Source organism: Strigops habroptila, chromosome Z (genome assembly GCF_004027225.2).
Source record: "Strigops habroptila isolate Jane chromosome Z, bStrHab1.2.pri, whole genome shotgun sequence".
Taxonomy (NCBI): Eukaryota; Metazoa; Chordata; class Aves; order Psittaciformes; family Psittacidae; genus Strigops; species Strigops habroptila.
In genome coordinates, this window is record NC_044302.2 from 53,387,874 (window position 1) to 53,524,395 (window position 136,522).

At 38.3% G+C, this 136,522-nt stretch overlaps 1 protein-coding gene across 6 annotated transcripts; it reads left to right on the top strand.

Moving 5' to 3' along the window:
• Positions 1 to 57,863: 57,863 nt before the first annotated feature.
• On the top strand, positions 57,864 to 121,428 carry SLC12A2 (solute carrier family 12 member 2). 6 transcript variants are annotated; one of them, XM_030471265.1, is made up of 27 exons: positions 57,864 to 58,563; positions 77,695 to 77,814; positions 79,805 to 79,880; positions 80,555 to 80,650; positions 82,460 to 82,599; positions 84,397 to 84,507; positions 87,494 to 87,602; positions 88,051 to 88,178; positions 88,266 to 88,350; positions 92,915 to 93,063; positions 97,657 to 97,764; positions 98,747 to 98,870; positions 100,249 to 100,350; positions 101,587 to 101,742; positions 103,024 to 103,123; positions 104,044 to 104,155; positions 106,750 to 106,890; positions 107,063 to 107,169; positions 109,129 to 109,208; positions 110,649 to 110,783; positions 111,447 to 111,494; positions 112,934 to 113,056; positions 113,232 to 113,343; positions 113,864 to 113,950; positions 116,069 to 116,204; positions 117,546 to 117,613; positions 118,533 to 121,428. In XM_030471265.1, the coding sequence occupies exons 1-27, from the start codon at positions 57,994 to 57,996 to the stop codon at positions 118,666 to 118,668; spliced, it is 3,459 nt and encodes a 1,152-aa protein (XP_030327125.1). In that variant the 5' UTR covers positions 57,864 to 57,993; the 3' UTR covers positions 118,669 to 121,428. The 6 variants fall into 6 exon arrangements, with proteins under 6 accessions (XP_030327125.1, XP_030327127.1, XP_030327128.1 ...); XM_030471267.1 differs by having other exon boundaries at positions 110,652 to 110,783; XM_030471270.1 differs by lacking the exon at positions 57,864 to 58,563 and adding an exon at positions 63,010 to 63,155.
• The last annotated feature ends 15,094 nt before the right edge of the window (positions 121,429 to 136,522 follow it).

A 136,522-nucleotide genomic window follows, 5' to 3' on the forward strand; every position in this document is an offset into this window, starting at 1 on the left:
ATTGGATAATCTATCTGCTGTTAAGGAAATGAGTCCTAATTTTCTGAAAATAAAGCACAAAAGTAAAAGGTAGCTGTTGAGTAGACTGGATTAACAGTCCGCTACCATCTAGTTCAAGCAGGTTTTCAGTACTGCATTTGCATTTCATGCATATGTTACATGAACAAATTAGTAATACTGAGATGTGTTTACTTATGCATGCCTGTAGCAAGTTACTGTGCAATTTGCTCATACATCTGCATATACAATCACTACAATTATATTTGCAAATTAAGTAAGTATTCATATACACATGTGGGATAACTGTATACACAATTTTTTTACTATTTGAATTATAAATTTTTTTCAAGTGAATATTTGTCTTATTCATTTATCCACCAATTTGCATAAGTCTTCCTTCTGGGGTGAGAGCTATTGTAGCCTGCAAATTACTTTGTTCTTATCTACAGTAGAAAATATGTTTGCTGGCACTTGTATAGCTCTATCTATACACCAAGTTGTATAATCTGGCAATGTCAAAACACTCATACCTTCTTTTCATTACACTTTCTATTCCTGATGGTTAGAGTGCAAAGCTCTCCACAGTTGAGATATTCCCTCTAGCAGTTTAGCTATGGCAGCATATTCTAACCAATCAACCATTTTCTCAGTTTTGGGGTACTTTTCTCATTGACACTGAATTCTGTTTTACTGTAAGTGATTTACAATACTTAACATTACTAGTTCAAAGCTAGCTCAGTTTTTTCTACTCTATGCTAATCAAGATCCTGAAGACACATGTGGAGACAGCAAGGGAATTAAAAAAAAAAAAAAAGAAGAATTTGATGCCACTAGGGCAGCTGGGGACTTATGGTTAGGGTGTTTGGTTTTTTTTCCTTTTCTTCTTTTATGAGAAATCAATTTCTTGGTGTAAGATGCTGTGTCAAAGGCAAGGAGAGAAGAGTAAAAATGATAGCTGAGGTGAATATTGAACTAACATTAAATTCTTTCTTTTGCTGTGTCAGAGTGCAAGAACCTGTTACTTGTAGATCCATTACATGGCAGCAAGTGGTGGCAGGTTGCAGCTGCAGGTATGCAGCCTTGAACTGTGCGGTAAACCCTTCTGTACAAGCACCTACTGTTGATGGGTCACGTGCCACAATAGCTCCTGTTTCCCCTACCAGCTCCTTTTAGTGTCTGTTCCATATACAGTCTCACTATTTAACTTTTTCTGCTCAGGGAGCAGAAGACAGACCAAGACAGGATGAAGTAGGGAGCACAAGCTCAGCAGAACAGGAAAAGTTATCATGATAGTTGTGTACCAAGAAGATGACTGAGAGTTATGAAACACATCCCAAATTTGGTGAAGCTAGAAAGAGACAAGAGGTTGAGTGTAAGAGAATTATGACAAGCAGGCATGGTACTGGAGCTGGGAAATCAAGGTTGCCTGAAAAATGGATACAAGGAAAGAAAATTAACATATATGCCTTTCTGTGCTCTTGTGTTAACTAGTATATTTTGAGAGATTTCAGGTGCATGACCACCACTTATAGCATATAATCTAAGTATGCTGTGGAAGCCCTGCTATAATACTCCTTGAAGTTCTTTAATTGAAGGAAATTTGGTAAAGAACTTGGGAAATACTTGTTCACAGTAACCAAATTCTCAGACAGCAGTAAATACTTTAAAGTCCACAGCCTTTCAGAATCAGACTTGGGAAACAGGATATGGGATTTAGCATGCTATGTGAGTAGGGAAAAACACAACATTTATGTACACAACATGGAAAATAACAGGAAAGTAAATTTCTCATAGTGCTGAGAATCCCTAAGGATTTAAAACAGGGATCGTCTTTCCGCAATAACATGTCTGCAGATGCAGGTGGAAAGGTCTTTGAGTAGGATTCACAGAGTAGATTTTTCCTAACCATGGACAATGCAAGAATATGTGTTTTAAAAGTAAGAGGGGCTTCCATATGATTTTAGGGTAGTCCTGGTTTGGATTACATTGGATAGGCTGCTACCATCAACTCCTATTTTAGCAGGATTCATTTAACTGTTTATTCCTGAAAAGCTAGGCTTCAAATCTACTGCTTATGTCTCATGTGGGGCCGAGGGGCTATGTGGAACACAAAATCAGCTTAACTTGCTTTTGTAGATGTGTACTGATATGTTGCAGGTCGGCATGCTGATGATGTTTGAGCAGAGAAAGCAGCTGCTCCAAGCTGTACTTCAAGCCTGAAGCTACACAAGGACAGTGCTGCCCAGAGATGAGATGCATGCAGTTTCACCATCTTCCCTTTTGCTGTGGAAAAGAGGGAGTGCCATAGAAAATACTTTGTTGTCTCTCCTACTTTCTGTTCATTCTTTGTCTGAGCTTCAGAACAATGTTGTTCAAAGAAAAAGGTAGGGTGTAGCCCAATGTAATTCCAAAAATTTACTTCATATAGCGCCTTTCAAAAATCTTGAAATATTGAGGTTCTCCCTGCTCACACTGCACAGATTTCAGAGGACTTTTCTGAAGAAGGAGATTTCCTTTTGAACCCTTGCCATAATATTTTCTTGTGTGCATTACTGCTGTTGATTCCCAAAGTAGCTGAGTTACAGTGGTCCTGTTTGAAAAAATTTAAAACTCTTTTGGGATAAAGTAGGCACACCAATATTAAAATATTTTTAACATATATTAACATATTAACATATTTAACAATATTAACATATTTTTAAAAATCTGAAATCCTATAGCTTTACGATGGTAATAGACCCATTAAACTTGACTTTGCTTGCAGCGCCTACTGAGGAAGCAAACTGAGAAATGCACAGGCAGGGCAATTCAGAGAGCATGAGTCTTTTCTGAAAGGCAGAATGGAGTTGATTACATTTGGCAAGGTTGGAGATTCTTTATTTTCTGACTGAAGAGTTAATCCTTGGGAGACTAGAGGAGCTGGATTTAGGCTATGCATTCCTACAACAGCCTGTCTGACAGCTTGTTTTTTAACATCATCTTATCTTTTTTTAATTAACAAGGAGTAATGAGAAAGACAAAACCAGAGTAACAGGTCTGAGAACTCAGGCATTAAAGGATCTGAAGGAAGAGAATTTATCTGGTGAGGAGATAGTGATGCTGTGGTTTTCTGATGTTGTATCTTTTCATCAGGCAGCTCCTCCTTTCTCACCTTCATGATGTCCTTGGAAATACAGTCCCTGTTCTGTAATGGTTGGGTTGCTTTCATATCTTGCTTCTCTTTCATTGCTCTTCTCTTCTGTGAATCACTATTACCATAACTTTGTTCTGAGCATAATTGTGTGGGGAAAAAAGGTATCTGGAACTAAAGGTCAGAAGAATGTGGAGCATTATGGTGCTGGGTTAGGTCAATACCACTGTGAGCTGTTTGATGAAATATTTTCATTGGTTTCAGTGGAAGTTTAAGTGAGGCACTAAGAACAATTCCTAAAAAATCCTCAGTATGAGTTCTGTCTGATTTTCTTTTCACTTTCAGAGTACTTGCTAAATGTTCAGAACCTAAATCGATTTGCACTGTAACTCCTGGTCTTAAGAAGAGTAAAATACATTCTTGCCTCTCAGTATGCAACATTATGTTTTGAGTCATTTTTAGGAAAGTGATACATCTAGCTATGTCTCTCTATTTGTAGCTTCTCTGGCAGAGGAGACTCTTTAAGCCAGTGTGTAGCCTCTCAAAGTCTTTTCTAGCACCAAATTTTGAGGGAGCAAGAGCTAACAAAGAAACATGTGTTTTGAAACATACAGTAACTTCAATGCAGCCAAGATATTTCATGCATCTTAATATATATCATATATCCAATATGGCAGTATTATAAAACCATTAAATGCTGTGTGTGGAAACAGTAGTGATTATAAATGGTTTTCCTTAGTTTTTAATTTTAAAAGTTTACTTTCACAAATTAGCACTCTACGCCTTTTTTCTTTTTTTTTTTTTTTTTTTGCTTTGAGAGAGAACTGCATCAGGACATTGTAATTTAGCTTTCTAGCAGTTTGATGCTATAGGAGTACTGCTATCAGAACAGTTATTCATTAATTATTCCTCTGCATTAGTATGCGTTTGTGTAATAAAATAAAATTTTATTACATAGTAAAATACACAATAAAATGAAATTTTGAAATGTGTAACATGTAAAAAATTACTCAAGTATGTGCATAGACTCATAAGACACAACTGTTTCTTACATGGAAGATAAAAAATAATATTAAAAAAGCCAAAAAATCCTCATGCATGTTCCATTATTTCTCTTTCCTGTAGAAATTTTTATGTAGATCTATTCATACTGAGGCATTCTAAGGAATTGGATTGTTTTGCTTTTATAGGTAAGCAAAATTGAAACATATTAAGAATTTCATTTATGATTATAATGTTAGTGCACTTTGTGAATTACCCATATATCCGAATAGCTTACAGTTAAGGGGTTCACAATGTGATCAGCTGAAAAAATGTAAGCTTTCATTAAAAAGAAATTCTGCACTATAGAAATTAGTTATTTTATCAAAAGGAACCAGCAGGAATACTAGACCGTTAAGGCTAGTCTTTTAAGAGGTGAAGTGGGAATATCAGTAATTTACCTTAGAGTTGCCTACAGTACTGAAATTTTTAGTCTTTATTACAAATTTGATGTTGAGAGACTGCAGAGGTTAGGCATGAATTAATCTAGAAGAAATACAAAAGATCTCTGTGTGCACCTTAAGTTGCCTTATTGAGCAAGATGTGATGGGGGACTGAACACTTGCCTGGCACTGTCAGCAACCTAAATGAAACACCACATATTGATTTATCATCAACATGCAAGGGTTTGTTCACACACTGCTACATTTCTTTAGTACAAAATGCCACAGGAAGTTACCTGCTTTCAAATCTGGAACACACAGTAACACCGACAGAAAACCACTGATGTGGCTTCACTGCAAAACTAAAAAAGGCTAAAGCAGTAGAAGCAATACTGCTTAAATATTTGATTAGTGAGGATGCTAGTTTTCAAAGTTTCTTGCCAGTGTACAAGGCAAGCTACTGAGAAATGTAGAGCCCAGCAGCAGTGACTACTTGGTCTTCTGAATAGCAACTTGTTTTAAACATTGGGTGGAAATATTTTTCATACTACTCTGTCTGCAGCGTTAACTGCTTGATGTGTCACAAGGAAGGATTCCTATCTTATATTATTGCTATCTTCTTCTGAAGAATATGCAGACTGATAATATTAGAGAACAAATAATGTTTCTATAATATCCATACACAGCAAGACACCAAATCTACCACAGCAAGACACCAAATCTACCACAGCATCAGGAAGAACATTCTTTATATTGCCCTTTCATTTGGACTCAGATCTCTTTTTGCTCATGTTTGCACAATAATATCCTCATTGAAAATTTGCTTCATATCTTGGAATTCCCATATATTCTAACAATGCAAGTAACAATATTATGAATGAATATCCACAGTAATAATTATCTAATTTTCCTTAAAAAAGGGGAAAACAGCTCAGCGGCTGTTAAACAACTTTATCAGACAAAAAAGACACTCAAGATGTAGGAAGACTTGACAATACTGTTAGACGAAATTATTGGACATGACCCAGCAGTGTGCACTTGCAGCCCAGAAAGCCAACTGTATGCTGGGCTGCATCAACAGGAGTGTGGCCAGCAGGCCAAGGGAGGCGGTTCTACCCATCTACTCCACTCTGGCGAGACCCCACCTGGAGCTCTGCATCCAGCTCTGGGGCCCCCCATATAGCAAAGACATGGACTTGTTGAAGCAAGTCCAGAGGAGGGCCATGAAGATGATCAGAGGAATGGAGCACCTCTCCTATAAAGACAGGCTGAGAGAGAGAGCTGGGGCTGTTGAGCCTGGAGGAGTGTGGCCTTTCTATATGTAAATGGAGCTTATAAAAAAGGCGGAAAAAGACATTTTACTGATGTCTGCAGTGACAGAACAAGGGGCAATGGTTTTAAATTGAAAGAGGGTAGATTGAGAGTGGACAGAAGGAAGACATTTTTTATGATGAGGGTAGTGAGACACTGGAGCAGCTTGCCCAGAGAAGCTGTGCCCAGAGAACCACTGGATGCATTCAGTGTTAGTTTGGAGGGGCCTTTGAGCAACCTGGTCTACTGAAAAACGTACCTGCCCATGGTCTTCTGAAAAACGTACCTGCCTAATCCATGGAGGCTGGACTAGATGATTTCTAAAAGTCTCTTCCAAACCAAACCATGCAATAGTTCTATTCTATGGTACTTGTCTCCTCCATTCACAAGATTACAACCTGCCTCAGTTGTGATTTCCTGTTTGTACCCCCATAACTTTGAACTGAGAAATTGATTCGACCTGGAAGGTGTCAGAAGAGTTACTGCTGTCGAGTAACAAGATGACTTGCCAGATTGTGCTGGGAGGGAGGGGAGAGGTGGGGGGGGGGAGGCAAAAGATTGTTTTACTCCCATTAGTTTAGCTGTTTAAATCCTTTTAAAAATCTGGCCTTCAGTCATGTCTACTGTATGTAACTATTAGAACACTTGCAGCAATTATTTTTCAATCTATATTGTTTTCTGAACTTCTTTAGGATTAGTATAGGATTTCTATGAATCCTGTACTTACCACATTTCATATATTTTCCTTCCACTGTCTTCCCCATTTTGTTCTGCATAATTTTCAGGAACTGGGGAAAGGGGTGATTCTCAACAGCATGGAAAGAAGTTGGATACTCAACTTGAAGATATTAGAATTTTTCTTTGTTAAAGAAACTAATAAATCATCAGATATTCAAACTCATTCTTTGGTAAGCCCCAGAAATTCTTGAAGCTCTATTCCAAATTCCTCTCTGTAAGTGTCATCATAGCTGTTAGCTGTTTGAAGTAGTGATAGCAATCTGTCTTCACATACTTGGTATAAAAATATTCAGTAGTAAAAAAATTCAGATAAAAGGGAGTTAGAACTCTTCAGATAGTTAGTATAAGTTTAAATTCAGAGTTTTTCCAGCAGGGACCTACACATGTCAGCATTGGTTGAGGTTCTTTAACCTGTTTTTTCACTTTTCTGAGAATACAAGTAACCAATGAGTAGAGAGAAAGGAAATTTCTCACTTCTGCCAAGTGAAATTAAAATTGAACAGTCCTTTTTTAAAGTTTATTTTAAAGTATAGCATGACAGAACAGCTCTGTAGACATCTCAGACCAGCGGGAGAGAGAGACATTAGGCTTTGTTTTATTCTGGTGTCATCTGCTCAAGTTTTGCTGTAGCATGAGAAGATAAAGCAACTGGAAGAAGCTTCAGAGAAGGGTGAAAAGCAGCTGGCAGCAGATGTTAAGTCCAAGGCTATTTTGGTTGTTAAAATCTTTTAAAACTATTTATCAAAAGTACCAAACGGCAATAATGTCAGGACAAATCTCATGGAAGCTTCTAAGAACTTGGACTCTCTTAACTGAAATTACCGACTTTACAATGTGATGGCATTGTAAACTAATCGGCTAATGTCCACACAGTTCTCAGAAGCAAAAGGTACAATAGTATGTTTCCCAGCAATAAATACAACTTCTTCCTGCTTCGTTATACCATTTAGTAATAGAAAACCAACACATTTCAAAGCCAAATCAGAAAATGGAGCCTTAATAATAAGTTTAATCATATAATTAGCAAAGTATGAATAACCTTGGATGAGGGAGACACACGGTATCGGTTAAACTGGAAAGAATGCAGCAGCCACACTCATTAGAGAAAGTACTGAAAAATAAACAGAAATACTAGAGTTCAAAGTTACTAAGCAACTGCATTTAAAGGAGGAAACATTAAACTACATGTTTCTCTTTGGGAGTCCTAGTTATTGAACTGACTTCAAAATTATTGCCAAGCAATAAATTAGCCTGGAAAGTTTCTTTAAATATTCTCTCAATTTTGTTGCTATTGCTTTTTATTTTTGTCTGGAACACATTTTGTTAATACTTTGTAAATGTTTATAAACTAAAAAAGACAATCTAGGCAAACCATGGCAGGATAAATCCAGTCAAGTGGGCAAATTCCCTAAGGATGTTAAGATTACGAAACTACATGAGAAAGCATAAGATCCATACTTTCTCTTATGTCTGTAGGTGGCTAAAAAAGTAAATGGAAACACCGATTAACGTTCCACCTTGCTCAGACAGCATGATGGGAATAATCCTTGGGGAGAGAAGATTTTTTAAAAAGGAAAGAAAAATATCAAGAAATCTAGAACCACACTGTGACTGATCCCTGTACAGAATGCCGATGAGCTGACCAACGGCCTTACAAATGTTATGGGTCAGTCAGAGTTGCAGTCTAAGCACTTTTCTTCTCCTTCCTCAGAAGATTAAATCCCACAAGCTGGGCAGAGGTATGGTCCTGATCACAGTTTGTCAGCAGCTCAAGGCAGAGGAAAGGGGAGGCATGTTACCCCTTGCAAAGCAAGCTCTTTTTGCATGTGCCAGTGGGCTCAGGGAATACTTTTGATTCTTATATGATCTATTGCTTAGTGGTACACTATAAAACATACTAAAACACGAAATCATGTTCATACTTTGTAAGGATAGCTTTTATCTTGACAGATAGTAATTCTTTTTCACAACAATATAATGTATTTTTTCTACTATAAAGACTCTAGATGATGAACAGTTTCTCCTGCAGACCCTACAGTCTCTCCTAGAGACATATGTGCAGTCTCTCCCAATTGCCACTTACTATAATATTTAAGTCTTTTTCCCAGGTCTATAGCTTCATTAAGAACCGTAACTTTTTTCATTTAATGGGCCATTTAATCACAGTACAATGAAGAATGTTTAGATAGATTCTGCCTATCTAAACTTTAGGGCACAGAAAGTGAGCTGTATGAAGAAAGACATTAAGAGATATCAAACCACTGAATGGATCCCATTCATGTGACAATTTAATTTTGTCACGTGCCATGAGATGATATATCCATAATGCCCATTGGCCCTTCTGGACTTTGAGGCTGCTGATACTGTACAGAATCAAAGTCAGAGTTGGTAGAAAAAATACATAATTGATTTTCCACTAGAGAAATCTGCTATGACAGAAACTTCTTTGTTAAACCAGTTATAGCAACTTCAATATAATATTTTTTGTAAAAATAAAAAATGAAAAATGTTTTAAAAATTATCCAATATTTTAAATGTAAGTTTTATTGATAATTTCAAAGTAGTTATTTGCTGTTGAAATTTCTTACAGTGTTTCAAAGGGATTTGAAGTCCAAATGACATATTTCACATTTATTGAAGTAAAATACTTATGTTGATCCAGTTTGATCATGTGAAATTATTAATGAGCTTGAAAACCTACCTTCTGAGAAGCCGTAACTAAGCTTGTTATAGAAAATATGAATTCATAAACTATAATAATTAGCAAGATTTATAATCTTGCATAAAACAATAAGTAACTTCAGTTAGTCACAGAACAAACACCTTGTAGTCATGTAGGAATTTAGTAAATTCACAGGAAAGTAAAAGCTATTACAGAGTCAGCAAGCTTCCTTCTGGAGTGATAAAGCATTATTTCCAAAACCACTTTAATCATCTTATATGCATATACTCATACTAATAAAAGGCTATAACCTCCAACTTAATTTAATGGATCTTGTATTGGTTGTCTTGAATAACTATGACCCCAAGTAAGTGAAATGTACAGAGCAAGCAGATCATTACATTTCTACATAATTTACAAAGACAAATGAGCATTAATATTCTTCCTTGACAGATAAAAAAGATTATGACTTGAGTAAGGTTACACGGGCAGACGGTCACTTATGAAGCTGGGAAAGAGCCCCATTCTTACATGCTCTGAAAGCCCTGTCTTCCATGTTTCCCATGAGAAATAATCCAACTGTAGGAGAGCTGAGGAACTGCCCAGAACAGCCTCTGTCTGCTTTTCATACAGCATACCTATAAAAATACTGAACTGTAATATCTAAATTTTTTTAAATGACTGGATTATTGCTAGTTGTCACCTAGATCTGGATAAAACAAAGAGTTTAAGCATCATTGTTAAACCCTCTGACTTCAATGAGCTTTGAGTCAGTTGCTTTTTTGTATGCATACCCTTTATTGTAAGTGTTTTCTGATGCAAAATAGTCTAAACTGGTTGCATTGCCTACTTGCATACAAATTCTGTAGCTGTTTTTTCCTTATGGTTAGTTACCAAATCCACCAGCATGGTACTTTTTCAAAGTATCCAAACCAGCATCATATCACACTGCTTATTAGGTAGCACCCCATACACACAATATAATATATGTGATGACATGATCCTGCGAGGAATGTGATATCCTTACACATCACTCCTTTGGAGCTAAAGACATTGAAATCTCTTTGGAGTAGTTATATGAAAGAAACTTTCTACTTAAATGGAAAAATGGTTCTGTTAAAGTTTTTCCTTTGATTGAGAAACAAAATGCAGGAGTTCGTGAGTTGTGAATTTTTTCTGCAATAGAGTTTAGTGCACTATCTGCTTTCTTTAAGAAAAATTCAGCAAGGCAAGCTAAATGTTTAGTGAACATATACAGTTAGAAAATCCCACAAAATAAACCACTCCAGTTGTACAGTTCCTGTAGAAAACACAAATTTCAAACAAGAAAGATGTTTAGAAGATATCTTTAAAAAGTGTTCACAAGGAACTCAGCTTAAAAGTTAAGCTCAGCATTTCTGCAGATCTACCACTATCTTATTTCACAGGCATAAATAGCTGAACACATGATTGGAGATTTTCTCTAATTTAGGCCAAGGAATCATTCTGATTGCACTCTACTCTTAATCATTTATTATATTATATATAATATATATATTCCTTTTTTACATTTTTTTTCTCAGAAATGTTTAGTGTGAGATGAGATCATCCCATACATACAGATATGCTAATGACTAGTTTCAGCACTTGAAGAAAGAAAATCTCAAATGGAAACATTGCACAGAAAAGGCTTTGGCAGTAGGTCTAAACTACAGCAACATAACTATGATTGTTTTGGGCAAAAAACCTCTTTTCATCAATATTTGGCTTGTGATTGGAATGTTTATCACATTACTTTCATTCCAAGTTATTGCAAGTGACTGAAAGAGAGAGTGAAAATGAGTGTGTTTTATCAGTGACCTGGGAAAGAAGTTACTCATGACAACTATTTATCTTGAGTTAAACGTAACAATAAAGCCCCATTTTCCAAAGATATAACCAAATAAATGGCATGTGGAGGGGATATGTGGGAAAAGCAGTTAAGACATACAAGTGAGTAAAAGAAATAGAGATGGTCTATGACTCCCTGAAACTTTGAAGCTGTTGTCTGAGTTTTAAAAAATGACTGTTGTCATTAATACTAAAGTTGTAAAACAGGTTGTCAGATATGTGTGAGGACTATGGAGAAAGTAAATGATTAAACTTTTCCTAAGCCTTGAATAAAAAAATTGTTCATTTTAAAAGAATATGTCATTGAAAGGCAATGTTTGTACAAGGATGCAACTAACTTTGCACTTTACTATGTTTTTGTTCCTTCTAAAGACAAGTATAATGAGTCAGTTGTGAGAAAACAGAACAAAAGCAACTTAGAAAGGAAGAGGAGACCTAATAACTGCTTTGATGTGTGTAAAATGGACTGCTTGTATACAAAACACCAGAGTCATATTGGTGGATTTCTGCTCACCACTGATTGTATGGATTATTTTACTACACTATTTATTCAATTTTATGTATTTATCATAAGGAAACAGGTCCTGATCCTGGGACTTTTGAAACCGATAGAAAATTTTCCCTTTTTCTAATACACTTTCTATACTCATGAAGTAGAGAAGAGCAAATACTTGTATACATGGTATATAGTAACAATTATTGGGAGGTTTATATGCCTTTTTTGGGTGGTGGTGGGGTTCAGTTTGCTGCACAGAGGACACAGGGCTTCAGAATGAGTTCTCATAAATCTGTCTAGAACAACGAAGTGTCTCGAAGCCTTAATTGCCCTGACCAGCCTCAGCAGGCATCCAGCCTCCAAACTGCAACCATTGTCCCAGAAGCCCCATTTAAGCTTAGCCCAGCTGACATGCTCCTTTCCTGACCTGCGTTCAGGTCCTTCCTCAACCTGCAGACTGGACTTGCCAGGTAAATGTTGCCTTCCATTTGTCTGACGATTTCTAGATTCTTGGTGGGCCCTGTTGTTGTCACTAGCTCACCCTGCTCAGCTATGCTCAGACTGCAGCTTTTTTGGATGGGCGTGTGTGGCTCCCATCTCACTGTCTCCTGTTGCTGTTTCATGACAGGAATGTCAGTCTGTAAATCTAGGGTGCTGGACAATTGACTATAAATCTTTACAGCATACCTTACCACAAGTAATTGCAGTAATTTTCTGTAAGTGCAGTTTCCTCACTGTTATATGTTCAAAAGTAGGTGTCTCTTGTAGAACTGTCAGTGGAATAGCCAACATGGTGGCTTAAACCACCTGTGCTTTAGCCAGCTATATTGCTGGGTTTTCTTCAAGGCAATTATCACCCAAAGTTGTTAGTTTTGTTTTTAAGTCACTGAAATGACTCAAGATGTGGATAGAAGTCTCAGTGGGGCTTTCAAAAGCTGACATTTATCTTTAAATGAATTAGATATGCTGAGGTTTTTGCAAGTTTGCTTAGTCATGTAATCTTTAGACACACTAATACCTTAAATACCAGCACCTAGATAAATATCAATATAGGCTTTCAATAAATAATAAGTCCTTTCTATAGAACAAAACTGATTTTTTTCTGCTCTTTCTTTTATAGCACATGCTCACTAATTTAAAAAACAAATGGGTCATTTCAAGCTACAGAATGGGGAAAACAAAGAAGTTGGTATGAGTGCTACAACCTCTAGAAGATTATTGTAGAAAATAAAAGGCAGTTTAACATTTAAATACTTAAGCATTGCTATCAAATACAAATGATTGAAATGTCTATGCTACAATTTCTTCAAATTAAAACAATGTGACTATATATGGAAAATATACAGAATGATATTTAAGTTTTATTTTCTAACTCTGGCAAGAAGAAAAGCTCAGACTGACATTTTTGACCAATTTTTTTTATAATTGGAAGGTGGAATGCTAACTAAACCAACAGCTCTCATGAAGTGAGAACCTTATTCCTGCTTGTCTTTGTGGGTCTGCAACAATCTTGCAATTTGCAGGGCATGTCTCTCTGTAAACTTTTCCCTACATGAAGTTCATAAAGTTATGGTTTTGCTGTATTTTGTGTTTTAAACCTGAAAGTACTAATAGAATATTAACAGCACTTGGAATGAATGATCATTTCCCAGTTTACCCCTAATACACTTGAAATTATTTCCACTTCAGTCACCAGTGTCATGCAGTTCAACCGCACACAGCAGTCAGTACAGGCACTCCCCTCTTGGCCACGTCTTATAAGGCAATAGGTCTCTCTTCCTTCTTTTCCTTCTTTGCCCCAAACATGGGAGTTTCCATGCAGCTTCCATTCTCTGGAGACCACCCACCCCCAAGTGCTGACAACAGTTACTACAGGCTCACTGCACATTTCCCAATAAGGAATTAAGCCAAATTCTTTGACCTTTCATTAGCTTTCACAGTAGTTTTGTTCCACTGACAATGCATAGTCCTGCCTAGCTAGGTTCTGCAAGACTGGCTGTAAAACCAACTTTAAAGGGAGAATGTTTACAAGTGGCATTGTTTACTCACTCATTAACCTCTCAGCCAGTTAGAATCCAGGAACTGGGTATCCTAGAAATGAGTTTAAGAATAAACAATTAGGATTATTAGCCTTCTCCTCCCATCCTCCTCCCTTTCACCCCTGCTTTCACAAAAAGCATCATGGTGGCACCATGTGAAGCCAGCAGCTGCCATACACTGAATTCTGTACATAACTCTGAGTGCTTCATGTTGAAAAGCGCTAGGACAAGAAAAGGATTCATGCAATCCAAGAAAAGCAGATGATCCACTGGCAGGAGTGGCACGGAGGTGAGAACATATATGCTGGAGCTCCTCACTTTGGAAAAGGCGGAAAGGGACCCAGACAGTGGTCCATAAAATCACTAGGGAGAGGAAAAAGGCAACTAGGCAATGACTGTTCATTGCCTCTGCAAGACTTAGGAAATGTCTAACAAAACTACAATCTGGCAGGTTCAGCTAAAATAAAAGGGAGGTAGGTTAGGTAACTTCTTGCTACAGGAAATGGGGAAAGATGAAAATTTTCATGTATTCAAAAAGTGACCATACAAACTTAATGGAAGAAAAATCCATCAAGGGCTATTAAATATACCAGAGGAGTCCTTGGAGTGGCAGTTACTGGAAGTTGTGACTTTCCTGGGAAAGTATTATTACTAAGTGATGTTAGTGTTCTCTGTTCTTATTTTAGGCATACGATGTTGTTTTTGTGCTTCTCTGTAGAGTTTGAAAAGACAACACTGACACTGCTTGTTCCTGCTTTGTTGGGTTTTTTTATTTTTTTTATTTCTGCAAGTATCACTGCATTTTTCATGGTGATTGCAGTGCTCTGTCACTGAAGGTACACTAAATGTCAAACTCTTTTCCAAACAGGAGGGATCCTCGACAGTGCAGGTTTGATTCACTCTATGCTTCACTCCATATTTCACTCTATGCCCTTATCCTTCAGGATAACAGGGAAGTCCCTGTTTCTCTCCTCCATTTTGCTACACTGCACCAATACTCTGGCTGCTTTATGCTTATGTGGCAAAATCAGTGAGGCAAGCCTCGCAGACAAGAACTTTCAGCTTCCCTTTACAATAAATGGAGCTGAATTTCTTTAGCATATTTATTCCTACATATTTTAAGGATTATTTAAAAGATTCCGTGCAAGTAGCCATTTCTTTGTACATATCACACAGTGGATTTTCTCCCATTTTCAGGTAGAGTTCAGCCAGAACCTGGCTCCTTGTTTCTTGCTGGCAGCTTCCCTCCTCACAGGCTGGAGGACCGCAGTTTGAGAAGCTGCCATGGAATTCAGTCCAATTAAATCTGGTATTTATTGTGGCCCTACCAATTTATTCTGCCAAGAAGGATAAGTGAGAAGCTTTACAATGAGCTAGGAGGAGGGCTGTGTGACAGAGCAACTGTAAGTAGAAAATTCTACCTATTGCTGGTACTGACTTCAGCCAAGTGCTTACATGGAGCCCTGCATCCAATGGAAAGAGGAAGGCCCCAGAGGTGGATTAAATAGGGCAGCAGCTGACAAAATAAGGAAGTCAGGTAGTTTACATGATGGAGCCTTGAGGCACTTCCCATATACACACATGAAGGACTAGTGAGAATAAAGCCAGAGAGGAGACACATAGATTCCTTCTGAGCTTACCTGCAAAAGGCTAAGAGGAGGTTTCTGAAGCTACGTCTGAGGTGACTGGAGAGGGTCCAGGCATTTTGAGCAGACCATGTGCATCACAGTACGTATGTTAACCTGTGGAATATGCAGTATTGTAACCTAACTATATTAGACCTGGCCTAAAGATAGGTGCTTTGATCTTTTGAAACAGAAGTGAACCCTACATTTAATGTTATGTAACTTCTGTGCAACTCCCAGTTGCTATTTTCCCATTTTTCTAATTTTCTTTGCCATCTATGAACACTGTAATCAAGCAGATCACATCATATTTGTGCTTTCTGCATCTCCTAAAGATCTGAGGAAAAAGTGCAGCAGCTAACTGATTTAAAAGACTTAAAAGAATAAGCCATTCACTTTACCTGCCAGGGAAAAAGTCAGAAAAGCCTCTTCAAACTTTTTTTGTTTTGAAAGGGATGAATTATTTTTTCCACATTCCTGTAAGTAGAGAGTAGTAGCACTCCTGTTACACATGCAATGAAAAGAGTACAAAGAAATTTCCAAAAGTCAGAATGAGAATACACTCCAGAATTTTGACTTTGATTTGGTAACCCGGCTCAAACTAACAGTTAACACTGAAAAACCTTCTCACATATAGATGATTCTGTTCCTTTGTAAATACAAATATAAATATAGATTAAATACAAATATAAATATAAATAATTATAAACTTCACCATCATTTACAGGTGTAATTTTATGATTCCAAAAGTAGCTGCAAGCAGAGCCTCTAGAGTAGCCATATTCCCTACAGGACTGACACAAAATTCCCATAGTGTGATCACACTTCATCTTGTGCCTCAGAATAACCTCCTTTACTATGAACTCTTTTTTGCAGCCTTGCTTCGTTGTTGAGGCATCCAGTCATGGGAAACAGTGATTAAAACCCTCCTCCTAACACACTGTGGGAAGAATCCTTTCAGTTGCTACCATGGCTACGAGATATAAGACAAGGTCATTGTTTGTTATGATTGTAGCTGTGCTGAGCCTGTTTTTGGTCTTGTTTTTGGTTTTTTAATTGACAGCTGTTGCATTTTAGTAAAATTCAATCATGTTTGAGGCAGATCTAAATTGTAGGATTTTTCTAATTCAGGTGAGACATGCTGGTATTTCTATATTCTTTGTGGTCCAGTCTCTGATCTTTGTTATCATCATACTTTAAATACAGAGTAACATCCCTAATTGTCCTTCACCACTCAATAGGATATCAGAATGTGTAATTTCATATGGATAATTTAAAATAAGCTGGTAGTTACAGAGGTGAGTTAAGTCTGCATGCTTTCAAACTCTGCCATGTTTTAGAGATGCATTTTCTAAAACTAATGACACTGCTGACTGTTCTTGTGCTTTATTTAAGTCCTGTTATCCTCTGAATTAATCAGATTTATCAGACTTATTCTGGATGGATTTGGTATCAGCCATTCACGAGCAATTTCCAAAATAAGATCAACAGAGTTGTAGTAAAAAATAAGGTCCCTTCTCTTTTTAACTGTAAGGTTGATTTGGCTGCCTTTGTTGATATTTCTAATTTAAAGAAGTTACTTTTAAGAACCTGGACTGTAAGAAAATATGTCATGTCTTTTAAATGAGGCCTCTATACTAAGGACTACTTGCATATATCTGGTTAAACTATAGCATAGGATGCAAGGAGCTGGTCCAAAGCTACCTTCTTGTTTTTCAGCTCCATTCGGGCAATAAGAGAGGCAAAACCAAGTCCTAGGGTAAATTAAAGCAGATCCAGCATTGCTTTATCATATATGAACTGGGATTATTTCCTCTAGTAGCTCTGAAGGGTCTTTATGCTTATACTGGTTCATATTTCTGCAGCAATCTTGCAAGGGTTTTGATACAGAGCAGAAGACAAGGCAGTAAATGTGATATGGTGTGATACTGAATAAGATACTAACTTCTTTGGGGTAGTTTTTCCTAAATATAACACAGAGAACTGAAATATAAAAAGCACAGAAGGTAATATTTTGCATTTTATTCACTTTCTATTTCTAAAAGCTGCTTTTCATGTGTAATTTTCCAAAACACATAATTATAGTTCTGACAGGTATTTGTCACAAAAGAGAAATATTGCGAACATTTGTATTCCTCTGCAGGAAATTTTCCATACTTTGCATTTTCCTTTAAAATGGTGTAAAAAAACATACTTGGTGTCCCTAGATCAAATATGATCAGTCTCTTAACATCCACTTCCTTAAAAAAAAATTGTACCTATACACACATATAATCAAAACTGTGCTTATCTTCCATTTCATTGTGGACACTCATGGAATATATGTTCTTAAATGCACCCACAACCTTAGTTAAACCTTACAATTTAGGCTTTTATTTTCCATCATTTCCTTTCTGACAGTGTTGGCAGTAAGCCAAGTGAGCAGACATAATCCCTATCTTAGTATATACCAAAAGGTTCATTAAGTACATCACATTTCAAGGACTGAATTATTCAGTTTCAGAAAAGCATATGGAATAGAATACTTCAGAAAGAATCTCTAAATATTAATTACCTCTTTACACTCAAGCCTTAGCATAGTGTAATGTTCCAAATGTAAACAAACTGAAGAATGCTGGATGACAAATTCTTGGGTAAAATTATTTACAGGAAGATAGGAAATGAGTCAGGAATCTCAGGGAAAAAAATAGCTATCTTATGGGCATCTAAAAAAATGTCCAAAACATTTTTTTCCCCCCAGGTGGAGAAAGGAAGGGGAAATGTATCAATAGGAGTTACAAATCACAAATTCCTAACTTCTTTCTTAGCTGCATATCAGCTTTGTCTTAAACTTTTAGTGCTAGGCACCAATGGGTAAAATAAGAAAAGGAGAGAAATTGTTTGGCTTTATTCTGTATATTAAAGACTCCTTGATCCAGACACTGAATAAAACTTGAATAAGTAATTTGCTTTGCTTCTGAAATTCTTTGGAAATATCAATAGCACTGCACAGAAAAGATTTCTGAAAGCTGCTTCAGGAGCTTTTGATATGCTATGCAGACGCATTTTCATATGCTAAGCAGAATAACAGAATCGTTGGTATGTAGTGACTACAGTCTTACATGTTAGGAGGAATCCAAAGGTTCATGAAAAGAATATTTACTTATTTCCAGGCTTTTTCTTGGTAAATAAAATGCAGAAAATAAGGAGAGTTAAAAGTGTAGCAGCAAGTTTGAAGACTAGAAAAAAACCCCAACTTTATACTCTTCCATTTGCTCTAAGGAAGGTATCGGGGCACAGAATAACTAAGTAACATTGTTTAAACTTACATATTTCAAAGAAATGGCTTCTGAGTTGAGGGAACGGAGATTTCAACAGCATCATCCGGTTCATTCTTTTCAGATGACTTGCCATTCACATGTGGCAGTACATGAGATGGATGTCTTCCTGTATTCTCAACTCTCTCCCCCTCCTTGGTATCCAAGCGACATTAAAGAGTCTGTGAGACTCGTGCTAAGCTCAAGTGAGAAAAGTTGCTCTTTAGTCAGCAGTTTCAGGTGCATGGAGGTCAAAGGAACACTGGGATACCTTTGATGATGCATTTTTGTTTTGCTAAACAAATGAAAGGAACTCTCAGTTCTAAGATGTAAATTTGCAGATGACACCAAATTGGGAGCCAGCTTGTGCCCAAGTGATCAAGAAAGCCAACAGCATCTTGGCTTGTATCAGAAATAGTGTGGCCAGCAGGGCCAGGGCAGTGATCATCCCCCTGTACTCGACACTAGTGAGGCTGCACCTCAAATACTCTGTTCAGCTTTGGGCACCTCACTACAAAGAAGACATTGAGGTGCTGGAGTGTGTCCAAAGAAGGGCAGTGAAGCTGGTGAAGGGTCTAGAGAACAAGTCCCATGAGGAGCATTTGAGGAAACTAGGCTTGTTAAGCCTGAAGAGGAGGGTGAGGTGAGACCTTATTGCTCTGCAACTACCTGAAAGGAGGTTGTAGTGAGCTGAGTGTTGGTCTCTTCTCCCAAGTAATAAGCAATAGGACAAGAGGAAATGGCCTCAAGTTGTGTCAGGGGTGGCTTAGATTGGATGTTAGGAAAAATTTCTTCCCTGGCAGGGTTGTCAAACATTGGAACAGGCTGCCCAGCGAAGTGGTAAAGTCACTGTCCCTGGAAGTATTTAAAAGATGTGTATATGTGGTGCTTAGGGACATGGTTTAATGGTGGACTTGGCAGTGTTAGGTTTATGGTTAGACTTGATGATCTTAAGGGTATTTTCCAACCTAAATGATTGTATTATTTGATGATTCCAGGAATATGAAAACAGAAAGAATGGACTTGGTTTTCCAGATAGTATAATTAAGTAAAAAACAAACAAACAAACAAACAAACAGAAAAAAAAAACCCCACAACAAACCAAACAACAAAACCACATTTGTTCATGCAGCAAATTTTACTGGAATAGTGGCAGCAGAGCCATTATTGCCCTACAGAAAAGTTGGTCAGTTCCTCTGTGTAGATTAGTGTCGATGCTGCAGACAGCAGCTGGTTTTAAAGCCTTTTCCCAGATTTGGAAGATAGAAGGAGTATGGATCTTTTTCAATTAAAGTATTGTAATTCACTTTAAAAATCAGCCCTTTAGCAGTAACCATAACCAGTCTGACATCTTTATTTCCATTTTACAGGTCAGCTTATAGCTCCACAATCTACAAATCCTTTCAATTAAATCAATTGGGGAACATCTCTTTCTATTAGCCCCAAGAGAGCACCTACATACACAGCTCTAAACCATCATTCTCGACAAAGCAAGCTCTTTGAAAAGGCGATAATTCCCTGACCACTCCATTATCACAAGAAATGGAGGAAGACAGCCTGACTGTAAATTATTCCACACAGATTGAGAATGGATTGAGATATATTTTGAAAAAGTACATGTCAATCAAATCTCACTTATAGAAGCTTTTTTCCCCAGAGTATCTACAATTTATTTTTATTGTAATCCTCAGGTACACATATGTCAGCACCAAAAAGCTCAGTCCAACTGGCAGTCCAGGCTTTAAGAAACAATACATACCTATAATCTAAGAGAAAGATTACACAGATGAATAATGATGGTTTGGTTTTGTTTTATTTTGTTTTTTGACATGGGCCTGCTTAAGTTAAACTACTAAATTATATTTGCTGCTGCTCCCCAAAAGCAGCATCAATAATTGAGTTACATGCATATTTAAATCCAGAGCTGCTCTTGCCTAAAAATATCTCCAACTTTGACTGTGACAGAATAACTATCTTCCATTGTTATGGCTGCAGATTGTGATTTGGCAAAACAAGAAGAAAATTACCCTAATTGGTTCTTTGTACCCTTCTTAGTTTACCTCAGTCTTTCTAAAACTGCAGAAAGTATTTTATGTATGCAAACTGTACTGCAGGTAGTCTGTGAAAGTTACTCATTGAAGAATATTAGAATAAGAAAATTAATAAGAAATAATAAGAAAATTATTCATTGAAAATAAGTAGAGTGTTTTCATATCAGGACAGCTCAATCCCTTCTTTCACAGTTCCCAGAATGGCTGATGATTGCAAAATGAATTGCCAGCCAGTATGGTTATGTGATTATTTGGTGTGAGATCTTCTGCATTATTTTCTGCTCACCTCTGAAATTATACTGTACATACAGAAAGATTGATTTCCTCCTAGATTTTCCTTTAATAGTCTCATGATTTTAGGACTTATTTTAATGTGATTTAATCACCATCCAAGGTCCTGTGTCCATCTGCTCTTGCAAGTTTTTAATATGACTAGTTCATCTTTAGTTACTTATTACCATTAATGATCTGCCATTTGGTTGTTTATAAATGTTGCTTAATACTATCTTCCTCCTAATTGCGGAGGGTGAGGAGGGTAGGAAAACAGTAAACTTAAAATTAATTCAGAATTGACAGGTTTATAACACTTAACAGGTAATTTTTATTTTTTTTCTTTTCAGAATGTTTAACATCTAATAAATCATTAAAAAGTCTAACTCTTGACTTCAACTGCAACAATCATTGCTCGTTTACTGCAGATCAGACCCCATGTGTTTTAGATTTAGCCCCAGAATGCCTGAAAAGCATAGCATCTGTGAAAACGTGACTTGTCCAGCATTGATTACATACTGTCATATTATCCAAGGTGACATTCAGGTTCCATGAATATAAAACTGTGGTTTTTCCCCCATTTTTTTTGCTTGATTTTTCACCCCCCTTCGACTAGTTGCAGTAACTTATACAGCACGACTAGCTTTCTTATAGCTTGAAAGACTAATTCTGTACTCTATGTATACTCTATGTATATGACACTAGCAATGTAAAGTATTTTGGTGCATATTTACTATTCGTTAAATAAACATTTCAGATGTTGGACTTTTTAGTTTGGATAATATTTATAAATTAGTTCTGCTTTTAGGCTTGTTATTCATCACTGGAATGCAGTTGAAAACTTTGACAATCTAATGACTGAATATGGATTACTAGAAATGCATATTATCTTGATAACTGAGTTTGAATACACTTACTTAAGCTAGCACCTCTATTTCTGTGATCTATGACTCCTAAATACTGAAAATTATTTAATGTACACTTGTATGTACATTTGGACACAAATGCAATTGTACAGAGCCTAAGTCCAGGTCTCCAAAATACCTGTTTAGGTATTTCACAAACTCTCCTCCTAAAATTAATGTCATTGATAATGCTAGTGCTTCAGCCATGTAGCTGAAACAATAGAAGGCCAATTTAATTAATTAATTAATGAGACAGAAAAGAAAGAAAAGAATCAGCTTTTCAACAAATACATTTACGAGTTTAGTCATAAACTCTTAGTGCTCCTACTACCATGTGAACTTTCAGGACACAGGATTGAGCAAAATGGGTACAGCTTTCATTTTAAAGGTCAGGTACTATTCATACTTACTTCCATGGAGAACAGAATTTATTTTATCCTCTGAAGTCTCACCAGCCTGAATCTTGTCAGCCAAATCCAGTTCACATCTCTGATTTTCAGGGCACATTGGTCCCATATGTATGCTTTCTTAGGTGTTGATTGGTGAAAACCTACAGTTTTAGAACCATTTCTCTAAGGCTCCTTTGAAATTGGATAATTTACATTTATAAACATTTCTGAGTCTTAATTGCCATAGGTGCCAGGCTTCTCTTTTCACCTTTGAATTTCCATCTTCACAAGTTTAATTTAAAAGTCAGAAAGCCATTTTACCCAGCTGATCATCCCAACAATTGTATACAGCTTAAAAAGGGTGGTGAGGAGGGAGGGAGGAAGAAAGCCATATTGTAGTTTAAATTATCTTAATAAGCACTGGTAGTTTGTTGATTCATCTTTGCTTATAGTAGTGTTTGGTTTTTTTTAAATATTATAGTAGCATTTGAGGACTTCAAGCAGGACTGAGATCTTACTCTGTTAAACATTGCGCAAACATAGTAAGAAACAGTCTGTCCACTGGTCTAACCTGAGACAATAAAGAATCATGAAAAGAAGATACAAAGTCATAGCAAAAATGTGATACCTAATTGCTATATAGACAGCTGTAGATTACCTTAATGTATTTATATCATAAAGTCATAGAATGGCTTGGGTTGGAAAGGACCTTAAAGATCATCTAGTTCTCACCACCCTCCCATGGGCAGGGACACTAACCGTGCCCTTCCACTAGACCAGGTTGCTCTGATTAGGTTCATTTTTACTTACTGCACCTTCTTGTTGATATATAATAATCATGTCTGTGTGGACTTTGCAAAAATGGTAACACACAGAAGCTCAGAATGTCCCATCTAAATTACAGAGCTGTTACAGACCATCTTGTGTCGGCAATGACTCAGACACTGAGCTGTTTTATAGATAACTAATTAAAAGATGCTTACCCATGCTTGTTACAAAAAAGACAGAAAAAACTGAGGGCAGGTTCAAAAGCTTATGTTGGTAGGAGTAGTATTGTATGAGTTCTACAACATGTGTTAGCAGTTAACTCTCAAATTACTGCAGCTTGTTGACTAGAGCATAATAGTCACATTTCTCATACAAGATAAACCAGGCAAATCTGTGCAGCTGGCAAAAACAGTAAAAAATGTAAGTGAAAATCCCTTAGGTTTTCTTTGGCCTTCTGTCAGTTTAAGGAGAAAGTAAGTGTGGCAACATGAATTTTCCACAAAATTAAGACAGAAAAATAAAGAGAATCTCTGAGTCACAATAGATGAAGTTTCGTGGTTTATTATGCTTTCATTTTCTCTCAGGACTACAATGCATTGTGGTTCTGGAATTAAGGCACTCCTGACTCGAAAAAAGAAAATGCGCTATTCTTCTTGACCCCCTGCACAGGATGTTATTAGAATGGTATTTATTTTCACTGGCTAAGCACTAGGTTAACCGTGTCCCAGATTAGCAGCGCAAATCATCTGTTCTGTTGAAAGTGTTTCGCTTTAGCCTGTAAATAACAAAGCATGTTTTCAACACACAAGAATCTTTAATTGCATTAATTAATTCATGAGACATCACAGTTGAAGAAAATGTGTCCTGTTGATTAAGTTCTTGGATGGGAATTAATGACTTCATTGCTTGGATGTATTAACTTTCCAAATATCATCACTGCAGGTTTCATTACAGGGAACACAATAGACTGCACATGGCTGAGTGAGGTATACCCAGAAAGCCAGCCACTTAGAATTAATATACAGTCCTCCATGAATCAAGCTGTCCTGTTGCTATTCTGCAGAAAGGAAGAGAAGGACATACTTGAAGGCCTTGATTCACAGCTGACATTCAATCTGACCTCTCTTCCACATAGCATGAAACGGATATGGCAGGCTGGGTGTTTGTTTGGTTTTAGAATACCTGCTACTGTGATAAATTGACAGGCAAGATGATCAAACCCAGGGGAGGAAATAAGGACTTCTGGTTTTGGTAGTTTTAGGGAAATGAGATGATTTGACAAAAACTTTTTTTAACTGACAAATGGGAGATTTTTGAAACTTAACTAGAAATGAGTTGTCAGATATATTTTCCTTCTCTCTTTTTTTCTTTTTGTCTCATCTCATTATTCTTTTCCCCTGAGGGCAATGTAATGTCATATTCAGGTATCTTTATAGCTTGGGAGTTACCTATTCTGTCACACTCAGCTGCAAAAGAGAAAGGAAAAAGGAGAAAACTTAATTTGCATTAAAATTATCATAGTATCCTGGAATAAAAGTCAGAAAATGTTTCTACAAAGATCCTTCTCTTTCTTTCTTCTTTTTTTTTTTTTTTTAACCACTGCAGTTATAGGTGTGGAGTTTCTAGAATATAACATAATTATGAATTGTGCAAAATCTTGAGACACTCAACACGAACCAAACGTTGCCTTAATTTTCAAAGCGGAGGGCTCTTCAGTGGTGTCTCTATATAAAGTGATAACACTGACACCCGTCAAGTGGGTGGTTATTGTGGAATTGCAGTGTGTTTGGGATGCTCAAAATCGACAGTGTTAGCATAGCACACTGTTGTTTTGTTTTGTTTTAATCAGTTCCTCAGTTCTGCTTTTTTTCCCCCCCCTACCTCTTCTGTATCAAATTCATAATTGCCTCACATTTATTCCTGTTTCAGTACATATCTTCTAAATTTCTGTTCTGTAAGGAGAAAAAAAAAAAAGTATCATCTTTCTGAAATAAAGCTGAAATGGCTGGCAGTTACCATTCAGAAAATACACCTGACTCACTGTACAAATCACCTCTATAGAAGCTACTGCCATCCCATTTAGTATAAACTCACTGACAGAAAAGCAATGTATTTTATTCTGGCAATAGCTTCAACTGATCTTGCAGAAACCTGCAGGCTCAAGAACTGTTCTTCACAATGTCCTCTCTTTGTGCTCAGGTGGGTTAAAGTACAGCCTCCCTTGGAGCTGAGCAGCAGACTACCTCCATCAGATCTTCCTTCACCCCATGGTGGTACAGTACGGAGAGCACTAGTGTTATCTTTAAAATGCAAGCATTGCAGGCAGATTCTCTGCAAGTCTAGTGTACCTTTTTTGATGTTTTTTGTGTCAAGAGTAAAAGTAAGAATAGCAAGGATAACATTTCCTAATGTGTAAATAATGTGTAATTTCCTAATGTATTCAAAATTTCTCTCCAAACACTGCCATTTCTCCAGCATCCTACATAGCTTTCCATTTCCAGAGTTAGAGACAGTTCTTTTACTTGAATTATTTCGTAGCTTGAATGGACACATGGTTAAAAAAGGGTTTTGTCCGACTAACTGGGAGCTGGATTCCTGATGTTCAGAATACGCAGAGTGTTGAAAAGATAAATAGCACTGCTCTATTAACATCTTAATGAACTTGCTGAAAAGCCCATCTGATGTCTTAAATTCACATTTCACATGTGCTGAACAGTTTTCTTTTACATTCCTTTGAAGTCCTTACACGCAAAAGATCATCACAGATCTTTTTTTTTTAATCTCAAATATTAAAGGCAGTTGCATGTCTGACTTAAGGCATGTTACTGTCTGCTGCTATATGGCATACCAGGCCTTTATCATAAACACCACCTGTTTCAGAAACTGTCAGTCACCAGCCTTTTGAGCTTCTTGTTTCATTGCAGACAGGACATTGAGAAAGAGGAAAAAGAGCTAGGGAAGGACAGAAAAATGTCAAGGCAAAAGCTCCAAAAACAACCTTTGGTTTCCTTCCAACCCAGGGAGTACAGCAGAAATGTCCTTGCCTGAAACAAAGCAGAGGGAGGAAGGGTGAGGTTGAATTTTGTGTTTTAAAGTCTATCTCAATTCCACATGAGTGTTTATTATAGACGAGGCCTGAAACGTAGTTATTTCTGCATCAGCACAGATGAGACCAACCTGTTTCAACATTTGCTTCAACAAATTGTTTCGCAGTTTCATAGGTACACCCTCAGAAGGACCATTTCCATGGTCCGTTTAATATGTGAGACTTACGACAATTAGAAAGGAAAACAATTTTCCACCTTTTGCCCTTTTAAGCCCTTTTGACAGGGATTTTAGTGACATCTTAAAAGACTGAGTGGGAATTCAGTATTTAACTCAACTTCTTTGAAAATTCTGTCCTTACATTGTAATTTCAGGAACTGAATTCCAAACTCTGTAACTCCGTCAGACTCACTGTTGAATAAAGTGAGATGAAGGCATTTAATTTTTCATAGTCAATGTTCAGATGGGGTAATTATCTGTCAGAGGATGGTAAATAAATAGCTCCTTCATGATGTCAGTGTTTGTATCACTGTAGAAGGGTAAGAACACTTTATGGAAATTTATCTCATAACACCAAGTCATGGATCCTGGAAATATTAACAGAATCATAGAATCATAGAATAGATAGGGTTGGAAAGGACCTTAAGATCATCTAGCTCCAACCCCCCTGCCACAAACAAGGACACCACACACTAAACCATGTCACCCAAGACTCTGTACAACCTGGCCTTGAACACTGCCAGGGATGGAGCATTCGCAGCATCCTTGGGCAACCTGTTCTAGTGCCTCACCACCCTCACTGTAAAGAACTTCTTCCTTATATCTAACCTAAACTTCCCCTCTTTAAGTTTAAACCCATAAATACTGTGGATAAATACTGTGGATAATACTGTGGATGGACATTTTTGTTCAGAGAACTTCCACCTTGAGAGTCATAAGCAATATTACTACTTACTCTTGATTTTTTCTGAGCAAGTTAAGACGTGTATGTGGGTTGGAACACTCCTCAGATGGTTTTTTGCCCTCTTATTCTGGTTGTATGGATGGAGAGGCATTTACTGAAGAATTGGTTTGGTTTTTTTTATAAAAGGTCCTTATGAGCTGAGAGCAACCTATGCACCTTCAGAAAGATCAGTGAACTGGGGTCTAAGATTCTATGATAAGAAATTGGATTGATTTAACAGCTTGCATTGCTGTTCTCCATGTGCAAACAAGATTTCTGACTGAAGACTGTCATATCAGTCAGCTTTTTAATGAAAGAAGAAAAAGTATCTTAAAGACGCTTGTGCTGCTTAAGGGAAAATAAGTGTTGCAAGGCACATCGGAGACCTTAAAAAGCAGCACTGGCTTGTTATGATCATAATTCATATTTACGTCACTTCAGATGTCACAAACTCAGAAAAGCCAGACAAACTGAGTCACCCTGGATAATATCCAAAACCACCCACATACAACCTGGAAAAAACTGTCCTTTATAAATATATATCTATATCTGAAATATCTTAAGCATTTTCTGGAGTTCCTGTTTGATATCCTTTGCCTTCATGTTGCCAGATCCTTGTTATGCATGGCATATAATATACCATTTACTACTGTTTTTCTAGTAAGAGCTTCAAATCCTTAAAAGAGGTAGGAGACACTTTCGTAATAACATATACATTACTGAGAAAACCAAGAAATTCATAGAAAATCACTACTATTCTGGTACATGGTGCATTACTCGTATGTTTCTGCAGACTGTAATTCAAATTCGGATATGAGCCCTAAGTGAATATGAATGAAATATTCTCAAACTACTTAAAACATCACTGCCACTGAGCTACAGGACCTGCTTGGCAATTTCCCATCAGTAACTCCCCATGAACAGGGGAGACAGGTACACAGAATCAAGCCGAACTCTGAGAACCCTATATTCAGTATAAATACAGACTTGCAGCTGTAGCAGATACTGAATCATACTAAAAAAAGCACCATTTAGTTTTTCGGATGAAAGCTGGAGAACCCTATACTCTGCTACATCTTTACTGTTCTTGGGAACTTTGCTTGAGACAGTTTTCATAGAATCAGGAGTAGATGCTTTCTTTGTATGTTTCCCCTTTGCATACCATGGGCGATAAACCTTTCACTTGAAATTATGTTAGCTGATCTGTATAGTACCACAGAGGGCCAGCTTTATAGCTATACCACTTATTGCTCCCTCACTGTGTACTATTGACTGCCAGCATAGCTTGTCACTAAAGGATCTTGAGTTGGTTAAACGTCATTATGTTTGGATTTATTTTGTTGATAATCAGAGGGTACTGTGTGTTCAAATGAAATATTAGGACTTTGGTAAAATAGTAAAATCTAACCTTATCACCACTCTACCAATTCTCACGTTGTTTCTGGCTTTGAACTCTCAATAAAATGTGCTTTTATGGTATCTAACAGACAATGGAGCCTCACTGCACTTTATGAACTGATGGATTCTTCTAAAAATTATGCTGGCAAATATTTAAGTGTGGAAAGTGCCCTTTTCAGAAAGTTGTTTGCCCGCCTACTAGATTCTCATAATCTCTCTTTTAATTGCTCTATATTTATTGGATTCTGACAGAAAGTTGCAAAACATGCCTCTGACTGCATACATAAAAACACATTTAGATAGCACTTGCTTTAAGCAATCAGTGCTGTGAAAGCAATCCTTATGTAAAAGAGGCAAAAAACCTCCCCGTAAACTAAAAAAGAGACAATGTTCTGTCATCTTCAGAAACACACAGTCAGTCCACCACTAATGCCAAGCATGCTAAAACAGTGGAAAAACCCCAAGCATTATACGTCAGCATTCCAGTAGCTTTCACAAACGGTTCTTGCAGTTTTGGACTTGTGTGACAAGAAGACAGAAGACAACAATCTTCTCCCTAACTGCAACACTAAAATTATATGCCACTTGGAACATGTAATTTATTTTCTCTGGTTTATATGCAGGATAAATATTTCCTCACGCACTAAAATGCTCCGAAATATATGTGCAGCAGTGCTGTGGCAGTGAAAAAATTATCGGAATAGTATTATAATCATACTGGTCTGAAGATAAGTGAGAAGTAAGGCACGTAAGGGTAGTTTCCTCACTTATATGTTAATCAGCTAACTGGAAAAGGATTTGCACAGAATGTTCTGTCATCTAAACAGTTGACTTGATTGGCTTAACAGGCCATCCTTTCCTTTTTCTACAAGATCATCAGCATTCATATATCACCATGCTGTAATAATTAGTATTGGCACCTCATTCCCTTTAGCAGTAGAAGGCATGAAAGAGATGCCAGTTATGCCAAGAGGAAAAGATAGAGGGGAAGGCATGTAAGAAAAATAATTTTAGGGAAAAGGGGGTGGAATGATTAAACAAAGGAATTCTTTAACAAAAGGAAGTTCAGTGACCTATTTCTATTGTAAGTATTAATTATGACACTGTCTCAAACAATATGAGAAAGTGTGTGACTGGCTACCCACTAATTTGAACATGTGTGTCTTCTCTCTGCATGCTGGCACTGCCTCTTGCTCAAATTTAGTAATGCAGAAGATTAAAGCTGTCAGTTACATATAAGGGTTAAGAACTCCAAAAAGATTTATGTATGATCTCTGTGCAGTCTCCAGGGAGAATAAGCAGACTGTTCCCTGCCAAAACACTCCTAAGCTGCCCTGCAGTGCGGAGCGTTACAGGAAAAGTATCAGAGTTAGACAGGGGGAGAGGGAATAGTGAAGGCATAGGGAAATGCAGCTGTCAGCATCTTACCTGCTATGTCTATTCTTCATTCTTACTTCAGTGCACTTCCCCTTCTTTCAAGAAATGTATTACAAAATTGACTTAAAGTTTACTTAATTCAAGTTAGAGAGTATTAGTATATTTTCTGCTGCATATAGAAGCTTCCTTAGAAAAATAAAGAACTTAGAAATAATGAACTAACAAGAATAGTGAACTAATGAAGATTGATCCTCTCTCAATTTGTGTGTTCCTTGCTGGGAATCTAGCCTGAGCTAATACTCATACCTTACAACTCCACTGATGTCTGAGACAAGTATTTGTTGCCCTAGCGCTCTCCTGGAGAATAGTGCTTATCAGACTGTAATTAAAGACTACTGTCTTTCAGTATCTGAAAATCTGGGAGTATGATTTTGTTTCAGCTCCTGTCACTTAGGGATTAACTAAAAGAAAAGCTTCTGGAATTATCACAGTCCAGTCTCTTGTCAAAACATAATCATATCTTGTGCCTCCCTATTCACCCCAGTACCTTTTCCACAAATTCACCAGTCAATAGCGGTCTTTCAATTGCTAATTACTCAAAGGCTTTGCAAAAGGGTTATTGAGAGGACAGAAACTCCAGCTGAGGGAAAAAACCTGTGATTTCACTACAGATCTGCAGCTGAGACAAACTGCTTATGTGCCACAGCTGTGTGAAGTGTCCAACTGGAAGACTATGTATCTTTTTAAACATCAAGCCCCAAGCACCAGCCATAGTTCATTCACCCTATTACTTGCTGAGCAGTTTGCTTTCCTACAGCTGCATTCAGATCCTGGCAAAGGTGAGGGTGATGATAAAGGTTTACAAGAGCTTAAGCCAACCCATATGCTTATTCATGTGATTCATGTCATTTGGGTTAGCTCTTTAAAAACTGTCCAGTTGACACCAAATCTGCTGCACAAGAGTACATTCCGTAGGGGTCAGCGCAACCTTGAACATGAAAGGGGTGCTGTTTTCAACTGTACAGTTTTCCCCATTAGTGATGAAGAAGCAGTGTTTTGTCAGTCCCAGAAAGAGAGGAAAACAAGCCAAAGGGAAGGTTTCACTGTCTGGCACAGAGAAGGGCCATGACGACTTCACCTGCATAGCCTTCTCAAGCATAACGTTGCCTGTCCTCACTTGTCTAGCAATTTATATCTTGTTTGCATAAGGTGTGTGAATGAGATGCATCTTTCCTGTGAATCAGGAGCATTTCTGAACAGTTATGTAATAAATGTATTAGTGTGCCTGTCTGCATGCATAATGCCGAAGGAAACTGAGAATAGTGTCTGAAACTGGAGGAAACATGAAAAGGCGTAAAACTCCTCTACAACCCCGCATCAGGTTTCTGTGCATCTTTGATCAGTACCATTCCACATTATAAAACATTGGCAATAGCAAACGCAGTCTGGTGCAAGTTATGCACAAACAACCCAACTGTGACTTTGAATATGCTATGCAGCCACAAGTACTGCTAAAAGGAGATAAACAGGGAAAGAATTCAATAGCGAGGTGTGTCCAAAACACACCTTAGTATATCTGTGAAGTAATTTTCTTATAATTTCATACGGTACTTTAAGCAAATGTTCATCATGTGCAATAATTCATAAACAAGAAAAAAACAACCAACCACAGATTACCTTAAACTTCAGCTCTACCTGAACTCTGTAATTTGGTACAGATTGGGTTAAAGTGGCTGTCCGAATGACTCATTGAACCTGGATCATTATATTGGAAAAGAACTAGTCTGGAAGGAAATTAATGAGTTGAAGCTGCAGTCTAGCAAGACCCAGGGTACTGGTATCAGTTCCAGGCAAATAGGTGCTTTCTTTATGGAACACGTGTATTTTTGGATAGCACTGAGACAGTGCCATAAGGAACTGTGGGAGGATAGCAGATTACAAGCCAGGATCTCAGAGAAAGTCAAAAGCAGGAAACAAGCAGTAGAAGTCGTGGGGAGTCTGTCTAGATCCAAAAGCCTCTTCGGAACATCTCTGAAGTTAGGAACTGAGAAGGTACAGAAAAAATGAGACAAGCTAATATATTTTCAAATTATATGATGCTTTTATTGCTCTCCCCATCCCTTCCGTGCCAGCGGTAACAGCTTCAAAAATTTCATGACTGTTTTTGTCAAGAAATGAACTGAGGCAATACTGCAGCATTCCCTTTTTCTTTTAGTTCCAGTGCTGAGCCCTGGTGTCAGTCATATTGCCCTTCAACACCTGACTTGGCCCCTCTTCCAGGCAATGCAGGATTTTTTAGCTTTGTCCAGCATGGTTCTTCCTCCACATGGTCCAGAAGTCCAAGGCAGAAGGCTGATAGCAGTTGACTGCATTGTGTCTTTAGCCACTGACTGAATATGCATAAAATTCAGTCTAATAATAAATATATGAAATACAGTAAAGCAATCACGGTATTATGATGAATAGAGTTCCTTCCAGCACTTCACTGTTGGACACTGAAATCAGGGTATTTATTAAAGCAAGCTGTAAAAGAATGTTTCTTCTTTCCTCAAGGACAGTCTCAGGATCTGTTTTTTTAATTTATTGCTTTAGTTTTGTAGTCCCATAATCAGGTGACATTAATTTCCCTGCATTCCCTGCCAAATTCTTCTACGGTTTTCCTGTTCTGGAGTATGTTGTTTCAACTAATTTTACTGGTTTGAAAGTTATATGTCTTGTATAAAAATCTAGGTGACTTCTCTAGTGGAAAGATGGGCACTTCCTATCTATCTTAGATTTCTATCTTAAAATGGCATTGGAGATGCTTCTCTCTCTCGATTAGCATAGTGTGAGAATAGACAAGTAATTTAAACTTGATATTCAAATCTGGATGGCTAAAGTTAGGGGTGATAACCCCCACCCTTAGAGTCTTCAACAGCAGCTTAAGTTCTCCTTCTTTCTCTGTCATTTCCAAATGAGAACCGTTTAGGAGTATTTCTAACTGCTGATGCCATACATTTCTTGTAGATGATCCCAAAGCAATCAGATGTGAAACTAGTTCATACGTAATTGCTGAGAATAGAAAAAGAAAGCCAAATCTTTTTTGTTCCCTGGAAGATTTAAATGGCCTTCATGGACAGAAGGGAAATTTGTTATCAACTTATAACAAAGGAAGATAATTTAATCTTTATCAGTATTGTTTTGTGGATTGAGTCTTTCAACAAAATTTAGCACACCCGATTGCTGTCTTACAGAAGAGGCCATGTTTTCAAGCTGCAGATACTAAATCTGTATTAGCTTACTGTTGAAGAAGTATGGCATTAGAGCTTTGGTTAGAACTCAGTTTTCCTGAAGTTAATTATGGGAGGGTAAACCTAATTTATAAACATTATAATACTGCATTACCAGCAATTCAAATAAATCAATCTGTAAATTAATAGCTTTTGTAACCTCTCATAAAATATTGTGGCCAAACACCATTTCTTAAAGGTATTTATCATTAATTAATGTCCAGAAGATGCTCAGAGCACAATGACCTGACAATTACTTTTTTTTTTTTTTTTTGTTTTCTGGTCAGTATTAGGACCATTCTGCCTATATCAGCAAGAGTTGGAAAGGGGAATATAACCATTTTTTAATCAAAGGTCTATTTAATGCTAGTGCTCAGTTTAGGATGCATGCCATTTAACCTTGCTGTGTTGAGTTCTGATACTCCCACAGAAATGCAGAGGAGCCTCAATTATCACAGGAAAATAAGTTCCTACATTTCTTTGACTTTGCAGGATCAGGGGATGCTTTTGAAAGCTCTGATATGAATGGTTATTCGATGTTACCCTCAAATACAGCAAGTATAGGAACAAAGCCTACTTATTCTCAGTCTGCTGTTTCAAATATTTGTCTGGTTTCTAGGATTAGCTTTCAACCACAAAACTGGAGCAATTATAATTACAAAACACCAACATCTTGTGCCTTAAACACAGTGTGTATTCGAGGAAGTCCTGGATGCACAGATGAAATTTCCAGAGACATCCACAAATCAGTGTAATGCTTGGTTTTGTTTACCTCCATAGTTCACACATTTTTTTGTAAATCATTAACTGAAAGAATTAATTTCTTACCAATAATGAAAAAAAGCAAATGTTAATTGATCGTGATTTTGACTCATGACCTTGCTGAGGCAACAATGCAAAGCTGAGGGCTACGTAACTAAAACATGTACATAGACTCAAAGAGAAGAAAGCTTTGCAGAGTTATGTCCCTTTAGAAAGTGGGTGGCAGATAAAATGAATAAGGAAGAGCCTCACCAGTGAGTTCTGCAATATGGCCTTTCAGCCTATGAAAAAGGATGTGCTTGACAGAGGTTCCCCTGCTTTTCATACGGCAAGAACAAGAGAAAGGCTAATTCCTCGGGCTCAGCTGATCCAGAGAGTGCAGCAATGTTTTTTTTCTTGCAGTTTGGAGCATGCTACTATCACTTGATCCCAAAAAGTGCACTGAGAAACAGTATAACATTTCGAATATAACATTTCTTTTGGAGTTTTGATTGTTTGTATTACTTTGGAGCTATCTGCCATCTTGCTAAAAAGTGACCTCATCTGAGAAACTTTTAATGAGTTGCAGCCAAGTGTCAAAGAATGCAAACAATAAGACACAGAATGTAGAAGTTTAATATTTACTTAGTGTTTTAAAATAGAACATCCATTCCAACATGAGTAGGGTTTAGATGTCATGGAAAAGACAGAGCACTCATCAGTGCACTATGCAGCCGTTCTTACCCTTTACCTTTCCTCCTCCTGCTTTTCAGCCTTAAGAGGATTTCACAAGCATGTTGTCAGGTTAATTTACACATTGCTTTATGCCTGCCAGAGAAATTTTTTGTCTGGGACATTATTGAGAGAAGAGATAACTGGAGGATGTGTGTAACATTAAACACTTGCAGATTTGTATAAATGGATTCTTGTTTATGTTTCCCATGACTTTCAAAATTTGGAAATGAGCCCAAATCAATACAGTTAAATATATGCATTGTGTAAATATGGCCACATCCCAAAGAGAAACATTAAGTGGGAGGGTGCTGGATACTACACAGGTTTTTGCTGATGTTTTGCACATTCGTACGACCTGTGAAAAGATAATTACATAGGTGGACACTTTTTACTCTGTTTTTCAGAGATTAGAACACTAACATCTAGTATGTTTCTAGTTAATCTACTTGAGTACAGGTTCAGACCTCTGCTTTAATTATTTACTATTCAAAACCTTGGACACAGATATTCAGACACTGTTTTGTAAATCCATGTAAATCCATGCCTTTATGTTCCAGGCTGCAGCTGGGACTAAGGATAGCCCAAGCCTGCACCACAAACTCCAGGCAGTCCCACAGGCTCTGCATTTTGGTATTTCACTGGGAGCTGAGGTTCCCTACACGCTACATGGAAGAGCTGGTTCTCAAAAGAATGGCCTTTCAGAAGTGAGCACAAGTTTAAAAGAGAAGCTTAAGAGGGGAGCTTATGACTAATCTGATTCATCCAGCTGATAGGCATGTCTCTTTCCCAAGATAATCAGCCCTCAATCCTTTCCTGGTGGTAGCAATCATTCAAGAGGCTTAGTCTGGACCTGCCAAACCCCTGTACCTATCATTCACTCATGCTGGCTTCCTTCCATGTATTCCTTGAGTTCCAAGTGTTTTCTGCATGTGTCCTCTGCTGTCTCTCACCTTTAAGGGATCTATCTTCCTCACGATATTGTTAAGTAATATTTATCAGGCATGTTATAAGAGTGCCAATGATAAGAAAAGCCTGCCTGGGGCTCATGTTGTGAATAGTTCAACTGTGGCACCCATAACAGTCTATCTCGCATGGCCATATATGCTCCTGGGAAGTCCTAATCCTTAGCTGTGCCAGGAATTAGGTTATCGTGACACCCAGCTGCACAGTCAGCCACATCCAGTCCAGCCAACATCCAAACAAAATCCATTGGGAGCTCATGTTATCTGGCTTTAAACTCCCACAGCCCATTCCTTCTGGCCCCTCCATGTGTCTTCCAGGTTTCAGCATTTGTGAACAGTTTGGCAGATGGTTCATAACATCAGGAAGACTGGCTTAAGGAATTGTACATTTCAGCCTCTAAATAATCCACTTCCGGGCCTTGGGACTTTTTGAAGTTGGGTTCTGCATAACGTTTTAGACCTGGGAAGGCACATGGTGGTTTCTAAATATGAAAGGGTATACATAGATATATATATATATTAAAAAAAAATTAAAAAAAAAAAAAAGTAGCAGACAGTCATCTGAGCAATTCTGAGGTTTTGTGCTGGATTGAGATGGGAATGAATCCTGAAATTGCCATAACTTGCATGTCAGCCTCTCTTCATCTTTTTATTAATTGTGTTTGTTCCAGTAATAACAAAAGAGTAAACATGAACAGTGCCTCACTTATCATTGTACGAAGTTAAATACACAGAAATGTATATTGTTGCTTTTTTAGTGCTTTGTATCTCAAATACATTTGGAAGCTCTCTGAGGTACGTGTTGTCCCGCTTGCAGCCAGCCAGCCAGCCAGCCAGTAAGACAAACAAGCACTCTGTGCTATGCAAAACTGAGATCCTGGTAACACTGCACCTCCTAAACATTAGGCTGAAAACTATTCACCAGTGTACAAACCTGCATATCCTCAAACAAGAAAGATCTTGTTAATGTGGAAGCAAAATGATATGACAAACTCTAAATAACTAGAATCATCCAATTTAACAGAGGCCCACATGATCCAAGTGAACTTTAAAAATCCTCAGCAACACCGTGTGTGATGTGATTCTCCAGATCCCCCTTGTTCATATTAACACTTGACTGATCCTTCTAGGAAGGGTCCCTGCAATGGGAATAAGAAAGCTGCTCACTTCTGCTGAGGCAAATTTTCAGAATACTTGCTTCTACTTCTGCTTCACCTATTAGTTTGCAGGGCTATCATAAGCATTTGGAAGTCCCTGTTCATGCACATATAGTGAGAATGGACTCATAGTGCTTGAAAAGCACAGATGGTAGTTGCACAGGTATAGAAATGTTGATACTGGCAACTGGCTGCCAGAGAACCATCTGACCTTTGGTGCACGGCTCTAAGACTGTTTTATTGTCAATATCACTATCAAAATATGACTGTTGTTTCCAACTCCCTTACTATTGATTGTCTTTTGAATAGTTTAGCACCCTCAATATTACTACACATGCAACTTCAGAAGATCTCAGCCTAAAGTACATTCCTTTGTCTCCCACTGTAAGTGTTTAATTGGTTGCTCGCAGCATAACATCAGTTGACACAAGCATGAACACATCTTGGTGTCTACAGTTCCATTACCTTATAGTCACACAATATTTTATGAATGCTGTGTTAGAAGACATTTAAACATTTTAAGTGAGAGGAAAATCACTGCGCAGCACATTGGATATTTTCATAAAGATATGCAAAAATCCACACGATTATCACAATCTTTTACTGTGTGATAATTAAAATACAATCTAATGTTCCTATAAATATATTGATATGCATATGAAACATGTAAAAAAATTACTCTCAAAATTCAGTGATCTGCTTTATAGAAATGGGACATACAGAAAAGATACTCCTGCACTATAAAATGGAACAATGCATAGAGATATTTATACTGCATTTACCTTAGACAATGTAACGCTAAGCTCTGCTTAGAAGTATGTGAGATTTTATCAAGATATATCAAATAAATTGTTCATATTTGGACCACAGCAATACAGCAAATCTAACCAAATATTCGAAACACAGCAGAATGCATACAAAATCTTAACAATTCTGCCTGACAGACATTTGTAAGTGGTTTGTTTAGACGTGTGATAGCTTGCTCCATTTTTAACGTTTTCAGTAAAAACCAAGTAAACTCAGCACTCCAGAGGTGAAATGAAATGTGAAATTGTTTATCATTTCATGAACATGTGGAAGAGATGGCACTGTCTCTGGCTTTGTTATTTTTAAAATCAGTATTTCTGTAGAAAGTCACTTAGCCTCCTGTACAATGAAGTGCTTTAGCATATGTTAGCATTTTAGCACCACTAATTCTTTTCCTCTTCACCAAAACATCCAGTCACTTTTAACAGAATTTGAATATGTATAATAATTATAAGTTTAAATGGTTTGCTCAAAGCAACTCTTCTTCTGACACAGAATTTTACATCACCCGAAGGCAAATGCCCTTAAAATTAAACAGAATTAAACAAATTAAACAGTAGGAGACTTCTTCTATCACTCTGGGAATTTTTTTGATAGATCACTTTAAATTAACTTAACTTTACTTATACAGCACTTAATTTGATGTTACTCTACTGAAATTAATTAGTTTTGCTACCAATCCCTCATGAGGGTTACACTTACTTGTATTTTAAATTTAAAAAAACACTAAAAATCATATTTTAGTCCACAGTGACTGCTACACTAAAAAAACAGGTTTTGCCTGATGCAGATTTCTAACTTTTAGCAATGTAGATGATAATGTTTTAATCTAATTTCCACCAAAACTTAATAAGAAGCGTATTTCAAACTCCATGGAAAATTTTGTATTCCCAAAAGCACAAGTTATTGAAGTACTTCATAGCACTAACAATAGCCTTCTGGCATCAGTAATCTAAATCACAAATGACATCCGCTGGCTATTTGTTAATTATGTTTTTGAATTGCCTATGGCTACACTAGAGGATATATTTCAGGCTCTGATTTCTATTAATAGCTACCTGCTTTGGAACGCACAAAAAAACCCCTCTGTCCTATCCAGCCTCTTTATACCTAAGACAGCAAGTCCCCTTCTTTTAGGCTATCTACTCTCAAAATACAACAAACTGCTGCTCTCCTGTAATACGCATGGAATATCAATGTGAATGTACAATATGTAGTCCTCTAAGTTTCGTGAAACCATTCGTAAGCACTCAAGAAGTGCAGAAGACTAATTATTTTGAGACAGCATTTGCATTTAATGCTTTCACAGACTTCAGTGTTCTGTAATCCTTCAGGAATAGGTTCAGTTCAAAGGTATGTTTATCACAGCTATCTAAACATCTTGAGATTAGACTAGACTGTAAATAACATAAAGTGAGCTTTCTTATTAGGCATCTATTAATTTCTCTTTTGATCACTCGGAAACAATTCAAGTGCAATGAGAGGCTGAGCCAAAGCCTGGAACTGTGGAGCTATAATGTTTACACAATGTTTTGATAACAGCTATAGAATTTCAGAAAGTCCTGACAAAAGCTCATGTCTGCTTTTGTTTTACCTCTTCAGCTTTATTCAACTGGCTGAACAAAAAAGGCCATGTCAGTTTTCTCCCCTGTTTTAGGACCACTAAGAATGTAACAGCTAGCCCATATCAAAGGACCTCAAATACTCTGTCCCACCATCACTGTTAAGTCCCCATCTCTTTCTATACCCAGAAGGAAAAGCGACAATGAAATACTTCCCCATGAGTGCTTCCAATAGACAAAGTAAGATAAATTTTGAAAAGTAAGAAGATGTAAATGAGAGCAACAAAGATTTAATCCTGCAAATGCTGTGGGATGATCTCTTCAAGAGAGGGAATATTGCTACAACAAAACAAGATATTCTAAAAACTACATATTCACACTTACTCATAAACTATTATAATTATGGTGTTAGTAACACTATTATATTGTTCTTTTTGTGTAACCAGGAGATAGTCTCTTGAGGAGTCTTATAATGTTTTTTCCAAAAATGTCCTTGAAAAGTATATGCTCACTGCGGACACAAGCATTTAAATGTTGCAACTCGTGGTACAAAAAAAAAAAAAGAAAAAAAAGGGGGGGGGGGGGAATCCATGAAAACGTATTACATACATATGGACAAGTTGGATAAGAATGTAAAGACTGATCCAAGAATATGTATCTGCTAATTTTGGCATGGAGTAAGTCCAACATTGCACCTGCCCTGGCTAGGTGAAAGATTGTTTAGATATAAAAAGGCAGAACAAACACTAACAATGCAGCTTTCACGTGAGGAGCTGGTGTGAACGATGTGGTGTGAGGGTAGGGCAGAGAGAAACACCTGCTCAAATGAGCTCTCCAAGGGCAGAGCACCAAAGCTAGTTAAACACCAGAAAAGAGGGACACTGTGGGAAACCTACTGTTGCAGGTTTTATTAGCAGGTTAGACAAACATACACCATGAATGTCACTGGTGCAGTTGATTTGTCTTAACTCCACGGCAACAATTACACACCTTCTCAAACCCTATTCTCCTTCCTCCCCACGCCCGTTATTGTTCTCATGATCTTAGTCCACTGCATGTTCTCCTTGGTCAAATTTACCTCTCTAGGTCATCTTCAGCCACTGGAACTCAGGGCTGCTGTAATTACTGTTTCTCAGAAGAGAAAAAGAATCAAGAAGAAACCTGGACACAATAAATCCAGAGGCAAAGGTTTTATTCTTCAGGGGTAGAATTCTGTGTAAAGCAGCTCTCTACTCACAAACTGGGTGACAAAAACCTGCCTGACAGTCTCTGAAATCCTGAGTCTCGATGCAAGCATCAATACACCTCTTGGGTTTGTGTGCCAGCTACCACATTTTACAAACTAAGAACTCAGCTGGCCTATCTGCTCTCCACACCAAGTACAAGGAGTTAGGACCCTCCTGGGAGAGATTAGACCTTGGTTAGGCAAACTGCCTTCTAGAAATACTCTTTCCACAAATTTCAGGATGACTCTGGGAGAACAAGGCACCTCAGCTGAATGGAGTCATTCACTTCATGTGAATTGAGGCTTCTGTGCAGTAAAATAAACTAATATCCTCAGAGAACGGGATTGCAAAACTAAAGGGCTCTTGGAGTTAACCTTTAACTTGAATGGCTAATCCAGTGTTTTGCACACCAAGGATAGGCAAGTTCCCATAAGAAGAGGAGGAGAAGGTGCTTTGGCACAGACAGGATGTAGGATGTTGGCACTGGCAGGCAGATCAGATGGCAGTGCTGGAAGAGGCTGTTCTGTTGCTGTCTTTGGGCAATTCCCACTCAGAATAGTCCTGCAATACACAAGGAGAAATGAGGAATAAAAGCAGTAAATTTATACACAGAGAATGGCTTTTTCCCTTCTAAAAGTTCTGTTTATGCTAGTGGCTATGTAAGCCTGGTGGTGGGGAGCAAAAGAAAGACCTGGCTCAGACTGACTGTGGGGAGGGAGGGAGAGGAAGCAAAGGAAGAAAAGGAACAACCTTATCCTGGCAGGAAGCGTGGGGACAGGGATGGGAAAGAATTTTCTCTGTGTCTTTTCCCAAGCCAGAATACCACGGAGGAAGTGTCTGTTTGATTTAGTTCTCTAAAGGTCATTTGCACCCTGGAATCCTTGGCAATAAGTCGACACACAAGGTAGTTATACCTGTATTTACCAGGCATGAAAAACCAAAGTACAGCATTTCTTTTGTGAAATTAAGAAAATAACAAATGACTGAAGCCCCATCAGCCACACAGCTTATAACAGTTTGGGCAAACATATATGTGCACTTGTGTAATTTTCTAATACTGTACTGCCTAAATCAGAGTAACTGTCATAATGAATGCATATTTAAGTAAAGAATCCCTACTTTCCTGCATAATTTTTTTTTTCCTTTTTTTTTTTTTTTTCAGTCTGGATTTCCAGCAAAGTTTTAATGCAAAAGTGCTGATATTTTATCTTGCTTATTTATCCATACTGACTATGAGTTACTAGGATATGTTTCAGTTACCATAGTGTTATGATGAACCTCTAGAGCTACTTCTGAAAAATCATTATTTTGAAGAAATGATAGTTTATATTTAGAAAATAAATCTTAGGAAAATAAAGCCTGCATAAAGATAACAACTTACAGACCCATTAGCCAGATTCAGAACAAGGCAAAAGGGTATCTACTACCAAACCCGTCTCCAAACCTGACAAAAATTTGAACAGAGGTTATAATATTTCACAGAGAGGGCAGGACTACAATAAACAGAATGATAATAAATTTTGTTGCCTTTTTTTTTTTAATATAATAAATTACCCAAGGTTTTCAGCGTTATTCATTTATATCAATTAGATTAGGAAAAGCAGCACAACATAAATGTAACTTAGAACTGAACCAATCTCACTACAGAATAATCAAAACATTAGCCAGCAGAATCTACGTTTTTTCTGTGTTTTTCCCAGTATCTGCAGAACGACTGCACTGTTGAAAAACAGTTCTGAAATTTGATCCATGTCCAAGTCAGAATGCAGGTGAAGAAATCAAAAGTGCTTCAACTGTGTGTGTCAAATGTTTAACGTTCAATATGACATTAGCCAGATTTAAAAAATGAATTTTGGTACATCTGGATAGTACAGAAAAAGGAATGGCAACAGCTGCAAAAATTTAAAACATATTATGTACTGTAACTTTTTGTCCTGGATTTCTAAACTTTCTGCCTTTGGCCCTGACCTTTCCTTCCTGTGCATATTGGATAAACAAAAAACAAAATTTGTACTGCAGAACTCTCAGTGAATCCTACTTGTATTTATTAGCAAGTTGTCTTGAAGGAATCTTCATGCATCCACCAAAAGAATATTATTTTTCAAAAGAGTGGGTTGTTTTGGTTTTTTTCTTTTTTTCCCAAAAATGTAAGGACTATGCTATGCAAAGTATTCATAGCTAACACAGCAGTTTTAATGTAAAGTTGTTCTCTAATATAATTGTTCTCAGTGGTAAAATCATTACATTATATAATGTTTAAAAGTCACCCTGGTTTCTTTGAGAGGAGTCATCCCTTTTTTTTCAGGAACAAAATGAGGTATTCGTTCTTTTTTGAATTGAAAAAGAAAAAGAAAAAAAAAAGTAGTATCATCAGAAATCTGGCTAAAGATGTGAATATATCCAAAATTATTGGAACTGGATGATCTTAAGGTCCTTTCCAACCCTAACTATTCTATAATTCCATGATTCTATGATTCTATTCACAGAGTACTGCTAAGTATAAGTTTTCAGATAATCTTATGATGGAAGGCCTGTATAGCGTCTTCTATATATTTAATAATGCCTACGCTTTAGTTCCAAGATACCAAGACAATCTTCGATAAATTGACAAGACCATTTATTTGTATACAGTTGCCAAATGCCTGAGATGTCTACGCTTCATCAACCTATTCACAGGGAATCAAGGAATGAGTGGAGTGATATGCACTGCCTTCCAAAATGCCATACTCAGCATTCACCTATTTGATTTGGTAAAACAAGAAAACACCTGCTCAAATGTTAGACATTAAGTTGGTAGAATATTCTACCTAAACAGAAATAACTGTCAAATTAGCAAAGTAATTGTGGCATCCACGTTCAAACAGAAGTAGGATATTTTTTTTTTTGAGGGGAAAAAAAAAAGGACTAATATTGTATTTCTGAAGTGTACATTCCCCTTCACACAAAATACACTGTTATTTCCTGCAATAGCTGTAATTAGAATTTAAAATTCACCATGAGTTTTGCTCAAATAATACACAGTATATTTCCTTATATTTCATACAAGAACAAACTACAATGCCTATGGCTGGACAATTCTGTTGCACATGACAGTATATGCTCATCTGAGGAGTAGGAATTGTAAGGTCAAACAGAAAAACCCTGTATGAATCTTAAAAGAATCTTTTATTAAGTTCACTGTCTGTGGCTCATAATTAGATGCAGTTGCTAAAAAAATAAATCCAGGGTAAATCAGTGTGTCATGACTCAGCTCCAAAATACATATCTATACAAAAAAAGAGCAACTAAACAAATAACATCCGTGAAAATATTTAAACATGTCTGGTGAGAGGTGACATATTTCAATCCAGAACTTTAAACCTCCTTTCTAACTTCCATTTTTTTAAACTTTTTTTTTCTTCCCCCCATGTACCAAACTGCAAAGTAACATTTAATGAGGGATTTCTTTTAGCAATCTACCTCTGTTTGGCATGGCTCTTAAACAAGCTGCTTGACCCTAGTGGACCTGGACAAGTTTAATGCTAAATATACTCTTCAGTGCCTTGCTGAATAGCAAAGGAGATAATCACATACTTGCATAATTTGCTCAATTGGGTGTCTCACTATTCAGTTGAATAGCTATATTATACTTCCATTTATTTCAATACAGTACAGGTCATTAAGCAGTTTTAGGTAGTGGCCTAGGGAAGCACTGAAAACTATCATCTGGAAACTGATACCTTTCAGCCTGCTAAGACCCCAGCTGTACTACTGGACAAAGGCCAAGAGGAAAGACAGAAGTAAAACAAGATAAGAAATATAAACCAGAATCCTAGCAATAGCTTTAGGAGAAACAATGAGATAGGGATTCAAAGTTTCGCTTGTAAATGAGCCAAGACAGTGACAGAATGGAAGCAAATTCTCTCCTAAGAAGGAATTTGCTATGGGAGGTAGCTGGTCACACAAAGAACGTTGTGAGTATTGTCATTACAGGACCAACCAGGGGGACAAAAGTAATGAATACTCAGTTACCATTTCCACTACATACAAACCAAAAATATTCTTCTAAGAGATCATACCATACAGGGATAGGAGGAAAAACTACTGCTTACTGACAGAGTAAAGAGGTAACAAGAAATACTGACCAATGCAAAAAGACAAATTTAGATATTTTTGCCTTTTGATGTTCTAGTTGAGAAGGATAACCAGATCTCACAATTAGAGGATGTGCAGAGACAGCTGCAGGAAAGTGTTTCTACTGCATTTCCTTCCAGCCCATTCTGAAAGATTAAGGAGTGCCTATGACATTAATTCCCTTTGACATAAACGAGTGATGACAATAGACTGTGATGTGTGGGGGTGATGTTTGCCATATGTTTTTGACACAGTTGAAGTAGCTATTTTTGAAACTAGATAAAACAAATTTTACAGTATGACGTGGGATAGAAACAAGCTATAGTTACACGAGTTCTACTTGGTCTAAATGAACTGTTTACACGATATTTTTAAAATACAAACCAGTTAACCAATCAAAGCAGGAGCAGAGCAGTATCTGTTTTGATTGAATTTTATGTACTTTTCATCAAGGGGGAAGAAAATCAAATGAGAAGATTCTCTACTGACCATTCCTGCCAGAATTTACATCAGATCTGTGCCATCAGTCTAGTTATACAGAATTTAGAAAGGTACCTGATGAGCACTTTTACCACCAACTGCCTCTGAATAGGTGTGTTTTCCTAGGAGCAAAAGCTCTATATAAAGTGAGATAATACAGACATCATCTGGAAATGTAGTCTTCAACAGTGACCAGTGCCAGAAGCATAAGGAAATTCAGAGTAGCAATTAATACACTTTTAATTTTAATATAATTACTACATTTGGGGAGAAATTCTTTCTAATCCTTGTTAAGAGTTCAATTATACTTTGATAGAAACAGATTAAGATCTCTAAAATTTTCTTCTGCCTGGAAACTGTGGATGTTTTTGTAGCCATTTGAATGGCTAGTTCTTTCTTCCCATCTATCTAAGTCTATGGCATCTGCATCAACAACTTAATTATGCTGTGTGTCATTAGTTTTCAACTTAATTGATCGTTCCATTCTAATAGAAAGGCAGACTGCAGCTCCCTATTTTCTCTTTCATTGCTGTCCAGCATTTTGCACAAATATACTAAGCCCCATTCTATCAGATCCCTCTAAAGAACCATAGCCATTTCAGTCTCTCATTTCCCTACTTTTGAGTACTTTTATTCCTCTAAAACTGGAAACCTTTGTCTATTGTCTATTGCTGGATTTGTGTTTAGTTTTTTTTTTTTTTTTTGGTTGGTTGGTTGGTTGGTTTGGTTTTTTACACAGATTGATCAATCAGAAATGTCTGTATGATACCAACTGGAGATAAGTGATTGTATATTATTATTACAATTTACTATGGTTTTATCCCTTTTTTAACTGCTGCAGCAGGGTTTTCATTAAGCTATGTTAACATAATACAGATTTTTTTTTTCTTTGAGTCATTCATGCTTACTTTGAGGTACCAGGTACATGCTATCTTTTCTAGTAAATTTTTCATCTACAATAAATTTCCTTATATCTCCCAGGGACCCTGAATTTATCCTAGGAAAAAAGTTAAAAAGTATTTTAAGAGTAAGAAGAAAAATGTTTGGATTCTACCCTATATAAAGACATGGGGCTACATTTTTTTATAAAACTTGGGTGTAATGATTTTCAGAGGTTAGTGATAAACTCCTTGAAAGGATGCAGGTGAGTCACTACCTAAGCATTTAAAGACTTCTGGAGCACATACAAAAATGCCCCTAGAAAAAAAAAACACTTGACCACAATATTTACCATTGTTCAGGAATACAATAAATTATACAGCAACTTATCCTGACAATGTATCATAAAAAGCTACACAAAAGGCCTACAACTAATATCTGTAATCCAATCTGTAGTTCTAAGATAAGTTCTAAGACTGAAAGAAAGGGGAAAACAAGTGCATTACTACAAACCTGTGTTTTTAGCTCCCACCACTCATAAGATTATAATGGATTTGACTGCCTTTGGTATTAGTAATTTCCCCAATGAATTTGTGGGTGGAACAAAAATGTGGAAATGAAAACTGGGAGGGTATTGTATGTTCAAAATATCCACCTCCACTCACACACTTCCATTCACACAGTAGATTAGATTCAAGTCATCATCTTTCCATGCCTCAGTTTTCCCGATTGTTCAAGTCAGAATATGCTCTTTTACGGCCATTAAACTTCTTCTCCCACCTTAGTTCCCTTATGTTCCCACATTAACTTCCTGTTCTGGAGATGAAAGGAGGAAAATTATTATTAAAACTGCTTACCAGCAAGCTTACTTGATTCCTTCCTAGTGGCTGTGCTCCTAGGTGCTACCACTCTGAAGGTTGTACACATGCTGGGACACAAGTCCCCTGTGTAGCCATCCTCAGCGGTGTGGTAAAGGCCTATCTTCCTTGACCAGTCACCCAGGATCTTATCCTCCGATGCCTAGCAATCATAAGCATCACAATTATATACCATACCTCCCCATGAGTAAGAGAATATTGGTGACATATGATAAAAGTAGCAGTCTTCCTTTCCCATAACCTTAACTTCCTGAATGTGTAAACTCTAAACTCATAAAACAACATGAAAAAAGTATAATGAGTGGATAAAGAATATGTTAGTTATGCTGCTAGCATGTGGGAGATGCTTAGTTTATTATATCAGAAGAGGGTATAAAGACTTTCATTCAAACAATTAGACTTCTGCCTCCAGTCTGAACTGATCAATTTTAAGTGGTTATTTTACCCTACTTTGTCAAATAACTTTATGGCACCTACCAGGGAGAACCTGGAGCAAAATTCTGCTTAGATTCTAACCATCTTAAATAGCATCCTAGAATTAATTAGTATCCATCTTCCTGGCATAAATCTGGTAATAGAAAGGAATGAAAAATCCTTGCATTGCAGGAACACGTAGCACACATGAATCTCTGGCAGTGCCTGCTCAGGTTTTCACCCTTGTTAAAACGCATGTTAGAACTTCTGTTGAGGAGCGGCAGATCTCAAATATAACTGAAATTGACTTAAATTCTATAAGGTCAGCATACAAGACTTGACAAGTTTAAGCTGCTGGAGTACTACATATAAGGAGTCCACTGATTGCACATGAATATAATACAAAGAAAGTACTATTAAGATACGACTGGGATCAAGTAACATCAGTAACCATGGCAGTAACCATGAAAAACTCCTTAAGAAACACTCAAGCTAGTAGTTACACTTAACAGGCAAATCATGACAGTTTGGAACATGAGAGGTAGAAAAATTTTTTGAACAGGCATGGTTAAAAACCAGTAAAATAATTCTACACAAATCTGCCAGCATCACTTGGACTACAGAGGTTGTGAATGCAAAACATCATCCTGTAAATTTCTGCACTTTCCACTAATTCTGGATTATTGTTTACAAGTAGAACATTACTTTGGAATACTAGGATTTTCCTGGTTTGGATTATGTTTTTTTTTTTTTTTTGAGAAAACTGTGTTATAAACATCCAGATGTACAACAGTTAATCAATATTTATGTATGTGATCCAGTTTTGATTTGACAAAACAAAAATCAAATCATTTTGGATTGAGAGCAGTTGCTGCCAAGGGCTGGGGACATGTTGGGGGAGCAGGGGAGAACTAGCTTGGGATTCTTTAGGATTTATTATGGGATGTCTGGCGGAGGGGCAAGGTGGCAGCAAGGGCCAGTGGCAGGTAGTAGCTGGCTGGTGGGAACGCTCGTCAGCTGTGGCCTGTGCCTGGCCAGCACAGCCTGTCCCAGCGGCTCGCCACAGCCCTTCCTCACTCCGTCACTGATGTCTCTGTGTGTTTGTGTGTGTCTGGGCACGTGTGTCTGTGCACACACATGTGGGGACCGAGTGCAGTGGCTGGGGTCAGAGGGTGGGCAGGAGCCCCATGTCCATGGTGCAGTGACCACAGTGGGTGTAGGTGTGCGAGTGAGTGTGCAAGAGCCATCGAAGATCATGCCGGATGGGGCGCTGGGCTGGTGACGTGAGTGGGAGCCAGTGGGGGTCTCTAAGGATGAACACAAGGGGTTTAGCTATGGGGACAGGGGAGTCCCAGCCTGCTCTGTGTGCACGTGCATCTGCATGCTCATGTGTGCATGCGTGTCTGTGCGTGCATGTGTGTGTCCATGTGCACCATGGTCTGCCCCATCAGCTGCGATGGGGCTGCAGCCTCAGGGGCTGTATGTCCTGGTGCCACAAACTGGGAAGTCTGGGATTAAGGGGAAGCTGCTGGTCCGGCTGAGGGTCTGCCAGAGGGACCCACTGCATTCACTCGTGTGTGCATGGAGTCACTTGTGGATCCCCACCCTGACCTGCTGGAGAGAGGAGCAGGCTCAGGCCCTCCATGCTGCCTGTGTCTCTGTGAGTGCTCTGGGTGTCTGCCTGATCTGTGTGTCCAGAAATGTGTACTGGTACCTGTGCGGTGTGTACATGTGCTCTGTGTGTGTCTGCCTAACGGGAACACACCTCCAGCCTCACCGCTGGTTGGACCTGGCAATGTGCAGCTGAGCAGCCTTGCCTCTCCCAGGCTCTTGGATCCAGAAGAAGGTTATCTGCTCACATTCTTTGTTTCCTACACTTTTGTTTCCTGCGCTTTTTTTAACTGCTGTCACTTCACCAACCAGTTGCTAAACAGTAAGTACAAACAGTTCTGGGATATTTCTTGGAAATGTTAGATGGTTTCCCATGGGAAAAACTCAGGAAAAACCCCAAAATCTAAAATAACATAATTAGGCAAAACAAACCTAAGAGTTTTTCAAATGCTGAACGAAGTAGGCAAGGTAAGGGAAAAAACCCCAAAAGGATGACTGCAGCATAAATGATTGGTAACTTCCATTCAATTTCGATAATGAGGGTTTATAGAACATGAAAGGAAAAAATCTAAAACCAATTTAATGGACTCTCATAATACAAGGAAACATAAAAGGACTGAAAATTAATTGTATGAGTAGAATGGGATGCCATCCAGGGGGACCCTGACATGTTTGTGAGGTGGGCCGATGCCAACCTTATGAAGTTTAACCAAGCCAAGTGTAAGGTCCTACACCTGGGTCGGGGCAATCCCAGGCACAGCTACAGGTTGGGCGGAGAACAGATTCAGAGCAGCCCTGCGGAGAAAGACTTGGGGTGTTGGTTGATGAGAAGCTTAACATGAGCCGGCAGTGTGCGCTTGCAGCCCAGAAAGCCAACCGTATCCTGGGCTGCATCAAAAGAAGCGTGACCAGCAGGTCGAAGGAGGTGATCCTGCCCCTCTGCTCTGCTCTCGTGAGACGTCACTTGGAGTACAGCGTACAGTTCTGGTGTCCTCAACATAAAAAGGACATGGAGCTGCTGGAGCGAGTCCAGACAAGGGCTACGAGGATGATAAGAGGGCTGGAGCACCTCCCATATGAAGACAGGCTGAGAAAGTTGGGGCTGTTCAGCCTGGAAAAGAGAAGGCTGTGTGGAGACCTCATAGCAGCCTTCCAGTATCTGAAGGGGGTCTATAAGGATGCTGGGCAGGGACTCTTCCTTAGGGACTGTACTGGTAGGACAAGGGGTAACGGCTTCAAACTTCAACAGGGGAAGTTTAGATTAGATATAAGGAAGAAGTTCTTTACAGTGAGGGTGGTGAAGCACTGGAATGGGTTGCCCAGGGAGGTTGTGGATGCTCCATCCCTGGCGGTGTTCAAGGCCAGGCTGGACAGAGCCTTGGGCCACATGGTTTATTGCGAGGTGTCCCTGCCCATGGCAGGGGGGTTGGAACTAGATGATCTTAAGGTCCTTTCCAACCCTTACTATTCTATGATTCTATGATTCTATAATGTGGTTTGCTGATACAGAATCTTGATACAGACATCTTGCGTGTGGGCACTGGTGGGCTGTGTGCCAACCCACTCATTTCCTTAGGCTTCTTTATATAGAGGGTGTCTGCTCCAAAGGACATACATTTCAGAAGCTACTGAATGGGATACAAAGATGTGGAAGTTATTTTATCCTCACATCCCCTCACCCCCCCACGCCATGATTAAGTAACCAAATAAACAAACAAAAAAATACCACTTTGAAAAGGAAAAATGAGAGATATCACTATCACTTAGCTACACCCCTGAAGGGTAAAGCAGTTCCTCATCTCTGTATTCTGGCTATCTCATGTCTCTATATGGAGAATGATGTCCTTAAGTCTAGTGTTTGAGACAACTTCCTGCACGTAATTCTAGAGAGCAAAGAGATGAACTGAAGAAGGAACTGAATCATCCAAAATGGACTTAGCTCATGCAGGAGTGTCCGGAAGAAAGTATCAGAACAGGTTGCTAGCTCATGCATTTATTAAATAGGAGGATCTCTGGTAAGGGAGATTATGTGAGCTCTGTCCAGACCTACCTGGCTGCAATCTGCATGCAAGGATTGGAATAAAAATTAGTACTTAGTGGTCTGGTCTGAGCAGTTACTGAGCGTTCAGGCTGTCCACATTTCAGCAGCACCTCAGTGCTACTCTGCAACTTTGTCTACTATAAAATTCCTTAGAGACTGAGACACGTAAAAATGACTAAAACTAGGACCAAAAAAAAAACCAAAATAACATGAAGAGTATCATTTTGCCTTGAAGATACACTGTACTGCATAAAAAGCGTGTTTGTTTGCTTTCTTATTTGTTTACAATTTCAAAGTTGCTGCAATATAGTCACCTATTTCTCAAGTTATTCTTCATGTAACTGTCTATAACCATAGCAGTTTAAGATAACAAGCCCCATTTCCCCTTTGAATTTCTTCTTCCTAGTACATAAACACTGCAATTTTCAAACTCTAGGCAAAAAAAGGTATGAGTCAGACGTTAAGTGCTCTGGATAATATGTGATAATTAAAGTCCCTAATTATCTGGTCTTCACTCTTAATCTCACTTTGTCACATGTAGACCTTGGCAATGGTCTCTAGAGCCTGTAGGGCTTCACTGGTCTCGACTGGACTGAAGCAGGCACACGATGAAAGGCAGTCTCGTGGATACTAAGAAAACCAGGACTGTGAAGATAAACCAGCAGCCTAAAACTAAACATGGAAACTCACAAACTCAGGGCAGGGAGTAGATGCTGAACATCCTTTCTTCAGCTACCAAAAAAGCACAGCACCTTGCAAAAACTTCCATTTCTGTATGGACATGAGATATACCCTCCACCTCACTCCTAAGTAAAATAAATTGGTAACAGAATATCAAAACCTGAAGTCCGTTGAAGAAGTTACGCAAAACCTATATTGCATGCCAGTTTTGAAACAGAAAATGTTAGAAATACTCAATTATCAGAAGTAATTTGAGCCATCAATGGAGGTAGGTACTCGTTACCACCAGGTCAATAAAAACAAGGCAGTGTTGCATTAGGACAGTGGAATATTAAGGACACACAGAGACACATCAAAAGTATGGTTGGAACAAGAAAGGTCCTCGAAACACATTGTTACACTAGCACATCTGGCTGCCAGCAAATGGGTTTAATTTCTGAGTGTCTTAATCACAGAATTTATCTGGCAGCCTTTCAGAAGTGTTGCTGCAATTACCTTTTTTTCTTGTAAGCTAGGATTAGTACACTACAAATAAAGGTAAGTTGCCACATGACAATACACTGTTTGTTAGGACTTCATTCAGATTTCTGGGAAAAGACAGTATTACTTAAACACTTATTTGGATGAACCCTAATTATAAAGGACACAATAAACAGTACAGTAGTAGAATACAAATATTAACTGTGTTTGTTGTGGAACAGAAAAGAAAAAAGAAGGAAGGAAAGAATATAACAAAGGAAAAAAAAAGAATAATAATCAGGCTGTGTACTGACTGAAAAAATGTGACATTGGATCATGATGAAGAAATAACATTTTTAGATGCTAACAAAGACTTTCAAGGAGCAACTAGGTAGGTGATTACGAGAGGGGAAATAACCTTCATTATGTTTAAAGCAGCGCATATACACGACCTGTTCAAAAATTTTAGCACTAAAGAACTGCACTGCAATAGTGACTACAGCCTGCCCTGCAGAAACAAAAAAGTATGCAAAACCCCCAAATCCCTCAGACCTATGCTCAGCAGAAAAAAAACAAGAACAAAACCAAAACAGAACGAGGAAGCTGGTCAAAGACAAAGCTGGAGAGAAGACCAAAAAGAGTTAGGTTCTTTAGAGGTGCTGATTGCTGAAAAATCATTTTGGACAAGCAAAGCAAATTTAAAAAAACAATCAAGAATGACTTGAGAAAGGTTGAAAGGATGCTGACATAACCGAACATCAGAAACAAGGCAAGTTACTAGAAGAAAGAATCCTTTGAAAATCTGAAGTTGTGTCCAAGTATATGAAACCCAAACCAAAACAGATGATACGCATGAGATGACTGCCCAAACAGAATATGCAGAAAAAAATCAAAATGAGTAAGAAATCATCCCTTACATGTATTTGGAACAGCAAGTTTATCAAGAGTCTGAGGCCAATGGATGATGAAGATATAAAAAGAGCACTCAGAGAAGATAAGGCCCTATCAGGGAGACAGAATAAGTTCTTGTTATCTGCCTGCACTGTGGAAGAGGTAGATGCGTGAATAGGAGGGATCTGCCTGAACAGTAACAATGCAACCAGTCCAAAGGGCACTGTGCAATAAGGTCTAGAGGAACTCAAGGGCAAAACCGCTGAATTACTAACTCTGACGCACAGCATCTTAAAACCAGCTTTTGGAACTTTGGAAATTAGATGCCTATTTTTTATTATTTGAGGGGAGATCTGTGGATCTACAAGCTTCCAAGTCTGGTGCCTATCATTAGACAAATCATGAGAAACTATAATAAAGCGTAGAATCTAGAGACACACGGGCAAGTATGATTTGTGGAGTGTCAGCACAGCTCTTGTACATTGGGAGTATACCACAGTTTTCTGATGGCGTTCACAAGCAAGTAGATATGACTTAGCATGATCTTCTGAAAAACTTTCGACAAGATCCCTTGCCAAGGACACATAAGAAAACTAAGGATCAATGAAACAAGAGGGAAGGTCCATGTTTGGATAAATACCCGATTTAAACACAGGAAATAGAATAGACTAAGTGGTCTGTTCAGAACCAGCGAGGAGCAAGAATGTGTAGAACAGTGTCCACAGGAGCAAGGACGTAAGAGTTCTGCTTGGAAAAGAGGCAAACAGGAGAGGGAATGAGTCTAAACAGCCACAATAGTCATAATGTCATAAAATGGTTGCATTTTTCAGTATTTCATATTGGGTATCAAATGAGTTCTATGGAGTATCCCATGAAGCCAGCAAATGGCAAGCTGAAAGTAAAAAAAGGAAGCAGTTACTTACACCATGTTTACAGGTGGAAGTCCCTGCCACAGACCACCAAGGAAGCTGCATAATGTCAGGGGGAAAACTGACAAGTGGATGGGAGAGAAAGACCCCCTGGCTTGCTTAGCCATGCCCTAGCTGCAAAGCGTTGGAGGCTGGGAAAGTACCCGAAAGACCTGTGCTTGCCCTGTTCTTAGGCAGTCTTTCCTTGGTAGCCACTGCCGCAGGGTGCTTACCAGACTAAACAAATTCTACATCTAATCCAGCACAGTTGTTCTGTTCTGATCTTCTTATGTGGAGGTTCATATGGACTTTAAACTCCTTTTGCCAACTCTGACAGCCATTCTCATAGACCTTTCTGATGCCCTCCAGTGCCAAAAGGGTGTCTGGTGATGAAAGGTACCTCTGATAATGGTAAGCCATTGAGCCAACTGCATCTGGTATTTTCTCCAGTAAGTGTATGTATTTATTATACATGTGTAAGTATTAATTCAATGTTCCCATGCTTTTTAACTACCAAAACCAAATTTTGGATTTTCAGCAGTGCTTTTGCATCTCTGACAAACACTGAAACCCTCCAGAGCTCCTCACTCCACACTTTGTAAACAAGAAAAAAAAAAAAAGATTCTGTGGTCAATAATCTTAGGTAGAATTAGAGTAATTTATTGCTTACATTTATTTAATGTGTTACACTTTTGTTCACCAATGACACCCAGACTCTATTGTGTTAATGTTTTAAGCAGTGGTATGCAATAAACAATGTAAGTGTTTAAAGTAAATATTCCTTTTTTTTTCCTTCAAAGTGTATTTTTTAGTATCAATGGCATTTTATTTGGCTGTTAATGGGAGTATGTGTTCTGTTCATTCTCCTTTAAAGTTACAGATTCTCTCACCCTTCTCAGAGGTCATATAAAGTCCCAGGACCTTTATGAAGGCTTGGCCCATTTTCCTCTGACTCTTGTCAGTTTCCCATACAGTAGTATTTCTGAACTTCCTTGATCCTTTCTGTTTTGAGAGGACAGCATTTTCCTCATCCATGTTCTTATTGTTGAGTCCTCTATTTCCTTGTTTTTCATGGAGACTGTGGTAGCATCCTCAATTCTTTGCTCTCCTCAAAGACAATATATAGCATTATTTCACATCAGATGGATGCACATCACAAAATTTATTTGCTATTAACGATACACCTTGGGGTTTTTCTTTCATTTCCATAAGGTTCTCCCTCACACAGAATCATGTGCTCCTCCTCTTCTTCCACTATGATGATGTACTCTTCCCTCCTGGGACTTTTCTGTGCCACATCTTCTTCCCATTAGCATACTCTTCTCACACAGTTCCCTCTTCCTTCTTCTAAGAAGGAATCTCTTCTTGATGCCAGAAGTGAGAGGGCTCCATTGGTCACCTGTTTCACTCAGACCGCTGCCCTGGCTTCCCTCAGCATGAGTGAGCCCAACCTGATCATGGCTTCTGGGAACACAGAACTGTGGGTTAAATGTTTGAGCATTGTGTTGCAATAATATAAATAAAGGTGAAAGAGGAACTGACATCAGGCAGGCTGTGGGCCTCGCACGTGTGACTAATACCTATCTAGCCGTACATACAGAATGATGTTTGATTTAAAATAGCTTAACATCATAATACAATCCCATCACCACCAACTATATCATGAATATGGGATTTCACAAGCTGCTTCCCCGCTCTTTCCTTTTATTGCTTATTTAATACAGGAAACTGACAGAAATCATCATTTTCCAAATCTAAATTGCTTCCACCTTACCTGACAGCCTATGCAGGTGTTGATCATGCAGTGTTTATGTCTGCCTATGCAAAAGATATAGCGGAGAATTTTCTTTGAACATCCTTTATTCTGATCTGTTCTGTTTATCATCCACTGCTTTTCAAGTCCTTGCTCCCTGACAAAAAGCACTTCACCATATTTTAATCTTTTATTTTCCAGTTCATTCACAGATTTTTGTTTATTCTTTACACTCTGAAAATTTGGCAAATCCAGTCTTTTTTAATCTGTTACTCTTGGGAGTTTATAAAAGAATTTCTCAAACAATTTTGAAGTATATTATTTTTGTTCTTTTTCTAGAACAGTGTTCGAACAGGAAAGGATGAGTGTGCTCATCTTTTCAGCCTACTGAAGTGTCCTCAGCCCTTTTACGCATGTATACACATCCCTAAAATTGAAATATTTTTTCCTCTAAGTAACTGTAAAGAAAAAAGCAAGCTTTGTTTTATAACTCCAGTCCTTTTCTGTTGATTATGTCACCAAGCTTGTTGTTAATTTAAATAAGACAGTAGAGATGTGGTGAGCTAGAAAATGGATGTTGGCACTCAGGAGTTTGCTAGACAAAGGGGAAAAAAGAGCTGGAACCAAGAAGTACTGACCAAGATGCTTTTGAAATAAGTAAGTGGCATTGCTTGAAAGGATTAACTTAAGTGAACGTTTGCTTGATGACTTTTAGCAACTGAACAAGGTAAAATTGTTTCGGCAACTGATGCCCAACTCTCTTGCTGTTCTGTGACCTTCAAGTATAATGACAATAAAATACATGATGCAAAATTGTTGGTGGATCCTTTCTAATTTCTTACTGTGGAAGCAGAAGATTTTTCTTACATCCAAGATTTCTTTTTCACATTAGCCTCAAGCTAACCTCCTATGCTTTAATGGATTATCCAGATGTTTATGCTCCACTAAGAGGGGGGGGAGGGGGGACGGAGGAAGAGAGAAAGACGATGCAGAACAGCTGCACGGTTTAAATTAAGTAACTAAAACCATACGTACTTTTGGAGAAAGAATACAATTTAAGAGAATAGGACAACACAGGACACAGAAAAATACTTATTACTGACATTAGACCTATTATGTGAGAAGAAAATGACTTCTACAGAATACTAGGAAGAGATCTGGAGGCTGAAACTGAAAGCAGCGCTCAAACGACCGCCTACTATTACTCTCATCGTTTATTTCTCCCTCAAGGTACCCGTGGGCAAACTTTCCTGTGCTTCCCCGGCGTTTTCTGGTCCTGAGTTACCCGCAGGCACACACCTCATCTTTGCACTTACTCACCCCAGCCGTACATCCGGACGCTTTACACCCGGACAACGCCAAGGAGCAGCTAGGTGGCGTACGGCAAAGATCCAAGATGAGGCGACTCAAAGCGGGGCTGGGGATTTTGCAGGGCTGTGAGCTGGCGAGTGGCCGCCGGGCGGAACGGAGCGAGCACCAGGGCGGCGGCTGCCCGACCGGGCCTCGCAGCCCCACTGCCGCCTAGCCTCCATCCCGCGGGCCGACCCTGCCCGCGGAGCGCTACGGGCAGCGGCCGGGGGCGAGAGGGACCGCGGCAGGCCGCTCCTCCGGCCGCGCCCGGGGTCTGCTAGGCTCCCGCCGGGGGCTTGGGACAGGGCAGTGGCGCACCAGCATTCGCGCCGCCCGCGAAGCCACCACGGCCCGCGCATCCCCCGCCGCCGGCGCTTCTCTCGCGAGAGGTGGCGGCGGCCGGCGGGCTGACAGGCGCTGACAGGCTTTGACAGGCGGGCGAATGGTGGGGCCCCCTGCCCCGGGCCAGGCGCTGCGTGTCCCCGTCTCCCCCCGCCCAGACCTTCCCCCCTTGCTCCGTCCTTCCCTGGGCCGCCGCGGGACGGATGCGGCTACGGCCATACTTTTGGGCCGGGAGGAACCGCCGCCGCCGCCCTCCCCGCGAGCGCTGCCGGCGGGTCTGGAAGCCGCTCCCGCGGCCGCTGCCAGGAGCGGGCGGGGCCTAGGGAGCAGGCAGCGCCGGCAGCCCCCTGCATCTCGCCTTCGCCCGAGCAGGGAAGCGAGCGGGCGCGGCGAGGCAGCGGTGGCCGTTTCGCATCCAAGTTTCTGCCTCCACCAAGCGGGGATCAGGTGGAGGGGCTAGACAGCGGAGGCCAGGAGGCGGAGGGCAGCGCGGCCCGTTTCCTTCCGCGGCTCCACCGCCCCCCACCGCCGCGGGCCCCGCGCAGCTCCCTCCTGCTGAAGCCCCGGTGGGCTCGCCCGGCGCGGCCGCTCCTCCCCGCGCGGCGCTGTCAGGGCGCCGGGCGGCTCTTCAGCGTAGCGGGCGCGCTCGGGGGAAGGCGAGCGGGAGCAGGAAGGCGGCGGGGGCCGGTGCGGGGCAGCAGGGCGGCGGTGGGGACGGGTCCCGCTGAGGCGGCGCGCGGCTGGGGCACGGGCGGAGGGAGTGGGCGGGGCGGTAGCCGCACCGGCAGCATCATCACCTGGCGCTGCAGCGGGGGGCGGAGCGTGCGCGGCGCCTGGCGTTGTGTGCGGCGCGCTGCAGCCCCGGGCGCTGGTTGGTGGTTTAAAGCAGCGGAGCCGCCGCCGGGAGGGGCGGTCAGATTGCTGGAGCTGCAGCGGCGCGCAGTGCTCGGACGGTCAGGAGGAGAGAGGAAAAAAGAGAAAAGAGGAGAGGGCTGGGTATGGAGGGCAAGCAGCAGCTGCCGCCGGCCGGCCCCGCTGTGCTGGGGGCCGCAAGCGATGAGCGGCGCTCGGAGGACAGCAAGGATGGGGCGGGTGGCGGAGCTCTGGGCAGACCACTGGGTCCCACGCCGAGCCAGAGCCGCTTCCAGGTGGACCTGGTGGCCGAGGGCGCCGGTCGCCCGGCCGAGGAGCTCCGCAAGGCGAGCGGGGAAGGCAGCGCGGCGGGGAAAGGCAGTGAGGAAGCCAAGGGCAGGTTTCGGGTGAACTTCGTGGACCCGTCGGCTGGTGACGAGAGCCCTGGCGAGCCGGGGGGAGGCAGTTCGGAGGGCGGCAATGTCAGTTTCCAGAACGGCGGCGACACTGTGATGAGCGAGGGCAGCCTGCACTCCGGGGGGCACCACCACCACTACTACTATGATACCCACACCAACACCTACTACTTGCGCACCTTCGGCCACAACACCATGGACGCTGTGCCCCGCATCGACTACTACCGCCACACGGCCGCCGACCTGGGCGAGAAGCTCATCCGGCCCAGTCTGGCCGAGCTGCACGATGAGCTGGATAAGGTGAGCGCTCAATGCGTACCCCCGGGTACTCCACACCCCTCTCTCGGCCGTCCCCGTGCCGGGAGGTCGCGGCCCCGGACCCCGCGTTGTGCCCCCGGCGGGGCCGCGCTCGGCGTCGCTGCTGTTCGGGCCGTGCGGGTCCTCAGTGCGCGCCGGCAGCGGGGGGAGAAAAAAGCGAAAAGCGCCGTGAGCCTCGAGGAGGCGCAAACAGTGCGAATGCATCGGATCGCCTGCGCCTGCATCGTGTTTTTTTCTTTTTTTTCATGACGCAGTGAGGTTCTCCCTCCTTCTCCCCCTTCTCCCCCCCCCCTCCCCCCCCCGTTATGTTTTTGTGATATGGGCCCGGTGGTGAGAGGTAGCTACAGCTGCGGGGCAAATGTTTTCTCCATAACCGAGAGAGGATGTGTTGTAGACGCAGCGGTTTTCCACTGCTGGTCCATATCGCTTTCGGATAGGGAATTAAGAGGTCTGCGAGAGGTATTAGTCAGGGAAGGGGAATGAAATGTTTGGACGAGATGCTAAAAACCCCCAAGCAATAAAGGAGGATTCGGTCGGTTTTACTAGTGACAAGAGGTTTGTCCTCCAACCAGCTGAAAACGCTTGCCTCTCCCTGCACAGGCAGTGCTGAACCAAAGCGCCTTCTGGCGTGATGCTGAAAGGCTGCACAGATACAGCCGATGCTGCTTCTCCCCCTTAAGATCTTTAAGGAGTCTTTTCTGCCGTGCTTAGTAGCCCTGCATGTGAGGGCGTCAGGAGCAGGGCTTCAGAAATTTTGAATCTGCGCGTGTCAAGGTTATCCTATTTTGGACTAGCCAGTATGTTACGGGAGACGCTACAGTGAAAGCTTATTTGCATTGTAGGCTGCCTTTATTAAAAGGCAAGCTTTAGCTGAACCTGAAAGTAATTGGATGTATTTTTTAGATCATTGTTAAACTACCATGACTAAACAAAAGCCAGATCAAGCTGTAGCAATGCTGCTTTCTTACAGTCTCAAAATTGCCTCTTGGTATCTGGCTGTGCTCAAAGAAGCCTGTGTCCTAGTGGGTTTTTCTGCTGGGTTTTGGGAAATGAACAAACATGTAGGCCTCATCCTAAAGAAGTGTTTACAGAACTTTTTTCATCCTGCCTTTCACTCCTTGTAGGTGGCATTCCATTAGAAATAGTGTATTCCTTTGGGACTGTCCAGTTTCACACCATTTTTACACAGATCAGTACGTTTGCACTGCTCTGGGGGGGGTTTTGTATGGCGATTCTTTAAATGTGTTTTTTCAAACTCTTCATGTGTTCTGATAGAAATAACTGGTGTGCTATAAAGATACTTCCTTGCAACATCTGAAATTAAATATGAAAATACCTACTGTGACAGCAAATTACTCTTGCCTTTCAGGTCCCCTCCTGGTGGAGTTAAATGATGTTCTGTAGTCTGTTTTTAAGTTAGCATGGAATGGAAGTTGGCAATTACCATCTTGTGCATGAAGTTAGATACGCTATAAATAAACCATGTAATATATGTGAAAACACACTTCCTGCCCAATTTCTGATGCCTGGCCAATAATGGGATGATCAGGTTGTTAGATACTGTGTTCTGTAAGCAGAACATGACTTGAATTTCTAAGCTTGGCAGATGGGTTTTTGGTGTGTTTATATTGCAGCAGTCAAGAAAACTCTTTATGACACCATTAAGACATTTCAGTGTGGAATCTAACTTAATCTGGGACTGTAGTTTCTAAAACGGCAATGTCTTCATAAAGAAGAAAAGCATGACAAGCAATTTTCTCTGTACATTGTGGCATAGAGGAGCTGTAGATGACCTAATTGCAAGATCATTATCAGGACAGTTTCACTATAAGGATTAATTAACTCAAATTATTAATTTCTCAAATGTAGTGAATTAAAGAATCTGCACTGTGGATCAGTGTCTATGTGAAGATTTTTTCTTTTTTGATTTTCTTAGAAAACAGTTATGTCCTGTCTGCCTGGCCGCACCCCCCCTCCGCCCCCCCCAAGATGGGGGATGTCATATGCAATTTCAGTTACATTGTATATTATACTTAAGCGTTAATTTTGAAAAACTATCATGGTATAAACTTCAGAAATTAAGCTGAAATTCTGCATAGTAACTCAGTTGTTCTGTTGCAGGATGTTTCATTTCCAAGGCAGTTAATGTGTTAGCAAGCATTTAGGCTCATATGAAGAAAGGAAGCAATTTTTTTACTTCGGACTTAGTAAAACAGCTTGCAAGATGAAGTTGAGAACACAAAAGCTTTTAATAAGGGTGTGTCATGCATACTGATAGCATTGGATACATACATTTTTCCCAGTCTCTGGAGTATAAAATATACCAGATCTGTGATTATGTGTTTGATCTCTGGCCACAGAGTGCTGATAGCTTCTAAATCGTGATGGAGCCATACTTTCATATGAAAATTGTTCACAAAGCTATTGTGCTTTTTTTTTTTCCACTGTGTTTCAGGGGGCTTATTGTCTCCATTCCCAAAGTGACGTTCAGTTCCTGCTGACTAACAGTAGTGGTCTTTACTGTGGAATAATACTATGCGTTAAAGAAGATATTTCAGTGACTTTTAAGAATTTGAAAAAATAAGCTCATTCTTTGGCTGTGTTTTTTGTACTAACTTAATTTGTACAGCATGTATGTCGAAGACTTTGTAAGGCAGCTGGTGTAAACATCCAAGTACAATTACATAAAATCTGCACTATGTAAAGGCCTATTGTTATGTTCCTGTTTCTTGACTCAGTACATCAAGGTTGGCAGTTAGTTTATGTTAAGACTGATCAAAAAATATGTTCACCAGCAGTGTGGTTCAGTGCTTTGAATGCAGCAATTTCTTCTTGGAGTTAAAGTTTGCACTATTTGCAAACTGGTCACAGCCCAGAAAGCCAACTGTGTCCTGGGCCGTGTCAAAAGGAGTGTGACCAGCAGGTCAAAGGAGGTGATCCTGACCCTCTATGTTGCTTTCGCGAGATCCCACTTGGAGTATTGTGTACAGTTCTGGTGTCCTCAAAATAAGAAGGACATGGAACTGTTGGAGCAAGTCCAGAGGAGGGCCGCAAGGATAATAAGGGGGCTGAAGCACCTCCCGTATGAAGACAGGCTGAGAGAGTTGGGGCTGTTCAGCCTGGAGAAGAGAAGGCTGCGTGGAGACCTCATAGCAGCCTTTCAGTATCTGGAGGGGCCTACAAGAATCCTGGAGAGGGACTCTTTATCAGGGACTGTAGTGATAGGATAAGGGGTAATGGGTTTAAACTTAAACAGGGGAAGTTCAGGTTAGATATGAGGAATTTCTTTACAGTGAGGGTGGTGAAGCACTGGAACAAGTTGCCCAGGGAAGTGGTAAATGCTCCATCCCTGGCAGTGTCCAAGGCCAGATTGGACAGAGCCTTAGGCAACATGGTCTAGTGTGGGGGCATCCCTGTTTGTGGCAGGGGGATTGGAACTAGATGATCTTAAGGTCCTTTCCAACCCAACCCAGTCTGTGATTCTATTCCCCCCCCCGCCCCCTTTTAAAATGTTGTGAGGCAGTGTTACAGTAATGTTGATGCTGGTGCCAATTTTAGAACAGAGGTTTGTTGTTTTTTTTTCCCCCTTAGTTTTATTTACAAGCCTCAGATGTTTAACTCTTCTACTGATTCTGTTCTCACAGAAGAGTACTTGTTGGAAGAAGATGCACTTACATGTACAGAAGAGGTGTATTTTGGCAAGGGTTTGTCTTGCTGCCTTAGTAGAATAGGTGTCTAACCACCTCAAGTTTCATGTGGTTGTTCCAAGAGAAGCTTTCATAGTAGAAAAGCGGTTGTTCTTGAAGCTGGGTGTGGAAGCATAGCTGGGTGATACTCCAGTACAAGTGGCTGAATTGCATCCTACTGGTTGTGGTCTATCATGTTAAGTTTCAAGAGAGGGGTCTTGTCTTCATATATCATTGGCTGCATATAGCCAGGTGGTCCATCTGTCGCTTACCCAATAGGTGTGCATTAATCTTGCTTTGTTTTAGGGAGATGATAGAGGGAATTTGGTAATGCTGTTACAGTTGCTAATTCATTAGATAAGGTGATGCTTTGCAGGAGCATTAGTCTCCAGAGATGGAGAGGTGAGAGGGTGGTTACTATCAAAGAAGTGGGAGGGAAACTACATACCATGGTACGTAGGCTTTTATTGTAGCGGTGTCCTCTCCCCTCCTACGGGATCTACCTTCATTCAGACAATAGGAAGATTAAAAGTGTCCTAGCCTTCCTTAAATTTTTCTATCTTAGTTTAGGAATATCTGTTTTACTTAGGTCACCTACCTGTCTAAGTAAAGCCATAGCTGGTAGAAGGCATTCCATCTGCCTTTGTCTTCCTCAGTGCAAAAAATTATCATGCCATGTCATCATAGACCTTATGGTTCTGGAAGGTGAATATTTTTAAAAAGTATTCAGAATTGGACAGTGTTTTAGTAATCCACTGCTATGCATTAATGTATTTTTTTTTTAGTATAGCATTGCCTTCATTGGGGAGCTTACTTTTTGAAGAATAAACTTCAATAAGTGAGTGATTCTGATTTGGTATGTCTTTTGTGCAGTCATTTGCAGCTGTGGTAAGTAGATGTTACGTGAATGAAGCCCTCTGCTGGTAGCGTTGTTCTGTTTGTTAAATACTGGGAGCTCTAGTTGGTTCTCTCAGCAGGCTAGAAGGTAGTAATCTTGGAGGAAGATCTTAACACCACCCCCATCCAGCCCAAATTAAAAACAAAAAAAAACAACAACAAAAAAAACCCTAACCAAAAACCAAACAAAAAGCCCTCTCCCCTCCCCCCGCCGAAAAAAACAACAAAAAAAATCCCAAACCAAAACCCCCAAAAACCAAAACAAAACCCAAAGGCATTTAGAAACATTGCTTCCTCCGACATAGAAATCCATGCACCTGTCCTCTGAATTTGGAGATAGAAGTAAGAAAGAAGACATTACTGATAGTTTTGATGCAGAGTTGAGGGTGGTTTTGTTTGTTTTTATTGAAGTTGGATGGCTGTTATTATTTATTTATTTTTTAGCTATCTGGCTTTGATTCATATTTTCTTGAGCACTGCAGTTTTTCCTCTTATGTAATAACTTTAAATGTTTAACTTAAGCACAGTGAAAAGGCTGCATATGGCACTGCTTTTTAACAAAGAATGTATTCTCTTGAAAATGTTAAATGACTGCTGCACCTCTAACATTTGTTTATATCCCCTTTCACGCCCATTCTTAGTTTGTATCTGCTTAGCTTGTTAAGAAAACAAGTTAGCTGACCATCGTATGTAAGGTCTATCTTTAAAAACTCCTTCCTCCTCTCTCCCTCACTGGAAGACTGAGACCCACTTGCAGATAGTTTTTATTTTACTACCTTGCTGATCTTGTTTACAATCAGAGGTCTCTTAGTTCTTGAATCAGTGTGATTTTAATTCAGATAGCTTTTTTTCTCTTGCTCTCCTTAATGTTTGTAAGCAGAACTTCAATATTCTTTCTGAATTTTATTATATTTAAATAAACCAAGAAGAATTCTTTTAGTCTTGATCTCTGTGGTCTTGGACATCCTACAAGCCTTCAATCATGAAGCATTCTTCTCCATCACTCTTGAAAAACAGTGAGCTTAATGCAGTGGTACTCAGGTGAGGCTTTACTAACATCATGTATAGTGATGTTTTTATGCTTTTTCAGTTTGTGTGGAGAATCCTAAATTTGTTTATCCTGATACCCCACCTAATTACTGACATCCTCAGCAAGGGGAAAAAAATAATGCACCGCTCAACTTGCAGCAGTAAGTTGTATTAGTCTTCCAGGGTTTGTATTTTATAAGGACCAAATCGGTAATTTTGTATTGTTTGATGCTTGAATCTCTCTTACCTGATCTTTGCAATAAGTCTTTAGTCCAAAACACGTATGGAATACTGAAATCCTTGAACTGTCTTCAACAAACTGCTAATACTGTTCTCTCTGCTTTGTTTTTTGTCTTGTTCTAGAAAAGCTGGAAATAAGAGTGTTATTACAGATTGTAGTTTGGCAGCAGAAGTGTGGGCTGATGCTTAAAGAAGTAAACTTTTGTGCTCTCTCTAGTGGCGATGTTTGTATTTTTGAGTTGGATCTGGGAACTGATCTGGTTTACAAGCAGAACCACCACTACTCCCCAACTGCAAAGTCTTGTGCTGGATGTGCTGAGTCAGTTCCCTGATCAAATACACCAGCGTGTTTTGACTGCACAGTCATATCAATAATGAAATTGAGCATGCACCCTTAATATATGTGTATTTACTTTAAAGTAATTACATGTATTACTCTGTTAATATTGCATATGGTACAAAAAAAAAGGATGAGATAAAGATGAAATAAACTCTTTCAGAAATCTTTGTACTTTATTAACATTACATAAAGGTTTTTCTTCCCATACTCCCAATGGACTGTCTTCTGTGCTGCTTGGAGACTGCTGCAATGCACTATGAGTGCCTTGAGTGCTCATGTCAGAAGAAAAGGCATTGTGATTTGCCAGAAGAGTGGAACCAAGGAAGAAAGGAGGGAGTGCCTGTTCAGAGGTGGTTTGTTGTTGGTTTTTTTTGTTGTGGGTTTTTTTTGTTTGTTTGTTTTTGTTTTGGTGTGTTTTGTTGTGGGGTTTTTTTGTTTGTTTGTTTTTGTTTTGGTGTGTGTTTTTTTTTTTTTTTTTTTTTTAATAAAGCAGTCTTAGCTAACATACTATTAGTGTCAGTGACTAGTTAAAGGCCAGAAACTGGAAGCATAGTAATAACTTCTCTCAGGAACTGATTAAAGAGGAAGGTGCAGTGGAATTTATCTTCAGATTAACTTTTTTCCCTTTTGATACTGCATTTGATTGGATCTCAGATGATTCTCATTCTTGACGAACATTCTTGCAGAGGAGGAGGTTGGCAAGATTAGTATCTTGGAGTAATTCAAAACAGTGTACTACATCTTCTGTTGCATCCTTCAGATTTTTTTCCTAAAGCCCCATATAATATTCATTCATGGGCAGCCACGAATGTGTTTTCCTCCCCTTCTTGGTATAGGTAACAGCAATCACAATATGGTCATTTGTTCACTACTAAAATTTTTTCAAACGATTTAGAATTGTTTGCCTTTCAGTTTTTTGGAAGCTATCCAGTTCTTGCAGCTTGAGTGCATGGAATGTCTTTGATTTATTTCTATGCTTCAGCATGCCGATTAGGCCTAAGAAACTTACTGAAATTTTTTTGTATGCATTAAAAACTGAGATGCATTGTCTGTGCCTGTTAAAGTTAACTGACTTAAAGGTGCAGTGATTAAAAAAAAAAAAAAAAAGGTAAAAATTTACTAAAATTCCTTTTTTTAACAAGGAAACTTCTCTTGCATCTTCATTTTGCTAGTTAACTTTCTTAAAATAAGCTGCTTCTATTTCAGATTGTTCAGTTGTTTTCTTTTTAATTCAAAGAAAATAGCAATGTCTGTTTCAGCTCTAAAGAAACTGTTACGCTAGGTTTATTTCAGCTTGTTCTGAGGGTTTAAATGGTAAAGAGACTTCTAAGACTATTACGAGTAATACTGCTGTTGAGCTGTAAGCAGTTTGGCAACTTTGGCTTGAATGTAGTGGTGTACCAGTGCAAGTGCCAACAGACGTACCAGCTCTGCTCAGTGATGGCTCAGGGGTTGTGCCTGTAGCTGTATACATCACTTCATGGCATGATGTTAAAAATTTCAGTTCTACTTAATTGATTTTTAAGATTATTTCAGTGGGCTGTTTAGTCTGTTGTAAGACAGTAGGTTAAATAATAGTTTTCATGAATTTACTACATATAGAACTAGACTTCTACATGAAGTTCTGTGAAGGTTACTGCTGCATAGTGTGGTAGGCTTGCTCTACATCCCCACATCTCTTGAATGAAAAGTGCATAACTCTTCTGCAGAAGTGAATGAAAACTGAAAGGTGTCGAGCAAAAGTGCTTCAAATTAACCTTTTTTTGGGGTGGGGTGAGAGAGTATGAAGATGATGTGGGAATTTGCTGTGTTGAAAACAAGTTCTTCAGCAAGACTGAAATGGATTCTCTTTTGAAGTTAGTTACAGAACATTGTATTGAGAATCATAGAATGGTTTGGGTTGGAAAAGGCGTTAAAGATCGTCTAGTTCTACACCTTCCACTAGACCAGGTTGCTCAAAGCCCCATCCAGCCTGACTTTGAGCACGTCCAGGGATGGGGCAGCCACAACTTTGCTGGGCAACCTGTGCCAGTGTCTCACCACCCTTGCTTTCTCAGGCCACACTAGAATAAGCACAACTCCTAGGCAGGAGGCTTGTTAATACAATTTAATTCAGTTCTTACGTTACAAAATGCTTCATCTCCTCTCTGGAGAACAAAAAATTCTATGAAACACTTAGACGGTCTCTAACCATTACACATGTATCAAGGTTATGTTTTTCAGATAATCAAGTGAAAACTACCTGTGTTCAGAGCCTGGATCTGTTTTCCTGAGAAGTGTGATTTCTCTTCATGTCAATGAATATCAAAAGGAATATGACTATCCATGGACAGTAATGAATAATTACTGTAATAATCATTCACAGTACAGTGGTTCTTCTGAAAAGGATCAAATAGAGTGGTGCAGTAGGAAAATTAAAATTTGATTCTGGAGAGGGCAGGAAAAGAACAGAACATCAAAAGCAGAACTGAGGTGTGGTTTTGAAGTGTGGAGTAGGCTAGAGGTGTTTCTTCCATTCAAGCTGAATGGATTGGTTCCCCCTTTTTTGTGACTAGATGTAAATAGTGCAATTTTCTGTTAACTAGAAAAAGTGGAGGGACTGTCAAGGTCTTGGGTGGTTTTTTTTTGTAAAGTGTTCTGTTTTTTGGTTTTGGTTTTTTTTTGGTTTTTTTGGTTTTTTTGTGGGGGTTTTGTTGTTCTTTTTTTTGGTGGGTGTTCTGTGTGGCTTTTTTTTTTTGTGGTGGGGTTTTTTTGTTTGTTATTTTGGGTTTGGTTTTTGTTTGGTGATTTTTTTTTTTTTTTTTTTTTTTTTTTTTTTTTTTTTTGGTGGCAGAACATGTTGACTATTCCTTCACAGGAAGGCCTGACTTTGTCTACAGTATTTCTGGGAGTACAGGGCATAAGTATTGTTGGTCTGCCATGGAGTAGCTACAGTGTATAGCTGTTGAACAGAGGTCTTTTTTCATTTGTTTCCAGTTCTCATGATCAGCTTGCCCAGAGTATTCGTATAATCCTGTGCTTATGGAGGGATGTATGAATCAAGGTGTGAAGATGTAATTTATCTTGATGCTTTTGCAAGTTGCTCGTGTTTTTTAGGTAACATTTTTGTTATGGAGGGGAAAAAAGTAGTATTTATGTTTCAGATACGATACTGTTCTTGCGTACCTGCAGACGTCAACAAAACTTTGCTACTGTGTCATGAGTAAAAACTGCTTGAAAGGATTCCATCCTGTCACGCCTTCCTGGTTGCAGGCTTTCAAATTTCAGCATTTGCGTAGCTATCTAGACTTCAGTGCTTTCCTCTGGAACTTTTCTTCTGTAAGTATTGCTAGTCCTTCTCTGTTAGGGATGCTAAGACTTGATTCTAAACTTTCTATGCTGATGTTATGACGAGATCAAATGGTGGTGACGCTGTCACTGTTTCCAGAGGCACCGATTAGTAATTACCTTGAGAAAAGCTTTATTTTGCTATGATGCTTAGGAAAGCATTGAAACTTTTATTTTTTGCTTATTAAAGGGCTGAAACCCCAGAATTCCTGGTGATGCCATAGAGAAAGCAGGTAGAAGAACAGATGAGATCACCCTTGGAATATTATGCAATGTTCTAATGCCTGGATTACTTAAGTGACATGGCAAGTTAGTGGCTGTGGGATACTGCTATGACAATCAAGTTAATTAAGATCACTCAAAGACCAGATGATGTCAATTTTCACCGGTTAAAGTGTGCCTAAGTGTGGGCAGTTTTGCTGTTGCTTCATTTCTGAATTAATGCTAAATCTTTTCCTTCAAGCAAGTCCACCAGATTGGAGTTTGTTACCCATCCCATATTAGGAAGGGGAGAATCATAATCGCCTCCTTAAAGAGAAAAGTTCATAGACTTCATGTGTTTAGTTGGCTTAGAGATCAGTCAGAAAAATTGTATGCATAGTTGGCTTAGAGATAAGTCAGAAAAATTGTATGCATGTAAGATGTTAAGTGATGGTGCGCTTTATAAACAAACTGCTATCTGTCCTTTGTAAATATACTACCTTGAAAGAACAGTGATTTACTCCTAAGCTGAAATCAATTTCCTGAGTAAGTTTCTTGATCAACAGTCTTGTTAGCCTGGATAATGCATCATATGACTTGTAAGAGTTGGGAGGAAGAATGAGTGATTCTTTATTCCTTTAAAAAGATTAAAGTAAAAATGGCTTTTAAAATCAGAATATATATATATACACGCACACATACACACACAAATATTGTTTAATTTTTCTCTGTTAAAAGCATTATTGAGTTGCAAGACACCGAAATACAAGATGATGGCAGAGACCTGTAGCTGGCTAATTCTTCAGTTGACATGTTAATTGTAACTATAAATTTCTTCTGCTTAAAATTACTCTGCTGTAATCAAAGTACAAAACACTTTAATTTTAGTGTAAGATAACAGTAATGTTCTGTGTTTGATGCAGTCTCACTGCAAGTGGATGCCAAAAGCATTTGCTGCTATATTTTGAATTTGTAATTGTAGACAAGGTAATATAGCCAAAGCACTAAAGTTTTTGTCTCTTGGCTATAAACGTGAGGTGAGTAACCAATGGTTGAAGCTCTTCAGGTTTGATTCCAAGGAATCCCAAGTCTTAAAACCAGATCTGAGTAATTTTATCTCCTGTTGCTGTAAGTAAGTGCTGGGTGCCATTTAATTGGGTTAGTAGGCTTTTTTAGATTATGATTGTAAAGATACTGGAACCAGAGTATAGTAGAAGCATTTTACATGTGCTTCAAACAAGAAGTGGGAATTAGAAATTCTATTAGCAAGTTTGCTATAATTCCTGTTTTAAAACCAATCAGTAAGGTACCTAATATGACTGGTGAATTTTCTAAACTGCTATCAACAACTAATCATTGCACAATGACCAGCAATATTTCCTGGGTTTTGTGTGGGTTTTGAGTTTGTTCTTTAAAGAAAACACTAAGAAGGTGTTTAGGCAGAGTGAAATGTCTTGAACGTGTCTTCTGTCGTGTTTTCTTCTGCTGCCTGACTGGGTTTTTCCCGTTGGTGCAAGATTTCCCATCTAACTGCTGAAAACCATCTAACACACCTGAATCTGTGTTACTAACTTAGCAAGTTTATTTTTAAATAACAAATTATCAGGAATTTGTGAAGTGTTCTAGGTGTCTGTGGAAGCTACTCCCTTTATGAGTAACAGTCTTGAAGTGAAAGGTAACTGTGTTCGTTTGGATTATCACCCTGTTTGAGGTAGCAGAGATTCAGACTATTACATCTGCTGTAAGATGTAAATTAGTGATGTAATTAGGACATAGAAATTGATAACCTAATTTCAGTTTTAGAATTTGCTCTTTCAGTGCTCTTTCATCACAGTGAGGGCTATTACAAAGCATTCATTGCGAGTTGGGCATGCTAGTTCTCAGTTTCCATACTAACTCATGATAACCTTATTGCCATCCTTACTCCAGCAGAGGATTCATGAGGAGGAACTAGAATGACATGCAATATTTAAAGGTCATGTTTACTACAGATGATAATTTATTTTTTTTTTAACTCAAAGAATTATTTTTCTGGTTTTATAATCTTTTCAACTGTTACTGTGTAACAAGGTGATAGTTTTCTGAAAACCTTTAGAATAGGCCTGAAAAAGTTCTTTCAAAACTAGTGAGAGATGTAGAAGGCATGTGGATTTTTTTCTTATTATTTTGTGGTTGAGTTTCAGTTGTGTTAGTTTCCACTTCCTAGGTCTAACGCGATACACCTGTATCATTTGATAGGTCTAAATAGCAAATTGCCTTTCTTAAGAAGTAACTGTTTCAGTCAGGTAAATATCAATGTCCAAACTGCATAGTTCTGGGGTTCTGATGGGAAGCTTAAGTAAATGGTTGGCATAAATGAAATCAGTGAGGATATCTAAAAAAGCTTTAGGGTTAGCACTTCTGAAACAGATCAGTATAGAGAAGAAAGTAGCTGCCTGTCAATGGCAGTATTGGCTAGTGTTAGTAATTTACAAATTGTAAATTCCATGCCAGTACTGACTGTTCTTTGAGAGTGTTATGTAGACTAAGATACTCGAAAAGTTATTACTTACAATAGTAACTCTGTCTTAGAGCTGTTTATTTCCCTTAAACCAAAACTCAAAACATACAAACCCCACTTGAAAACTCAGACCTGGCAGATTTTTTTCAAACTTGGTATTAAAAACTTGCTTTGATTTGATATTAGTCTACAGGGCAAAGTTAACAACAGCATCTCAGTCATTTTCAACAGTGGTTGGTTAAAAAAATGGTTACGAACAATAATGTCGCCAGATCAAGTCAAAGTCTGGTGAGAACTTCTTTTTCTTCTCACATATATAAGTACTGAAATACTTCATATTCTCAGTCAGACAATCAAAGTGGAGACTTTTCTGGATAAAAGTGTTAATCACAGGACTCTCTTATGTCCTGGACAACAATATGCTTAAAACTATCCCATAGAGATTTAGATATTTTGGAAAGGAAACTCTGTGCTCTTGGTTTCTTTCACCACTGGTTAGATAAAAGCATTAAAACATAAAATAACCAGCTTATCAAAGCTGACTCTTAGGCACAAACTGGGCATTTTATGACTGCAAATATTAGCATGCTGCAAAAGCAGTGTTCAAAGAACAGATGTATTTGATAGAGTTTAGTGTCCTACAGTCAACATTTAAGAGCTGGTTTATTCTTGGGTAGTACAGGATCACACTTAAATATATTTATACCAGTGCAAATTGTTTGCAAAAGTTGTCTCCATTCATCAGAGGTAAACACCTATGTCAGCAAGATTATTCTGTGCGGTTATTCTATGCATGTGATACATAGCACTTTTTTAGCCTTCTCTTGAGATAATTAGAAATGTCAGGTGAGGTGGAAAGAAGAATCCAGACGTTCATTAGAGGAGGGAAAGCAGAAGGCTTGTTCATCCAAGAAAAGATTTGCAGCCTTTAAAAATCAAGGGAAGTGTTGGTGTCTTCTGGGGTAAAAAATATGTTCACCAGCAGCGTGGTTCAGTGCTTTGAATGCAGCAATTTCTTCTTGGAGTTAAAGTTTGCACTATTTGCAAACTGGTCACAGCCCAGAAAGCCAACTGTGTCCTGAGCCGTGTCAAAAGGAGTGTGACCAGCAGGTCAAAGGAGGTGATCCTGACCCTCTATGTTGCTTTCGCGAGATCCCACTTGGAGTATTGTGTACAGTTCTGGTGTCCTCAAAATAAGAAGGACATGGAACTGTTGGAGCAAGTCCAGAGGAGGGCCGCAAGGATAATAAGGGGGCTGGAGCACCTCCCGTATGAAGACAGGCTGAGAGAGTTGGGGCTGTTCAGCCTGGAGAAGAGAAGGCTGCGTGGAGACCTCATAGCAGCCTTTCAGTATCTGGAGGGGCCTACAAGAATCCTGGAGAGGGACTCTTTATCAGGGACTGTAGTGATAGGATAAGGGGTAATGGGTTTAAACTTAAACAGGGGAAGTTCAGGTTAGATATATGGAAGTTCTTTACAGTGAGGGTGGTGAAGCACTGGAACAAGTTGCCCAGGGAAGTGGTAAATGCTCCATCCCTGGCAGTGTCCAAGGCCAGATTGGACAGAGCCTTAGGCAACATGGTCTAGTGTGGGGGCATCCCTGTTTGTGGCAGGGGGATTGGAACTAGGTGATCTTAAGGTCCTTTCCAACCCAGTCTGTGATTCTGTGATTCTGTGAAAATGCTCACTAATTCTGCTGTTGTTTAATCTGTCACGTTTATTTTATCCACACTCTGACTAAAGTATGTTTGAGTTAGAAAAGCAAAAAACGTGGAAGAAGAGCTTTTGACATTGATATTTTGAGCTGTGTTAACTCTGAGCATCTTCTGTACTGTCAAGTTTTGTACTTCAGTAGCCATAGTCTTAACTCTGTGCAGCTATAGAGTTGCTGCACAGTGTGAGTATTAATCTAAGTAATGATTCTTCCACTGTTGAGGCAGCTGGCATGCTACATCTGGATCAGTACATGTTAATGGCTGCTTCCTTCCACAAAAAGGAATTTCTTAAAAATAGCAATGCCTGTAAAGTTAACCTTTGGAAAATGGAAACAAGAAATTATATGGTAAAGTATTAGTGCACAGCTTGGCAGTAATGCTGTAAGATACAGTGAAGGAGTGCAGAAGATGTGTCAGGTCTCTCGCCCTTGTGAAGAAGGGTTCCACTGTCCGTGATGATTACCGCAAACTTCTCTAACCTCAAAGCTTCTAGCCGGCAAAAACATGATCCTGTTGAGGCTTTGACTGTAAGTGGTAAGGACAGAGACCCATTGCTGTACAGAAGTGTTCTGTAGGTACATCTGTTGGTGAAAGACAGTTCTCGGGTGGCTTCTCTTTTCTCCTGTCCTCACTAAGCGTGTTAAATAATGGGATCACCATGCTTAGTATCAGAATACGCAAGTACAAAGCAGTTTTAAATGTAAGCAGCTGTTCTCTTTATTAAATGTAGTGGAATGCCATTTTTATATTTCCGTGCAGAAACTGGAGGTTGAAAAGATGAGCGTCTTGATTCGCTTTAACATTTTGATGGTACTAGCTACTTAAAACAGCTTCAGTACTATATCCCACTGAGACAAGAAAAAGCTACTGTTTTGAACCCTTTCTAAGGAATTTTACAAGGAGAAGCCGTCATACTATATGGCACATACTAAACCTGTAACTGGTCAAACTTGAGAGGTGGAAAAAGACCAGTTAAATGCTCAAGTGCTTTTTTTAGCCTGCTCTCTTTGCACATGAGTAATGACAATTGGAAGGATTAGCTAAAGAAGTTACTACTTGGGACATGCCAAATCAGGCAAACGGCAAAGAAAGCAGTCTGCCTGAAGAACCACCACATAATCTTAGATACAGACTTGCTGCTTGTCCTGCCCCTTTACTTGGGGCTTCCATGTTGTAATACTTGAAAAGAAGCAAGAGCAGAGGAGTTCATATGTTTTTGTTCTGGTACTACCTCATACGGTTCAATGTAGCTTAAGTATGTTGCCTTTAAGATGGGCTTTAGGTAAGTTCACCACAAATAAACGTTCTGCATGGCATATACTACTATCAAGAATTCTCAATAAAACTAAATAGCCATTTTTACCCATGAGAAACTTCCATGTGTGAGTGTATTTCTAGCTGTGTGTGAAAAATCTCAGATCTCTTCTGGCTAACAAGTCTTTTCTTATTACTAATCCAATTCTAATAAATGTGGAGGCTATTCACAATTGGCACAAATAACTTACTGTTATGATGCAGTACTGGAGATGAAATAGTAGATTATCTGTACTGTTCAGTGCACTGTGATACAGCAATGGAAATTTCTGTGTCGGAACAGAGTTTAACTGTTTCTTGGCTAAATTCCTGTCAGTGTATGATAGAATTGTCAGCATGTTAATATGTCTTATTTTTCCTTTAACAGTGCAAGTAAACACCATAACTCTAAGTGTTCTTTGGAGTGATTGGATAAAAGACACTATTTTGGTAAAAAGTTGTGTTGACAAGAACATTTTTGATCTGAATGCTAAAACCTTTCCTTTCCCCTTTTGTTACACCCCCTCCAAATCCACAGTGCGTTAGTGTTTTTTACTGCTTATGAAGATCTTATCATACATGTATTGCAGTTCTAAAATAGTGCTAGTGCAGTTTTTTCCATTCAGTATGTGACTTGAGTAGAAGCATTGTTTCCTCATGAGTACAAGCATGAAAAATACTACGCCTGCTTGATTTGCAGCTGAGACCACAGTGGTGCTTTCTTAATCTCGCATTAAAGGGATGAACTTGGAGTCTTGTGTAGTGGAATTCTTTTGTGCCCACACTGTAATATCTGTTCTGACTGGTGTTTTATCGGGCACCCACTGACACAGATAACCAGCACTAACCTTTCAGTTATTACATTTTGCATGTGCTTCAAAATATTTTTCTAGGAAGTATTGCATAGTGTGGAGAGACAAGACATTCAGAACAAAACTTTCTTGTGTTCATAGTGTGCATATCTTGGAGCTGATCTGGTAACTGATAACTCAAAATATCAGTTGCAAGCCATTATGTCCTTTCCAGAATACAGCAGGCTGAGCTAAGGGCTTGTTTGATCACTACAGTAAAATGCGTAGCTGTCACATGATGGTTGAGGTTGAAAGTGACCTCTGGAGGTCAATGTGTGCAGGTCCTGTCAGTACTTGGCCAGTCATGGTGATGTGCTGAAAAATGTAATTGTCTCTTACACTAGATGGTAGGATATTCTCCACCTTCTCGTAAAACCTAAGGGCGCAGGTTTCTTCTAGCCCTTCCTTGATTACCTGACCAGTCTTTTCAAAGAACAATTTTATTGTTTCTTATTAAAGACATGGCATGCCTTTTTGTTGGCAGGTTTTTGGGCCAAAGCATAAAATCTGCTTAGATAATATAAATGTGAATCCCTTTATGTAACGCTTTAAAATTGAATTTGTTCCAGGTGTAATGTAGTGCTTTTGTGTGAGAAGTAGAGATAGATTTTATATGAAGGAATAATAACACACAGTTACACTGTTGCATGCTTGGTTGGAGGATGTGTTGTCATGGTTGTGAACATCTTTGTTAACCTATTTTTTGTTTTAATGTATCTTTTTTCTTCCTGACTACTGATGGTGGGTAGGGAGAAGTGAGGAGACACTTATCATCAGTGCTGCTGGAAATGGCAGAACCTTGATAAGGGAGATGTTAATACCTAGAAGGAGTTTAAAGGTTTATTCCTGCATTTCTGGGAAAGTCATCTGAAGGATGAGTACTCAAGGGTATCAGAGTATAGCAGTATGTAGGCTTACTCATTTTTGCTGTGAGTTTCAGGTGTGTCTGAATTGGGTGAGGAGCCTCATTAGAGGGTTTTCCGTTTCCTCAGTTCTTGTTTACGCAGGTTAGCATAGGCTCAACAAATGAGCAGCTTGTGGCTGTATCTGTTAAATTAAAACTAGTTAATTAGTATTACACTTCTTGAAATAGAGGTGCTAGAGTTCATTCTGTGTAAAATGTTAAATGTAGCAGCAAGATAATTCTCTATTTTGGTCCTCATTTTTGTTCTTGCCACTCTACATGGATCACACACCACTTCTTTCTTGATTTAAGTTTGTGTGTCTGAATACAAGTAATCAGCAAATCAGTATATTCATTGATCAAAGGCTGCGCAAATGTCTCGAGGTTACAACCATTAGTTCTCCTCTATCCCAAAGAGCTGCAGTTCAGCAAACTGGATAATTCCATGTTATGTTTCTTTTTGTCCTCTGTTTAATGTATGTAAGGTGTAATATATGTGTATATATATACACATATGCATATAAAAATATACATATGTATACAACACAATGTATTTAATCCCTTTGGGAGACAAGAAACCTACTATTTAAGAAACCTCTGTCATAATGGTAAGGATCTGGAAACTGATCGTGATTCTGCCTACTGGTGTAAAGCTTATTCCATACAGGAGCTCCAGATGTGTTGCAGGTACATATGTTTTGAAGAGAATGTCATGATGCAGAGTCATTGAAAAGCACTGACATGAATCTGTGCTAATGACCTTTGGATAAGGTTGACATAATCAGATTATTTTTTTTCAATCTGTTTTGTATGTTTACTGCTGATTGTGGGGGGATATGGATGACACCCTTCATAAGTGACTGTAAATACTTCCTCTGGACTCTATGCTGAAGGTATATTTGGTGTTAATTTCAGGAAGAGGAGCAATTTAATAAAGTAACTCACATTAAACTTTCTTACTGCGTCCATTCAACATGAAGCATACTTCTTGAAAGCGTAATTTGGGTCCAGACTACTTGTGCCTTATTTAGTGAATGGGAGTTTTGCCATTGACCTCATTGGGATTGAACCTCTAATTGCTTAAGTGTTTTCTAAGACCTCTGGGATGCAGGCTGCTTCACAAATACTGCTTGAGCTGGTTTATTGAATAGTATTCTTTGAATGGTATTCAGGGTCTTTCTAGTATGTTCACTCTTTATACTTGTTGCCTTGGATAACTAACATACTTAGAGCGTTGCCTGTTGTGTTACAGCAAGTGTAGGAAACTGAGTTTGTATGTTCAGGTGTTCGCCTGGCTTGGCAAAAAACCCCTGCTTCTTCAAAAGTAAGCGTCCGACATTATGTATAAGCACACACTTCTATTGCATGCAAATTGTATTGTTTGCACACACACACGTTTATTTTTAATATACATCGAACAGTTAAGATTTCTGCATTGTAAGGCTAAGAGTTCAATTGTAAAGAAAATCCACGAGTTGGTCTTCATCCATGAGACTGATGGTTACTGCATCTGTCATCCTTCATTTTAAACAAGAGTGTTTGGGAAGAGACTTACCTGCCCTGCTTCTCCCTGAAATGCCACCCTCCTTTCTAGTAGCATCACCTTACAATGAATAGTAGAATAGTTTGCCAGGAAGTGAATAATTTATTTCCTGAAAAATCGATCAAATGACAGCAAAGTCTGAACTACAGCAAATGCTGTAGCTGAGACCAGTAACTTGTGGTAGAACAGTATACACTTTCAGATTAAGAAGGAAAACCTCCTGTGCTGTGCAAGTCAGTTCATTTGAAATTTTGTAGCTTTTTTTCTAAAAGACCATGTGTTTGCTTCTTAGTGCTGTAGAACCGATTCTTAAAAATATTTTTCTGTCTGCTAACGGATTGCCCTAACTGAAGCAGAATACCTAAATTTTCTGTGTAAGTTTGTTTTGTATACCTTGAAATCTGTGAGATGTCTCATGCAAGGAATGTAAAAGAAAAGCTTAAAACTTCTGCTGTGTCATTCTTTAATTTTTCTGTTTGTACAAGTAGATGAGGTTTTTTTTACAGTGTGAGTATTAAATGCCTTCTTTACTCTGTTAATCACATAAAAGATTTTTTTTTTTTTTTTTTTTTCCTTCCCCCCCCAAGGAGCCCTTTGAAGATGGCTATGCAAATGGTGATGAAGGCACACCAGCTGGGGAAGCTACTGCCTCTTACACACCTGATAGCAAAGGAGTGGTCAAGTTTGGCTGGATAAAAGGTGTATTGGTAAGTTTGGTTATTGTACTTCAGTTTCTACAGATTTGATCTTTCTATTAGCCTTCTTTTTTTGAGAGGGATTGTGATAGTACTGTATAAAGAAAAGATTATACGTTTGAGAGAAGTGAAAAATGCCATAATTTTGGGTAAGGTTTCTCTTACTTCTACTGAATTTTAAGGAAATGAATACTTCAGGACTTAAGTTTTCAAGGGATAATGGTTTCTTAGCACTGGTTTTGTGGTTTTGAAGTTGCATAATTTCCAAGAAGGAAAAAGATTATCTAAGTATTTATATGAAGTAGAAAAACTCCATATGACTCTTAAGTGACAAAGACAAAAGCAAATGGAATGAATACACTTCATATGTGTTCACCTTGGATCTATAGGAGTTTGAAGTGTTAGAAAACTTGACTTCTATTTGTTTTACTTCACAGAAACAAAAATAATGTGTTGAGGAGAGTACCTACCAGTATATGGCAAAACTTGGCCCCAATTAAGTATTTAAATTTTGTTGAACCTCTTACAAAAAGTAATCTCCTAAGCTCTGGAAGTCTTAATACTTAACGGTCTAGTCATGGTGGAAAAAAAACGGAGTCTGCCCCCATCTGGAATAGTGCAAAATTAAAGGTGACATGGAGGATCTTACTACAAATACATATTAACTTATTTTTAATATTTTGGCAAGGAGAAACCATGATTAATATGTACTCTCCAAAGCTGATAGAATTTATAGTGATGGTTGCAAGTGCAACAGTTAGTTAAAATATACTGAACTTGAGCATTCAGAATATCTAACTTTAGTTCAGCAGTCTTCCACTATGTAATAGCAACTTCCTTACAAATCTCGAAGCAGCCATATTCATTCATATGGGAGAAGGAGAGTGCCTGTAGTAGCTGTGAAATGGGTATTACAGGCTTTTACTGAGGTACCCCAACCAAGGACAGAGTTGGTAATTTTGAAGCAGGTATGAAGCTGACTTTGTCTGCAAACCCAAATCCTCTGTTGGGCTATTTTTGTAAGCAACGACTCTAAGTATTAAAAAGAATTATGGGATAAAAGTTGCTGGCCATTTTATTCTGAAGTATATTTAAAAGTTTCAAGGAGGATGATATCTTTCTCAGTGGTTTGAAAGTTGCAGTTAGTATTTCCTAGTAGGTATAAGCTGCCTAGGTGAATGTTTCCAGCTCAGGTGATGTACATTTTGTGAAAACTTCTTAAATTTCTGAGAACTTTTTCCTTTTATGCTTTGGAGAGGTCCTTGTCTCATTTCTAGTCCTAATGACCATCTAAAATTTTTGTGGGATTGATATCATACTCTTCAGGTAAAAGGGAGACCTAAGGTGTGTCATTAGTCTTCTGTCTAAATTCTGTATATTGTAAACTCTAATTTTAATGAGGACTAAGAGTTTAAAATACAAAGATAAAAAATACACACCACCACCACCATTCTGTTAGTGTGCAGTTGTGTTGTAAGATTAAAAAAAAAAAAAATGTAAGACTGGAAGTTGTGGTAGGTGCTTGTTTTATAAAAAAAAAAAAAAAAAGAATAAATTATTTAGTAGGGTATATTGTTTTAGTGCAATTTGAGGGGGGGAGTATTTTTGGGAGAGCTGAAGTGGGTTGTAGACCTCATGATTTCTAGATTTTGCAATCTTTCTTTTAGTCATGTATTCTGCAGTATAAATTTTGTATCCTGAAGTTTGGGGTCGAAATTATTGTTTGGTACAAGTGTCAAATACTGAAGAACTGTAAATTATCTGTGTTCAAGGTAATATATTTTTGTTCATCTTCAGGTTCCCTTTTTTTTTTTTTTTTTTTAACCAAACCATGTCTAATTAAAAAAAAAAAAACCAACAAACAAACCCAAACCAACTATTCTTGTGAAAAGTGGTGAAGAAAAGACTGCAAAATAATTTCAACAACATTAAAAACTGAAATTAAGAACTAGTGGAAGTGACTGTAAGACCTAACCTATGTAAAATTTCTGTTTTACCTTAGGTACGATGTATGTTAAACATTTGGGGTGTGATGCTTTTCATCAGACTTTCGTGGATTGTAGGACAAGCTGGCATAGGTATGTGTACTAATGCTGTAATTTTATTTTAGTCACTTTTAAATGTGATCCAAAAGAAGTGTTGATCCTGAGCTTACACTTTATAGACGGGTAGAAAATGTCCTTAATATCGCCAGATTTAAGGATAATTTACCCTTATCTAAACTGAGCTTACACTTTATAGACGGGTAGAAAATGTCCTTAATATCTCCAGATTTAAGGATAATTTACCCTTATCTAAACTTAGCAGTATGAAGTTACATGGACTTTTCCATCTAGTTGTAAGTTATGTAATTTAAAATTGACAGTTGTAAGTCTTCAGTGAACTTTAATCATAAAATTTGAATTTCCTGTTATGAAAATATGTGTATAGACTGTGTATAAACAATTTTCTTTGGAGGCTTAAGTTAGTTTTGGACTGCAGAAAATACCTCATCTGCAAAAGGCATATGTTTCCTTGGAGCTCTAAGATACAGCTTTTACCCTGCTGCTTCAAGAGAACGTTTATCCAGTTTTGGTTGTATCCTGCAAATTTCTCTATACAAAAGGGGAGTGAAGAAGCCTTTTGCTTGAATGTGTGGGACCACACAGAGTAAATTTGTGTTGTGTTTGCAAGACTAATTCTTTAAACCAAGTTTAGCTGAAGACTTGTACACTTCAATACTGCTGGACTTACACCCTCTTTTTTCCAAAAGGTCTGTCTGTCGTTGTTATTGGAATGGCCACTGTAGTGACGACTATTACAGGACTGTCTACTTCAGCAATAGCCACAAATGGGTTTGTAAGAGGAGGTAAACCTACTTTCATAAAGCTTATAAAACTTCCATCACTCTGAAGTGTACACCTTAAAGATGAAAACTGTGTGGATGAAATACAAGGAAGAGTTAGTTTTCTGAGGAGCCGAGTCTTCCCTATGTTCTGTATTTGATTAATAGCCTACTAATTTGATTTTAATGTTGGCTGGCTTTTCCACTGCGGAAGAAACATTATCTATCTATTATGAATTTTTGGAGCAAATGTTTTGAGATGCCCCTATCCAGGAATGAATAGGTTCTTGATATTCTCCTGCATCTGCACTGGTGGTTTAAAGGGTATGCATGTGTGCTTGTGTATGTTCATGCCCTGAAATAAAATTTAGTAATGAAAAAATACATCCTATAGAAGGATAAGCTATAATAACTATATGAGAGCATACATGGACGTGTTCTTCTTCTATTGGATTTTTTTTTTTATACACAATAGAACTTCTTGAAACTCTTGATCTCTAGCTTTCCTGAGGATAATGGGTTTCATTCTCTTTCATGGTTTATGTGCGGTTGTCAACAATTCCTACAAAATAGGTTTGTAAAAGGTTGGTGCCTTTGACATGCTCAAACTGCTTCATGACATTACAAAATTGCTACTACTAGAAAATATGGTGGAATTAAAGTAGAAGTTTATAAAATTCTCTTGATGAAGAATGAACAGAAAAACCTCACTATCATAAATAGACCCAGCAGAAATCTTAGTATTATGTTAAAGTTAGTATCTAAATGTCCTTATTTATTTATTTATTTATTTAATTTTCTAAATTGCATTGTACATACCAGATTTTCCTGTTCATCTGAGAGCCATTTTTCTTTTAGAGTCACTCTTGCAAAATAATAATTCATTAGAAAATTTGAAGTGCTGAACTGGAAAAACTGTAGAGTAAAATCACAGCTGTTCCTGTGAAAATCTTGCGTTACAGTAATATTTTTCTTATGTTAGCATTCTCATCTGCAAAGTATGTCAGACGTGGGTGCCTACATATGTTTTGCACAACAACTGTAATGCAGTGAAATTGAGAATTTCCTGTTGCAAATTTTTAATGTGCACTCAGTTACTTCAGACTGAAGCTGGAGGATTTTGTGGCTTCTAGAAAGCTTAACCTTAAATCAGAGGAATGTGCATTTGTTACTTTTTTTGTTTTAATTTTCACTCTCATGCTGTGGATACTCAAGATTTCCATTTGTCATATGTCGGGTTTGAGATGTTGTATTTGACAAGCTCAAAAGTACAAAGAATAAGTTCTGAAAAATAGAGTGGCAATGTGATTTGTTTAGAGAGTCCTATTGAGGGGCAGAAAACTCCCTTAACAACAGAGCTTTAAAAAAACCAGTTGTGGAGGTTTGGAAGTTGAGCGGGTTTATTACAGTCTACTTTGCCTGTTTCTTGAGCTATAGCTAATGAAAATGTGTAATGGTAGAACTATGCAGAAATGCTTTGAGTGTTTTGAAATAAAAAGCCCAGTAATACTGCTGCTTGTGTTTTACAATTTGTTTTTTAACCATAGAACTCGTTGCATAGCTGAACGATATGATGTGGTGCATGAGTCAGGTGATTATTTCCAACTGATGTCTTGAGAACTTTAAATGTTCCTGAAACTTCAGCGTGCCTGTCCCAGAAGTACTGAGTTTTGGGTTATTTTCCAATACATCAGGGAAGATGCAAGCATAAATAGCATCTTGTTTGTGTAAACTTTAAATTGCTAATGACTGCCTGTTCTCAGCTTTATCACATAGAGAGTTTTTTGTCTCTCTTTTTTTTTTTTTTTTTTTTTTTTTTTTTTTTTCTTTCAGGAGGAGCGTATTACTTAATTTCAAGAAGTTTGGGGCCGGAGTTTGGTGGTGCCATAGGTCTGATTTTTGCATTTGCCAATGCTGTTGCAGTAGCAATGTATGTTGTTGGATTTGCAGAGACTGTTGTGGAGCTGCTCAAGGTATATGGATTATAGATTACACTGTCCTGTATGCAAGTTTTAGGTGTCATCTAATAATAAAATCATAGGATGGTTTGGGTTAGAAGGGACCTTTAAAGGCCATGTAGTCCAACTCCCCTGCCATGGGCAGGGACACCTTCCACTAGACCAGGTTGCTCAGAGTTCTGTGCAACCTGACCTTGAATGTTTCCAGGGATGGGGAATCTACTATCTCCCTGGGCAAGCTGTTAAGTGCCTCACCACGCTTATAATAAAAAAATTTATCCTTGTATCTAGTCTAAATCAATCCTCTTTTAGTTTAAAATTTACCCTTTATCCTATCGCTACAAGCCCTGTTAAAAAGTCTGTCCCCATCTGTCTTGTAAGCTCCCTTTGAGTATTGATAGGCCGCAGTAAGGCTTCCCTGGAGCCTTCTCTTCTCCACGCTGAACAACTCTCTCAGCATTGCCTCGTGGAGAGGTCTTCCAGCCCTCTGATCATTTCTGTGTCCCTCCTCTGCACCCATTCCAGGAGGTCCATACCTTTCTCTTACTGGCGTCCCCAGAGCTGAATGCAATACTTCAGGTGGGGTCACACAAGAGTGTTGTAGAGGGGCGGAGTCACTTCCCTCCTGGCCACACTCCTTTTAATGCATCCCAGTGTACGGCTGGCTTTCTGGGCTGCAAGCGCACATTACCGGCTCATGTTTAGCTTTCTGTCCACCAGTATCCAGAAGTCCTCCTCAGCAGAGCTGCTCTCAATCCCTTTATCCCCCAGCCTTTATTGATACATCACAATTGTCCTGACCAGTTCAAAGACATGAAATGAGGTACAAGGCTGATACATCAGTACAGTACTTGTACCTTGATGGATCAGTAAAATACTACTGCAATTCAGTAGCTTTTTGGTAAAAAAAAAAAAAAAACCCCAAAAAACAAAAACAAAAACCAAAAACCACAAACAAACAAAAAAACCCGCCAAAAAACCCCGAAAAAACAGAAACAAAAAAAAAAAAGAAAAACCAACAACAAATTATCAAAGGTGTCAAATGGAAACTTCCCACACTATCTCCTTGAAAAAATAAAATGTGCAATTTGTGTTAAAGTCCAACCTGGCTGTTGAGGAAAAGGTTGTCAGTACAGACACGTGATGCAGAATCATGGAATCATAGAATCAGCTAGGTTGGAAAGGACCTTTAAGATCATCAAGTCCAGCCATTACCCCAGGACTGCCAAGACCACCATTAAACCATATCATCAATGCTGAAATTCTTGTTACTGAATTGTTTCTTTTGAGTGATAGTAATTTATATTACACTCATTTTCAAAGGAGTTCTGCATATTAAAAACTGTGTCGTAACTTAAACACAAGTATTATTTTTTTTGTTGAATGTTTTGATTAAATGTAATACTGAGAAGAACTCAACTGTACTTTTTGTAGATGGAAAGATACATTACAAGAATTAAGAGTAATAGTGAACAACAAGTAAAATATATGTGCAGTTGTCTTGCTGATTAATCTGATTCTCTGGCAGCTGAAGACAGGCCATTCTACCTGGGGGTGGGCTATGAATGGGAGTTATTATTTCCACTTAGAAGATTCAGTGATGTAAAACAAGGCAAAACCTAAATTATTGTGTCTGTACAGGGAATTTAAAATGAGCAAATTTGTGGTATAGAGTTTAAGTCTATTAATGAATTTCAGTCAATAAAATGCTATTCTGCAGTAGGGAGGGTAAGTACTTGATATAAGTGTATGACTGGTTTATTTTGTCTGTGTGTGTGTTTTGTTTTTGTTTGGTTTTTTTTTTTTTGTTAGGAAAATGGAGCACTGATGGTTGATGAAATGAATGATATCAGAATCATAGGGGCTATAACAGTGGTTATATTGCTGGGTATATCTGTTGCCGGTATGGAATGGGAATCAAAGGTAAGGAACTTTTCTTCTCTGCTTCAGAATTTTGATTCCATTTGCTACCTCAGCTGTTTCATTTATTTTTAATATATTTAGTGACTCAGTATTGCATGCATGATATGTTAGAAGTCAGCAGGCAGCTTTTACATAATAGCTCTCTGATCTGGGCGGAATTTGGTCTTAGACCACCTTACTCCACTGGAAGTTTGAGCATCTGTGAGAACTTAAAACCCACACAATCAACTCATAACGACACTGTCAAGTAGGGTAATGGTATTACTTGTTAGCCCATAGTTACCCAGAAGAGGGGAAGAGTAGTAGCATGGGAATTTTCCCTCATTGGGAACTTCAAATAAGCTCTATAGAGGGAAAATACAGGGCTGAAGCTGAAGCCCATCTGAAGTTATGTAGTTTCTGCTAACTCAAACCCAGTGTTTTTATTTTCCCGTTCACTTTCTTTTGGTTTGTTTTCACTTGGAAACAGCCAGACAGCGGTGATGCGGTTCCTAGGCCCAGCATTGAGGACAGTTGTGAACATTGGCGGTGATGAATGTGTAGGAGGGGGAACCCACTTTTCTCATCTTATGGTTGCACAGTCTTAGGTCAACTCAGATCATGAAGACAAACAGATATAGATCCTAGGGTATCTTAATATGGGGGTTGTCTTATTAGTTTTCTGCTCTGCATCACTAGGCAGAGTAGCTTGCTCTTTGTTTCCTGCACCTGCTTGACTTTTACAGAATATTTGTCTATAGTGTGCTCAAAAACAATTGAGAAGAACCTCAGTTGGTCTCCCTTCCCATTTGATACTTGGTTCACGATAGTTCCTATTTTGTGCAGTGACAGCCAACTAAAGGAGCTTTTTCATTTAAGTGTTACAACAGTTTCTTATGCTCCTGCATGAAGATGATGATGATACTCGTAATTAAAATGAGAGAGGGGTTTTTCTCATTGTTGCATCTAGCCCTTGTAATGGAGATTGGAAAAAAAGGAAGTAAAGATTAAATGCATTACTTAGATCTACCACAGGGAGAAAAGAATCTACAGAAGTTGAGTTTGGCATATACTTGTAAAACAGTACACTTGTGTACAAATTATTTACCTTTTTCAGATAGTCCTTCACTGTCTGTAACTTCAGTTTGTAATGGTGATTTTATGCACCTGGCTTCGAGCAAGACTGTCCTCCTTGGTCTTGACCATTCAGTTCTTCTTTTGAATTAATTAGTTGTTATTAACCCTCTAGCTACTATCACTTGAAGTCACAAGAAGTGTCTTGCCTTTGTTCTGTAGCATGAGCAATTCTATAGCAATAGCTTGCACAGAATACCCTGTTTAATGTTTCTCTATCAAACGTGAACTGTGGTATTGTTGCGGTGGCATCCGTATTAGGAAGTAGGTAGCTTTCAAAAATCCTGTGCTCAATGCAAAAACCAAGGCTTGTTGGCTTGGTTTCTGTGTCATGGAAGAAGGCAGGTAGGAGGGATGCTAAGCAACTGAACCTATCAAACAAGCACTTCATGTGGGTTAACATACAGCTTAGCATAGCAAAGCACTACTTCGCTCTTGATTAAAGTATATATGTTGTTATATGTATATATGTTCCCCATGACTTAGAGTATACCTTGCAAACTGGGACAAGGAGAATCTATAATGATGCCTTTGAAGTAGATCTAAAAGCTAAGAGAGAGAGGGATTCCAGGGAAGCCTGCTTAAAAAGCGACTTTTCAGAGTTTGTGATCGCTTACCACTTAACTCCTTGTGTTGAAGTCTTAGAAGCCCCTTCTTTCTCTGAGAATTTTGAATGTAAAGATATTCAGAAAATGCTCTTAGGTTCAGGGAGAAGATCAGGTTTGTTACTGGGTAAATCCGCTTGCGGCAATTACTCTGTGGTAACTTCATGATGAATTCTCTGGGCTTACTGAAAACTTCTGTAAGCATCCAGCTGTATCCTTTACACCTCTCATCTGTTCTTTAGGCTTGGCAAAGGAGAGCTGTAAATATGATGCACTAACTGGTTTCTTCTGGTGGTCTTCTAACTCTGCTCTTGGTTATCATGCTCTGTTTATCACTGTACTACCCTGTTTTCTTATGAGTTTGTGTGAACTGAAAACTTTGTTTTGTATCATCAGCAATGCCATGGTGCTCTTGCGTATTAAGTTCTCATCCTAGACCAGAAAAAACAGTCAAACTACAAATAGCTTCCCCTGAGCCACTGGCATGTGTGCCTTCATAAGGAATTAAATACACAAAAGATAACATGAATGGTTAGGATAGTTAAAATGGTTGCTCATTTAAATGTAAAACCTGAACCACCTCTTCAATGCCTAGATTTATCTTGACTCACGCTTTTGAAGCATTGTATGGTTTAAAGTACTTGTTGTTCCAGGTATAAGGTTTATAATGGTTTTATTGAACAGTGGCTAAAAATCTAGGTTGTAATGAAAAATCTTTAAGAAAACTAGAAATTAACAAACAATTGTGGTAATATGCAGTTTAATTTCATAAATAAGGATTGAGAACATGATAATAACTAGTCCATTGCATAAAATAGCAAACAAAAGTTGTTTGATTCCGGATTTAGTAAAATTCCTAGTAATATAAATATCGGATACTAAGGTATGAGGCTAAGTATTGTAATCACGGTTAATAAGGCAATATTCCTAGGATTTGTGTGCATTTACCTCTAGTGAATATCTTCAATCTACTCAAATCCATTTCTTCTGGAAGGTTGACAGAGAAAAAAAGTTCTTTTAAGTAAGTTGTGTTTAAAAGTATAACTTGAGGGTATGGTTGTTAAACTTACAAATTATTTTTATTTCTTTATTAAAAATCCGAGTACATGCTCTCTCCAGCTTGCGTTATTTATTTGTGGGAAAACAAACAGTGAGAAGACTAAGCTGAATTTGGAATCAAATAAATATTTAAATTTTAGAATACAACACTGAAGCTTGAAACTGTGAAGAAGAGCAAATTCTGTCTGACTGCAATCATTATGTTTCAGGCGCAGATAGTCTTACTGGTGATCCTCATACTTGCTATTGGAGACTTTGTCATTGGAACGTTTATTCCTTTGGATAGCAAGAAGCCTAAAGGTTTCTTTGGTTATAAAGGTATGTTGGAACAGTTAGTATTGTAAATGATATCTTTGCAAAGAGTAGATATGCTGTCATAATAAAATTAAAACTATAAAATAGCTTATAGTCCTATTTAAGTATAGAGATACTTTTTATTTTTTTTGCCCCCGATTCTTCCAAACTTCTGCAGTTTTGTTCCTTAAAGCTGTTGGGCCAAAAATTGGTCCTGTCTACTTAATATTGATTATATTAAATCTAAAAAAGCTGGATGATACCACGAGTATTTTTTCTGGTTTTAAAAGCTGTTTAAGTACTGTGTTGACTGAGTTGAAGTGATGAACTAGGACCTAAATGTTCTACGTTTAGTTTTAAGAAGGTCGTACAGCTGTGACTTTCAGCTTTTTCGTGGAGCTAATAATGGCTGGAATGGGCTAATACTGTAGCTTCTGTACAAATATTGATATACTTAAATCTCTTTCTACAGCTGAAATATTTATGGAGAATTTTGGTCCAGATTTCCGACATGAGGAAACTTTCTTTTCTGTATTTGCTATTTTCTTCCCTGCTGCAACTGGCATACTTGCTGGTGCAAATATCTCAGGTGATCTTGCGGTGAGTAGTGAATTAGAAAATACTGTTCACAAACACTGAGTGTTCATTTATCTCTGTCATCACTGTCCACTGACATTTTTCTTTCAGGATCCTCAGTCAGCCATACCTAAAGGAACGCTGTTGGCCATCTTAATTACTACATTGGTTTACGTAGGAATTGCAGTATCTGTAGGTAAATAGAGAATGTTTTTAACTTTATCCTTTTGCATTCTTTCTGAGGGTGTGTTTTGATACGGTTTATGTAATTCATTATTTAAGATCATTATGTGGTTGACTTTCATGCATGGGAAAGTAATAGCCAGAGGTTTCTGATTTTTATTGTTGGAGGTTCAATATTCAGCTGGTTTTATAATTTACTAAGATGAGTGATTTTTAATTTTTTTTTTTTTTTTCCTTAAAACTAGTGACCGCTTCAGACTAAAGCACAAAAGACTTCATATGGTTGTTTCCTCATTTGTTGCAGTTACTTTTGTTAAAAGATTCACAATTTAGCAGTGGGATAATCTGTGAATTAGAAAAATGAGTTTTCAGAAAATACTTTCTGAACAAACACCTATATTGATTTGAAGATGATGATGGTCAGATTGGATGGAGTCTTGGGTGACATGGTTTAGTGCAAGGTGTTGCTGCCCATGGCCAGGGGGGTTGGAACTAGATGATCTTAAGGTCCTTTCCAGCCGTAACTATTCTATGATTCTATGGTCAGCTAGTCGAAATGAATTGTGGGATGATCAAACAGCATTTTGGTAAGGATGCAGGAGCAGTAATTCCCCAGTAAAGGGAGTGGAGAGAGTAGTGACTTCATCTGGGCAGCCCCCTTTTGGAGTGTTGTCATGTTCGGAAGTGTTATAATTTCCTAAAGTTTGTTTTTATGTGGAAAGAGGAGAGCAATCATAGACTGACCTGAGTCTTGTATAACCCCTCTTCCTGCTCTTCCCCACCCCCCAGTGGTTTCAAATTCTTTGTAGAATTTGCCTTGGGTTTTGATACTCCCTATATCAGTGTTGCTCCAAAGCATCAGTGGCCAACCAAGATTTTTTCCCACTGATAGAATAATTCTGTTCTAGTAACCTTAAGAACTTCTTATTGCTCAGCAAAAAGTGGGTTGAGCGGAGACCTTACTGCTCTCTACAATTCCCTGAAAGGAGGTTGTAGTAGTGGGTGTTGGTCTCTTTTTCCCAAGTAACAAGCAATAGGACAAGAGGAAATGGCCTCAAGTTGTACCAGGGGTGGTTTAGATTGGATATTAGGAAAAAATTCTACCCTGAAGGTGTTGTCAAGCATTGGAGCAGGCTGCCCAGGGAAGTGGTGGAGTCACTGTCCTTAGAGGTAGTTAAAAGATGTTAAAGATGTGTGGGTGTGTGTACCATCTAAACAACGTGGTTTAGTGGTGGACTTGCCAGTGTTGGGTTTGCCCTTGGCCTTGATGATCTTAAAGGTCTTTTCTAACCTAAGTGATTCTATAAGATAAGATTGCAATAGTCTCTCATGTATTTCTTGCCTATGATTTGGAAATGTTTTTATTAGTGTAATACAGGTTCTGGCAGCAGGAATCAGTTTTCACCTTTCCTTATCTTAGCTGTGCTGTCTTCTGAATGAAATTCTCATTTATAAGAGTACCATTGATCTTACTACTAATGATACTTCCTTTCCGAAGATACCAATCTTGCTAATGTGCCTCTGGCTAGCGTTGTACTGTAGCTCTGCCAAATAGTTGCTCTGTAGAGAATGTGCTTTATGCAGCATAATGACCTACACTTATTTCCTAAATAGATTGACCACATAGACCTCTGCTACCAAATTTGAATACTTTAGAACTTGAACCCACATGAGAGCAAAGTGCTCATTAAAATTCATTTGATAATGGAATACTTTGATCATCTTTCAAACACGAAAAACCTAATTTTTCATACTGCAAAAGGAACAGCTTGCAAAGCCAACTGAACATGAAATTGTTTGATGCATCAGACATGTCCTGCCGTAGTTGCCTTCTATAACTTACACTTAGAATTCTTGTAGTTAGAAAAGCCCAGTGCTGTTTTAGAAGATTATGATGTGAGTGAAATTTAGGTTTTTTGAGCTGTTGGATCAGGAATCAGACAAATACAAATACTTCTGTTCCTTTCCCCACACACTATTTCCCACTGAAAGTTTCCAGAGTAGTGATAAGCATGTCAATAAAACTTAGAAGAGTCTAGTAAATGTCACTGAGTAGTCATCTTTGAAGGGGAAGATGATGTTCTGAATTTAGATCAGTATCTGCATGCTCTGTACTAAGTAAGAGGGTTAAACTGCATAGAGAAGTCTTAGAAGAGGAAAACTACCAGTCCTACTTCTAGAGCTAGGCAGCCTATTTCAAAAAGATAACAGCTGTGAGGAAAAAGTATGCGGTTTCATGTTTTAGCAAGAGACTAATGCAGATATGCAAGTGGCAGCATGAAGATTGCACAACCAACTTTTATATCCAAATTCTTGAAAGATGTATTGCAAAGAAAAACATTTACTTCTTTAAAAACTGCTTTAAAAAAAACCCCAAACTCTGAGGAGGGTTGAGTCATGCTTTTTGTACACAGGGAAATAAAACTAATTAATGAAAGCCTAACTGTAGCTGTTTGTAGCACCTGACACTCTCAACTGCAGTCCAAAGGACTCAGTGTAGCATGTCTGGAATCCTTGCTGGTTGTATGGAATTAGGAGGTAACTTGATAGAGGTGGTCTGTTCACCAGAGGCTTATAGCATGGCAAAACTTTACTTTGGCAGGAACATGTTTATAAATGCCTTTCCTGTTTTTACAGGAAAGAAGACATAAAGATTCTTAATGAAAATGTTGCCAGAATCTTATAAATAAATAAAACTTTTCTGAATGAGGGTTAAGTAAAACATCTGGACTTTTACTTATATCTAAATATCTTCTCCTGAGAGTGGAGCCTGCCCAGCTGGCTTCTGTTCTGCATTCTCTCATAGCAAGGCTCACATTAAGTTTGTTCATAGTATGATTGTCCCTGTCGGTCATACTTTGATTCCATGTGTGAAAGACCTGCCAGTGAGCTGGATCTGAACTCTGAAAAACGAAATGAGGAAAAGGAGGGCTGTGATAGTGCATTGTAGCTATTTAATGGGTTGCTTAACTTAATGGGCCTGCCACTGCAATCTATTACCAACAAAATGTTACCTACAAATAGTTCTACTAGTAAGTGTACTGTCACATCCATTATATATTGCTTGAATGCTGAGGCAAATACTTGTGTAGTAGAAAAGAAGAAACTTTCTCATACAGAGCTTTTACTCTCATTTAAAACAGAACAACCACCAAAAAACCCCCAGCCTGTCTACCTACTCACAAGAAAAGCATGACAGATGATCAGTATAGGAAACTTACTGAAATTGAAGCAATTTGGCCTAATAAGTAACTGAAAAATAAATCTAAGAAGCAGGAAGATTAAGTAATGTCCACCTACCAGGTATCACTGTGGACTGTATTAACAGCTCAGAAGCAATCTAATATGCTGTGTAGGTATTTAGGAGTTCATTTTCCTGATGAAAGACAAAATACATAGGTAACAGGGGTTGTTAGAGGAGAAGCTTAAGCGTGCAGCACATCCGTGCCCTTGTTTTTATTTTGCAAGTAAGTAATCTAGGTCATCAGTAGCCACATGGTTCTATTCCCAGGACCTCCGTGTCATTCAAGTTCCTGAAAGACCAAATTAAGGGAATTCTATTGAATACCGCTCTGTAAACGTCTCTCTTCCCCACTCCTTACTTAATTCCTGTTCCTGGAAACATTTGTTGGTGTCCAAACAATCTGACTACCGCAACTATTAAACCATAGAATGTTACTAATATTTAGTCTGCTCTAGTTTGTGGTGTTCTTTGAGACAAAAAACCTTGAAACAGAGGAGTTGTGGGCTTTCTGGTATTTCTGTTTTTTTTGTGGTTTTGTGGGGGTTTTTTTTTGGTTTTTTTTGGTTTTTTTTTTTCTTTTTAGTATGTAAGAGGTAAAATGCTATGTCTTCAGCATTTTCTTGAGCAGTCAAATTACAAATAATCATAGATGAATTAAAGACAGAAGTTTAAGTGATAAAATTAATTATAAAAAACGTGGTAGCAGTGGGATTGTCCAGCTTTGTCTTTCACCAAGAAACCAAAATAAAATACCACACAGGAGGTGGTTTGTTTTAGTGTTGGGAAATGGCTTGCAAGAGGCTTTCATGATAAACTACTTTATTTTTTGACTGTCTGAGTGTAAGAGTGGAAAAGAAATAATTGCAACACTATGCACACTTGTCTACGTGCATTTGTACATACATTACTAAAATGTATTCCTCTAGGAAAACTGACAAAAAAAGAAACTATAAAATCAAGTGAGGATGAATAATACTAACTTCAGTTAAAGTGCTATGTGGAAACTCATTATTCAGAAGTAATATGTTGAACTAAAATTGTGCAGTTAACTTTTGCAAGTCTATTGACATTATTTTCCTCTGTGCTAAAACTTTCCTTTCTTTCTAGATTCATATTTATTCAAGGCAAGAGAGCAATTAGTTTGCTTTTTGTATTTGTTCCTCACAGTGAAGATGTGCTTAGTACTGAAATGTATTAAAAAAGTAAATGGTGTATTTTAATGTTGCTCTGTGAGAATATGTATACATAAAAAGGGAATTGAGCTTGACACGTGCTGAAGTTCAGGTTCAGCCTATTCATACGTTTTTTTTTGTTGTTACTGTGTTCACTCTAGGTTCCTGTGTTGTGCGAGATGCCACAGGGAATGTTAATGACACCATTGTCACAGAGCTGATGAATTGCACTGCTGCAGCTTGCAAATTAAACTATGATTTCTCATCCTGTCAGACAGAATGTCCGTATGGGCTGATGAACAATTTCCAGGTATAAAACTTTCTCCTAAATCTGTTCACTGGCTTTTGTGTTGTTCTTTTTTTGAATTGCATACCAAGGAAAAACAGGCTAAAAATATAAGGTTTATCTGGAATAGTTAAGCAGTGTACTCTAGCTAGTATGCAGAAAAACAATGTATGTTAACATTTTCTGGGTGTTGTGCACAGGTGATAGAAATATTTACTCTTCTTCTGAGTAAGCTGCTTAGGTTAGGTGGTGGGAATCTGTCACAGTATCCTCTTTAATGGTGAAACTGTTGCCAGTTTTCATAAAGCCAGATCTTGCTGAATTAAATCCTCTACAAGTCATGGGGTAATTCATAGTCTTCAACTTACATTTCACAGGTAATTGAGTGTCCATGAACTGTTGGTCAGGGTTTGAAAGAAACTAAGGAAAACATACTTGTTGCTGTTTAATTTAAATTTCTTTTGCCCTATATTTTTCCAGTAGGTGCACAAAAAATTGCCTAGAGACTAAGATGAAATCCGCTAATGAGAAAGGTGTCTGTCTCATGGGTTTTGGTTAGAATTATGTGGTACATGTACTCCTAAACTGCAAAGCTGAGTGGAAAACCTGTTTGGTACAGGCTGAAATAATGTTGCAGTGCAGACCGTTCTATTAGAGTAAAATTAGAGTACATTTTACTTTGTTCTAGTTTAGAAAAAGTCTGTATTTAGAAACGTTTCAGAACTGCTGTTGTGGGAGTAATTCTGCAAAATCGGATGACTCCCCTCATTTGTTTAAGCTCAGAAGAACCCAGTATGTTGTCAAATGTACAGCTGAGAATAGTGTGGAACTGATTTAATTTGTATCTTTTTCTGTAAGTAATAAATGCCATAAATGTTGCTTGTATTTCTAATAAGTTAGTCATTAGTGTCCTAGTTTCTTAACATTGGTCTAAAGAATACTTCTGTCTCCCAAGTTATTCTTGCTTCTCTCTGTGGCAAAACTAGTGGGTTCTGAATAGGAAAAGGCACTTCCAAGGCCAGGCACTGCACAGAGGATGCACTGCCCTTTATAGCCCCTTTTTTGGGGGGTGGTTTGAAAACTTCATTACGGAGACTACACAGCATCTCTGGACAAGCTGTTGCAGCACTTTGCCACCTCATCTGTGGAATTTTGTTTTTGTAGGGCCTAGCTGGACTTTTCTTTGCTGTTTGTTTTCTCTCTTATCCTCACAGCTTTTGCTGTACATCTCTGATAAGAGTCCGAGATTCTGTTTTCTCAGATGGTAGAAGGAAATTGTTTGCATGAGATGCTACCTAGACATAAATTGTTGTCTGTTTTCTGACTGAACTGCCCTCGACTTAGTAGCTCTGAATGGTAGCTGTAAGGAGATGCTTTTTGGTTTGTTTTTTTTTACATGCAGGTCACAGGGAGGGTGCTCCAAAGTTGTGTACCTCTCCAGCTCATCATACAAATGTAAATTCTTTCTGAAGGTTAAATAACTGACAATTACTTCACAAACTTAAATTAATCCATAAAGTGAGTGAAGATGGTTGTATTTACCTTACGGTTTGTAAGCATGTAGGTTCTGAGGTTGAAAGCATCAGCTTACTTGTATGCACAGCCTGATGACTTCATCAATTCAGTACGCTTCCTGCTGCATTCAGTTATTTTGGCAAAGAATTAATTTGAAATTAGTGCTTAGACAGCTGGTGTTCTGAATGTGTTTGGGCAGCAAATAGATGACTTACAGTATGATTTACCTGTGAAAAGCTTAGATGATTCTGAGAAACTTAAACTGAGAACAGATGGTGAAACAGGCTTAGTCAGACTGTCATAGAAAGACCATCTTTAGTTTCTGTTGTAGTCATTGCAAATGAATGAAATCCTCACAGGCTTCAGACATTCTCTGCTCAGTGTCAGTGGTATTTCTGTGCCCAGGCTGTCACCTGGTAAAAGAGTAACTTCAGAAACTTGTTTTGGGCTCTATAGTCTCAGCCTGGAACTGCCCCAGAATAAGGTACAGCTTTGGGCAATCTAAATGCAGGATTTGGTCAACTTTGGATGAAAGTTGAAAGTACATGAAATTACAGTCCAGAAGCAATGTAAAAGTTCTCCTAAAACATTCTTCCTACAAAGCAAGGCAGTTGTGAAACATTCGAAAAAAGTTAGGGGGAGAGGGAGTTTAACAGTGCTTTGTCCATACTCATTATAAAAATACAACTTTAAAGAAGCTGCTGCTTGTTTTCATGTGGCATTTATTTCTGCTCCACAATGACTAGACCAAAGAACAGAAACTGTAGTCAAAATATTTTATTATCTCAAATGTTAGAAATTTAGGGAACTGTCTGAACAGTAAATGCCAGGCAAACATAATAAGTCTCTTATCAGTAGTAGCTATGACTATCTAATAGCTATATCTCACTCAGCAGTATCTGTCTCGACATACCAGTGGTAACAAGGCAATTTTAACAAGATACCTGTCCTTCCAATTCTGTGTGTTCTTTCAAGGATGAAAATTTCAGTGCTATAACTAACACCATATGTGGTCTCCTTGTTTTTTGTGGTCAATTGTGGATTGTGGTGTGTATGCTGGGGGAGAGGGGAGGGTGTTGCATGCTCGTTCTGCTGGAACTGGTTTCTCTTTTGTTCCCTTAGTTTAAATGGAGCTTCCTGATGTCTCTTACATTTACAGCTTTTAAAATGGGCAAACATCATCTGCTTACATCTTACATCCGTTTTATAAATTTGAGAGAAATCTGAGTAATACTTAAAAGCAGTGTAAAGAAATGGAAGTAATGAAGAAAAGGTATAAAGAGAATGTAAAATCTGAGTAGATCGTAAGAACTAAATTGCAAGAAATTGATGCAAATGTAGTAAAGTGAAAGCCTCAAAATAACAATGTTTTAAATTGGATGGGAAGAAAAGCAATGGTGACGTGCACACAGATTCTGTCCATACAAAGTCCTTCCGGGGAAGATTGATTGAGCCATCCATGCAGGGAAGAAAATTTTCATACTGCTTCTACAAAGATTATTCTATGCTGGTTTATTATGTTGCTATAGGAAAGGTTTCTTTCTAAAATATTTCAGCACAGCATTTACACCCTGAACTTCTCTTTTAGAAATACAGTGTAGGGTTATTACAAACTGGCATTTACACCGGTAGCTTTTTCTGTTGATTATAAAACTAACTTAAACCTGGGTGCAAGAGAGGTAACTTTAATGTATGTGTCATTAGTTTTATTCATCTATGAACAAATGCCTCTTCTAACTTTGTTATCAGCTACAGATATGCTTCAAGAAATTCTCTCCATTCATTATGGTTCTGTGACAGCTATTTCACTCTCTTCTTATGCACCTGCAATTATTTAATTCCAATTTTTAGGCAAAGCATGCCTTGAACTAAGCAGTGAAACCTGATGTAGTTTAGAGGTTCAGTTGATTGAGAAACCCAGCGGTCTTTGTCAGTCTGTTCTGAAGAAAAACACTGAATTTTATTGTTTGTTTAGCCCTAGGAATATGAATAAAACTTCATCAGTTACCTGTATATTGTTTCTGAGAGCATGTTCTACCTAGTTAAGATTGCTCTAGACAGCTAGATTTTACATCTTCAGGTGACAGTAACTTAACAGTAACATGCAGGTTCTGCATGATCATTCTTGCCTTCCTTCAGTCTCTTTCCTGCTATTGTAGATGAGGTTGACGGGATGAAAGAGGCAAGTGGTCAGTGTAAATGGTGCAGAACCTCATGCTTGAAAGGCACCATTCTGGGTTTGATCCATTAACTCAAACCATAAGCTTTTTCAAGATAAAATTCTTTAATAGTGGCTGTCTGCAAGCGGCTTAGGCTTTTGTTTCGTAAAGAAAATAACTGTATTAAACCACGATTGTATTTTAAATACATAGTTCTGTATCTTCACTTGAAATATGCAAAGCTGGATGCAGCTATGGTATGGAAGTAATCAGTAGAATGGTAAACATGGTCTTTAGGCTATATGGCAATTAGACAGAAACTGCTTTTGTTCTAATTTGGGAAATTTTTTAGTCGTAACATTGTTCTTTTACATTTAGCTTACTAAGCATCTCTACTAAGAATTGTATGTTGTATTTCACTCACTGGCATTACAAAGATGTCCTAGGATGTGATCCGAGGGAGACAGGAAACAAGTTTGTCCTGTCCTTTTGGTTTTGAATGGGAAGCAAGTCTAACTTGCAGTGATGGAGATGTTAAGAAAGACAGTCACCCTTCCCAAAATTCAGTTGTTGTGTCATTTGTTATCCAGTGGTAGGCTAGTCAAAATATGTAATAAATTTCAATGTAGTTTTCTTCCATTACTTATTTGTAATCCTTTTACGAGCCCATGGGAGACTTATGCTGTGGATTATTCTGACCCGAGAATTACATGGTAGCACTGTATTTTGTGTGAAAAGCCACCTTCTCTTGTTCTGAAATTAGGATCTGTTTGTATACCTTGATTTGTCTATAGTTCATTTGTTGATATGAATGCGTGATATTCAAATAGCTTTTAAGCGAAGAGTGCGTAGTATTTTATTCTGTTTGTGTAGTTAATGTTTTCATCCATATGTACAGTATACTTTTTCATATTATTAAAAGAAATAATTATATTGCTTTCAGGTAATGAGCATGGTATCAGGATTTGCACCACTGATTTCTGCAGGTATTTTTTCAGCCACCCTGTCTTCCGCATTAGCATCTCTAGTGAGTGCACCCAAGATCTTCCAGGTAAGGATGGAATCAAACCCATCATCTTTTAAAGAATAACTACAGTCAACTTTTGAATCGGAATTTTTGGAAGGGGACTCTGACAAACTGCCATCGTGGTTCATACCAGTTGACATCAGTACAGTGATCTGATATTTACCTCTTGCTTAGAATGCGAAAACAGTGTTTAACTTTTACTAAATGTTAGCTAGACCATAATTTGTTCCAGATCCGATGTGTTTCTGGTTAGTTCAGAAATTAGTTGGGGTGTAACTAACATTACAGCAATCTACAAACCTCTTTAAGATGTTTTTCATTGTAAGTAACAGTGGAGCACATACAAAGAGAACAGACTAGTTCATTTCTCAGAGTAATCACAGAAGGACACAGCATGAAGTAGAACCTGTAGCTGTGGAATCTTAATCCTTAGGGATTGCATTATGAAAATAATTGTGTACCAGTTCTCATGTAAATAATTTACATTGATTATCTTGTGTCTCTGAATGTATTTTGCTTTTACTTCTTTTTAGCCATTTAATCTTTCCCTTTTGTCTTAAAAATTCTCTTTAATTGGGTACAACTGTAGTGTCTTCTAATGTCTTATTTCGCAGCAGTTCAGTAGGGAGTCAAACATAGATGAGATTTTGTTGCAGAACAGAAGCACAAGTATTGATGCAGAGAACTAGTATATACATTGGGCAAACTTCCACTTTTTGAGAAAACATTGTCTCTAAAGAAGGATTCTTTTGTGACTGTAAGACACCAGTTAGGTAAAATAGGCAATTGCTTACAGAAGAACAAAATTTGTTGTTCTAGGTAGAAATTACTGAAGGATAAAATACTGGAAACGCAAGGGGTCAAGATGCAAAGACAATTGAAAATAAAATTATTACATGGTGGTAATAAACCTTTCAGAAAGATAATATGCAGTGGAAGATAGCATTAGTAAGGATACAGTTTGAACAAAATGCGTGCTGACTCTTGGAATTTTATTTTTTCTTAGGCTTTGTGCAAGGACAACATTTATCCAGGATTTCAGATGTTTGCTAAAGGCTATGGGAAGAACAACGAACCATTAAGAGGATATCTTCTAACATTTTTAATTGCTCTTGGATTCATACTAATTGGTTAGTTTGAAATTATGATAAATCTCAGTATCCTTTTGTCCTTTACAAGGCATTCTATTTCATATCACGACTTGCTGACTGTCCTTAAGTCTAATGCACAGCTTGATTCCAAGCCAGCATTCAAAAATCTTATTTTGAGAGTTACTTTTCTCCTCTCTTCTAGTTATAACTCTGTCTAGAACTGCAATAAATATGAATTGAACTGTAGCAATCTGTACTTTTCTTGATAATGGTAGGTATCTGTCTCTGGATACTGTCAATAAAAATACATCTTTTGCTTGAGGTAGAGAGATGTTACATCTTGTAAATATAATAGTTTGTTTCCTATTTTTAATAATTACAAACGGCTCAGTAAATAACAACCTTGCATGAGCAATACCTTTTAAAGTGTGTTTTTCTGTTAAGTTACAAACATTAGAGATGAGTGCTGATGCTGCTATGCTAAAGGTAAAGATAGTCTAGGTAGAATTACATGTGTTCTATCTAGATGGCAAACTAATTGTGCTGTGTCCATCCATGAGTCCTATACCAGTGCTCTTAAACTTTTTTTTCCCAGTTTGCTCTTTGATCCTTCCCCCCAAGTCTGCTTAAGGCACAGGTATACACATGATGTCCCTATGCAGCATGCTGACTGGAAACTTGCTTACAAGTAGAAACTTGCAGACTAACATGGCACATTCTGCATTTTGATCACTTTTTTGATGGTGAGAGTACACACGTTTTCTACCATGCTCCTCAAGGAAAGGAGAGCATCAGGTTCTTCCGTCTCTTTCACTAAAGAGGGTGTGCTCATCACTGCTACAATGGTAGTGGACTGTAATAATGCACTGTATTAGTGCCATTGATGAAACTTTTCATTTAAAATGCAGGTAGAGTAACATGTTTGTCACATTGCTCACTAACTTTGTCTGCTGCTACCATTCACCATAGTTGATTGTCTCTTAAACTTATTAGTGTCTCATTCTTTGCTGTTTGAAAATTGAGCTAGAGATGTACTGTATATGTATTAATGCTCTGTCTACTGTTTCTGACATTCTTCAGAACCCAGTATGTTAGTGCACTGTTTGATCAAGCCATGCTGGGAAAGAAATCCTTTCAATTAATTGTTTTAAGGAAGTAAGTAGTGCTTCAGAAGTGGCGGTCCTGGAACACTTAATAGTGTGGAATAATGTTTATTTTTTAAATTGAAAGTTACGCTTCCTATTAGAAGATAATTTAGCTAATAAGAGACCATTAACATAATAGCTCTATCTGAAAAGAGGAATGAACTGCTGCTGCTTAGAGCACATCAGAAAACAGGTTTGTTGTAGCAGATTTTTTTACTCTGGAATCTACATGGTATCTTTCATAACAGCCTGCTTTGGTTTTGGTTTTACAGCTGAACTGAATGTTATTGCTCCAATTATTTCGAACTTCTTCTTGGCCTCATACGCCTTGATTAACTTCTCTGTATTCCATGCTTCTCTTGCGAAATCTCCAGGTAGGAACTACATTTTGGGGGTGAGTGTTTAGACTGAAATTTCCTTAAGCATAAATACAATTTAAAAGGTATTAATATAAATGAGTGTTTAGTTTAATTTAGTTACTAAGTATCTCTTTGAGTCTCCTGATGCATCTGAATTACAAGCTGAATTACAACTGTGTATACTTGGGTGTTCTGAAATTCTGAGGACTGAGTGATCCAGTACAGTTTGGATCCAGTACAGTTTGGAACTAATTTTGTTACCTTTGCTGAGGGAACACAAGATAATTCAGAAACTCTTGAAGAAAGGTGTTTTGTAAATTCTGCATCTGGTGTTCAAGAATTATCCTTGAGTCATCTTTGGATCTCTTGTTAATATGTTTCTTCTTCCAGTCCAGAAGAAACTGGAATTGCAGGTGGTATTGCCGCATTTTGATAGCCCTTGGTGTGGGAGGCTAGTTAGCTAACAGGAGTAAACCAAAACCCAGTACCTGCAGAACAGATGTGTATCATACCCAGCCCACTATGCATTTGTACTGAAATAATGCCCTTAGAAGCTTTTAAGTTGCTGAACTGGTAGATACAATTATTTTTCCAGAACATGTGCATAGTGTGTTTACACAACAGTTCTATGTGCAAGACACTTGTTAATGTTGGGTGTGTTAGTGGAGGTGTGCATGTGTGTTTACCTGATTTTGGATAAACTTGTGACAAATAAGGATGTAAAACGGTGACAGTCCAGTATTTTGACATACTCAAGTTGTACTTGGATATATCTGTCCTTTGGCCTTTCATGTATGAAAATTTCTAGACATGTGAAAATAGTAAAAATACACCACTACAAACAGTAGTATGTGAGAGAGCAAATCTGCAAGCTGATAATTCATGTTATACTGCCTTTGACAGCAAAAATCAATTGTCAGGCAAGCTGTTGCCAAAGGTTCCTGTAGCTGTATTTGATATTGGCATAAACATCTTCAAACTTTCTGTTTAAGATACACTTTTAGAGGGCAAAATTAGGAACATTGGCATATCTATGTAAGAAAGATGTGAATTCATTTGATAGGTGTTGGAAAATTGAAAGCATAAATGTGCCAAAGTCTGTATTTTGTACATTACTGAAACTGTCATTCATATGAAATGTGATGCAGAACACTAGGGAAGGAAAAGAGGAATCACACTCTCCTTCTCTTTGAGTGATGATTAAATTAATTTCCGCCTTCTTTTCTGTCCCCCAATTTATATTTTGATTAGGTTGGCGCCCTGCTTTCAAATACTACAATATGTGGATTTCTCTTCTTGGAGCTATTCTGTGCTGCATTGTGATGTTTGTTATTAATTGGTGGGCAGCACTTCTAACATACGTTATAGTCCTTGGACTCTACATTTATGTCACATACAAGAAACCAGGTATGTATATGGGCTTCTTTTGATTGTGATAGGGGAAAGAGAGATGTAGAATAAAGGAGGAAAAAAAAAACCCAAAAAAGCCCCAATAATTTTTAGTGGAGCAGAGAGGAGGAAGAACTGGAGAACTTCTGTTTGGCTGACTAGTTCAAACTTCTGTTTCAGGCTTTTTAGTTGTAATGAAACTTAATTATGCCTGTATAGTCATTGCTGTTGTTCCCCCTTCAAGTTATCAAAATGCATAAACTCAGACATAAACATTTGAATGAAAATTGGAGGAAAAGGTACACATGGAAAGAGCTTGGGTTGCAGCAACAAAGGCACTAGGAAAGCGTGTTACATTTTACAAGGAAATGAAAGAGGATGCTCTTATCAATCCAGATTGAAAAGGGATTTGAGTGGTGGTGTGTGTTTTTCAGTAAACCATTCCTATAGCTATGAACAACAAATTATAATACACTTTCTTCCCTCTTCTAAGAACACTGTATAATCATAAGTGCAAGATGGAGCAGAATGGAACCAGAAAGTGTTCTGAGGTTGAAAATAAGGAAAACCCTACATCCTGGGCTATGAAGATTATGAAGTACTTGGATAACAAATTCATTGTAGCTATCAAAGATGTATATGGGAACAAATAGAGAGGATACTGGGATCTTTCCTTTCCTTGTAAAAATAATCTTAAAGAACTGCTTAATCTAGCAGTTTTTCACTGAAAGTATGTGACTGTTCAGGCAGTGTTTTAGTTTTAGTGCAATTTCTTTTTCCTTTGATGTGATATAAAGTAACTAAGCACATTATTTTTCTTCCCTGAAGTGTGGTGGGTTTTGGGGTGGGGGGGTGGTGTTTGGTGGGTTTTTTTTCTGTTTGTCGGGTTTTTTGGGTGTGGTGTGGGGTTTCTGTTGTTTTTTTCTTTTTTTTTTAATTTGGTTTTGGTTTTGTGTTCTTTTGGTTTTGGTTTTTTTGGGGTTTTCTTCCCCCCCTTGTGTGTTTTTAGGGTTTTTTGACTCTGACACAGTCTTTGAAATGTTGGGGGAGGAGTCAATTCTTTCTTCCTATAATTGTAAAAAAGCAAACTCTAACTTGTTTGCTAAAACTTCTAGAGAGGTGTTATCTTTGAATAGAATTGCGTACTTAGCTGTAGGGTTTGTTGACTAATATTGTGTAGAATGTACCAAGATATAGCTTAGTTATTCTGTGTGTTTAGTTGGTATTTGACAGATTTTGTGATCATGCAGTTTTACAATAAACAGTTTTAAGTTATTGGAACTTCAAATCTTCCAACAGATGTGAACTGGGGATCCTCAACTCAAGCTTTGACTTACTTGAATGCACTACAGCATTCTATTCGGCTCTCAGGAGTGGAAGATCATGTGAAAAACTTTAGGTAACAGTTAACATTAAAGACATATGAAATGTATTCAGTAGGGTACTGTCACAATGTTTGCTATCATGGCTTCCATTATATGCCTGTTTGTCTCCTGTGGGTTATAACAACTTTAAATTTCGTCAGCATGGACATCTGCTGGACATATTTACATTAGTATTTTATTTCTGATTAAGAATGCCCGTCAGAAGCAAGTCTATGTCTGATGCCTGCTTATTGTTAGATGCCTCATGCTTTACATCGTGAACCATGAACAGCATTCTTCTTTGATGAATTGTAAGGTATGCTCCAAACTGCTAATGAGCATACAGTCTACCTGCTTGGTATAAAACAATCTAACCTAAAATCCCCAAAATGTGGATGCTGTGTACATTGTCCTCAACACCATCTATTTCACATTAGACATACTCTCTCGTTGCGCTCTAGTAATGGTAAACAGGCTATGCAGGTGTTTTTTTACACAACTGGAGAACTGATCTGTTGTCTTGCCAGCTTGGGTACTCAAGAAGGTCCTACTGAAGGAGGTGGTTTTCAATCCTATAGTATTTACACCACTTTTCTGGAATAAGCTATTGTAGAAGAAAGATGATTCCAAAAACTGTAAGAAAAAGTATTGTCTTAAACTAATTCCTCCAATTAAATAGAATCATAGACTGAATGTGACCTTACCTTGTGGTCTTGTCCACTCCCTGACTGGACACACCATACATCTGGCTTCAGAGTTAGATCCAACTTTAATTGACCTTTACTTAATTTAATACAGTATTGTAAAAGTAGATGAGGTTGCTACCTCTCCAGTGACAGTTATGTTTGTATGGCCTATATTTAGAAGAAACTTCATTCTGTTACTAAAAAAACCTACAACTCCAGATGAAATGAATTCCAACATTTTTTTTTCCCTTCTCTATTCACAATTCTAGACCTCAGTGCTTAATTATGACAGGTGTTCCAAGTGCACGTCCAGCTTTGCTTCACCTTGTCCATGCTTTCACCAAGAATGTGGGTTTGATGATCTGTGGCCATGTACATATGGTAAGTCTGTTCTATCTTCACTTTAAAGTTACTTTTGGTTTTGTTTGATGTTTTTGTTTTGTTTCTGGGTTTGTTTTTTTTAACCTGTTTGTGGTTCTTGTTTGCGTTGGGTTTTTTGGTGTTTTTTTGTTTGTTTGTTTATTTTTTTAAAAGAAAGTGTCTTAGATATGGAGAAGTGCAAAACCAGAGATATTCTGGTAGGATCCACTCATGTATGGGTTATCACTACTCCACTTAGGTATACTACAGGGGAAACTGCAAAACTAGTACCTTTGGTCATTTGATGCTTAAATGATGAGGAAGCTTTGTAGGAGTAAAGTGAATGTTGGATTACAGCCTGGGTCTCTTTCTGTCCTTGTGTCATACAGTCTCATGTTCTCTCTCGTTCTTTGGACAGAGCAGTTAGTCAAAATGATGTGCAGTACACAGCTACATTTCCTCTCAGTGTTACCATTTCAAGGAAATGGATAATCTCTGTAGATTTTTTTAAAAAATCCAGGGCTAAAATAAACTTCGTTGAGCTGGAATTCAACTAGCTCAGCCAACAGATGAAAATGGCTCTCAACATTTCATGTACATTTTTATTCCTTCATTACCAGGTTCATTTCATTGGCAGGTGAAACAGTAATGCCAACAGCACCTTTCTTCCCAGCCTCTAGTATTTTACTGACTTCCCCTGTTCTTTGTCAGGATACGAGGTGTGGGGTTTTTGGGGTTTGAGGTGTGTGAGGGCTGTTGTGCAAGGACATAATTTTACTACTTAAAAAAGAGTTATCTTCTAAAGCAGCCTGTAGAGGTTTTGGGGTGGGGGGAAGGAAGCAAGCTTCAAGTAAATGTTCTTTAGTGTTGTGCTTGTCATGAGTTGTCTGAATTGTGATACAAAGTGGCTGTCATAATATGATCTGTACCAAATTTTCAGTTAGTTACAGAAAGGCTGTTGGATCCCTGATAAGCATTGGTAAATACACTTTAGTGTATTTGGAATGTGTAGTTTAGCTTTTATATCTTAAGACCAAACTTCTGCCACAGTACTAAGAACATTTAAGCAAGTGTAACTTTAAATGCAAAGATTGGTCGGTTACTCTTAAATACATCTAAATTTACCACACTTGTTAAATCTGACTTGTTTATGATCTAATGAACGGGATAAGACCAAATCAAGTTAATGCAATATACAGAACATACATTTTGTTAAGCAAATACAGGCCAGTTTTGTCTTTAGAAAATTCAATTCTTTTTAATTCCTGACTATACAAACTTAAAATTTCAGTGAGTGTGAAGGCCAGAAACTGAGCAATACTAGGGAGGTAAGCTATCATAGATGGAATTGCTGTCTTTAAAAAGAATAAGGTAGCATCATCTTTCTTGTAGGAAAGCAGTTTAGAGATTTTCTGGGAGCATATGCTATATCTTTTTAAAATTGCTTTCCTACACAAAGGGTAACAGTATCTCATTCTTCACTAACTTTAATCATTTGATTCACATCCCTTTTGTGTTTGGGACACCAGAACTACTATACGCAGTATTCCAGGTGGGGTCTCATGAGAGCCAAGCAGAGGGGAGAATCACCTCCCTTGACTTGCTGGCCATACTCCTTTGGGTGCAGCCCAGCATACAGTTGGCTTTCTGGGCTGCAAGCGCACACTGCTGGGGCATGTTGAGCTTCTCATCAACCACTGCCCCAGAGTCTTTCTCTTCAGGGCTGCTGACAGTTTGGTCAAAGTCTGTATCCTCTTGTAAACTGTATCTTACTGCAAAAACTGGGCTGTTGTGTTCTTGACTATACCTCATCCTGTATTCTGGATTTTGATGTCTAGGAGGAGCACAGTGATTCATCCTGATGGAAGTAATAAAAAGAAAGTATTTAATGAGGAGATCACTTTGACTGCAACATAAAACTGCAGAAGTGACACTACTGTGACAAAGGCTTTCTATTTAGGATTATTAACACACAGAGGCATGCTTGTACAGCTTAAAACAAATATTCCCATAAAGCTTAATATTAAATCATCCTATATCTGTGTTTATTTCATTACAAAGCTCTTTGCTTTTAAAACTGTGTTATGCTGTGGAGGACTGTCCTGATTTCCACTGGGATAAAGTTAATTTTCTTCCTAGCAGCTGGTGCAGTGCTGTATTTGAGCTTGAGTCTGAGAACAATGCTGATAACACACCGCTGTTTTAGTTGTTGCTGAGCAGTGCTTGCCCTGGGACTTTTCAGCCTCTTACCTCAAGCTGTGGGGTTTACATTCTTTCGATTCTCCTCCCCATCCTGCCTGGGGAGGGTGAGGAGAAGGAGGGTGTAAGTGAACAACAAGCGTGTGCCACCTGCTAAGGAAGCCAGCTGTGCTCTGCAGGAGCAAGATTGTGAAAGTTTGAGCAGCCCTCCTTCTAAAAATGAGAATCTGGTTCACTCTGCTGCTGCTAATGCCTAGTATTTTTTTGTTTTGGGGTATTGGGTTTGGTTGGTTTTTTTGATAGTATGGAAGCATGTTCTGAGGTTCTTCAAGTTTGAATTGGATTCTAGTGGGGTGGGGCTTTATTACTACTTGTAATTCTTATTCTCTCTCCTTTTTATTTCCTTATTTTCAAAGGGTCCTCGGAGGCAAGCCATGAAGGAACTGTCAGCTGACTTGGCTAAATATCAGCGATGGCTGATTAAAAACAAGATGAAGGCTTTCTATGCACCAGTGCATGCAGAGGACTTGCGGGATGGAGGACAGTACTTAATGCAGGTACACCTCTCCTTCAATTTTTAATTTTTTTTTTTTAAATGGAAATGATTAAGATGAACATCAAAATTAGAAGTGTTGGAAGTATTTTCATTTTTCAGAGTTATCTTAGAACTTTGAAAAATACTTTTTCTGTTTAAGTAAATAATAGAACCTTTAATTTTGTTCTTCTTAGGCTGCTGGCCTGGGTAGGATGAGACCTAACACCCTTGTTGTTGGATTTAAGAAAAACTGGAGACAAAGTGACATGAGAGATGTTGAAACCTACATCAATTTATTCCAGTAAGTAGAAAATATGAAGTTGTAGCTCTTACGTTCCATTTCAGTACGTTCAGTAATAAGGTGATCTTAGTTGCGTGAAGTCTCACATAGACTCAGATTTTCCATGTTGCTGATCCAGCAGTCTTCAATACCTTGTTTTCTTCTGATACAGAAATTAATAAGCAAGTTTTTATAGTTCAGAAAGATTCTATTTCTATATAATAACTCTGTGTCTAGAAAGAGTTGCGGCAGTGGTCTGAGGTTTAAGAGTCTTTAGAGATGAACCTGGTGTCTTATATGCCTGTCTTTAAAGCATGTTTTCTACTTAAAGCAGGGTTTTCTGTACACTACTTCTGTACAAATTAAGTGTAGTGGAGAATGAATCAATTCTTATGCTGAAGCTCTGTCTTCATTAAACGTTGCTGTCACATACAAGAACTATTTTACTTACAAGATACACAGCACTGCCTCACAAAATAATACAGTAGCCACAAGGGAGATGGGGAGAGGAAATCCTAGAGTAATTTGACAGTACTGAAAGGCAGACCAGTTCTGGCTGAAAAACTTCAAGAATAATATGTAATACAAACACTTAAGAAAACCAAAGCTTGCTTCTTGTACTTATACAGAAGTTTTTTTGTTTTCCTTAAGTGCTGCTTAACCTGCTTCATTTGTGCTTTACAATTTTCATTTACTGTGCATTTAAAAGAAAGAGGAGGGAGGGATTACGGGGAGAGATTAGAAAACAAAGAAAAACAAATCATTCCTTGAATTCATTAAGAGAAAAGGATCATACCTGTTCCTTGAGAGAAGCCAGAGCATGAAATGCAGTGAAAAATAAGGAAACATGTTGGTTAGTTCTTGGTTTTTCTTTTTTTCCTATTTTATTTTGAAATGGCTTGTGCTGGAAGATGTGTCAAGGCCAACAAGTTACATGGTTTTCCACATACCAAAAGAGAAACCTCAGGAGGTAATAACTGTAGGTCAAGCATGTTTCTGGAGAATCTCTGGAAAACTGAAAGTTTCTAAAGCACGCAACAGACATCTAAACACATCTAATCTGTACAGATTTAACAATTAATTTAAAATGTTTACTGGTGGACAAAACATTTTCTTGTTAAATCAACCTCAGTTTTTCTTGCATAATAGAATATATTGACACTTTGAACATTTCTAATCAAGTCTTACTACTTCTAAAGAGAAGTGTTTAATGAGTGAAATCTTCAGAAATTTCTGTCTGTGGAAATGACATGGGAGGGAGTTCTCTGAATTATGGTTGGTTGTAATAAGGTATTTGTATTTAAAGGACTGATGATTAATGGCTGTTGCAAACTGTATGATATGGTGAAGTTCATGGTTTTCTGTTGTGTTTCTTGAGGGTTTTTTTGTTCTTCATTTTACTCTGCTTTCACTCAGTGATTTATTCAGGCTTTTTGCTTGTTTATAAGGTAATGATGTTTTCCTTTATTTTTTTTTTAAAGGGGCAAGTTCCTTTCCCATTCCTGATAGAATGGGAATAGGCACATTATAGCTAATTTGATTCTATATTACAACTTTATAAGTGTGTTTAATACCCACATGTTTTGGAAACTTGTGCCAAAGTTTTAGTTCTCAGATCAATGAGTTCCAGTCAAAATATGTTCCTTTTTTATGGGGAGAGATAAAAGTTTAGATTTCTCAATGTATCTGGCATTCTTCATGAAAAACTTGACTGGCCTGTTTATCTTGCTTTTATTTAATTGCTGTTTACAGGGGAGAGGTGGAGAGGGGATTAATCTGTGTTGCTTTTCAAGATATGGTGTTCAGTTCACTAATGCAGTTGATAGTCTGGAATTTAAACTGAAATTGTAACACACATTTATGATCTGGGAGTTTAAATGGCAGTATTTAATCACTAGAGTTTGTTCAAAGAGGGTGCGTAAAGTAGCTCTTTAGAAAAGAAAAAGCTGAAAATACTTTATTTTTGTTCCTTGTGTTCAGTGATGCCTTTGACATTCAGTATGGTGTAGTCGTTATCCGCCTAAAGGAGGGCCTGGACATTTCTCACCTTCAGGGCCAAGGTGAGATTTACTTTGTTTCATCTGCTTCTAATTCCCTTTTAATACTGCTTTCTGAAAATACTAAATGAAAATAAACTTAAAAAAACCCCAGAAAACAAACAAAAACCAAAACACAACACAACAAACACACACCTTAAACAAACAAACCCAAACAAACAAAGAAAACCCACATCAAACTAAAACAGCAGTTGTCTTTACAGAATAAAAATCATTGAAAGTAGCAAATCAGAAACATAAAAGGCAAACCGCCCATGTATAGCAACAGACCTTTTGTTTTCTGTGTGTTTCAACTTTCTGTATTCATAAGCTGTATATAGTTTCTTCCCAAGGATTTACTATTTTACTGAAACAAACAGGCTGGCAAATTGGTATAAAGTATTTGAACCCAAGTCTAAAAATGATGAAAATCACAAACGTTGCATGATCCAAGAGTGCTGTGGGTCTGGTGTGGGTTGCCAACCCCTACATGCACTAGGTTAGAAGCCTCAGCAGTAGTCCATCTCAAGTTTGGAAAGGTTTTGTTTTCCATGTAGAAGACTTGGTTATGCTTTGTAGTAGTGGCCTTAAGCCGAATGATACAATTTTAGTTAAACTTCAAGCTGAATAATGGAGAAAGCCTGTGAGCTTTGGGAGCAACTGTCTGCTGAATTGATAGCGTCTAATTTGTTCATAGCTTGCTCCCTACAGCGCTGCACAAAGAAGAACACTTGTGGCACAAGCTCTGTAGGGGGGCATCCTCTTGAAAGAGGGAAGAGTTGTTACTTCATTGGAAACACAGAAATGTTGTAGGATTTGGAGAGAAGCAGAGAGCCTGTCACTGTGTGCAGTAGGGCGCAGGAGTATGAGAAAACGACAAGGAGTGTAGCATGAGAACAACACTCCTGAGAACACTGGGGAATGAAACACCAAGATGACAGAAGCTTCTTAATATCCCCTGGAGACTGTGAGTTTGCTTTAAATCTGACAGCTACCATGTAGCTCCACTGAAGCCAGACCTGGAAAAAAGTCCTGGCTGTGAGAACATACTTGGTCTGGGCCTTGTCTGAGGTTCATCTTCTTGGAGTTAGAGTAGAAATTGAAAATACTTCTGCAAGTAATTTTGTTTTCCTCCTGGTTGTATTTTTCAGTATTAGTTAGCTCTGGTTTATGTTCAGCCTGTGGTGATGCAGTCAACAGCGAAAATCTGGGAAGGAAGGAGCAGGAAATTACAGCTTTGCTCAGAGGAGGAGTCTCTTTGTACTCTTAAGCAGTTCACATAAGACTTTTTGGTGGTTGTTTTCCACCTTTTTTAAAAATTTTCTTTCCCTCTCTTTGCCATGGCATAAGAATTGCAGTAGAGTTTAACTGAGTGTGAACTATCTCAGTATTGTCTCATACCTGTAATTGATACCATTTGGAACAATTAAATTGTTTAAAATGTGTTTCTTTGCTTTCTCAAAGAAGAATTGCTGTCATCCCAAGAAAAATCTCCATGTACCAAGGATGTCATAGTAAAACTGGATTATAGCAAGAAGTCGGAGACAGACACTTCTATAGCTTTTGCTCCATCATCTAGTGAAAGAACTTCACGTAAAGGTAACTTGCTCATTAGCAATGAAATCTGAATTCTTACTGTTTCTCTCTTTCATTCTGTCTTCAGGTTCTCTCTCCCCTCACCAGGGAATTATTTAAGGCAGTTTTCTGTGTGGAATACAAGTGTGTCATGCTTTTCTAGCTGTTGATATCTAAGCACTAAAGTTCTTTGATTTAGAGCTTCTACTATCTAGAATGCATCTTCTACATCTTGTCGCTTAAATAAAACAGGGAGTAGACAATGACATGCAATAGATTTTCTTTATTAATGAGTTTGTCAAGCATTAAAAATTGCTTGAGAATTGTGCTACACATCTGTACATTTAAGTGTGATTTGAAGGCTCCTAAATTTATGAAGGTTTTTTCACCTCAGGCTAGAGTACTATGTCCATGTTAGCTGACACAAGTAATTCATGATATTTTGACATGACAATAACCAATTTTCCTCTTCTTTTTAAAATAAAAGCTCAGAGTGACTTAATAGTTAAATGAGCAATGTGAGTACAAATAAATCTGAGGATCTGGTAGACTGCATTTGTGTTCTTTTCTTTGTATGAAAATCCATTTCATTCTCCATCTTTATTTTCTGTTTTTTATGTACACTAGTAGTGCTTTCATTAACATCAAAATTAACATTTTTATTTTGTATCTTTAAAAATCTTCCAGAGGAGGACGAGGATGGAAAGACTCCAACACAACCACTATTGAAAAAAGGCAGGCATTTTCCACCTTTTTTGTGTTAAATCATTCTTTTGCATTATTAATTTCAGTTTTTCTTTTGTATTCCTTTCTACACACACATATATATATCTCTATCTAAATGAAAGAGGAAAATATCAGCCTTGCAATATTGTTTCCTCATGTCTGCTTTGGAATGTGCTTCATCTTTATGGATTTGACCATGGAAAATGCAACTTTGTGGAAATTCCCAGACAAAGTTGCTACTGAGAAAGGATTGTGCGTATGTCTTAAGATAGGAATGTTGGATATTTCTCTCTCTCTCTCTCTCTCTTTTTTTTTTTTTTTTTTTTTTTTAACTTTTCATCTTAAGTAGCATTTGAAATGTGTTCAGGAGCTTGTTTGGTACTCTCAGGTATCTTTCTGTGTCCTTACTTGATTTATGAGTACTGGAAATACTACCTAATGGGGCAGTGGAAGTGCTCCATCAGTATATTCAGTAGATCTTCTAAAGACATAGTTGCTGCTCTGTTATTTGGAGTTCTTCAATAGCTTTCAAATTAAAGCATAATAACAGCCACTCAGTGAGATTAACGTCTGAAATAATACAAAGTATTAATTCAAATAAACAGCATTTGCAGAGCAGTTTTCACTTCCTGGTTTATTTTGGACTTTTTTCAAGTTAAGTAAATATTTTTGCCTTAACTAAAATTTATCTAACTTTTTATTTTCTTGATTTCAACAGCTAGAAGCTGTTGTGTTTTAATAATGGAAAGTGAGATTACGTCTTGAAGCACAAAATGGCAGTTTGGAAGAAGCCCCAGTATGCAGTAAAGTAAATGTAAATCAGTCACAGATGTAAATTTAAAAATTCCCAGTAAAATAACGACTGAGATGAACAAGAGCTTCTGGCTCTTGTTCAAACTGAACTTTTAATTAAGGGAAAGGGGTTAGTTTAGCAAATGCAAAATAGTACTTCTTGCAAAAGACAGAATTGCAATATGCACAACTAGCTTTTCTTTTCACCATATTATTGAAGAAAAATGGATTTAAGGAAGGAAGACAAGTGCTTAGGATGTGGTATTTACATGTAAATTATCCACGTTTTTCTGGAAGTTTCATCATATGCAAGGGGGTAGCAGCAGTGCGTGACCTAATACTCTGAAGTAGATATGAAAGGTTACTTAAATTGTGCAGGCAAATGAGTGTAACTTAGAGATCCTTTATTTGTCAAATGTCTGCTAAATGACTTAGATTTTAAATCTTTAGCTACTGCAAGTATGAGTTTGCAGGTTTCCTAAATACAGCTCAGTTTATATCCATTCAGTCAAAATTTGGAGTCAGGTTGGGGGGAAGAAACAGTTATTATTTAGACTCGGAGATACCACAAAATACTAAGAAGTTGCATTTTGATGAATTTCTGAGTGATTGAGCAAAATGCTTAACTTCAATTTTATCATATTTTTTTTTTCCAGATTCAAAGAGCCAGTCCTCTCCTTTAAATCTGACTGACCAAAGACTTCTTGATGCTAGTACTCAGTTCCAGAAGAAGCAAGGCAAAAGCAATATTGATGTCTGGTGGCTCTTTGATGATGGAGGTAATGTGCTTTATACTTTAAAAACAAATGTTAAAAAATTACTGAAGTTGCCTTTTAATTAATTATTAATAAATATCTTTCAATCAGTTCATACACAGATTACAAATTTGTACTATTAAACTCTAACACGATGCTATGTTTTCTGAATCATTCCCAAATTCTGGTCAAATTGCAGGTTTGACATTGTTGATTCCGTATCTTCTTACAACCAAGAAGAAGTGGAAAGACTGTAGGATCAGAGTGTTCATTGGTGGAAAAATAAACAGGATTGATCATGACAGAAGAGCGTAAGTTTACCTTTAAAAATTTAATTTGAAATGCTAATAGATCATGTTACACAGGACGTGACTTTTTGTTCCTAGTAGCCTTCTTTCAGTTGTTCTTTGGTTGAGGTGTAATCATACTCTCTTCCCTTTCTCCAAAAAAAAGTTCCATTTCCACCAGATTGTTTTGGATGAGATACCTCAAGTTAAACTAATTTATCTGCAGCAGCATTGTCTGACACTTAATATTTTCTTTTTCAAATACTTTCTGAGTTTGTCTTTAAGGAAGAGCTCTTCTCTTAGTTTCATGGTTTCAAAATGTTGGGGTTTGTTTTGTTTTTTTGTTTCCCAAAGCATGTGGTTGATTTATAGCTGTATGCCAGGTCAATTTTTTTTTTCCCTTTATTTCCTATCACATTTAACACATTTAAGTTGCCTTTTTTTTTTTCCTTAAACTTGTTTTTACAACCAAACACCTATCTGTTTAACCCTGTGAAATAATTAAAAATCTGTTCATGCATAAAGCCTTATTTTCTTCATACAGGATGGCTACTTTGCTCAGCAAGTTTCGGATAGACTTCTCAGACATTATGGTTCTTGGGGATATTAATACTAAGCCAAAGAAAGAAAAGTAAGTCTCAAAAAGCCCAACTTGTTTGTTTGCTGAATGCTTGATTGATTTATGAATTTTGAATACTTCTTTCTTTCCTACATACCAGTTTTGATTAGAGTAGTTCCTGTGACATCCAGTGCTTCACAAAAATGCAGGAAATAAATTAAGCAATAACCCCTACATCCAAGAACATAGAATTTTATATTTTTTTAAATCTCTGGCCCTCAGACTGTAATATTAAACTTAGAAAAATACAGTTTTAAAAAATCCAATTTGTCTGGAGCAAAAGAGAAATGCTCGCAAAAAACTTAAATGGCTTTTATCTTACTTTGAGTCATAGTTTAATGTAACAAAGCTTGGTCTTCAAATAGCCATGTGATATTTCTGATTTTCAACTTTAAAAAATATTAAATTATAAATGGCTTTCAGTACAAATATGTAACAGAATATGTAAGATCAAAAAATATTATGCTCCTTTCCATTCAAGTCATCTTTAGTGTGTTGAAGCTGTAAAACTTTTATGTGGATTTGCATATGACTGAATAATTTCACGTCATGCAAATTAGAAAGTACTTGTTTACAACTTACGTAAATGGTAAAGGCTAGTATGTATTCTTTTTTATCCTGCTTTTAGTCACCTTTTCTTAAATGTATAGAATATATCAAGCAATTAGAACAATAGAGTACTCCTGCTACTCTGATGCTTTTGGATGTCTTAGCTCCTGGGAGCCTGCTATTTTACAGTGTGAAAAACTTAGAGGCAGCACTTATTTAAGCATAACAAGTTGAGATAGTAGAATTACATGGAATTATTTTTATTTCATAGAGGTGATCTACAAGTTATTTCTTCTGAGAGTGTTTTTTTCTATCTCTGTAGATACATTCCCCACAATATATCCAAAACCTTTGCAAGATGCTAGTTGGCATTAATAATAGCTGTAAGGAAAGCAGAGGAAGATGATTTAAGTTGTGATGTTATATAATAGCATATTGTCACTACTTTTCCTTTTTGTTCAGGCAAAAAATAGCAGATCACATTTGTTTTTTCCCTTTTGATGAAGGTGAAGTCACCATAACTTCAGTAAAGACGACCAAGAGTAGGAAAAAAAAAATACATTTTAAGTAGTGTGTGGGGTTTCCTGGAGGAACAGGAACATCTCACAGAATGGGCATGTGGGGAGTGTTTAACTATACAGAAGCTAACATGTTACACGTACCGATACTACAATTTACCCTGAGAGGTATTCTTTAGTGTTTGTTAAGCTTACCGCACTGCAGTTTGCAGCCACAGAAGACTGGCAATACCTTGTCATCTATATAAAAAAACCCCATTCAAATAGCATCAAAATGCAGTTACTTCATTGGATGCAAGACATACATTTCAGTATGTATTTGTAAAAATCTTTTCTCACATCTCACATGCTGGGGCTATTGAAAGACAAGTTACCTTCATAACGTGTGGCAGCCTTGTTTGCTGTTCAAATTCTTAATGTCGGTAGAGAAGGTAGGGTAATATAAGTTGTTCTTTCTAGTAGATACAAATGCCTCTTCAGTCTTCAGAAGGTTTTCTTCCAAAGTTTTTGCTAAAGTTCAAGTAAATTCAAAGTAGCACTTCATATTCTAACAGGGGCAACAGGAAACCAAGATGGCTGTAGTTATTTGCATTCGACTGTGGCTCCAGGACTGTATTGCAAAGGTTAAAAAGAAATAGAACAGCAACATCAAAGCCAAAATCCTCATGGCACTAGCAGGAAACTTGATAGCTATTTTTTTTTAGTGTGACATGTAAACTCATCTTTCAGATTTAATTCTGAAGCTACTGTTAGTTACTCAACTCCTCAACTTTCAAAATTACAGTAAAACTATCAAAAGTTGCTTGGGTTTTTTATTTTTAAACTGGCTAAAACTTTTTATTTCATGATGAACAGTGAAAGCTTCTACAGATGTCCCTGATTGTTGAATTGTGTCTGCATATATAAATAGCTGATTTGAGGTTCTAACTGCAGTTGGCAGTGAATAGGTTTCAGTTCACTTTATTTTTACATGGTAATAAAACTTAGTTTCTGATACCATGAAAGTCATTGGTGACACAGACTTGTATCTATTTTAATATGTCTGTTCAACTCAATCATTCAGTATTGCAGCTTTTGAAGAAATGATAGAGCCCTTCCGACTTCATGAAGATGATAAAGAACAAGAAGTTGCAGATAAAATGAAGGAGGATGAACCATGGAGGATAACAGATAATGAACTTGAGCTTTACAAAACAAAGGTTCTGTATTTATTTTTCATCCTACTGCATTTGTGAATGTAAAATCAATGAGTTCATGCTTGTAATTATCTCTCTTCCATAGCTGTTTTTATGCGTAGCTGATGGAAAGCAGCATCTAAAACCATTTAGGCGGTTTGCAAAAAAAAGAAAAAAGAAATATTTTTGCCTTCTGGGAAGGCAAGGGCCTAAATGCCTTTCCTACATTATTCTATCAGTTAATTTAGAATAATACCGTCTTTATTCGGCTGTCTTTTTTTTTTTTTTTTTTAATTTTTATTTTTTAACCAAACATACCACATCTAATTGTGGTGTTAAAGAGCAATTAAAAGCTTGACATTTTACCCAAGTAGTCATGCACTGTAGAGGCATCAGAGGTATTCCTTTCAAGTGCTTCTGTAGAGGAGACTCAGTAGCAGCCTGTAACAGGATTCAGCTACAAGTATCTGAAAAAAAAAAGACTGGTCAAAGTTTCAGTGATCTCAGGTTCTTCAAGATGGTTTTGAATATATTCCACACATCTGTTTTCTTTCCTGTCTGGGTTTTACAACTTCTGTGAGGATTTGCAGTAGAGAAGAAATGGGAATGGTATGCTGCTGAGATTTCTTGACTGCAAATTACCAAGGGTTTGGGGGAGAGTGGAAATTTTATAAAGTACAGTTACTTTATGGTTAATGACCTGCTCGATGCTTTCCTGTTCCTCATGTGTATAAACACTGCCAAAACTAATTTCAGTGAGTAATTGAAGTGATTTATTCTTCTGTCTGCTAATAGCTTAATTGTTTCCTCAGACACTAGCCTGCAGGCTAACTAGACTAAAGCTTATTTGAGAATAACAGAACTATAAGAAATGGTTACCTCAAAATGTTTGCTAGGAAGTCAGTTGACATAAAAGAGCTGAAAACTACTAAGGAAGCTACCTGAGATGTTAAGATAGGGTAGGCCCACCATGGAGATGAAGACAGGACTTCACTTCTCTAAGATGTATTCACTGTAAGCTTCCAGGATACAGTTAAAAGAACCTTAAAAAGAGCATATATGGGGCTCTTGCTTAAAGGAGCTATGGAGGGTGGTACCATTATTAGAGGAACTACTTTAAATTTAAACTTTTATAGTACCTGCCTTATTTCCACATTTTAAGCTTACTGCTTTCTCCTCTCCCAGCCTTACAACCATAGGTGGTTTGGAAAAGTGAACAGGTTGCCAAACTGAGGTGGAAGTACATGCTTTCTCCAAATGATTCATACCAATTGATCATAAGTGGTTTTCATTTTTTCTTGAATGAATGAACTTTTCATACTTCTGTATAAAAGATCTTCCTAACAAGTTTCATTTTAATTACAGACTTACCGCCAGATTAGGCTAAATGAGTTGCTGCAAGAACATTCAAGTACAGCTAACATAATTGTCATGTAAGTAAATGATGTGTACTGTTATCCTAATTGATACAGAACTGTAATTTGAAATGTAAGTATGTGTAAATACAGGTTTGGAAAAAGCTGGTGCCTTGACATTAAAGTACAGAAGTACTCAAGGTTTCAGTGCTGGAAGTATTTGTTAGATGTATGGAGCTGCTCTACTAATAAATGAAAAATGGCCTGTGTAGCTTTAGATGATTACCTCCACATTTGCAGTGGGGGTCAGGATTCCCACATTCCTTCCTCTCCTGCATGCCAAATATTCCCCTTTCTTTCCCATCCTTCCATTCAGTTCTTTTGCTAGGAAATCTCTCTAGGTAAAGTTAAATATTCATCCTGCTGATGGATTTTCATGGAATTGCTTTTGGTGTAAACAAGCAGAATGCAGATTGTAGGTTTCCTTGCTGTGTTTTTCTTTAGGATCAGACTTTATTGCTCCATGAAGTAGTATTGCAAGTGAAGTTTGAGTAGGGCAAATAAACAGTAGGGTTTTTTTAAGAGAAGTGTATGGCATGTTTTAGAAGGGCTGTGAGAAAGAATATTAGACTGCACCAACCTGGCATTGTAAGAAAAAGCTTTTTTTTTAAAAATTTTGATGAGTTTTTCAAGAAACTGTCTTCAACTGAGGAGAATTCTCCATGAAGCTACCTGAATACAAAATGATGGTAAGAGGCCGCAAGTGAGGGGTAAATAGATGTAAAGGCCTGTGGTGCTTAAGGTGTGAACTCTCAACCCATTAACTAAAATCGGGGTGGGGGCGGGGGGAGAGGGGAAGCAAAACAAAAACTGAAAAGGTTAGGAAATTTAACTTTGCATCTACCTCTTTGCACAATCATACTTTCATGTTTACATGATATGACTTGTACTCCACCAGGTTTTTCTAATTGTTGAATGCTTTTTTTTGTTTGTGTAGGAGTTTGCCAGTTGCACGAAAAGGTGCAGTTTCTAGTGCGCTATACATGGCCTGGTTGGAAGCACTTTCTAAAGATCTGCCACCAATTCTTCTTGTTCGTGGCAATCATCAGAGTGTTCTTACCTTCTATTCCTAAGAGTCCTGCAGATGGGACAGCTATGATGAAATGGTACTTCAGTGCACAGGGGAGAGTGACTTACATATATATGGTCTATAGTTTAACATCACAAAGGCAAAAAGTGACTCTTCTTTCACTATCTCACTGACTTGAAAGCACACAAGGAAAGTCGCTGTATTTCTAAAGGTGTGACATCTTCAGTTTTATTCTGTATTTTCTGTAATCTTGCTTAATGGGGGAGGATTCCTTGTTAGACTGAAGAACAAGACAAGCTTTTTGTTTGCTATTTGAATAGCAGCAATAAAATGTTTTATTTTTGATCAATAAAAGTATTATAGATTTATAAAAGCCTTTTAGCCTTGAGGTGCCTTCTGAAATTAACCAAATCTCATCCATACATCCTATTTTGTAAATTTATATAGAATGTCAAAAATCTGCCTTCAACTAAGAGTTTAGATCAGACTTCCTTTAGTTTCTAGTCTCTTCCATATTACAATAAAAATGCTGCTTTTCAGTCTTCCATCAAGATATTAGTTCTTAATATTGTATGTATTGTCAGAATTTTTTTTGGTTTTTATTATTATATCTGTTAGATTTAAAGGTCAGGATTAGGGCGGGTCAGTTGTACTAACACAAATTCCTGATGTGATTGTCAAGACTTTGTGCTACTAAATTTTGTAAGAGTTAAAATAAAATCAGTTCCTACTAGCAGAGAGATCCTTTTCTCAAATTTGACAATGTGTACTACTGAGATATATGGCTAACATTAGCTGCCTTGGCAAAGGTGGGTCTAGAGCTTTGTAGCTCTAATGTGGAGCCAAATTCATCTTACTGTCTGATGTAAGTACAAATTAGAAGTAGTACAAATTAGAAGAAAAAGACCTGTCCTAGTTCTCGGCCTATTATGTTTAGGTGTCACTTTCAAACTTACTTTGAAACAAAACTTAAGGCTTGAATGGGGATAATATAAGCAATGTGATGCTATCTAACAGAAAACAGTAAACACTATGTGAAAACTTGCTATCCAATATAAAATGTAAAAGCTACAGTTCTGTCGCATTTTTCAACAAATGGTTAAAAGGACCACTAGTTACTAGGGGAGATGTTTTTAGGTCAATTCATTCAGTTGTCAGAAAATACATTTATTCTTATTAAATAATACTCAGGTTTGATTGTCTAGCCATTTAGATCTCTTCCATACATCCTACTTTATACATTTTCTATGTTCAATAAAGAAACTGCCAATCTTGTGTGCCCTTTCATTGCATATTTTGAAAACTTCATAATTTAGTCTACTATGAACACATACACAAGAAAATTCACTTGAGCCTTTGTGTAAAGGTCCTAGTGTGAACTATTTTTTAAATTCCTAATATATTTTGGATAGAAAGGATTACCTAAAAACATTTCACAAGTTTTTGATATTAGCATTGGACATGCTACTGGATCAGTTTACCAGTGGTTGAGTGACTTTTATTTAAGGATGCACAGAAAAGGTGTATTTTTATGCTAAATACAAGATCAAATTGAAATATAACTTTCTTTTGAAGGACAGAGCATAATTGTTGTGTGGTAAGGTAGAGCTTCAAGTTGTTGTGATTAAAGATAAAAATAATCTACACTGTGCAGTTTACAATGTTGTCAAGTTCTTGATAAACTGCAAAAAATCTTTTTTGCTGTTTCTGTCAATTGGATTTGAGACTATTGAATCACTTCGTTTATTAAAAAAATTAATAAAAACAAATGTGTGTTTTGCTGCTTAGTGTGAGATAACTGATGCCAGCATGAACCCAGCTTGTTACGATAGACATTGTAAGACAAGACTGCAGTAAAAGTGCTGTTTCCTTCTAGGTGAGGGGGTGGGGAACAAACTTACCAATGTATCTATTACAGGTTTTAAAGTGTTTTTTGGGGGAAAGGGATGTCACATTCTGAGTATGGAATCATTGCCATGTTTCTTCTTGTTTTGTGGGTTACATTCTTTTGAACAGATGGACAGTAAGGCATGGACTTAGTGCTGCTATCTTTAAAAAAAAAAAATAAATATGCACAGGTACACTTACTTAAAAGATTTTTTGCCCATTCAGGAAATCATTGCTTGTGGTCTGTAACACAGAAACCAAATGAAGTGTGTGTATACATGCATATATGTGTATAAAAATTATATAAAATATATCTAAATATGCATATGGGGATAGTTAAGGTAGTCTGTGAAGTAATGTAGGATGCTTTTCATATGCACTCTCAGAAGTCCACTAACACTAGGCTCGGGGTCAAGCTTCAAGATTATTTGCTACACTAAAATTTGAATAGTTAATGGTAATTGTTTGCAAGATGTCAGTTAGTGGCAGTCACTCCAAACTTTTGCTTTTGACGTCAAATTTCGGTATGTTCCAATCATTAATTACTTGAAAAATGAAATCACTTACACATGGCAGTTCATATCTTCTATAGATTAGGTTTCTTTGTATGGGTTTAGAAAGACGGTAGTAGCTGGAGCAAATCAATTATTTATTTGTGCACTGGTATTTAGGTTTCCTTTTACATACATTCTTTTTGTATGCTTTTTCTGACATTGCATATTTAAAAATAACTGAAAATAATTTAAAGATCTGAGCATTAGTGGGTAATGGCTCACTTGGTTTGAAGAGGTAAGATTTGATACTGTACTGTAACTGTCACACACAATGCTTTTCTAATGTTTTAACGTGATTATTGCAGTTAATACTTTGTACCAGGGGGATGTCACTGCAATAAAAGGAAGTGAATTCAATACAACTGTCTTGTCTCACAAAGCCTTTTTTATTGGTGGGGAAAAAGGAATAATGTTCATAGTAACACACTAATACTGAAAACAGTTCCCGATAGGTGAATATGCTTATTGCATGCATCTGGTACGTAGGTTTATTCTAGAATTTGCTTAGGACCATGCAGAACTTACAGCCATTCAGGTGTCTGGTATAAGGAGATAAGTGTCTTGTTCTTGGGGAGGGAGAATGTTTGCTGCTGCTGGGCTAGGAATAGCAGTTGTTTTGCATAACAAAATTAAACCTTGTTTTGCTCTCTTAAAATTTCTCGAGACCTGCAGACAATGTAGACCAATCCACAATGTGTGGTATGTTTAAGCTGGAATGTTAGTATCTCAAACTTTGTTTCTATGACATATAAAATCTGTGTTGCGTCTGAATCCAGTGGACTGTTCTAACTCCTTTTTCTTCCTGAAAACTGTAGTCTGCTGGGGTATGAGGAAATATGTTGGGAAAATGATTTGTAAGCCTCAGTTGCTTGTGAGTAAGACACATTTGGCATTAACTCCACTAATGTACATTTAACTAGTTGAAAAAAATACCATCATGAAACCTGGCAAGTTGTTTTCTCATATCAAATGGTACTTGGAACTGCTGACTAACTTTTCGACCTCATCAGTTTTGGTGTTTCCCAATGTAGCTGAGTAAAGGAGATATTTAATTTGAAAATTAACATCTAATGAATTCAGACTTCTACTATACATTCTTAATTTACTAAATACTTGTAAAGTTTTTCCATGCATTTAAATCTCACTTGACAGTGAGATATGGAGACCAGGGAAACGGAATGCTTGTTAAAAACTCCACTGCCAACTTTTATTGCATTGGCTGTAAGCTGTTTCAGTAGGTAAAGAAGCAGAGAGGAGGTATGTAGCAGTTTTTCTAGATCCTTTTAATTGCTGAAGCAGCATGTTCAGCTGAAATGGGAGCTAGGCTTCAGGTCTGTGGGATGACAGAGGCAGTGAATGGTGCTCTGCTTTAGTATGAATGCCTTGCTTCCCTTTGGTGCAGGGGGAAAACTGGGCTCTTGCCAGTGTTATCCTCAAATCTTCCTACTCTGCTTTTCAACAGCATGGTGTGGAACAGGTTTTTCAGAGCTGAGACTGCAGGTTAGTTTGATGGCAGCTACTGCCTGCATTTAAGAGAGGAGGAAACAAGCTGGTGGAAATCACTTTTGAACTGCAGGAGTAAATGTTGAGGCAGTAGCATGCACGTTTCCCTAAGAGAAGCAGGGAAGACATTTCATGTACACCCAGAGGTCTGTCTCACAGTGCCAGAGAAACCATACACTCACTGGGGCTGTATACATCAAACTTGCCGAGAAGGTGCCTATCCGGAAATTATCCACATGACCGGGTGCAACTCAAGCCCACGCTGACTGCTTACACCCCTGTTCTTACTGGTGTCAACAGGCACAGAATTGAAAGCCTAACAAGGAACCCGAGCACAGTTTGATTTGCTAGCCTCACCCTTGATCTGCGAGCTCGCTCTGCCCAAAAAGGCTGGCGCTGTAGCTCCGCCAATCTGCTCTCCCCTCTGCCAGCCCGCCGCCCTTCCCTCCTGCACTGCTGGTGCAGGCCTGCGCAGCCACATTTACCTGCATGTCACAGTGCAGCAGGGAGAGGGGAAATGGAATCGTTGAGGATTGTACATGTTTGCACAAAAAATTTGGCTTTTTAACCACCCTCTCTCCAGGAGGACCCTCCCCGCGCCATCCCCCGCCCTGCCCAGCTGTGCCCCGCCCTGCCGCCTTTCGGACTTTAGACGTTAACAGGAAGCTAATGGCAGCAGCAGCTGCTCGTGGGAGAAGAAGGGCCTCGCAGCAACGCTCTCACCGTGTGGGGGATCTGGGGAAAACTGACCTCCACAAGTGAATGGGGATGCTGGAGAGAGACTCTTCATCAGGGACTAGCGATAGGACAAGGGGTGATGGGTTTAAACTTAGACAGGGGACGTTTAGATTAGATATAAGGAAGAAGTTCTTTACTGTGAGGGTGGTGAGGCACTGGAACAGGTTGCCCAGGGAAGCTGTGGATGCTCCATCCCTGGCAGTGTTCAAGGCCATGCTGGACAGAGCCTTGGGCGACATGATTTAGCGCGAGGTGCCCCTGTCCATGGCAGGGGGGTTGGAGCTAGAGAATCTTAAGGTCCTTTCCAACCCAAACCATTCTATGATTCTGTGATTCTAACTGTAGCTAAAGCAAACTCTACCGTGAGGTGCTCGGTCTTGGTACCTCATCTTCATAGTCCCTCGGGTCTTGCCACAGTAATAATTACAAAATGCGGCTTATAAAACATGATTTGTAGTGGAGGAAATAGGAAATACTTTCTCCGAACAGTTAGTAGGAATTAAAATAGTAACGCCAGGTGGCACTATTGTCTTTCAATAGTTCAGGTAATGCCTGAAACCGAATTGTTCAAATATACTCTTCTTGCGCTGTTCCTCTGTGTCGTGGGCCAAATGATTTAGTGCTTTGAACAACGCATATCAGCATAATAGTATTCTTTCGCTTCCCCCCCCACCTTTTTTTCATAATTTTGACTGTGGATTGGAGACAAGTTTAGTTGTTCCTCCCTTCCCCTCCCTCCCCTCCTCCCCCCTGATGTTAAAAATACTCTGGTTTTGTTCTAAAGGATGCAGGAACCTCCATGCAGAGAATGATAGAATGGTTAGGGTTGGAAAGGACCTTAAGATCATCTAATTCCAACCCCCCCTGCCATGGGGCTCACACTAGACCATGTCGCCCAAGGTTCTGTCCAACCTGGCCTTGAGCACCACCAGGGATGGAGCGTTTCTTTGGGCAACCCATTCCAGTGCCTCATCACCCTCACTGTAAAGAACGTCTTCCTTATATCTAATCTAAACTTCCCCTGTTTAAGTTTGAAGCCATTACCCCTTGTCCTATCACTACAGTCCCTAAGGAAGAGTCCCTCCCCAGCATCCTTGTAGGCCCCCTTCAGATACTGGAAGGCTGCTATGAGGTCTCCAAGCAGCCTTCTCTTCTCCAGGCTGAACCAACTTTCTCAGCCTGTCTTCATGTGTGAGGTGCTCCAGCCCCCTGATCGTCCTTGTGGCCCTCCTCTGGACTTGCTCCAGCAGCTCCATGTCCTTCTTATGTTGAGGACACCAGAACTGCACACAGTGCTCCAAGCGAGGTCTCACGAGAGCAGAGCAGAGGGGCAGGATCACCTCCTTCGACCTGCTGGTCACACTTCTTTTGATGCAGCCCAGGATACGGTTGGTTTCTGGCCTGTGAGCGCACACTGAAGCCGGCTCATGTTCAGTTTCTCATCAACCAACACCCTCAAGTCCTTCTCCTCAGGCTGCTCCAAATCTCTTCTCTGCTCAACCTGTAGCTGTGCCTGGGATTTCCCCAACCCAGGTGCAGGACCTTGCACTTGGCTTTGTTGAACTTCATAAGGTTGGCATTGGCCACCTCTCAAGCATGTCCAGGTCCCTCTGGATGGCATCCCTTCCCTCCAGTGTATCAACCAAACTACACAGCTCAATGTCATCAGCAAACTTGCTGAGGGCGCATCAATCCCACTGTCCATGTTGCCAACAATATTGACAATATCTGTATTGATACAGCCTGTTGAGTTCAGCCTTTTTGCCACCGGGTAACTACCATTTCATAAAGCACTGGGTGATGCTCACTCCTCTCAGTGGCTATTTCCATCTGTGTTAACCTTAGAGAGCAGAAGGATAAAATGCTGCAGGCAGAGAGAGAATAAACATCAGAAAACAAAACAGACGAACATCTCCCCTCTAGTTTCAGAGTGATCCGTAAAATTTCAATAAGGTATTTTTGCTTCATACATAAAGAACTTCCGCCACCTTCTACAAGTATAGAGGTAGGAGCAAGATGTTAAAAGCTTTATGTCATCCTAAGATATTCAGGCACTGTCTATTTTAAGTGTTGGTGGAATGGAAGAGTATAGCACCAAGCATTTCCAAGCTTACTAAGCTTGAGAATAACTTCATGACTCTGTTAAAGTGTTTTACAACTAATAACTAAATCTTGGAACATCTTTCTGCAATTAAATTTATCTCTGCAAAACAGATGGTAAAATGGACTCAGAAGCAAAGGATTTCCACAGGCTTTGGCTGAAAGTTAGAGAGCTGGGATAAACTTTGAAACATCCTCACTCCCAGCCCCGCATGGTCATTCATCCTTTCAGATCGAGCTACCTGGCTGGTTGGTTTAACCACAGTGCTGCAAATTAAAAGGACTTTCGAACAACTTTGTTGTCCTACTGTTGCTGATTACATAGATTAACATTTAGAACAGTTTTTTAAAATACTATACAGGAAGCAGTGGATGGGACATATGTACGAAACAATATGCCAGACAATATAGTGTTAGCCTATGTGTTTTATAAATATTTTGGTCAATTTAATGTAACTCAGCTCTGATGAGCAGTGGAGGTAATGAAAAAAAAAGAAGACAAAAAACCAAAACAGATATAAACTGCAAAAATATAAGCACAAAAGTTAAGCATTATTGCTTGTGATAAAACAAAGCGGTTTAAGTACTGGGAACCTAGAAATTATAGGAGGTCAAAGCATAGTGCCTGCCAAAAGGACCTTGCACCTCAAAGGAAATGACACTTTATGGAGTCAGTCAACAACAGCCATTTACAGTATTAACATATGAAATCAAGGCTAACCACAGAATAGTGTGGGCTTTCACATGGGATTTTGGCTAACCTCATATAGAATTTCATTTTACTTTTGATTGCACAGTTGAGTGTTGTTAATTTTAAAGGTCTTTATTCTCGTTAAAATCTTTCTGTATCAACAAGCAATAGTAGTAATTCAGACATGGTAGGATTTACTGGGAAAATTCAAGCTTTGGTAAGTACATGCCAAACCTTACTATGCACACTTTATCCGTGATATTTTTATTATAATTGTATCACAGGGTTTGAGGGTTACTGCTTTCTTGTCCTTGCTATGTTTGTAAGGACCTAGAAAAAGGAGGGTTGATTCTCAGCTTGGACTTGGGAGTCACCATGATGCAAATAATTCTAATGGGTGGAAACAAAAAAAAAAAAAAGAGGTTATGGTTACTTGTCCTCTCTGGGATCTGAGCATCCTCTCTAGCCAGAAAACAGATCTTACTTTCTCCATCCTGTACTATTGGCCAACCCTCGAACTCTTAGGTCATTCTAGAAAACTCATTCTGGCCCAGACATAAAACATTCCAGTATTAGTTTATAATTTGGAGTCTGTCTTAGCAAATACATCTCTGCTCCAATACTCCAAATGTGTCATAGTCAAGAACTTTTCATTTTCCCAGAGTTAGGCAAGGTTAGTAATAAAAAGTGTCTTCTCTCAGTGTAGCTTTGACTATAGGTAGCCAGCCTCTAAAGCAAGGGCAGTAGGTTCCGAGTCTGTAGTCCTGTCCTTGTTCTGGCAGCAATTAACCACATTCTGTGGCAGCTTTTATGCCAGGAAGTGACTTAGTGGCAGATATGGAATTCAGATTAAATCCTGATTTCTAGGTTTTGCTGGAGGGAATACTAGGAATATCCTCTCTTCCTTCTAACGGGAAGCACTTTCAAATTAATTCTTTGTAATTAGTTCTAACTTTAAAACATTAAAACATGTTGTGGGATAATTAATTGTTACTGATAAAGAAAAATCAAATCTGTAACACAGCTTTTTCCTTCAGTCCATAAACGTACAAGGCTGGGAGAAGTGGCTGGTACACCTGAAAGCTGTGTGGGACCTTGATAGGCTGGAGAATTGGACGGAGAGAAACTTAATAAGGTTCAACAAGGGCAAGTGTAGGGTGCTGCACCTGGGGAGGAAGAACCCCAAGTACCAGTACAGGTTGGGGGCTGACCTCTAGAGAGCAGTTCAACTGAGAAGGACCTGGGAGTACTGGTGGATGGTAAGTTGACTGTGAGCTGGCGGTGTTCCCTTGTGGCCAGCAGGTTGAGGGAGGTGATCCTCCCCCTCTGCTCAACCCTGGTGAGGCCACATCTGGGGTAGTGTCCAGTCCTGGGCTCCTCAGTACAAGAAAGACAAGGAGGTACTGGAGGGCCACAAAGATGACCAGGATTCTGGAGCATCTCTCTTCTGAGGAGAGATTGTGGGAACTGGGCCTGTTTAGAGAAGAGAAGACTGAGAGAGGATCTTATTACTGCATATAAGTATCTTAAAGGCGGGTGCCACGAAGATGGTGTCAGACTCTTTCCAGTGGTGCCCAGTGAGAGGATGAGGAGCAATGGCCATAAGCTAAAATACAAGAAGTTTCACCTCAACATGAGGAAGAACTTCTTCACGTTGAGGGTGGCAGAGCACTGGAACAGGCTGCCCAGGGGGGTTGTGGAGTCTCCCTCTCTGGAGACGTTCAAAACCTGCCTGGACATGTTCCTGTATAACCTGCACTAGGTGGCCCTGCCTTGTCAGGCGGGTTGCACTAGATCTCCAGAGATCTCCTTTCCAGCCCTAACAATTCTATGACTCTGTGATTTTGCGATAAGGTAAGATCCAAGCTATCTGCTTCCCAAATCTAACCAAAAGCAGTGAAAGATGTCATGTAATTTCACTGGCTTCACTACAAGGTATGCACAGATCTTTGGTATATGGAGCTTGAAGGAATGACAAGGTTCTTCCTGAGATTTTTGTGATGGCGGTAGTAGTAGTTCTTGCTGATTTTTAAAGAACTGTTTATAAAACAGAGCTCCATGTTCTTTTCCAGGAGCATTTAACTAACACACAGAAGACTTTAAGGTATCTGGCTCTATTTTGGGGGAATCTTCATGCTTGTAAAATGAATTGTTTTGAGAGGTTCCTGTGGAGGTCATCTAGCCCAACAAAGCAGCCTTCTCAAAGCAGCTCCAGATATAGCAGATTGCTCAGAGCCTTGTCAGATTGAGGTTTTAATATCTCCAAGGCTCTCTGGACGTTTGTTCTAGTGTTCAAATTACAAGTTTTCATCATAAAGATGGTCAAGTCAGACTTTCCCATGTTACAACTTGTCTGTTGCCCCTCATCCTATTGTACACCAGGAAGAATGCATTCCCATTAGGCCACTGAAGACATGGTTGCCCTACTGCCTTCTCAAGCTGGAAAAAACTTCTTTTTTTCTGAATTTTCTCTTGCGTGTTGTGAGCTCCATCCCAGTCACCAGTCATCTGGGTGACTACGCTATGCTTATTTCCTTAGTGTTTTGCTAAAAGTGAACCAAACCCCATTTTATTGTTTTTCACATCTCTCACTAGTTTCAATTACAACTGAACTGATTTGGATTTTGGATTTCCAAACTTCATCCCTGTACACTTGGTCAATGTACTGGTATTCGTCAGAGGCGGTCAGTCTCTGCATCCACCTTCTGTGTTCTTGTGTTTGACTGCATGTAGTGGTTGCTGCACCTGTGCTGGCCTTCTGCCATGCTTGCTCAACTTCCTGCAGATCTGTTTGGAAGGTTCTTGTGATTTTAAGAGGTTGTTGAAGATAAGCTGCCTTTTCTGGGTCTGTTTGCCATGCAGAGCAGTCTTCTGTGGGAATCTGCTGCACAGCTCTTAAAAGAAGCCAAAATTTCCTCACCTGCAGTCCAGGGCTGTAATTCTACCTTTTGTCTTGCTTACACGTCTCAGGATTTTGAAGTCCGCTCTTTGTCATAGTCACTGCAGTCAAGACTGATCTCAGCCTGCACACCCCCAGCCAATTCTTTCTTGTGAGAAAATAGATTTGGCAGAGATTTTGTCCTAGGTGGCTTTTTGAGAAACCGCATCAAGAAATTATCACCAAGACACTCAACAAATCTCTTGAATTGCTTTTCCAGCTGTATTCCCCCTCCAACAGATACTGCTGTGCTTAAAATACCCTCTAAGTACCAGAGCCTGTGATCAGGTGGCTTCTTCCAGTTGTCTATTTCAAGTGTGTTCTGAGATGTTTATACATACGCTCTTATGAGAAGAGAAAGGAATATTAAGTCACCTGCAAAAATGCTAGAGGCATCCCATGTCTCAACTTAAGAGTTGAGAGTGAAGAAAATTTAGATCAGTCTGCCACTGCAGTAGCTGTGAAATAATATGTTGAAGCCAACTGGCAGAAGATGAGGGCCTGTGAATGTGATCCTATGGTTCTGAGTTCTGTTTTAGAGAGGACATCAGTGTTGTAAGGGAATTTAAAGAGGGAGGGAATTTAAATGGAAGCTATTAACTGTCACATTCAATTCACCTAAGGGCAAAAGAAACATAGAACATGGATTAGAGAGATTAGTGGAGTACATGTTTTGGGTGTGAGAAGATAATTGGGAACTCAGAGGGTAAGGACACAAGGGATAGACTGAGAAGATGAATGAACCATGAAACAGAATTCGGAGTAAATAGATGAGTGCTGAGAAGAGGAGGAAGGACACATCTTTGTCACCTCTTTTTCTCTCACTCTTCTGGAGAGAAATTAAAGTCTTGTGTGGAAAGGTAAGTTGATATAAAAAGGCATTGGAGAAGTGTAATAGGGTGCCTGAAAGTGCAGATGTAGTCAAATGAGGGTGAATCTGAAGGAAAAACTTCATAATGAAGATAATCAGCTTAATGTTTTGAATTATTTTTCTTGTTATTTCCATTTTCTATCAGATCTGTTGTGTGGGGTGTGTAAATGCCCTCTGTGCATGCTAATCATTCTTTTTTTAAAAAGCACTGTACAATTGAAGTGCTAAAAGCATTTTGCTACTTTTTTCTCAGTTTTTCACCTTTTTTTTTCATAATTAACCCTTTATTTATGGAATACTTGATATTACTTGTATAATTGAAAATATGGGGTTTGACAGCTTATTTGAACCATAATCAAATGGTTCAAATGGGCTTTGCTTCCTCTTGCTTTTTAACAAATCTTGCTTTTCGTCTTGGTCACATCAGAATATTTGTTCTTGGTTGCTTTCATAACCAGCTTTCATCCTTGTACGCTTGTTTGATGTACACTGAATTCTACATCTGAATGCATAGTTCTTCGATATGGTACCGCAGTAGCATGTGACAGTCTATGTGTATTTATGAGGATTGGTGACAGGTGTACTGCTATTGGAGATGAGACTTCTGAATATTATGGAGAAAATTGTAGGAGAAGTAGTGACACTAGGAAATTGAGAGGAAATTAAAAAAAAAAAAAAGGTTGAAAGTGAAAAATTAAGGAACTCAGAATAGTTAATTAGGTAGCAACATGAAAAAACCAGCAAGATTAAGCAGCTTTCCTAACCAGCTGATGGTTATTTCACAAGAAATGTATAGAGTGTGAACTGATGCTGTTGTTAGTTTGAAAGACATAAAGCACTGAGAGAATTGAGTGGTTCCTGCTCATGTCTAGAAGACGTTTCTATTTCTATTCTTTCATTTTGGAAAGTATTGTCTGAGCACTAGAGAAGGTAAATCTGCCACTGTGACTGTAACATTTTTGTATGTTGTATGGATAAACAGGTATGGCCCAATTTTCTGTGGATGTCAGCCTTGAAATTTCAGAACATAAAAAAAAAGAAAAAATACTGCTTTCTACAAAGGATGGGTTCTTTTTTCTTTTTTTATCATATCGAGTTAAATACATATTTGAGGCCCATTTCATGTTCTCTTTCACCAGCTTTTTATCTCACAAGCAGCAATGTTTTGGTTGGTTTTTAATGTAACTTTATGGGAACAAGAGCTTTTCCATTATTTGCTTTGCTGATGCTCAATTCAAGCGTTGGTTACTGTGGTTTGTTTTTCTTGGCTATTTATTTTCTCTGGACTGTCCTTTCCATAAGAGTATATGTCCTGACGAAGGGTAGCTTAGTTTTCCCTTCACTGAAAGAAGTTGGGGAACATACAGGAGTAGGCAGGACATTAAATACAAACACAAATCCATAAGAGCCAGTTCAGTCCATTTAAAAAGGAAATGATAGAGTGGGAAGACACTAAGTGCCTTACAGTATGTTGGAGTCACATCAATAATGTGACTGAGTAGTGCTATCGTATTCTGTTTAGTGTTGCATGAATTAAGTGTTGCTCCTCTTCTCTGGAGAGGAGACTAGACTGAAGAGGTGGTGGATGTAACTCAGTCCATTCAGAAGGAAACAAGACTGGTTGGCGCCATAGTCCACAAACTCCAAGTCCGCAAACTTGAAGTGGGTACATTTATAAAATTTACATCTGTCATCTCAGCAGCTGAAAAACGACTTACAACTATCAAATTTCCTTTCAAACGGTCATCTTCTACTTTCATCTTGGCTTTAAAATTGGATTCCAGGACAGCTACCATTTAGCCTAAAATCAGCTGTTTTGAGACTGAATGGATTTTATTATTCTGTGGGATACTTAGAAATGGTGTTTCTTTGCATCATATGGTAAGCAGGCAAAGGAATTTCAATCCATTTAGTTAACAGCATGTCTGGTATACTTGATAGTTTCCGTGTACTAATATTAATAGATGGGCTACATTAGGAGCTATTCCAATGAAGCTCTGCTCTGATTCAAGAGCAACTGTTTAAGACTATCTCTGTGTGCTTGGTCAAAGTAACAGTGGTACATCTCTTTGCTGAGTTTTAGGCATACTGAAATCAAGGGCTTAAAATACTGTGTATTATGTGTCCAAGAATTCCATGGATGATCCAGAAAAGTGCTTTTCTGCAAAGTTCAGAGGCCTGTTGAGAAACGCATCGCACTTTCCAGAGATGGGACTACTGTTGACGAAACTCCTGATGGTGTTAGTCTTACTGATCAAGAGCAAGAGATACAGAGCTGAGGTATCTCAGTAGTGAGTCTGGCCTTAAAAATGCTGTAGGTGGTTTTTTGTTTTTAATTTGTCTTTTCTAAGGTTTGTGCACCAATTGATAAATTCAGTGATGGGCATTTCAAGCTGAATCTTGATTCGTAATTCTCAATTTTTAGTCTCTCAGCTAACATATCAAATCTTCTCAGGTATTTCTATTCCATATTTGTTTTATGGCTTAAAACTGCTGGAAGAGAAGAAACCTCTTGATGTACTTCTAATTGAATTCAGTTCCTTTAGATAAATTTCTTAGCAGTGTCATACATTATTAACTTTGTACATGGCTGGAAGATAATTTGGAAAAAAATGTTCGTTGATCCAGAAATAGACATCTTGTGACCGTTTAAAAAATACTTTTTCTAAAACTTCTTTTAAAAAAGAAGTTGGATCAACTGTGTTATCCAGGCTGGTTTCTTTTAAATTGGTCTGTATCTAAGTACGTGTCCTGGTTTAACCTCAGATGGCAACACAGCTGCTCCCTCAGACTTCCACCCTGGTGGGATGGGGAGAGATTTGGAAGAGTAAGAGAGAAAACTCGTGGGTTAAGATAAAGACAGTTTAATAGGTAAATTGAAAGCTGCACATGCAAGCAAAGTAAGACAAGGAATTTTTTCATCACTTCTCATTGGCTGGCAGGTGTTCAGGAATAAGCACATACACTTCCACATCAGCCTTACACACTCACTTTGAAGCATGTTTACAGCTGTGTAGCCCAACTGAATATAGAATTTTACTCGGGAAATGCTGACATTTCAATTATTCTGGTAGCATTGGCATCATTATGACATCTTCTCAACGCTTGTATAAAGATATGAAGGCAATAAAAGTTCATTCCAGGAGTGATGCATATGACCTGGAAATTCTAAAGTAATACCATTTTAACCCTGATATCCAAAGTGGGAATGACTGCATGAGTTTATGGAAGCAGAAATGATATAAAGTCTAAGTATTATTCTTACTGTAATGAAAACAGTAAAAGACAGGGACATGCGTAAAAATTATAGAGGAAACCAATTCAAAACAGATGCCAGAAAGAGTGATTTTACAGAAAAATAAACATTAAGCAATTCAGCACACAAGGCTGATGATATGAGTGTACTAAGTTCATAGTAGAAATTAGCTGAAACACCTGGTATGGTGGGAGATAGGACTATCTACTAAAATGCAAGTTCTGAGGGAAAGTGTCTTAGTTTATTTATAACTCCCTCTTTTCTTTCTTCCACTTCTTGTTGGGAACTTCATAAAAGCTTTTTAGGCTAGATAGAAAATGTGGGCCAATAGGGTAGATTGTTTTGTTCAGTTAATGTTGCAAAACGGACAAAAATACCGTTATAGTGTAAGGTGTTCAAATCATAGTATTTAAAGTTATTGGGTTCACTTTTGCATGAGCATTAAGAATTACTCCTTTGAGTTGAAGATACTAAGCCCAGCACTGGAACAGGACATGTGGTGCTTGTCATACTGCAAGTTCTGTGGAAGCTGAGACTTTGCCTCAACTGTGTGCCTGCATGTTTTCTGAAGAAATTGAAGCTTTGTAGCTCTTGTAGGCTTATTGAAAAATGAGAAAAGTTTAACTGAAGGGAACAGAAAATTTAAATGAAGAGCATATGAATATGCTTTTTCTCTTTTCCTTTCTTTTCTTTTCATTTCTTCTCTTTTCTTTCTTTTCTTTTCTTTTCTTTTCTTTTCTTTTCTTTTCTTTTCTTTTCTTTTCTTTTCTTTTCTTTTCTTTTCTTTTCTTTTCTTTTCTTTTCTTTTCTTTTCTTTTCTTTTCTTTTCTCTTTTCTTTCTTTTCTCTTCTCTTTTTTTTTCTCTTTGTTTTTTTTCTCATAAAAATGACAGGATGGTGCAATTAGCAGAGCTGGAATTTTGGTGCAGATTTATTAGTTGATTTTCTAACATAGTTTGATTATCCAAGTGAACAAATTTTAATTTAGAAAAAGTCTTCCTTGAAAGAAGTAATCTTAATATGTGCAGTGACCTAGTCTATTGGAGGCATTATCTGAAACTTAGAAAGGGATTTGAGAAGACAGACTGCGGTAAACTCATGAATGAATATATTATATTCTTCAGCTGTGTGTTTGAATCAATGCCATGAAAACAAGGCATCTAGCAACTCTGTGCCAAATAATACAAGTTATTTTACAGTATAATGGCCTTAAGATATGTGACACAGTAATTGTGAAGTTACTGTTTGCATAATTTATGAGTAATTCAGACGGAAAAAGAAAGGAACTTTGTGACTGCCAGATGGTGTGGGGCTGCAGATGTTGCTCCAGTACTGATGCTGAAGGTTGTGGTTGCTCATAAAACTAGGACCTGGGAACAAGTGCAGCTTGGATGTTGAGGATGCAAGAGCCGGTTAGGGCTGTGCATTAGGCGTTGCTGAGTCAGTAAGGTTGAAAGGAAGACTGGTGCTGGCAAACTAATCTTAGCTTTGAGAGTTTCAGCATACAATATGAAGGTTATATATCAAAAGCCAGTTTGAAGAGGTAGAAATTGTTGGGGCTTACCACAGTTCTTCTCAAAATTCCCAAGTCTGATCACTTCATCATGGGTTAAGTGTGCATACACCCAGATAATAATACATGCACAAAATGGTGATGTAAACTTCTGATCTCGTTATAGCATACCAGATATATTATACTAAGAAGCTTTTCCTCATTGATGTTAAAGTTGAGTGTTAACAGGTGACAAGTCCTTTCTAATTCAAGGTAAAGAAGCAATTACTTCATATCAAAGGAGCTCATTATGCGTAATGAGAGAAGGTCATGCAGATGTCTTTTAGGTGATCAGAACTAAACCTGTTTTGTTTCATACACCTTGATTCAACAATGTATGCATGTTGTGCTTTTTTTGGCATGGATAGTTGATTTTCTTCATAGTAACTAGTATGAGGCTATGTTTTGGATTTGTGCTGAAAACAGTGTTGATATCTCAGGGATATTTTAGTTATTGCTGAGCAGTGCTTACACAGAATCAAGGCCCTTTCTGCTTTTAATTTTTCCCTGGCATGTGAAAGTGAACAAGAAGTTGGGTGGGGACACAGCCAGAATAGCTGTCCCAGCTGTGCCTTTTGGTGATATGGTTGATCTGTGTATTGATTTTCATCTTAAAAGTAGTATTTTTAAAAAAACCTGAAGGTGCACTTGAAGGTTATGCCCTAGTGGTTATTTGACACCCCACCCACCCACCTTTTTTTTTCTTAGGTATGAGTACAGGTCTAAAAGCATAGGGTAGGGAGAAGAATAATGAACTTCATAAACTATCTCTGCACTATCTCCACAGTGCTCAAGGCAAAGTTGGACAGGGCCTTGAGCAATCTGGTCTGGTGGGAGGTGTCCCTGCCCATGGCAGGGAGATTGGAACTAGATGATCTTAAGGTCTCTTCCAACCCAAACCGTTTTATGATTCTAAGACTTTCACATTTTTAGCTTTCCCTGTGCTCTAATATTCCTGCTGGTAAAACTCTTAGAATGGTTATGCTTTTAATATGTGGATATTGTTTGCTTAGGTTAGATCTATTAATATAGATCTATGTATGCTTCTCAGTGTTAGTGCCTGAGCATATTCAGTTGCTATTTGTACGACTGTCTGGCCTTCAGACGCTTGAGGAACAGTCCTATATTTCTCATTCATTATGAGTCGTGTTAACTCTGTCACTTTTTCATAATTTCTTCATTTGTAGCAGTGCTTTCTAAGGTTAGCTAGATTTGCTCTACCTCTGGGTAGTTTTGTTTAGGATTTACTGCAGTACGATGTAGACGCACCTTGATGAATAGAAGTGCTGCTGAGCTCCTGTTTTCGCCTTGGCGTTCAGACTTTTAAACCTCAGAATCTCTATTGGGTAACAAGTACTTTTTGAGGCAACAAAGTGATGGCACACCACCAGCTGCTTTTGCAGGTGTTCTTTGTGTCTCAAGATCTGGTTTTGGCCATGGGTAGAAACACCTCATTCTTGACAAGTTCAGGCAGTGAGGAGGCTTTGCTTATACTAAAATCATGTCCAAAGACATAGTTTAAACATTTCTGTGACTGTCCATGATGTCAGACAGTTGGCATTCTTGAAAAAAGCTTTATATGAGAAACCACCTCCTTCATCACTTCTGTAAGGCTACTGGAGCAAAGAACCTAGTTCCTATTTGTGCTATAGCAATTTGTGTGAAATACATAAGCAATGGCACTAGGGACTAGGATTTTATTTCAGATGTAAAATGTTGTACTTCTGCTCTGTCATGTTTTCCTTCACTCCTGCTTGAAGAAGTGTGAATGTAGAGTTGTGAATCTTCATACCCTCAGAGTGAAGTTC

Coding starts and splice junctions, on each gene's coding strand:
- SLC12A2 (XM_030471265.1), top strand. CDS start 57,994: ATGGAGGGCAAGCAGCAGCTGCCGCCGGCCGGCCCCGCTGTGCTGGGG. Junction 101,743..103,023: donor TGTCACATACAAGAAACCAG/GTATGTATATGG, acceptor ATCTTCCAACAG/ATGTGAACTGGGGATCCTCA. Junction 113,951..116,068: donor ACTAAGCCAAAGAAAGAAAA/GTAAGTCTCAAA, acceptor TCAATCATTCAG/TATTGCAGCTTTTGAAGAAA.